The 144,179-nt window shown below is 46.0% G+C and overlaps 8 protein-coding genes and 1 long non-coding RNA gene across 17 annotated transcripts in view; 5 read left to right on the top strand and 4 right to left on the bottom strand.

The window, feature by feature from the left end:
* Nucleotides 1–6,325, bottom strand: part of sema4f (sema domain, immunoglobulin domain (Ig), transmembrane domain (TM) and short cytoplasmic domain, (semaphorin) 4F) — a 38,731-nt gene extending 32,406 nt beyond the window's left edge. For both annotated transcript variants that reach the window (XR_004766103.1, XM_035425539.1), the window contains exon 1: nt 5,572–6,325. Coding sequence is in view for 1 of the 2 variants with exons in the window: in XM_035425539.1 (XP_035281430.1) it covers nt 5,572–5,668 (97 nt within the window). In the remaining variant the exon portion in view is untranslated. The remainder of the gene's footprint in view (nt 1–5,571) is intronic.
* Nucleotides 6,326–24,546: 18,221 nt separating this feature from the next.
* Nucleotides 24,547–42,103, top strand: m1ap (meiosis 1 associated protein). Of its 2 annotated transcripts, XM_035425192.1 has the most exons (10): nt 24,547–24,742; nt 28,771–29,062; nt 29,426–29,611; nt 30,761–30,935; nt 35,318–35,545; nt 37,202–37,361; nt 38,675–38,816; nt 39,955–40,182; nt 40,514–40,678; nt 41,079–42,103. In XM_035425192.1, exons 2-10 carry the CDS (start codon nt 28,820–28,822, stop codon nt 41,232–41,234), a joined length of 1,683 nt encoding a protein of 560 aa, XP_035281083.1. In that variant the 5' UTR covers nt 24,547–24,742; nt 28,771–28,819; the 3' UTR covers nt 41,235–42,103. The 2 variants fall into 2 exon arrangements, with proteins under 2 accessions (XP_035281083.1, XP_035281081.1); XM_035425190.1 differs by lacking the exon at nt 24,547–24,742 and having other exon boundaries at nt 28,737–29,062.
* Nucleotides 42,104–45,350: 3,247 nt separating this feature from the next.
* On the bottom strand, nt 45,351–60,739 carry LOC118231024 (docking protein 1-like). The gene is given in 6 exon segments (XM_035424431.1): nt 45,351–46,737; nt 46,739–47,097; nt 50,021–50,193; nt 51,222–51,300; nt 52,919–53,212; nt 60,267–60,739. Coding segments are annotated over 6 exon segments (1,605 nt in total). The 5' UTR covers nt 60,324–60,739; the 3' UTR covers nt 45,351–46,094.
* On the top strand, nt 47,083–49,328 carry LOC118231026. Its single transcript, XR_004765991.1, has 3 exons — nt 47,083–47,155; nt 47,243–47,278; nt 49,256–49,328. It is a non-coding gene; the product is annotated as an uncharacterized LOC118231026 (long non-coding RNA).
* A 1,032-nt stretch (nt 60,740–61,771) lies between the features above and the next one.
* Nucleotides 61,772–74,570, bottom strand: LOC118231025. 4 transcript variants are annotated; one of them, XM_035424433.1, is made up of 3 exons: nt 74,292–74,570; nt 73,113–73,231; nt 61,772–63,742 (listed from the first exon to the last, which is right to left on the bottom strand). In XM_035424433.1, the coding sequence occupies exon 3, from the start codon at nt 63,584–63,586 to the stop codon at nt 62,960–62,962; it is 627 nt and encodes a 208-aa protein (XP_035280324.1). In that variant the 5' UTR covers nt 63,587–63,742; nt 73,113–73,231; nt 74,292–74,570; the 3' UTR covers nt 61,772–62,959. The 4 variants fall into 4 exon arrangements, with proteins under 4 accessions (XP_035280324.1, XP_035280325.1, XP_035280326.1 ...); XM_035424434.1 differs by having other exon boundaries at nt 74,397–74,570; XM_035424435.1 differs by lacking the exon at nt 73,113–73,231.
* On the top strand, nt 74,117–85,288 carry LOC118231022 (interferon-induced very large GTPase 1-like). The gene is made up of 3 exons (XM_035424429.1): nt 74,117–74,320; nt 76,966–77,017; nt 77,361–85,288. Exons 2-3 carry the CDS (start codon nt 77,012–77,014, stop codon nt 84,561–84,563), a joined length of 7,209 nt encoding a protein of 2,402 aa, XP_035280320.1. The 5' UTR covers nt 74,117–74,320; nt 76,966–77,011; the 3' UTR covers nt 84,564–85,288.
* Nucleotides 85,289–98,297: 13,009 nt separating this feature from the next.
* On the top strand, nt 98,298–104,285 carry LOC118231023 (interferon-induced very large GTPase 1-like). The gene has a single exon (XM_035424430.1). It carries the CDS (start codon nt 98,299–98,301, stop codon nt 103,075–103,077), a length of 4,779 nt encoding a protein of 1,592 aa, XP_035280321.1. The 5' UTR covers nt 98,298; the 3' UTR covers nt 103,078–104,285.
* A 9,444-nt stretch (nt 104,286–113,729) lies between these two features.
* Nucleotides 113,730–133,807, top strand: LOC118231345 (interferon-induced very large GTPase 1-like). Of its 2 annotated transcripts, none has more exons than XM_035425056.1 (3): nt 113,730–113,850; nt 125,331–125,382; nt 125,696–133,807. In XM_035425056.1, the coding sequence occupies exons 2-3, from the start codon at nt 125,377–125,379 to the stop codon at nt 132,614–132,616; spliced, it is 6,927 nt and encodes a 2,308-aa protein (XP_035280947.1). In that variant the 5' UTR covers nt 113,730–113,850; nt 125,331–125,376; the 3' UTR covers nt 132,617–133,807. The 2 variants fall into 2 exon arrangements, with proteins under 2 accessions (XP_035280947.1, XP_035280946.1); XM_035425055.1 differs by having other exon boundaries at nt 125,693–133,807.
* Nucleotides 133,808–136,399: 2,592 nt separating this feature from the next.
* Nucleotides 136,400–144,179, bottom strand: part of LOC118231346 (schlafen family member 13-like) — an 8,591-nt gene continuing 811 nt past the window's right edge. Inside the window, exons 1-5 of one of the 3 annotated variants that reach the window (XM_035425058.1) lie at nt 143,862–143,920; nt 141,412–142,490; nt 140,871–140,990; nt 139,238–139,958; nt 136,400–138,968 (exon numbers count right to left, since the gene is read on the bottom strand). In XM_035425058.1, the coding sequence (XP_035280949.1) occupies nt 137,960–138,968; nt 139,238–139,958; nt 140,871–140,990; nt 141,412–142,411 (2,850 nt within the window). In that variant the 5' untranslated portion in view covers nt 142,412–142,490; nt 143,862–143,920 and the 3' untranslated portion in view covers nt 136,400–137,959. Of the gene's footprint in view, nt 138,969–139,237; nt 140,016–140,870; nt 140,991–141,411; nt 142,491–143,861; nt 143,921–144,179 lie in introns of those variants that run through there. The other 2 variants (XM_035425057.1, XM_035425059.1) reach the window with 2 other exon arrangements.

The following is a 144,179-nucleotide window of genomic DNA, read 5'->3' as shown; positions in this document are numbered from 1 at the left end:
ACAGTGAATAATGCAGGGCAGGAACTGCTGGGCCTAATGGGCAATGCAAGATACATGAATTAGCCTGTCAATCAGGCACACGTGCCCCGCCCCCACCTGGCTGAATAAAGCCACAGACCGCAGCCACACAGATCAATTACACCGAACGAGAACATGGCCAACGCAGAAAACCAGTTCCCTCTCTCTCTCTCTCTCTCTTTCTCTCTCCCATTCTCTCTGCAGTGGAGGACAGTGCACAGTGAAACAGCCACAGACAGACATCTGGTGCATCTGGGTCCTGAGACAGGGGAGGAGTGTCCTTTCAGTTCTGCGACAGAGTCTCCGTCACATGCATGTACTGCGTGCCAAAGCCTAAGGTCTTTCCTCAGTCTTTCAGACAGACGGGTTCAGGGGCAGGGGGAAACGTTTTATTGATATATAGGCCAATTAAAATGATTCCGCAAAAAATGCTGTTTTTAGGCTTTTCTGTGTTTATTCTGTGTTCTTTTGGAAAGGCAGGAGCGGCGTGTATTCACACGTCTGATTCCTGAGCCAGTCAGACCCACTGCATCTGTGCAGCAGGCAGAGAACACACAATTCAGCCAAAAATCTTTTTTTCCCCTTCTTTTTCCTTCTTGTGGCTGCCTGTGTGCCCGCCCCCCCCACCCCCACCACACCCATACCTCCAGTGAAAACCAATCAAATACTGTTATTCACTATTTAAATCCCCCCCCCCCCCCCCCCCCCCCCCACCACACCCCAACCATTTCACATTTTATTTAATCACCACCTTCAGTTTCCAATTAGACCCCCCCCATAACCACAGGATGGCAGAGAGAGGAGCCCCTCATTCCCTTTGTCCACACGCTGTTAGAAAACATGCCTTAGATTATACAGGACTTCTGCTTTTCACAGTGAGGGAGAGAGAGAGGGGGAGAGAGAGAGAGGGGGCACAGATTCAGTCTCTTTGTTCTCTGCTTGCCCACTTCCTGTCTGTAAGGGCTGAGAGCTTAGTGCACTTCCAGCACTTCCTCTCCCAGACAGGGTCACCAGGAGTCAGGTGGACCGGGGACCCACTGCCATGTACCCCAAAATCAGCTCTGCGGCTTGAGTGTACCCCAGAATCAGCACTGAGGCTCGAGTGTACCCCAAAATCAGCTCCTCCGGCTTGAGTGTACCCCAGAATCAGCGCTGAGGCTCGAGTGTACCCCAGAATCAGCTCTGCTATGTCTCACGGTTATCCATCCCCAGAGGTGCACAGCTCTGAGGGCGGAGGATGCTGACTGCATCACGAGCAGCAGCTGCACTGCATGCAGTCGTTCAGCTGGGCTGGGCTGGGCTGGGCTGGGCTGGGCTGGGCTGTGTGTACCCGCTGGGCTGTGTGTACCCGCTGGACTGGGCTGGGCTGGGCTGGGCTGGGCTGTGTGTACCCGCTGGGCTGGGCTGGGCTGGGCTGTGTGTACCCGCTGGGCTGGGCTGGGCTGGGCTGTGTGTACCCGCTGGGCTGGGCTGTGTGTACCCGCTGGGCTGGGCTGGGCTGGGCTGGGCTGGGCTGTGTGTACCCGCTGGGCTGGGCTGGGCTGTGTGTACCCGCTGGGCTGGGCTGGGCTGGGCTGTGTGTACCCGCTGGGCTGGGCTGGGCTGAGCTGTGTGTACCCGCTGGGCTGGGCTGTGTGTACCCGCTGGGCTGGGCTGGGCTGGGCTGTGTGTACCCGCTGGGCTGGGCTGTGTGTACCCGCTGGGCTGGGCTGGGCTGGGTGTACCCGCTGGGCTGGGCTGTGTGTACCCGCTGGGCTGGGCTGTGTGTACCCGCTGGGCTGGGCTGGGCTGGGCTGGGCTGTGTGTACCCGCTGGGCTGGGCTGGGCTGTGTGTACCCGCTGGGCTGTGTGTAGGCTCTGGGCTGAATGTGGGTGTGTGAGAGAGTGAATGAATGTGAGTCTCTGAGTAAATGAGTGAGTCTCTGAGTGACTGAATGTGAGTGTGACAGAGAAAAAGTGTAAATGTACAGTAAAACCACAAAAAAAACCAAAGCTTGAACAGAGTAGAACTACTGCAGATATTATAAAATGACTATTAAATGGTCAGTGACAAAGTTTTTCTTGTTTTGGCTCAGCAGCACATTGGATTTGAAATGAAACAATAAAAATGAGGTTAAACTGTCTACTGTAATTTTCAGGTATTTACATCCATATCGGGTGAACCCTGTATGGGTTGCAGCCCATTTTAATACACAGTCCCCCCCATTTTAAGGAGCAAAAGTAACTGGGCAATTGGCTCCTCAGCCAGCTGTGTGTCCTTGCATCACTGTTGGGGGGTGGGGGGGGGGGGGGTGCAGACTCCATTGGCAACTTCATATCTTTTCTTCTTATAAAATGCAAAGAACATAGATACTTCATACAGTGTGGCTTTACAAATTTAAAGGGCACAAGTGCAAGATGTTATTTTCCATAAAATAAGGGGATCTGGAACACAGCTGTTCAGGCCTAAAGACTAATCAGGCCAGTGTTCATTAGAGGAAATATCCACTACAAAGGCAAGATGAAAGAGCAATGGACATCACTGGTAATTACAACATTAAAGGTGGCGCACAAGCACACACACGCGCACACACACAGGCACACGTGCACACACACGTGCACACACAGGCATGCAATCATACACACACACAGGCATGCACACACGCACACTCAAACACACACACACACACACACACACACACATACACACGCACACGCACACAAACTTTTTCCTTTGCTTTTCCAGGACATTCCATCCTTACACAGATGGGAGAGGACCTTCCAGGAATGCAGGGTCTTGACCCCGCCCAAGAAGGAGAAAGATGAGGAGGGGGAGGTGGAGGAGGAGGAGAAGGAGGAGAAGGAGGTGGAGGTGCCACCTCCGCCACAGGACCCGCCACCTCCCCTGCTCGCTGGACCATGTGTCAGACGGGCATGATGCTCACACACACACACACACAGGCCTCACCACACACACACACACTCCTTTATAACCAGCACTGTGACAGTCATACTGTGTGTTTACTCTCTTGAAAAGGGTGTTTATGGTGACTCTCTGATCTAGGTGAGCCCGATTTAAATGAATCTATGCCACATTTATGCCTCTAAGAACACTTCTATGCCTCTAAGGACACACCTATGCCTCTAAGGACAAATCTATGACAATAGGCAGCTAGCATTTACACAGCCCTTTTCCAAACGTCCCAAAGGACCTCCAGACTTCTGTTTAAAAAATAACGCTACAGCACTCTGGCGTGTCTGCAGTTGATTATTCCCCCGCACCCCCACCCAAACACCCACCCCCACCCTAACCCTAACCCCCACCGCACAAGGTTCCACAGCCCGGCTCTCCCCAACCGCCACTGAGTTTCAGCCCATAACCAGTTACACGCAACGAGCATTACAGCAATCTATACACCCCAGCCTCCAGAGCCCAGCCTCTACACCCCAGCCTCCAGAGCCCAGCCTCCAGAGCCCAGCCTCCAGAACCCAGCCTCTACACCCCAGCCTCCAGAGCCCAGCCTCTACACCCCAGCCTCCAGAACCCAGCCTCTACACCCCAGCCTCCAGAGCCCAGCCTCTACACCCCAGCCTCCAGAGCCCAGCCTCTACACCCCAGCCTCCAGAGCCCAGCCTCCAGAGCCCAGCCTCTACACCCCAGCCTCCAGAACTCAGCCTCCAGAGAGCAGCCTCTACACCGCAGCCTCCAGAACTCAGCCTCCAGAGAGCAGCCTCCAGAGCCCAGCAGAACCCAGAGCCCAGCAGCTGGACAGCACTGGCATCATCCACACTCCAAAGACACGTCCCAGAAGCAGAGGCCCAGCTTTCTGAGGTCAGCAGGGGAAAGAGCTTCAGCGAATGGCCTTGAGCGGCTGCCTAGCGGCACTGGCTAACGCTCGGCGCTGCACAAATCCGCTCATCATTACATTATACGGATGAGTTCCTCTAATCATCTTTCCACCAACTGCCTCGTCCTTCTAATAATCTAGGGATTGCCACTGATACTCACTACCCATGAACACGTTCTCAAGCGGCCTACATTACTTTGTTTATCACCGATTTAAGCTCCAGTGTAATTATACTACCATGGCTTGATTGCCATGGTGATTGATTTGATCGAATGAGCCTTCAGTTCAGCAGGCAGCAGAGGTTCGCGCTTCAGCTCAGGCTGTAGACTAAGCCCGAGAGAGCCGGAGGCGGAGCAGGTGTAATTTGGTCTGCTTTAGATGTTTTTTGTCGTAAATACTTCTGAAATGAGCAATACTTTCTCCTGGTTAAATTGCACATGGGTGCATCCAGGGCATAAGTCGTTGCCGTCCTACAAGACGGTTGAGGGGGAAAGGGTGTGGAGTCCACCCACGGCCGCGTGGGACATCAGAATCCGAAGCCCTTCGGTGGAGCTTTGATATGCCGCGTGGGTCCAGCGCGGCTTTCCACGGAATGATCCGGTCACAAACCTATCCCGCCTTCCCGTACATTCGAAATCACACGCAGATAATACGGCCGCTGGACAAGGCAACAGTAACCGGACTTTGAATAGGTCGGACTCGGAAACCAAGGCAATAGCGGAATATACTGCAGGTCTCACCCAGTGTCGTTAGGGCTTATTTCCAACATGCACAGTCGGATACAGTATCACTGCGCAGTTACAGGAGGATATTAGCAGTGAAAAATACTTTGGGCAATTAATTCATACGTGTATTTTGCCAATATTTCAAAAAAACGGAAAGGCGTTTGGACACAAGCGAACGCGCGCAGCTGATCTGGAGTCGCTGGTACAAAGAAGTGATTGTATGAAACACGGGAAGTTGGAACAATCGCCACATCATTATTTACAGTAAGACTGAGTCCGCCAAATGCTGGCAGCTGAACATTTCCGTAATTTTTTATGGAATAGTTATTCAATACAGTACGCGTACCATAATTATGATTCTGTCAATGTCATATAGTGCAGAGAAAAATATGATTATAATCAACCCGTAAGTCTCTGTGATCATTTTCACCAGTGACAATTGCCTTATAACCCGAAGTAGCCACAGGGTAAAAAGGAAACTGCAGGACGGCAAGACCCAACAGTGACACTGCTCCCTCTCTCACTTACGCGGAACAATACGTAGACTATAAACAGGTAATATAGCACGATCTTTCATCTACTACAGACAATTAGTACGTTTGCGCTATGAAAAACAAACGTTTCGAAAGGTTCTGACCAGAAATCTCGAGTAGTTATATGTCACACTTGCGGGCAAACAGGTTTGATACTGTTGGCAAAATAATGAAAGGCTATCCGTTTGCTTAGTTCAGCACCTGCAGGTATCATATGGCCTTCACCCTTGTGTCTACGAGGACGCATTACATTTATTTAGCAGACGCTTTTATCCAAAGTGACGTACAAAAGTGCATATCTTGGTCATTGGACAACTACAAAACACAGGTTCAATAAGGTACAAAGTACGCGTAAACATTTAATAATTATCACAGAAATGAACGATGTCATATCACTTCCATACATTTTCAGCTGCTCTTTTTCTTTGGCAATAGTTTACTCTACATGACTTCCAGTGCCGGTCTTACCTCCATATCCGTTCACGTCTGCTGTCCAGAAGCCAGGAATAAGGACGAATATCCCCGCAAAATAAACTCCGACGATCTGACTCGCGGCCGTCTTCATGTTCCGAAGATCAGCTCCACACAAGTATCCGGTCAGAGCGTGCGTCCCGGTTCCGCCTCAGTGGCGGATCATGGTCATTTTCTCCAGTCTGAGCGGTTGTGTTTTACGCTCGCGGAGAGGTGCACGGTCAGCCACAGGTCTGACAAGTCACATGAACGATTCAAATTATTCCGAACTGTCCAAAATTTTTCTTACGGGATAAAGGGCATTTCGAATTTATGTGTCTGCTCAGAGTAATATGAGCGCTGTTTTGTCTTTCCCAGGTCAACAATATGTTAGCGACACGAAAAGTTCCTTTGCTGATATTGTTATTGGAAAAATTGCTGCATTTCAGAATCAAATTTGAAACGCAGTCCTGCACAAGTGTTCCAAAGTCCTTGATTATGAGCGTGAAACACACCACACCAGGGTTTTCGAAAAATAGTGTTAGCCTACCGCATAACCTTTACTGAGCGTGAGGGTTTTCCTGCAAATCCTTAGTGTATGTCATCCACACGGACACGAATATTCAACTCCAACTTCTCTGTGAATTAATCCGTCTGAGGTTTCGCTTTATCAAACAGTTTTAAAAAACAAAGGAAGAACGTTTAGAACTAGGACCGTGCAGCCGCTTTGGTGGCAAGACTGCGCGTACTGCGCGAGCTCTGCGCGACACTGGCTAACAGATCTGCCCCGCCCGCTAAAACGTCATCACAACAGGTAAATCATGGATGTGGTTTATCCTAGCATAACCACCGTGGAACTCTGTCGATTCCATACTGACGTACCTGTAGCCCAATTTAAAAAAAGAATAAATATAAATTATGAGCAATAATAATATATAAATAAACAGTTAAAAACGAAAACAATTTATTAATACCTTCATTATTGTTATTGGTATAGTTACAATTATGATTACAACGTTGTAGCCTTGTCATAAACTATCCAGTAATCGTTATGCACGTATATATTTTGTCTCTATTATTATTATTATTTTATTTTTAATATATTTTAAACTCTCTAATTATTCATATTTTATTGCGTTCACATATTAGTAGTAGTGGCAATAAAAATTAAAAATTAAATAATAATAATAATAATTTGTGCCATAAGTTACTTTCGTAATTCAACATGATTTGTATATCACTTTTTACAAAGACATTCCCATGAACATACCTTACAGTGGAATTAAAGAAAATCATGTAAAAACCAGGCCTGAACCTCCAAAAAGCGAGCAATCCAGGTAAAAAAAAAATATATATATAAGACAGAATGACTGGTAGCAGGCATATATAAGACAGAATGACTGGTAGCAGGCATATATAAGACACAATGACTGGTAGCAGGCATATATTAGGGATCGAATGGGTTGGGCAGGTTACGGCCTGAGGTGTTAAACCAGCTGGTGAAACAGGAAGTCCGAGCAGAGGGATGATTATTGGCAGTGTGGTCATACGGATGCTGGTTAATATTGCTGTCCCAGCATGCACTGCAGGTCTGCACACTCAGAGGAAAATGCTGGTTAATATTGCTGTCCCAGCATGCAGTGCAGGTCTGCACACTCAGAGGAAAATCCTGGTTAATATTGCTGTCCCAGCATGCACTGCAGGTCTGCACTCAGGGGAAAATGCTGGTTAATATTGCTGTCCCAGCATGCACTGCAGGTCTGCACTCAGGGGAAAAGCGTAACTGAATTAGCACGGCTTGTGCTCGAGCCGGCTCCCGTCCCGTCCGCACTCTCGCCCGTCTGCACGCCCGTCCCGTCCCGTCTGCACGCTCGCCCGTCCCGTCTGCACGCTCGCCCGTCCCGTCTGCCCACGGCGGAGACGAGCACCAGAGACTCGCCGCGTGACCAGCGACAGGAACAACAAAGGAGGAGGAGCCAGAGCGGTCCGTCAGCTGCCCTTTAATAAAGCCACACTTTCCCAAGAGCGGATTACCACAGGGCAGGAGCCTCCCATCTGTCTGTCTCTCTCATCTCCATCCCCCTCTCTCTCTGTCTCTCTCTCTGATCTCTATCCCTCTCTCTCTGTCTCTCTATCCACATCTCAATCCCTCTCTGTCTCTCTCTCATCTCTAACCCCCTCTCTCTCTCATCTCCATCCCCCTCTCTCTCTGTCTCTCTCATCTCTATCCCCCTCTCTCTCTGTCTCTCTCTCATCTCTATCCCCCTCTCTCTCTCTCATCTCTATCCCCCTCTGTCTCATCTCTATCCCTCTCTCTGTCTCTCTATCCACATCTCAATCCCTCTCTGTCTCTCTCTCTCATCTCCATCCCCCTCTCTCTCTGTCTCTCTCTCTGATCTCTATCCCTCTCTCAAAATTCAAATTCAAATTGCTTTATTGGCAGGAAATACATAGGTACATATTGCCAAAGCATCATAAATCAATTCAAAATACATATTTACAGTGGAATACTAATAATGAACATTCTATTAAAATAAATAAATAAATAAATAAATAAATAAATAAATAAATTTTAAAAAAATATATTATTTTCTCTCTCATCTCTATCCCTCTCTCTATCTCCCTACCCACATAGGCTCACTGGTTGTCCCTCTGTTTATGGCAAGCTGTGATGTAATTTGCTGCTAGTCTTATGCATTTTTTGTGTTCTCCTAATAAACAGGGGAGCTTTTGGTGGCCATTTAGAGTTTCAAATTCAGGGCATATTTTTGTGAATTTCTGGTAGAAATTTTCCCTTATGTCCAGGTGTTTTCCACATGTTGTGAGAAACTGTAGCTGTCTCCACCACTCCTTGACTGCAGTGGGAGCACAGTCTGTCCTCTCTGGACAGCCAGGTCTGCCTGTGTCGGCCTTTTTCGATGGCCAGGCTGTGCTCACTGAGTCTGTACATTGTCAAGTTTTTCTGTTTGCTATCTGTCACCATGGTCAGGTAGTCAGCCATGGTGTACAGTCTATTTAGGGCCAAATAGCAATTAAGTTTATTTTGAGTTTTTGTCATTTCTTTCCAATAGGTCAAATATTTTTCTTTTTGTTTCATTATAATTGTGTTTGGTCGAATTCTCTGAGCTAGGAGGATGTCACTGTCCTGGGACTGACTATGGTCAGGTGTTAGGATTTTCTTCAGTGAGTCCCAGGACCAGTTGACTGAGGGGACTCTTCTTTATATTCACCTCTTGGCATTTCAGGGCTTTGTAATGATAGCAGTGGGGGTCACTCATTTTGAAATGTTTCCAAAATTTGACTTTTCTGAATATTAATTAGCAGTGGATATTGGCCTAATTCTGCCCCGCATGCATTATTTGTGGTTTTCCTCTGAACCCGTAGGATACTTTTACAGAACTCTGCATGCAGGGTCTCAATTGGATGTTTGTGCCATTTTGCAAATTCGTGTTGTGTGAGTGGACCCCACACCTCAGTGCCATAAAGTGCAATTGGTTCAATTACTGATTTGAAAATTTTTAGCCAAATGCCAATTGGAATTTCTGTTTGAATTGACTTTTTAATGACATAGAAAGCCCTTTTTGCTTTCTCTTTAAGTTCATTCACAGCCAAATGAAAGCTTCCTGTAGAACTGATTTTTAATCGTAAATATGAGTAATTTGTAGTTTGTTCAATTTTAGTTGTTCGTAATGTGATAATTATTTTGGGTCCCTAATGTCTGGATCTTTGTTGGAACACAAGAACTTTAGTTTTTGTGCGGTGTATTGTCAGGGCCCAGGTCTGACAAAATGACTCCAGGTTTTGCTGTGGACCCTGTTCTGTTGGTGAGAGCAGAACAAGGTCATCTGCATAGAGTAGGAACTTAACTTTGGAGTCATATAGGGCGAGGCCAGGTGCTGTAGATTTTTCAAGTAGTGTTGCCAATCCATTTATATAAATATTAAAAAGAGTTGGTGAGATAGAAGAGCCCTGTGCCACACCTATGCCTGATTCTGCACAGACAATCATTTTAAATGTGGTTCTGTGACAGAGATAACAGTTGCAGTAATAAAAAAAACATATTCTAATTAAATACCCGATGACACACCTTACAGAGAAACACACACACATCTCCATTAAAGTGAGATCAGTGGCTGGAGCTGAAGGGTGGAGATGAAAGGGTAACTGAGCGAGTGCTTTATGGTGCAGGACAGAAGCTCAGAGAGAAGCTCAGAGAGAAGCTGAGATGTGCAGGGACACCTGAGCACAGTTCGCATGGAAGTGATGAGAAACCCAGCAAATCTGCATGTAAAAGGAAACAGAGGAGGGAGCCGAGTGCAGAGCCGTGGGGGACACCTGTAGGAAAGCCACAGGCATGAGGCAATAGGGCTGGCCTATATATAGCAACGATAATTATCAAATGCAATAATGATCATTGCCACCATTTGGTGCACTGCCATTCTTTTCTTTAAAAAAAAAAAAAACATTCCTGATGCTTCCTGAAAAGAACATCAGCACTGTTATCTATAGGATGTTGATAACAGCCAGTCAGCAGCAAGGCCTTGAAGCTTCCAAGGGATTGATGACAACACATCACATGATCACAAGGAAGCTGCGAGGCCATGGCGCTGATAGGCTTTTCTTATCAACGCCCAATAGATATCACTGGTGACATTTTTCTCAGAAACACTTCTGAAGTTTGGATGTTTATTACCGCATCAGTCATAACTAAAGAAAGCCAAAACACCACATGGAGGAGGGGGTGACCGTTGTTGCATTCGATAAGTACCTGTGTGGTATATCGCCCACCCCTGCAACCTGAGGCCCCAGCCCTGCAGCACGAGGCCCCAGCCCAGGAGAGCGTGGGGGAGCATCCAGACCCAGAGCTGCAGAGCTGTGTCTGAGATTCCCGGGAGCAGAACTCCAGCACAGGCCCACAATTCCGGGAATTCCCTCTCAACTCTGCGCCCTCCGCCACTGCTGCACGAGGAGCTTCTAATCCGCTGGGGGGGGTTAATGGGATTGCAACCAAAATCCTCACCCCTTTCTGCCCTGAGGTCCCCCTCGCTGTGGGGGGGGAGTGGGAGTCGCCTTGGCTCTGACATGGAGCTGCCACACCTCGTCATGGTAACAGTGTCCATTACGCTGATGAGCAGTGAATCAAGGTGTGATTTTACCCCTTATTCCTGTGGCACACACATACACACACACACACACACTCTGCTCCGTGGGCCTATACATTCCCTGCCCCCTTGGCCATCATTAATGCATGCAATCTGAAATCTGACCCAAATACAGGCTCCCCCATCTCCTGCCTTCCACCCATGCAAATTTCCCACTAATCCTGTTAACCACTTTAATTACGGAGCCGGAGAGCCGCCATTCTGGCTCCCTGCTCCTCGGGGAAACGGGTTCCCGATCCTCGCCACTTGAAATTTGAAAGTGTTTTCAGATTTTACCAGCATCCACAGATATGGACTCAGGTGGAGGGGTTGTGAATCCTGGGTACCACAGGGCTGTTTTTGTGGGCATGTGCAGTAAAGACAGTCTGTAAATGCATTTCTCATTGCGCTTGTCTTCTCATTGTAAGTCGCTCAGGATAAGAGTCAACCCAATGCCAGCAATGTAATGTCATGACATTACATTAAAACCACCAGCCTGTGCCTGCACAACTGAACCTGCTTGTACACAGATAAACCTTCTCCTGCACAGATAAACCTCCTCCTGCACAGTAAACCTTCTCCTGCACAGATAAACCTCCTCCTGCACAGTAAACCTGCTCCTGCACAGGTAGACCTCCTCCTGCACAGTAAACCTGCTCCTGCACAGGTAAACCTGCTCCTGCACAGTAAACCTGCTCCTGCACAGGTAAACCTCCTCCTGCACAGTAAACCTCCTCCTGCAGAGGTAAACCTCCTCCTGCAGAGTAAACCTTTTCCTGCACAGGTAAACCTTCTCCTGCACAGTAAACCTGCTCCTGCACAGGTAAACCAGTCACTCCGCCAGTCATACCCCCTGTGGTGTGGGGCGGGGCGGGGTGGGGTGGGGCTGGGAGGCGCAGCTGGATTTAGAAGGTTCCGGAAGAAGGCGGCTTTAGATGCCGAACTCTGGCCCTGTTTGGGAGCATGGGGCTTGGCAGAGCCCCCGGCAGGGAAGGAGATAAACCACACGGGCATTAAATATATAATTATGTCACATTAAAAAAATCTGCTCCTCAGAAGCTTTCAGCTCGCACACAGAGGATTAGAGCAAGATGGCTGCATCCAGGCGCATATTTCCCCACATAAACTCAATCCACCACAGCACAGACAGGCAGCCAGATAAGAGGTCAGAGGTCAAATTAGTGCATTTTAGTCAGGAAGTTCCAATATTACCAGAGTCATGACATACTCTGGATTATAAAAGTTACATCATGAAGTCCATTTGTATATTTGGGCAAAAAAGCTGTGTGTGCAATCAAGTCCTCTTTGTTCATGTGAAGTACCGTCCAGACCAAATTACAGCCAGACCGAAGTTATTCACTTGTTGCCGGGTTTAATTCTTTTTTTATGATACAAGAAAACAAAAAGCCTTTACTCTTAATTGAGTTTCTGGCGTAGTACAAGGGGAGCTGTAGTTTTTAATTTCACGGTTTATCTACCCCGATTAATCCTTGCAGGCAAATATGAGCGATGTGACAGGCCTTTCCGTCACTTGGGAAATCTAATGTTTTTATCAGAAAGCGCTAGAAGAGCTACTCTCCACTCTACAGACTTTAAACACCTTCAGGGGTAGCATTTGAACTCTTACAGAGTTACATTATGGATGTCAGATGACACAGTAGTTCTGACACTATGTTCCAACACCAACATCTAACTCTCACACAACACTTGTAGCCTTAATGTCATGCCAAAATGTTGTGTGAAGGCTGTATGGAAAATCTTCATTAAAATGTTGTGTGAAGGCTGTATGGAAAACATTAATTAATCCTTCCCCACGGACCCAGTGACTAAATGGAAATAATTATGTTTCACTAGTAAAACCAACGCAGATCCGCCCCCCCCCCCCCAAAAAAAACCCCCAAATAAACCAGAACAGCTGACAGCTAGGAGCATAAATGGGGCTGACTGTAATTAGCTTGCATAAACTGCATTATTTATTTACAGTGGAGGACTGCCTCTCTGCCAGTGTGGGGTCTCCACTGCACAGTGTAACACAGCCAAACACACTGCTGGCCACACCACTGGCCTTTCTCCCTGCTGTACCTGCTGCAGCACCATGAGGCTGTAGGTCTGATCTCCCTGCTGCAGCACCATGAGGCTGTAGGTCTGATCTCCCTGCTGCAGCACCATGAGGCTGTAGGTCTGATCTCCCTGCTGCAGCACCATGAGGCTGTAGGTCTGATCTCCCTGTTGCAGCACCATGAGGCTGTAGGTCTGATCTCCCTGCTGCAGCACCATGAGGCTGTAGGTCTGATCTCCCTGCTGCAGCACCATGAGGCTGTTGGTCTGATCTCCCTGCTGCAGCACCATGAGGCTGTAGGTCTGATCTCCCTGCTGCAGCACCATGAGGCTGTAGGTCTCTGCAGTGGCTGCTGCTATCGCCTGTAGCGCTGAGGACTCCAGCTCCTCTCTGCTCTTTGCCTAAATCTACATGTGAGCTCTTATCTGCACCTGTGCAAGCCGCTCTGATAGGCTGAATGTGAAAGTGAATGTAGCGCTGTAATGGCCCCACAGCACACCAAGGCCCAGCGCAGTCAAGCACAGGCCCCACAGCAGACCAAGGCCCAGCGCAGTCAAGCACAGCCCCCACAGCACACCGAAGGCCAGCGCAGTCAAGCACAGGCCCCACAGCACACCAAGGCCCAGCGCAATCAAGCACAGGCCCCACAGCACACCGAAGCCCAGCGCAGTCAAGCACAGGCCCAACAGCACACCAAGGCCCAGCGCAGTCAAACATAGGCCCCACAGCACACCAAGGCCCAGCGCAGTCAAGCACAGGCCCCACAGCACACCAAGGCCCAGCACAGTCAAGCACAGGCCCCACAGCACACCAAGGCCCAGCGCAGTCAAGCACAGGCCCCACAGGACACCAAGGCCCAGCGCAGTCAAGCACAGGCCCCACAGCACACCAAGGCCCAGCGCAGTCAAGCACAGGCCCCACAGCACACCAAGGCCCAGCACAGTCAAGCACAGGCCCCACAGCACACCGAAGCCCAGCACAGTCAAGCACAGGCCCCACAGAACACCAAGGCCCAGCGCAGTCAAGCACACCAAAGCTCCATGCGAGATAACAACCTGCGGCACGCTCTCCTCACAACGCAGTCCTCAGCCAAAACCCGTCGCCTGGCTCTGCTGCCATAGCAACGCTGTGTACACACTCAGGGCCCGGAGAGCCACTCCACTGGGACTCCTCCTTCGGCTCCTGGGCGGAAAAGCCATCTGCCATCTTGGCTCTGAGCCAGCAAGAAGGCGCCGAAGAGCCAAGATGGCTGCCGCGCAGTGGCAGGTGGCAGAGCATTCGGAAACAGGTTAAGGGTGTGTGTGTCACAGCAGGCAGGGAGAGATGGGATTTGGGGGCAGAGGAAGACAGCAGGACAGGAAGGACAGGGCGGGGCGGGGTGGGGCACTGCGGCTAATCACAGGCTACAGGGCCAGCCGAGCGTCACAAACTACAGTGCCTCAAACGCGCAGAGATTTCCACTGACATACAGGCGACCCAGCACAGAACTGACCCAGCACAGAACAGCCCTGGGGAGAACTGACCCAGCACAGAACAGCCCGGGGAGAACTGACCCAGCACAGAAGTGCCCCGGAGAGAACTGACCCAGCACAGAACTGACCCAGCACAGAACAGCCCTGGGGAGAACTGACCCAGCACAGAACAGCCCTGGAGAGAACTGACCCAGCACAGAACAGCCCTGGAGAGAACTGACCCAGCACAGAACAGCCCTGGAGAGAACTGACCCAGCACAGAAGCACAGAACTGCCCCGGACAGAACTGACAGAGCACAGAACAGCCCTGGAGAGAACTGACCCAGCACAGAACAGCCCTGGGGAAAACTGACCCAGCACAGAAGTGCCCCGGAGAGAACTGACCCAGCACAGAAGCGCCCCAGAGATAACTGACCCAGCACAGAAATGACACTGCACAGAACTGACGCAGCAAAGCCTTTCTGATTTCCAGGCAGAGCGCTTCTATAATCATCTGCTCGAGAAATATAAAAAATGTGTCCTGAGAGATTAATGGTGCATTCTCTCCGGACAGACAGCGCAGCTAAACCCTCCCGCCCCAGCGTCTGTCAGCTTCCCCACATGCTGCACGGGCATGCACTTAACACAGCTTGTGTTTCAGGTGCTGGGGGGACAAACACCTGCCTTATATTAAGCTGTGGGGGGGGGGGGGTTAGTGCCTGCAGGTTTAACTCCAGTCCTGGAGGGCCGCAGCATCTGCAGGTTTAACTCCAGTCCTGGAGGGCCGCAGTGTCTGCAGGTTTAACTCCGGTCCAGGAGGGCCGCAGTGCCTGCAGGTTTAACTCCGGTCCTGGAGGGCCCACAGTGCCTGCAGGTTTAACTCTAGTCCTGGAGGGCTGCAGCGTCTGCAGGTTTAACTCCAGTCCAGGAGGGCTGCAGTGCCTGCAGATTGTTTCCAAAGCCTGCATTGGTCGCCAAATGAAAGGAAACTACAAACTGCATGTACGTTATGTTAACATGTATGTGTTATAACAGGAAGACAAATTAAAATCTACTGGGTTAGATTACTAGCGCCCACCAGCATGCTCCAGACCGCGGCCGCCGATGTAGGCGGGAGACAAACAGCCTCATGGTGCCCTCACAGACGTCAGACTCTGAAATGTCAAGGTGACCTTTACTTAAGACACACAGAAAAACAGGCGGGAACTCCTCCACCCCTCCCTCTGTACAAACAAAGAGTCACGTTCACGGCAGAGAAGAGGAACGGTGGGCTCTTCTCTATCGGTGATTGATGACACAGGAAGAGGACAGGAAGTGGGAAGGGGATACTTCCTGAGGGCAGTCAGTGCTGGAACCTTGAGAGGGTCTGAGACAGTCACAGTTCTGAAGAAAACACCAGGCCCTGCAGAGCGGCTCAGTCATTAAAGACTGTAGACCGGCTCAGTCAGTAATGACTATAGACCGGCTCAGTCAGTAATGACTATAGAGCGGCTCAGTCAGTAATGACTATAGAGAGGCTCAGTCAGTAATGACTATAGAGCGGCTCAGTCAGTAATGACTATAGAGCGGCTCAGACACGCACAGGCACTCCTCTCCCTCAGACACACAGTCCCAGCTCTGCTTCTCACTTACTGGATTTACAGCCTGCCTGTGTGTGTGTGTGTGTGTGTGTGTGTGTGAGTGAGTGTGCGCGCGAGTGAGTGTGAGTGTGTGCGTCAGTGTGTGAGTGTGCGTGCATGAGTGTGTGTGAGTGAGTGTGTTTGCGTGTGTGTGTGTGCAACCAATCCAATTACTTTGCCCCTGGGGACGGGTGGCTGTGGAATCTCCTGAAGGGGTTCTGTGGTGACTGGAGAGAGAGACCTGTTCCCTGCCCCCCCCACCCCCCCCACACGGCCCCGCCCGCGAGACTGTTATCGCCATGGCAGAAAGGCCCGTCCTCAGGGGGGAGAGGCCGAGCTAATCGTTGGCAAAGACGCTGGTGCCACTCTCTGCGTTTCCACAGCTACAAAAGAGAACCCCACTGTGATGCGAACAATGATGTCATGTTTCATGTCAGGCCCAGTTCAGTGATCAGCCAGGGAGAGAAAGCCGGCACACCAGGAGAGCCCATCTCTCGCATTTACTGTCTGTTCTGTCATGCGCCCCCCCACCCACCCCCCCGACCCTGTGCTAGTCTTGTGCTAGGTGTGCAGTAGGCGTGTACTAGGTGTGTGCTAGTCTTGCGCTAGGTGTGCAGTAGGCGTGTTCTAGGTGTGTGCTAGTCTTGCGCTAGGTGTGCAGTAGGCGTGTTCTAGGTGTGTGCTAGTCTTGCGCTAGGTGTGCAGTAGGCGTGTTCTAGGTGTGTGCTAGTCTTGTGCTAGGTGTGCAGTAGGCCTGTGCTAGGCGTGTTCTAGGTGTGTGCTAGTCTTGTGCTAGGTGTGCAGTAGGCGTGTTCTAGGTGTGTGCTAGTCTTGTGCTAGGTGTGCAGTAGGCGTGTTCTAGGTGTGTGCTAGTCTTGTGCTAGGTGTGCAGTAGGCCTGTGCTAGGCGTGTTCTAGGTGTGTGCTAGTCTTGTGCTAGGTGTGCAGTAGGCGTGTTCTAGGTGTGTGCTAGTCTTGTGCTAGGTGTGCAGTAGGCGTGTTCTAGGTGTGTGCTAGTCTTGTGCTAGGTGTGCAGTAGGCGTGTTCTAGGTGTGTGCTAGTCTTGTGCTAGGTGTGCAGTAGGCGTGTTCTAGGTGTGTGCTAGGCGTGGTGTGAGCCTGTGCAGGATTTGGATCAGGTTGTGTGTCATTCCCCAGTCAGGGGTGGGGTTAGGTACACCTGTAGAGGGGATCCCCAGCACCCGTAGTAGAGGGTGTGATTGGCTTTATGAGTGTAACCCCCCCCCCCCCCCCCCCCCCCCCCCCCCCCCCCCTTACAGCCCGCTCTCTCCTGGTACAGCAGTGAGGTGCATCTTGGGAAACCAGCCAGGAATTAAGAGGCCCGGAATTAAAGAGCACGGGGGCGGGGTGTTGTTAAGGAATCAGTCTTACGCCTCGTCTGGTGACAGATGGAATCATGGGACTGTTGTTGTGAGGCCCGGGGAGGGCGGGGGCCGGGGCCGACACTGAGGAGAGAGTTAAAACTGAAAGGCACCATTGCATAACGGGAGCTTGCGGGTTCAAATCTAGGGCACGGTACCGCCCCTGCATCTCCCCCTGCCAGCTCCACAGCTAAGCTGGCTAGTTCCAACAAACAGAATGACATGGAATGACAGGAATACACAGAATGACATGAATACACAAAATGACATGAATACACAGAATAACAGGAATACAGAGAATGACAGGAATACAGAGAATGACACGGTTGGTGGAAAAGCCGAACCTCAGCGTTGACTTTGGCCCCTGCAGACTGCACGCGCCTGCTGGCAGAAGGAGCGGGGGCGGAGGTGGTCACACACGGGCGTACACACGGAGGGCACCTGCACACGGGGTAAATATCACACGGGCATCTGCCCGATATCCTCGTCTGACCGAGCAGACAAACGTCATCTTCTTTTTCCTCTCGTCTTTTCTTCAGAGCTAAAAAACTAAAGCCACATGGAAAATGCTCATGTAATACAGTCTATGCACCTTTCCGTCCTTCACTGTGTTAGATCAGGCTCCTGCTCATTGGCCCGAGGAGGGAGCCTGGTGCACAGATCATCCTGCTCACCGTCACCTGGAGACGGTCAGCCACCCAGCGCAGCCCCGGCCCCCCCACCCCAGCAAAATCAGACAGTGTTCCACCTCTCCTCTTCCTCTCCATCCGATCCTTTCCTCACATTCCCTTTCCCCTCACACCCCACCCCCCACACAGACAGTCCATCTGTTCTGGCAACTTCCATGAGGGATTTTAAAAAAAAAATGGATTTCACTTGTAACTGACAACACTAAGGATTAAATATTTTTTCAGATGAGGCGATGCCCATTCTTCAGTGAAATTAAGCCAAACAGTTTGATTGTAGATGATTATTCAATCTTCAGCCATGTTTCACAGGGCTGAATTACTAGCTTCCCCATCACAGGGAAACCTGCCTTTGAATTACACAGGATCTCTCAGAAGTCTCCAACCTCCAGCCTTCCTCTTACTCTCACTGTATGTTCGGTGCAGAAATGTACCCCTGTGCGGACTATGTCCGCACTGGTGAAGGTTTACAGGTGAGTCAACCTGACAGCAGAACAAAACTGCTTCACCAAGGTGCTGCTGATGTGAATAAGCAGTGTAGAGTGGTATAGAGAGCAGGGTAGAGAGGTGTAGAGTGGTATAGAGAGCAGGGTAGAGAGGTGTAGAGTGGTACAGAGAGCAGGGTAGAGACATGTAGAGCAGTGTAGAGTGGTATAGGGAGCATGTATAGAGGTGTACAGTGGTATAGAGAGCAGGGTAGAGACGTGTAGAGTGGTATAGGGGGCAGGGTAGAGAGGTGCAGAGTGGTATAGAGAGCAGGGTAGAGAGGTGTAGAGAGGTGTAGAGTGGTATAGAGAGCAGGGTAGAGAGGTGTAGAGTGGTACAGAGAGCAGGGTAGAGACATGTAGAGAGGTGTAGAGTGGTACAGAGAGCAGGGTAGAGACATGTAGAGCAGTGTAGAGTGGTATAGGGAGCATGTATAGAGGTGTACAGTGGTATAGAGAGCAGAGTAGAGACGTGTAGAGTGGTATAGGGGGCAGGGTAGAGAGGTGCAGAGTGGTATAGAGAGCAGGGTAGAGAGGTGTAGAGTGGTATAGAGAGCAGGGTAGAGAGGTGTAGAGTGGTACAGAGAGCAGGGTAGAGACATGTAGAGCAGTGTAGAGTGGTATAGGGAGCATGTATAGAGGTGTACAGTGGTATAGAGAGCAGGGTAGAGACGTGTAGAGTGGTATAGGGGGCAGGGTAGAGAGGTGCAGAGTGGTATAGAGAGCAGGGTAGAGAGGTGTAGAGAGGTGTAGAGTGGTATAGAGAGCAGGGTAGAGAGGTGTAGAGTGGTACAGAGAGCAGGGTAGAGACATGTAGAGAGGTGTAGAGTGGTACAGAGAGCAGGGTAGAGACATGTAGAGCAGTGTAGAGTGGTATAGGGAGCATGTATAGAGGTGTACAGTGGTATAGAGAGCAGAGTAGAGACGTGTAGAGTGGTATAGGGGGCAGGGTAGAGAGGTGCAGAGTGGTATAGAGAGCAGGGTAGAGACGTGTAGAGTGGTATAGAGAGCAGGGTAGAGACGTGTAGAGTGGTATAGAGAGCATGGTAAAGAGGTGCAGAGTGGTATAGGGAGCAGTGTAGAGAGGTGTAGAGAGCATGGTAAAGAGGTGTAGAGTGGTATAGAGAGCATGGTAAAGAGGTGCAGAGTGGTATAGAGAGCAGGGTAGAGACGTGTAGAGTGGTATAGGGAGCAGGGTAGAGACGTGTAGAGTGGTATAGGGAGCAGGGTAGAGAGGTGTAGAGTGGTATAGGGAGCATGTATAGAGGTGTACAGTGGTATAGAGAGCAGGGTAGAGACGTGTAGAGTGGTATAGAGAGCAGGGTAGAGACGTGTAGAGTGGTATAGAGAGCAGGGTAGAGACGTGTAGAGTGGTATAGGGGGCAGGGTAGAGCAGCTCTTCAGTGTCCTGCTTTGCTCTTGTTTATGTGTGAAGGCCAGTTCCCCAGATCCCTCTCATTTCCTGTCTGAGCGGCTCAGTCGCTACCTGCTTCCCTTCCCACATGGCAACAGGGAAAGTGTAACTAGGGGCTGCGAAAGGTCGCCTGGAAACCGCTTCCCGCCGCGCGACCCTGCCGCTGGAAACGGACACGCAGAAGAATGGTGTTATCATCAAGGGCTGCGTGGTCACATGACACTCATCAGCGCTGCGCCACGAGGCCTCAGGACTCCGCAGGAGTGTGTTTGTCTGGGCGACCGACTTCCTGTGAGATTCCCGCACCAGCAATATCCCCTGCCAGCATGCGGCTGGGGGGGGGGGGGGGGGGGAGCAGCTGAAGTCCTGCTATCAACACCTGATCACCTGATCCTGTTGGCGCTACGCAGGACAGACAGAGAGACCCAAGCGACTTCTGGGGTGACTTCTGGGTTCCTGACTCATATTTTGACAGGACGGTCTGGGCAGCTCAGGAAAGATCACTGGCAGAGATCAGCAAAGACTGTATTTCTCCAACTCTGCCGGAGGAACAGTCAAAGAACAACAAGTCAGTTCTGTTTGGGTGCGCTTTAATCTCCGGAGGTTTGGAGGTCGTTATGTTCGCGGCTGTTATCTGCAGCTGAAGGACCTCTGCATTCCGGGACCGGGAACATTCAGGACGGGGTGGGAGGTGAAGGGGGGGGGAGATAAGAGAAGTGCCAGCTTGCTGAAAGCAGGGGCGGGTTCTCTGATACTCTTACCCAGCACAGGCCCCCCCCACTTACCCCAGCAATAGCCCGCAGCATGCGCTACTGAAGAGCCTGCAGCATGCGCTACTGAAGAGGTCGCAGCATGCGCTACTGAAGAGGCCGCAGCATGCGCTACTGAAGAGCCTGCAGCATGCGCCACTGAAGAGGCCGCAGCATGCGCTACTGAAGAGCCCGCAGCATGCGCTACTGAAGATCCCGCAGCACGCGCTACTGAAGAGGCTGCAGCATGCGCTACTGAAGAGGCCGCAGCATGCGCTACTGAAGAGGCCGCAGCACGCGCTACTGAAGAGGCTGCAGCATGCGCTACTGAAGAGCCCGCAGCATGCGCTACTGAAGAGGCCGCAGGCTGAAGATCCCACAGCATGCGCTACTGAAGAGCCTGCAGCATGCGCTACTGAAGAGCCCGCAGCATGCGCTACTGAAGAGGCCGCAGGCTGAAGATCCCACAGCATGCGCTACTGAAGAGCCCGCAGCATGCGCTACTGAAGAGCCCGCAGCATGCGCTACTGAAGAGCCCGCAGAAAAGGCAGGGAATTCCAGGGGAAAACCACAAAACCAGCGCTCAATATCAGTCTGCATGCACAGGCAGTATGTAGGCACAGACAATGTGGAGGTACAGTGTCGAAGTACAGACAGTGTGCATGTACAGACAGTGTGGAGGTATAGTGTAGGCTCAGGCGTGTGTAGGTCTAAGTCAGGGTGAAAGACTGCATCACAGAGTGTATGATGGTAACAGCCCAGCCAGACGACCGTGCTGTTCCAGGAAGTGTAAATGACCGCAGAGTGAGCCTGGAAATGCTTTTAAGTGTGGATGGTTTTTATAAGTGCAAACAGCCGGCACGTTTTAAAGATGAGGCAGAGTTCATGTCTGGCATGGCCGCCCTGTTTGTGTCGAGTTTGAGTGAACAGAGTGTGTATCTCTGTGGCATGCCTGGGGAACAGCCTCCACAGCCCACTTCCTGTTTGAGTGCCCATGTCATTTCCTGCCCCTGCAGACTGTGTCTGTGCTGTTTTTTGCCTGGCTGGTCTGTTACCTGAGTGGGACATAAACTGCACCTGCTCCCACAGGAAACAGCCCAATGCTCTCTCATTCACATTCAGATCCAACAAGAGCTGACATGTAAGCAGATGTACAATACTATTAAAGTTTAGTCCTTAAAACTGTTATTTTAAAACATGGGTGATTAATCAGTGGGAGGGATAATTATAATCAGAGGTTATTAATCAGAGATCAGAGAGAATTAGGCCTATAATCAGAGGTGATTAATCAGAGATCAGGGAGACTAGAATCACAGCACTTTAGCCTCCAATTGCTTAACCACACCAGACCATAGATATTACAGCGTAACCACACCAGAGATGTACATTACAGCGTAACCACACCACACCATAGATATTACAGCGTAACCACACCAGAGATGTACATAACAGCGTAACCACACCAGACCAGAGATGTACATTACAGCGTAACCACCCCACACCACTGAGCCCCTGGCAAATGCTGCCATGTTAAAATCCACAACCAATCCGGCATCACAAGCAAACCGCAGCCATGTTCGCCTTTTCCAGAGAACTAAATAAAAAAAACATTTTTATATTAATTTTTATGCTTATCAGACAAGAGAGGGCTGAAGAGGGTGTGTGCGGTTTTGTGGGGGTGTGTGCGGTTCTGTTGGGTTGCGGTTGTGTTGAATGGGTGTGTCCAGTTCTGTTGGGTTGCGGTCGTGTTGAATGGGTGTGTCCGGATCTGTTGGGTTGTGGTTGTGTTGAATGGGTGTGTCCAGTTCTGTTGGGTTACGGTCGTGTTGAATGGGTGTGTCCGGTTCTGTTGGGTTGCGGTTGTGTTGAATGGTTGTGTCCGGTTCTGTTGGGTTGCGGTTGTGTTGAATGGGTGTGTCCGGTTCTGTTGGGTTGCGGTTGTGTTGAATGGGTGTGTCCGGTTCTGTTGGGTTGCGGTTGTGTTGAATGGGTGTGTCCGGTTCTGTTGGGTTGCGGTTGTGTTGAATGGGTGTGTCCGGTTCTGTTGGGTTACGGTTGTGTTGAATGGGTGTGTGCCGTTGCAGTGTGCTGGTTGTGTTCCCTGTGGCTGTTTGTGCAGAGTCCTCCCCCCCACCCCCACGGCCTTTAAAGCAGTCTTAAAAACAGATAAACGTCTTCCTTCTCTGTCAGCTCGAGGCTGGAAATGTTAAATTTAACATTTACCGTGAAGCTCTGATTTTATGTCCTCCCTCTCGTTTCTTTGTGTGGGGAGATTACTCTAAAAACCCAACCCATCACTCTCCCCATTCAGGCCTGCCACTACAACTGCTCCACTCAAAAAGGCACATTTCCATGACAACAGAGTAGGTTCAAGAAAAAAAAAAAACATTAATTCCTTCGCAAGGGGGGGAAAAAAACATTAATTCCTCGGCAATTTTCAGAGCCCGCTGATTCCCAAACCACTTAAGATTACTTTTAAGCAGCTGCACGGTGGGTGAAGGCCTAGACAGGAGCACACGGCCCGGGTCTGAAGAAAAGGGTGTCATATGGAGGCATGAAATATTCATGCGATATTCCAGCATTCCGAGCAGGCTGTGCAGGGCCAGCTTTTCCCCCGTCCTCCTGTTCTGCTGTTCCACAGGAGCCGGGCGGGGAGGTGCGAATGCCCCGGCCACTGCTGCTCCGCCAGGGATTCACACCTCCGCCAACACCGCGCCAACGCCGCGCCAACACCGGCTCTGACGAGCGGGCGACCAGACGGCCTACTACAGGGACGACTGTGTGTGTGTGTGTGTGTGCGTGTGTGTGAGATCATTACTGCAGTTACAGGTCCTGCTTTGCATGCAGGAGACAGGCTCCATGTACAGAAGGTCATGAGGCACTCAGAGATATCCCCATGCCCCCCCGCCCCTATACAGCATGCCTGGCACCACCATGTACCACACACACTAACACACACTCGCTCGCACTCACTCACACATTCACTCACTCACTCACACGCATGCACGCCCGTGCACACACACACACACACACACTCACTCGCAGACACACACACTGCACATACACATACACTCAGACAGAAGAGAAGTGTCAGGAGCTCAAATGCATATTATTCCTCGCACTGGAGATTACTTGCACATCCCTGGGCCTACAGATTTAGGGGCTTGGACTCAGCCAATGAGGACGCTGGCGGGGATGGCGGTAAAATCCGAGTGTGCCCACTCACCGTCTGCTCTTATCTCTCAGGAACAGACCTCCATGTTCCACATCAACCCTGCAGCTCTGCTGACACGCCGCCTCAAAGTGTGTCAGGTCTAATTTCACAACAGAGCCGCTTCATAAGCCTCTTAGAAGCCGCAACGCCGACCGGCTTAATCGCTGACATTTATGTGAAATATGAACTGCTGGGATTTTCCCCCAAGATTTCTCTGTCTCTGAAGATTCCTTTACCTGAAGACTTCACCAGCGCAAAGCACTCCGGTGACAACATCCCTCAAACCACCAGGACCAGAAAATCCAGACATTCCACTTTTATTTCCATAAATATCCTTCAACAAAACATAAACTTGTCCCAATATTAATTTACCTACACCCTGAAAAGACTTACATAAACAGAAAAAAGAAGATAAAAACACAGGACTGCTAGTACTACCCATTTAAGGACAGATACAGCGACGGTACATCCTGAGCAGCCCAGGGGCCTTGTCAAGATTTGGAGATATGGCACTGCAGAATCATGATTTCAGCAAAACGTTCGGTTACGGATTAAAGCGAGTCATGTGAAGACCTAGCAGCCACCTGATCTATTTGGTGTAGCGAAAACTCTAACTTACATTTAGGTTGCTGTCTAAAAACATGAAATGTGCTGGCGTGGACATTAAGTGCAACACTGCAGGGACGGCCTCATCGCTCGTGCCATTTCACGCGCACCTGCCTTGGGCAGTAACTGGGAGCGGGAAATAATCGCGTTACCTTCCAACGTTAGCCAACAACAGCCGTTTGTGCTGGAAACACACCGCTTTTGCTGACAAATACGAATGGTAAAATCCATATTGGAGCTAATTTATAAACAGGACAAGATTCAGAACCGTGTACGTTTAGTCTAAAGCAAACTAGAAACAACGTCGGTGGAGCACAATCGTCAGAGAACAGACGAAGGACACCAGGCTGAGCTAGGCTACTGTTAACTTATCACTTAACGTCAGGTAGATATCAATTAGCTCACTATATTGAGTGCCACATAATTTCAGACCGCAACAGGGGTAGGTTTTCTAAAACTATGGCACATGGGTGTTGCTTTCGTATATCTCTTTACCTTGTTTTCTCAGACGAACCTGTATTCTTCCTCCATAGTTTTATGAACCAAGGTGACACTGGCAGTAATTTGTTTGGCCGTCGTTTGCGACTGATTCATGAGAGGAGCGAATCAAGAACATAACCGTCCGATTACAAACGACCAAATGTTAACTACCGTTCGCTAGCTGGTTAGCAAACTCACGCTGATGTGTAATTTTGCCACACGAACACATCGGGTTTTCCGTCCTGACTAACAAAATATAGCACAACCGTTCTCACGGCTTGAACCCCAGAATTATCAGGCCTGAGTGACGTATTATGTCAACTATGCAAATGACGTAGCAACCATAGACCGAATGAAGCTAATGCCCTCCGTTTTGCAAAGATCACTAGGCCTACTGCTGAATTGCCAACTCTTTTCTTTCAACAGCCTAGTAACAAAGAAAGCACAATTATCTATTTTTCCTTTTCAGCATTATTCAGAACTAACTTATTGTTTTCTATGATTATACTTTATGGTTATACAGTGTAATTTACTAGGTTAGTTGTAGTATCATTGACATTTCCCACAAGAGTTTCCACATTTACCGACACCTAAGTTGAAAGTACTGTATGAAAAGGCTGAAAGGCTCATGGTTGTCCTGTTGCTGTTCTTATCTTGGATCACAATGGGACAGTGCAGACCAGCATGTACCCGCATTCACTGTAGTCCCAGAGCTTATGATCATGACATAACAGCAACTGCATGCACACTGAATCTTGTGCAGTACTAATTTTAATTTGACTGGTGTGAATGTCTATATGAAGTTTCTTATGTACAGTTAGTTATTTTGCTGATACAGCATAACTGGGCTGTATTTTAATTAAGGGGTGGATCACAGTAAGTATGAAATGGGTTGAGATATTTTGGCAGCTACTGCCGTGGAATATCTAGGAAGAAATCTACTAGAAACAGAATCAGGTCCAATCTAGTGCCAGACAGAGGGACTGTCCATTTGTAATTTGTATTTTAAGTTGCTGGGTGGCCTGGGTGGATTGCTGTCCATTAGGACCATGCTATCTAAAGGATGGCCATTTCAGGACAAAGTGAGAAAACAGTGCTCTGCTTGTCTCTTATAGGGCTACTGCTGTTGTGTGAATCACTGTTCTGATAAAGGAAGCATCATGGGCTTGAAGAATGGAGCATATTTGATCATGCTGCGGGTTGTAAATTGCTCTGGAATGTTCTTTAGCGTTCACATAACCCGTTAAGTGTTTCTGTCAAAAGAGATTTAATTGCAGGATGAAGAAAGCGGGAGCTGAAAGCCTGGACTTTAATATTCATGGAAATATAGATAAACTAAAAGCCGCTGTTTCCCCCGAGACTCCCCCTGTCAAAGCGAGCAAAGCGAAAGCAGGCTTCGTCCAATGGCTGAGAACGTGGGGCAGAACGTCCATTTTCACACACCAGCCTTTCCTCAGTATTCCCAGGCAGAATCCCTTTTCCCAGAGGGTGAGCAGAAAAAGGCCCTGAGGATTCTGTCCATGTCTTCAAGGTTTTAAGTTTTGAGACTTTATATGAGAAAGGTTTCGAGTCTTAATCAAGCGGTCTGAGGCGCAAAAACATGTAAATATAGATGCCTCAGAGTCTCCAGCGATCATAACTATTGTCCATTGTGTGGATGATGTGGAGTAAGAAAATTGTTAAGAGAAAAATCTGTGGGGTTTGGAGGAGGGTAGCAGCGGTGTAAAATTAGAATGAGGTTTCCGTCCGTTTCATCTCGCAGCTTTGATGGCACAGCTCATTTGAGGAAGATCAGAAATGGCTGACGGACGGAGAAAGGGCACTGAAACGCGAGGCTGTTCTCCGGGGCCGCTGACACAATGCGGCTTTGTCCCCGACGCCGAACGCAAAGGAACGGCCTCCGGCAGGGCCTGGCGCGGCACAGGCGTACGGACAGAGTGCCGTTGTCAGGGGCAGCCATTGATAACCGCGCAGATACAGAACATGGCAGAAGGCAAAGGCTTATCTGAGCGTCGTCTGCCCTCCTTTTCCCCCCCTAACGAGAACAAGCGTCACAAAGTCTGCCTTTGTTTTAACTGTGCAAAACAGCCCGGGGTTCAGTGGAAAGTTCCCTTTTCGCGTGTGAGCATTTCATGCATTGTGTGGTTCAGGACTGAGTGGGGTGTAGTTTTAATATGTTATTCGGGTCTCAGTATTGTGTAGTTTTAGTATGTTATTCAGGTCTCAGTGGTGTGTAGTGTAGTATGTTATTCAGGTCTCAGTGGTGTGTAGTGTAGTATGTTATTCAGGTCTCAGTGGTGTGTAGTGTGGTGTGTTATTCAGGTCTCAGTGGTGTGTAGTGTAGTGTGTTATTCATGTCTCAGTGGTGTGCAGTGTGTTATTCAGGTTTCAGTGGTGCGTAGTGTAATGTGTAGTGTAGTATGTTATTCAGGTCTCAGTGGTGTGTAGTGTAGTGTGTTATTCAGGTTTCAGTGGTGCGTAGTGTAATGTGTAGTGTAGTATGTTATTCAGGTCTCAGTGGTGTGTAGTGTAGTGTGTTATTCATGTCTCAGTGGTGTGTAGTGTAGTGTGTTATTCAGGTTTCAGTGGTGCGTAGTGTAATGTGTAGTGTAGTATGTTATTCAGGTCTCAGTGGTGTGTAGTGTAGTATGTTATTCAGGTCTCAGTGGTGTGTAGTGTAGTATGTTATTCATGTCTCAGTGGTGTGTAGTGTAGTGTGTTATTCAGGTTTCAGTGGTGCGTAGTGTAATGTGTAGTGTAGTATGTTATTCAGGTCTCAGTGGTGTGTAGTGTAGTATGTTATTCAGGTCTCAGTGGTGTGTAGTGTAGTATGTTATTCAGGTCTCAGTGGTGTGTAGTGTAGTGTGTTATTCATGTCTCAGTGGTGTGTAGTGTAGTGTGTTATTCAGGTTTCAGTGGTGCGTAGTGTAATGTGTAGTGTAGTATGTTATTCAGGTCTCAGTGGTGTGTAGTGTAGTATGTTATTCAGGTCTCAGTGGTGTGTAGTGTAGTATGTTATTCAGGTCTCAGTGGTGTGTAGTGTGGTGTGTTATTCAGGTTTCAGTGTAAAGAGTGCTCTCTGTGGTTCAGGTTCTGTTGTGTGGGAGAGCTTGTTGATTCAGAATGGACATTGTGAGTGATGGTATCCTAGTAGGCTTGTCGCCCATTCTCACTGGTGTTGAAGCCTTTTATGGCAGTGAAATGAGAGGGTAGGGGACTTCCCCTCACCCTGTCAGTCAGATGACTGATCGTCTCCATCTCACTTGTCCTATCATCATCCTTTGATCCTCTCTATTGTGGATACCGTCCACATGGCCGGTGCTTCTAACGCAGGTGTGTAATGAGTGAGTGCGGCAGATTCAGGTTTCCGCGGAGTTTCCCGTTTGCAGCGCTAGCCTGTGATTACAGCCCTGCACTGTGCTGAAGGGGTTTTCCCATGCTGTACCTGAGTAAGACTCAGGGGTGGTTTTCCCATGCTGTACCTGAGTAAGACTCAGGGGTGGTTTTCCCTTGCCATACCTGAGTAAGACTCAGAGGTGATGTGGCATTCTGTGTCCAGCCTGCTCTTACATAGGTACAGCTGACCGGCAGTCAAGGCCTTCTCTTCTCTTTTCTTACCTCTCTTTCTTTTTGTGTGATTACTCACACTTCCACAGCCAATCTCTGTTTTAATATCCTGGGATATCTTTTGTACAGCATCTGATGAATGATGAGTCTGTGGTCATTGTGGTTGTTGCGGTAGGGAACCCTGAAAAGTACCAAACTCTCGATGCTGTATAAGTACGGGGCATGCTGTCCCGCCAGGGCGGAACTTGGCGGTATGGCATACCTGCCATTCTAATTTAAGACTGTTAATTTGGCTTCTATTTGCAATTGCATAGAGTGTCTTTGGTATCTGCGAAGTCGCTATATCGATTGTTGGGATCTGTGCAGCTGTGCAGGTTTATTCCCGAGGTGCTGAGGCCCCTCCCACTCCTGAACAATGAGCTTCCGGAACAAACCGCGGGGAGTGGCGGCCGCTTGCTCCTCCTCCTTCTCCCGGCAGCCGCCACGCGTCTTGGTGGTGGACACAGCGCCGCCCTGGTGGAGGGAGGTCTGCCACAGCGTGTGCGAGGCACTGGACGGCTTCCTGACGCTGGCCAGCAGCCTGGATGGGCCCTGCCGCCTGCCCCTGCTCAGCCTGTACGCCGTGAGCAGCCACACTGAGTGCCTGCTGCCGCTGGCGGTGAGCCTGCACGCACACATGTGTGTGTGTGTGTGTGTGTGAGTGTGGGTGTGTCTGCGCACGTGTGTGTGTGTGAGTGTGTGAGTGTGTGTGTATGAGTGTGTGTGAGTGTGTGTGTCTGTGCGCGTGTGTGTTTTTGTGTGTGTGTGAGTGTGCGTGAGTGTGTGTTTTTGTGTGAGTGTGTGAGTGATTCACTGACTGTGTCTCACTATAAACACCTTTCATGGGTCTTTATTACTGAAGTACTGAAAAACAATAGAGACTGTAGGAGTGAGGAGTCAGTCTATTACCCCTCTCTCCTCTCCCCCCCTCCTCTCCCCCCTCCTCTCTCCTCTCCCTCTCTCTCCCCTCTCCCCCCCGCAGCAGGTGAAGGGTAATGTCCAGCGGCTGCGATCCTGTGTGGAGGAGTTGCGCTCCGCACCCAGAGAGGGGTGCGTTGGGGCACGGGACAGCCTGCTCCAAGAGGCTGTGCAGGACAGCCTGCTTCAGTTCAAGCAGTACCTGCGTCACGTGACCGTGAGAGGACCAATCAGCAGCAGCTCTGCTGAGGTCAGCTCACACATCATGTGACACATTCAGGGTGGTTTCAGTGGCCCTGACACTCCCAGGTCTCTCAGATATCTCTCACACACACCCACACACGCACACACTCTCACACACTCTCACACACACACACACGCTCAAACACACACACACACACACACAGAGCGTATGCGTGTGTGGGTGTGTGTGTGAGAGAGTGTGTGCGTGTGTGTGTGTGTGTGTGTGAGAGCGTGTGTGAGAGTGTGAGAGAGCGTGTGTGTGTGTGTGAGAGTGTGTGTGAGAGTGTGAGAGAGCGTGTGTGTGTGTGTGTGTTTGAGTGAGTGTGTGTGTGTGTGTGTCTGTTTGAGTGAGTGTGTGTGTGTCTGTTTGAGTGTGTGTGTGTGTGTTTGAGTGAGTGTGTGTGTGTGTGTGTGTGTTTGAGTGAGTGTGTGTGTGTGTGTGTGCGTTTGAGTGAGTGTGTGTGTGTGTGCGTTTGAGTGAGTGTGTGTGTGTGTGTGTGTGTGTATGTTTGAGTGAGTGTGTGTATGCGTGCCCTTGGCTATATGGACGCTGCTGCCTGCAGCCTTTTTCCAGGGAGAGGACAGGCCTGTTTCCGGCAGGGCCAGCTCCCTGACGCTGAACAGACGCCCTTTCAGCTCGTCCTGCTCTGCGGACACTGCTCTGCCAGGAAGAGCACAGACGGCAATTACAGCACAATCAGATCACTCACATCCTCATCATCCTCATCATCATCTCACTCTCTGGGCCTTAATGCGATTCTGCTGCCCCTCTGCATCTCATCTGACATCACAACATCAGACTCTGTGTGTCATCAGGAGGGATCAGAAAGCTGAGTGTAACAGTCTGACTGACTGATAGGACTGCCCGTGAGATTAACATCTTGGCTGTGATGCGAGTACACACACCTGACTCTGAGATGTTACACTCGTTTAGTTAGTTAGCTCGCTCAGTGGTTAAACTTTATTCAGGTAAATGATATAATGCCACAGTACAGAACAGCAAAATACATCGAGAGAGATGGGGTTGGGTGGGGGCATGGGGAAACAGGTACACATCCCTGACAGGAGGGGGGGCGGCAGCGGGGGCTGAGGTACTATGGTAGACTCAAAGGGGGTGTGATTTCCTGTACCTGTGATGTCATATCCTGTACTTCAGGTGACGGTCCTGACGAGCCGGCCGGCGGGGGGCGTGGTGAGGCAGCTGGAGGCGGGGCTTAAAGACACAGACCTGGTGAGCCTGCGGCGTCTGGTGGTGATATGCATCGCCAGGGACAACGACGCCCCCAGCAACAGCCCCGAAACCCCCCTCCCGGCAGGCCTGGACCCTGAAGGTAGGGGGCGACGCTGAGGCGGCTGTAGGCCCTGAGATCAGGCCTCATCCACAGCGTGATTGGGTGCTTCTCTCTGGGCTCTGGCTGCTCCTGCAGCTACCTGCTTATGTTCAGCCGAGTGGGCCTTACAGCAGGTGCGGATGAGCTGCCGATGTGGAGTGAGCGTGATTTAGAGTCTAATGCAGCTGCTCATGCCGCTCTGAGTGAATTACTGTAAATTTAGAGAAGAGAGGAGTAAAGATGGAGAGAGCACAGCCCTAATTTAGAGAAGAGAGGAGTAAAGATGGAGAGAGCACAGCCCTAATTTAGAGAAGAGAGGAGTAAAGATGGAGAGAGCACAGCCCTAATTTAGAGAAGAGAGGAGTAAAGATGGAGAGAGCACAGCCCTAATTTAGAGAAGAGAGGAATACAGTAAAGATGGAGAGAGCACAGCCCTAATTTAGAGAAGAGAGGAACACAGTAAAGATGGAGAGAGCACAGCCCTAATTTAGAGAAGAGAGGAGGAAAGATGGAGAGAGCACAGCCCTAATTTAGAGAAGAGATGAATACAGTAAAGATGGAGAGAGCACAGCCCTAATTTAGAGAAGAGAGGAGGAAAGATGGAGAGAGCACAGCCCTAATTTAGAGAAGAGAGGAGTAAAGATGGAGAGATCAGTGTTGAACGCGAATTGCCATATTTAGTAAGCCCTGAGCTGATTGGGCTACATGGTGTAAACTGAGCTGGTTGTTGACTGGACCATATTTAGTAAACTCAGAAAACACCTGACAGCCTGTTGCTCTGCAGTTTCTATGTAATTATGTTGTATCTGTGTTTTTACTGGCTGGAGGGAGAGCGGAGAGTTAGTGGTGACAGCAGGTCAGATGTTTCATCTCAGAATGTGAATTAATCCAGATGTGTTCTTGGCTCAGCCAAGCTGAATGTGTTCATAACATTTTTTATTTCTTTTTTTTGCAAAGCACAGGGTTAGGAGCTGGGCGATCTTCCCATTTAAGAATTTTGAATCAGGAGTGTACATGTATTCCTGTTCTTCTTATAAACTTTTCTGATAAAAAAAAATGGCGCTGCGGTGTTTTCCAGGCAGGCCAGGCCGCACACATTGGTCCCTGCGCACCCAGACTTGGACCCCCAGAACCCTAACTACGCCAGAGAGCCCGTATTCACAGCTTGCGTGTGTAAATGATGAAGCAGAAATCTCAGTGCTGGGCTGAGCTGTTACTCCACAAGACTAAAGATGACCATCACTGGAGAGCAGTCAGTCTCTGTCCCACACACCCCTTCCCCAGGACTGCGTGCCTGGGTACCACCCAATCTCACATCCTGTTTCCCCCTACTGGGAAACACACTCAGTGCGTGTGTATGTGTGTGCATGTGTGTGTCTGTGCGTGTGTGTGAGAGAGAGGGTGGGTGTGTGTGTGCGTGTGTGTCTGTGTGTGTGAGAGAGAGAGGGTGTGTGTGTCTGTGTGTGAGAGAGAGTGTGTGTGTGTGAGAGAGAGAGAGAGAGAGAGATGGAGTGTGTGTGTGTGAGAGAGAGGGTGTGTGTGTGTGTGTGTGAGAGAGAGAGTGTTTGTTTCTGTGTGTGAGAGAGAGTGTGTTTGTGTCTGTGTGTGAGAGAGAGTGTGTGTGTGAGAGAGAGATGGAGTGTGTGTGTGTGTGCATGATAATGTGCTCTCCATATTCTTAAGCAGAGTCAGTCCATTGGGGTTACATGAGAAGGTATAATATGGCCGTCCTAAATGAAAAAATTTCATTATCAGACTGATTGCTAATCGATGCGTTCGATGGTTTGATGATGTAAAGCAGGACGTATTTCCTCAGACCCACAGGGGGAAAGATAAGGGCCTTTATGGCTCCATTCTGAAGCCATGTCCAGGAGTAGAACATGATCACACGGGTCCACATGGGAGGGGAGAGAGGAAAGAAGGGCAGAAAGTGGATTAGAATAATCAGAAGGAACATAAATGGGGTAATGGATGATGATAAAGGGGTAATGGATTAATAGATGATGATAAAGGGGTAATGGATTAATGGATGATGATAAAGGGGTAATGGATTAATAGATGATGATAAAGGGGTAATGGATTAATAGATGATGATAAAGGGGTAATGGATTAATGGATGATGAAAGCCCTCTCCTCTGCGCTCTCAGTGTGTGCACAGTGCACAGAATCGGGGGGGGGGGGGGGGGGTCAGGCTTGTGATCTGCAGCAGCTGTCCAAATTAGGCTGATCGTCTCCCCCGGCGACTCACGTGGACCTGGTTTGTGTGGGATGCTGAGGTCAGCTCAACCACAGGCAGGTCTCTCAGTCACAGGGTGCCGTGCAGCACTCCCAGAACCTACGATACAGACCTATCCCCCTGCCATGACACACTGCGATATAGACCTATCCCCCTGCCATGACACACTGCGATACAGACCTATCCCCCTGCCATGGCACACTGCGATACAGACCTATCCCCCTGTGATACAGACCTATCCCCCTGCCATGACACACTGCGATATAGACCTATCCCCCTGCCATGGCACACTGCGATACAGACCTATCCCTCTGTGATACAGACCTGTCCCCCTGCCATGACACACTGTGATACAGACCTATCCCCCTGCCATGACACACTGCGATACAGACCTATCCCCCTGTGATACAGACCTGTCCCCCTGCCATGATGCACTGCGATACAGACCTATCCCCCTGCGATAGACCTATCCCCCTGTGATACAGACCTGTCCCCCTGCCATGACACACTGCGATACAGACCTATCCCCCTGCCATGACACACTGCGATACAGATCTGTCCCCCTGCCATGACATCGCGATACAGACCTATCTCCCTGCCATGACGCAATGCGATACAGACCTATCCCCCTGCGATACAGACCTATCCCCCTGCCATGACACACTGCGATACAGACCTATCCCCCTGCGATGCAGGCCTATACCCCTGCCATGACGCACTGCGATGCAGACCTATCCCCCTGCCATGACGCACTGCGATACAGACCTATCCCCCTGCCATGACACACTGCGATACAGACCTATCCATTACATTACATTACATTACAGGCATTTAGCAGACGCTCTTATCCAGAGCGACGTACAACAAGTGCATTGGTTCATGATGTAGAGGTGCAAAAGAAACACTAGAGTGAAGTAAGGATCGTAGTGCCAGAAGTGACCACATCGATCAGGACTCCAACCCTGTAGAGTAAGCTGTTCAGTAAGCGAGAATCCTACCAAGTACAAACTAGCACTGGAATCACATCTAATCACACCTATCCCTCTGTGATACAGACCTACCCCCCTGCCATGACACACTGCGATACATACCTATCTCCCTGTGATGCAGACCTATCCCCCTGTGATACATACCTATCCCCCTGCCATGACGCACTGCGATGCAGACCTATCCCCCCGCCATGATTATTGGAAATCTGCTCTTATGGAGTCCTGCTGTCCCAGCATTCCTTTCCCTTCCATTTCCCCACACACTGATTGGCTCGGCGTTACTCTCTTTGTGATTGATTTCTCCTGTTTTTTCCCCCTCTCCTTGGTATCGTGAGGGTGAAAAATTGAACTAGTCCCTTTCCCCGCCATTAAGATCCCCCCCGGTTCTACTGAAACACATTAATGATTCATGCAGCGAGCTCAACAGACAGCGATTCTGCTGACGCTGTTTGAGCCATAATGGCTGGGAGTGGTGGCAATCTCCCTTCTAAGGGAGAAAAGGGCTTTTGACTGATTAGCATTTGGATGGGGTTGTGACTGGTTAGCATTTGGATGGGGTTGTGACTGCTTAGCATTTGGATGGGGACTGTTTAGTGTTTGCTTGGAAGACCTCACTGGAAAACCATTTTCTACTGAAAGTGCTGTCAGCAAATACAGTGGTGGTTTTGATTTTGTGTTTTTGTAAAACATGCCATAAAATGTGACTTTGATGAGAGACAGACTGGTGCAGACACTTATGAACACTCACCCAGCTGTTCCAGGAGCCTGTTCTAAATGAAAACCTGTCAGTCGGAGATTACCTGCCCAAACAGGTGCCTGAGTTTCCCCCAAAAGGCCCCATTTTCCGCTGCACTGAGGAGCTGAAAGCCTGTGTTCTTGCACCCCCTGGTGGCAACAGGTGGACATGTGGAGCATAATGGTCTGCCTGCTGAACATGACGAAACCCTGTTTATTTGTGAGATCCTGAGTTACCTGTGGAATAATACAGTGATTTGAATTGAATGCAGTGGGGCAGGGGGGCAGGGTGTGAGGAGTGGGGGGTGGGGAGGTTTGAGGGATGACAGAGGAGGGGATGATGAAATATAAGTTGACATTTTGGGCTCGGACCCTTTGTCTTCACCCCGCCCCGCCCCGCCCCGCCCCACCCTGCTCTGCAGACAGCCTGGTGCTGGGCACGGAGGTGGAGCTTCTGCAGGTGGAGAATGATACCGTTGCCCTGGAGACCGTCTTTAAGGGCTGGCTGCATGACTTGGGCGGAGACAGGGAGCACCTTCATCTCCTGCTGCCTCCCTCGCTGCAGGGACCTGGCTCCGCCCCCAGACACACCCCCAGCCCCGCCCCCGGACACACCCCCTCGGCCAGTCCTGCTCACGATGCGAGCTCAGGTGCCTCACACACACACACCCTGTGCAGCTGCTGCTGTTCCACACACACACACCCTGTACAGCTGCTGCTGTTCCACACACACACACACACACCCTGTACATCTGCTGCTGTTCCACACACACACACACACCCTGTACAGCTGCTGCTGTTTCACACACACACACACACCCTGTACAGCTGCTGCTGTTCCACACGCACACACACCCTGTACAGCTGCTGCTGTTTCACACACACACACACACACACCCTGTACATCTGCTGCTGTTCCACACACACACACACCCTGTGCAGCTGCTGCTGTTTCACACACACACACCCTGTGCAGCTGCTGCTGTTTCACACACACACACCCTGTACAGCTGCTGCTGTTTCACACACACACACACCCTGTACAGCTGCTGTTGTTTCACACACACACACACCCTGTACATCTGCTGCTGTTTCACACGCACACACACACACCCTGTACATCTGCTGCTGTTCCACACACACACACACACCCTGTACATCTGCTGCTGTTTCACACACACACACACACACACCCTGTACAGCTGCTGCTGTTCCACACACACACACACACCCTGTACAGCTGCTGCTGTTCCACACACACACACACCCTGTACAGCTGCTGCTGTTCCACACACACACACACACCTACACACACACACACACACACACACACACACACACACACACACACACACCCTGTACAGCTGCTGCTGTTCCACACACACACACACACCCTGTACATCTGCTGCTGTTCCACACACACACACACCCTGTACAGCTGCTGCTGTTCCACACACACACACACACACACCCTGTACATCTGCTGATGTGCCTCACATACACACACACATACACACACACGCACACACACACACACACACCCTGTACAGCTGCTGCTGTTCCACACACACACACACACCCTGTGCAGCTGCTGATATGCACACACACGCCTCAGGGGGGCTGGTGAGATCAGACTCAGATGAGCATGATTAGCCCTCAGGCTTATTTCCTCAGGCTCACTCAGAGACATTCAGACCTGTATCAGGAGGGCTGTTCCTCTGCTTTTAAACCGTGTGCCAGCTGGGGGCACTGCTGGGTGTCTCACCACGCTGTGCTGAATGGATGAGTCCCAGGGCCTCGGGTGCCGACTGGCCCGTAGCTCCAGGGCGAGTGCTGCCCAAGGTGTGGGAGGGTTGAGTCATTTAGGGATCTGCCTTCATCGTTATCTAGCGACCTCTGCGGGCGAAAGGTGGTCCTCTGACTGTGCTCCGTGAGAGCTGAGCTGCGGTCTGCGGTGTGAAAAGAAGCAGCAGGTGACACCACGTGTTCTGGAGGAGGACGTCTGCACTCTCCCTGATCGGCAGTGGGGGTCGCAGCATGGGCATAGCTGCGGTTGCAGACGATTGGCCGTTCCAAATTGGGGTGGGAAGTGGAGATGCACAGCCACACATTGGATGCCAAATTTATTCCATCAAAAAATAAATAAATAAATAAATGTACCAGTTAGTTGCTGGTCTTAACAGAGTATGGTATGTATGACTCTTGGTAAGATCAGGATTGTTTAGTAGGTCAGGTTGGTGGGGACAGAAGTGTGCTGGGTCTGGGCTGTGCTCTGTTTAATCATGTGTATGTGCTGCCCCCTGCAGTCTGCCTGAAGTGTGACGTACAAGAGAGGCTGCTCAGCCCTGCCCTTTTTGCCTCCACGCCAGACCTTGGGCCCAACACTGAGACTGTCTGCGATTTTCACCCCCCCACCAAGGGCCCAACCAATCAGAGCACTCCGCCGCATCGACTCACCATCATTAAGTAAGGGCGCTACCAGCTGCCTGTGTGTTACACTGCTGCAGCTGTTTGGAGCACTACCCTGCAGGAACTGAGCACAAATCAGTGATGTCACAAAGGCCTGCTGGTCCAAACGCACATCAGTGATGTCACAAAGGCCTGCTGGTCCAAACGCACATCAGTGATGTCACAAAGGCCTGCTGGTCCAAACGCACATCAGTGATGTCACAAAGGCCTGCTGTTCCAAATGCACATCAGTGATGTCACAAAGGCCTGCTGTTCCAAATGCACATCAGTGATGTCACAAAGGCCTGCTGTTCCAAATGCACATCAGTGATGTCACAAAGGCCTGCTGTTCAAAACACAAATCAATATGTCAAAAAAATTGAAATTCCACACTCAAATCAGCGATATCACAAAAACCTGCAATGAAGAATTTTGGAGAAATTGAATGGAAGTTTCACATAACTGGCCCTGTCACAAAATGTGATTTAAACTGGCATTTAAAACTTGGATGTTTTTATCTGGACACATTTTTCTCTGAAATGGCACTTTCCAACCGAAATAATTATTTTGCTAACAGCAAGCTAACACTACTGGGAACGTTATGTGCAAAACAGCTAGTCTGTCAGCTTTTCAAGATGGTCACTATTACCCTGCAAACAAATTTAAAGTACTCAAATAAATTAAGTTATTAACAAGAACAGCAACAATGATAACAATGAGATATATACAGTGATATAACTACAAAATTTTAAAAACATAATTTATTACACCAGCATGCACACACACGCACACACAGCCCTGCATTGTGTCCTGCTGAACATCCCTCTGTGTGATTTGTGTTTGTTTTGCATGTAATTGAGCCTGGGCCTACTCTGTGACTTAGAGAGAAACAGAACGATGTGGGAACTTGTGCTCTTCCATGTCATGTGACTACAAGCACTGTTTCCCTCCCCTCCCCCTCTCCTCAGACACACATAATTACAGTGTGATTAGTACAGAGTGGGTCTCTAAATGCAAGCCGTACAGAAGTTCAGGCTACGCCACTGGTGTGTGTGTGTATGAGGATGCATATGATTGTGTGTGTGTGTGTATATGAGGATGTATATGATTGGGTGTGTGTGTGTATATGAGGATGTATATGATTGGGTGTGTGTGTGTGTGTGAGGATGTATATGATTGGGTGTGTGTGTGTATATGAGGATGTATATGATTGGGTGTGTGTGTGTGTATGAGGATGTATATGATTGGGTGTATGTGTGTGTATATGAGGATGTATATGATTGGGTGTGTGTGAGGATGCATATGATTGTGTTAGTATGTGTGTGTTTCAGAGCTCTGAGGGCAGATGGTGTGTGTGAGTCAGTGCTCTATGGCCTGCCCCTCATCATTAAACCCACAAACTGCTGGCAGCTTGACTGGGATGAGATGGAGGCAAACCACCAGCTTTTCCATGCCTTGTGCCACACCCTCAGGGTGAGTCCCCTCAGCCTCAGAGTGAGTCCCCCCAGCCTCAGGGTGAGTCCCCTCAGCCTCAGGGTGAGTCCCCTCCAGCCTCAGGGTGAGTCACCCTCAGCCTCAGGGTGAGTCCCCCCCAGCCTCAGGGTGAGTCCCTGAGTCCCTCAGCCTCAGGATGAGTCCCCTCCACCCTCAGGGTGAGTCCCCTCAGCCTCAGGGTGAGTCCCCTCCAGCCTCAGGGTGAGTCCCCCCCACCCTCAGGGTGAGTCCCCTCCAGCCTCAGGGTGAGTCCCCTCAGCCTCAGGGTGAGTCCCCTCAGCCTCAGTGTGAGTCCCCTCAGCCTCAGAGTGAGTCCCCTCAGCCTCAGGGTGAGTCCCCTCCAGCCTCAGGGTGAGTCCCCTCCACCCTCAGGGTGAGTCCCCCCAGCCTCAGGGTGAGTCCCCTCAGCCTCAGGGTGAGTCCCCCCAGCCTCAGGGTGAGTCCCTTCAGCCTCAGGGTGAGTCCCCTCCACCCTCAGGGTGAGTCCCCTCCAGCCTCAGGGTGAGTCCCTCCAGCCTCAGGGTGAGTCCCCTCAGCCTCAGAGTGAGTCCCCTCAGCCTCAGAGTGAGTCCCCCCAGCCTCAGAGTGAGTCCCCTCCAGCCTCAGGGTGAGTCCCCTCAGCCTCAGGGTGAGTCCCCTCCACCCTCAGGGTGAGTCCCCTCCAGCCTCAGGGTGAGTCCCCTCCACCCTCAGGGTGAGTCCCTTCAGCCTCAGAGTGAGCCTCGGGGTGAGACCTAGGGCCACTTATGTGCCCTTGCGTATTGTTACAGTCCTGGTGTTTGCAATTTTGTGGGTATAATTGTCTCTCCTAGAAGAAAAAGGCTGTTACAATTTTGCATATTTGGACTGATAAATAGTAATTGATTATTGTACTGATAGTCTTTATAATGTGTGTGTGTGTGTGTGTGTGTGTTTGACTGTGTGCGTGTGTGTGTGTGTGCACGTGCGTGCGTGTGTGTGCCTGTGTGTGTGCACGTGCGTGCGTGTGTGTGCCTGTGTGTGTGTGGGTGCGTGTGTGCGCGTACGTGTGTGTGTGTGTGCTTCTGTGTGTGTGTGTGCGTGTGTGTGCGTGTGTGTGTGTGCGTGTGTGCGTGCGTGTGTGTGTGTGCCTTCACAGAGCCAGGGCTGGTTCCTCCTGGCACGCTGTGCTTCGGTGAGCAGCAGAGGTGCAGGTGTGGGCGGGGCTGGCGCAGTGGGCGGGGCTCTGTGTTCGTACGCAGTGCTGCAGCCCTCGGCCTCCCTCTCGCTGCTGCTGAAGCCTGTGGCTGCTCGCGAGCTCCTGCTGCCCTGCGCCTTGTCCGTCCCCAGTGCAGACCCGCCCCACAGAGCCCTCACCAGGATCCAGGTGCACACTGCACCCACCCACACTCACTTCCCCAAAGCCCCAGCACACAATTTTATACACGGCAACTGTACAGTTTACTGTGTTTACTGTGCTGTAGCAGTGCTGTGTTTACGGTGCTGTAACTGTGCTGGATGTTTACTGTGCTGTAATTGTGCTGTAGCAGTGCAATGTGTTAACTGTGCTGTAACTGTTCTGTAACACTGCTGGGTGTTTACTGTGCTGTAACTGTGCTGGATGTTTACTGTGCTGTAATTGTGCTGTAGCAGTGCTGTGTTTACTGTGCTGTAACTGTGCTGGGTGTTTACTGTGCTGTAACTGTGCTGGGACACAGAGCTCCCTTGCTCAGTTGGAGGAGGACCCTGTGTTCAACCCGCTGTGTCTGAGGACTAATCTGTACCCACACCTGAGGAGTCTGCAGGCCCGAAGTCCATACCCTTACAGAACACAGCAGCGCAGAGACACACACTGTCCAGCAGAGGGCACTGCCACACCGCAGGTCAGACTCCACACACACCAGATCTAGCACAGCTTCAATGTACTGGGAGCCAAAATGGAGTCCTGTATGGTCATTTACCATATTACATTTAACATGTAATTATTCATGACTGTGTGTAAGTCTGTGTCTGTGTGTGTGTCTGTGCATGTGTGTAAGTCTGTGTCTGTGTGTGTGTCTGTGCCTGTGTGTGTGTAAGTCTGTGTCTCTGTGTTTCTGCGCCTGTGTAAGTCTATGCCTGTGTGTGTGTGAGTCTGTGTCTCTCTGTTTCTGTGCCTGTGTGTGTGTAAGTCTGTGTCTCTGTGTTTCTGTGCCTGTGTGTAAGTCTGTGCCTGTGTGTGTGTAAGTCTGTGTCTCTGTGTTTCTGTGCCTGTGTGTAAGTCTGTGTCTCTCTGCACTGCAGCATGGTCGGCAGTCCCAGGCCAGGGCAAGGGCAACGGTGGCTCCCCTCCCACTAAAGCGCCCTGCTCGCCCACCCATCCCACCTCTGCCCATGACCTGCTGCACCCCGTCCCTCTGCTCTGCCCAGGACCTGCTGCACCCTGCCCCTCTGCTCTGACCATGACCTGCTGCACCCCACCCCTCTGCTCTGCCCAGGACCTGCTGCACCCCGTCCCTCTGCTCTGCCCAGGACCTGCTGCACCCCGCCCCTCTGCTCTGACCAGGATCTGTAGTAAGGGAATCCAGTCAGCAACCCAAAACATAGTACCTCACAGCCTGTACCCCAAAACCCCACGTCCCACAACCTGTACCCCATAACCCCACATCCCACAGTCTGACCCCAAAACACCACATCCCACAGCCTGTACCCCAAAACACCACATCCTACAGCCTGTACCCCAAAACACTCCATCCCACAGCCTGTACCCCAAAACACCACATCCCACAGGCTGTACCCCAAAACACCACATCCCACAGCCTGTACACCTGAACACCACATCCCACAGGCTGTAGGGGGGTGTGTGAGCAGAGGAAGTGACAGCCAACATCAGGAAAAGTGTGAACAGAAGGAACAGCCAGCATTAGGAAGTGTGAACAGAAGGAACAGCCAGCATTAAGGGGGAGTGTGAGCAGAGGAAGGAACAGCCAGCATTAGGGAGGAGTGTGATCAGAGGAAGGAACAGCCAGCATTAGGGGGGAGTGTGAATAGAGGAAGGAACAGCCAGCATTATTCCCTTGTTAAAGCAGAAAGGAAGGAAACTCTGACTGCTGTAAAAATGTGAAAAAAGCACTAGTTTCAGTATTTATCAGCCCATTCACTTAACAGTGTTTAACATCTGATAATAGACCAGGAAAGAATGACTTAACAATGTGTTAATTTATGCTTCTAGTTCTCTGATCAAAACCTAGAACACAATGCTCACATGCACACACTAGAACACAACGCTAATGCACACACTAGCACACGATGCTAATGCACGCAATGGCACAAGGTGCTAAAGCACACACTAGCACACGATGCTAATGCACGCAATGGCACAAGGTGCTAAAGCACACACTAGCACACGATGCTAATGCACGCAATGGCACACGATGCTAATGCACACACTAGCACACGATGCTAATGCACACAATAGTACAAGGTGCTAAAGCACACACTAGCACACGATGCTAATGCACACACTAGCACACGATGCTACTGCACACACTAGCACACGATGCTAATGCACACAATAGTACAAGGTGCTAAAGCACACACTAGCACACGATGCTAATGCACACAATAGTACAAGGTGCTAAAGCACACACTAGCACACGATGCTAATGCACACAATAGTACAAGGTGCTAATGCACACACTAGCACACGATGCTAATGCACACACTAGAACACAACGCTAATGCACACACTAGCACACGATGCTAATGCACACACTAGCACACGATGCTAATGCACACACTAGCACACGATGCTAATGCACACACTATCACACAATGCTAATGCACACACTAGCACACGATGCTAATGCACACACTAGCACACGATGCTAATGCACATTAATTTGCATGCTGCCCTGGCGCGGACCAACAGTCCCGCCATTAGCATTAGTCCTAGTGAGGCAGTGTGCACCTTCCCTCGGTGATGACACTAATAAGGGTTACACGTAAACCTCCTCATCCATCCTGTTCATCAGAGCAAACCTCCTCATCTATCCTGTTCATCAGAGCAAACCTCCTCATCTATCCTGTTCATCAGAGCAAACCTCCTCATCCAGCCTGTTCATTAGAGCAAACCTCCTCATCTATTCTGTTCATCAGAGCAATCCTCCTCATCTATCCTGTTCATTATAGCAAACCAGCTCATCTATCCTGTTTATTAGTGCAAACCTCATCTGCAAACATTTTTCTTTTTTCTCTTTGTGTGTTTAATGTTTTTCCTTTTGATTGTAATCTGCTGTAATAGTTTAATTACGACTATTTAAATGAAATAAAATGTGTATATATTTTATGCTGTGTGCAAAAGCTCATTTCGGTTTGGAATCCAGGCATCAGTTTTCAGACCTGTAGCTGAAATATCATATTGTCTGTGGCATTCATACACATAAATGATCAATCTGGGAAAACTGGGTTTTTTTCAGTACATTGACAAATAAGTCACAAAGACAAAAAAATTCTAGGCCACATAATATTTTTAGACAAATGAATTACTTCCCTGTGAATATCCATTTTCATGCAACACTTGCCTGCACATCTGAAAAGCACATATAACTCATGTATGTCCATTGAGGAAAAGACTTGTGTGTGTGTGTGTGTGTGTGTGTGTGTGAGCTGTGTGTGTGTGTGTGTGGGTGAGCAGAGTGTGTGTGTGTGTGGGTGAGCGGAGTGTGTGTGTGTGTGTCTGTGTGTGAGCTGTGTGCGTGTGTGTGTCTGTGTGTGAGCTGAGTGTGTGTGTGTGTGTGAGCAGAGTGTGTGTGTGTGTGTGTGAGCGGAGTGTGTGTGTGTGTGTGTGTGTCTGTGTGTGTGTGTGAGCTGTGTGTGTGCGCGTGTGTGTGTGTCTGTGTGCATGTGTGTGTGGGTGAGCAGAGTGTGTGCGTGTGTGTGTGGGTGAGCGGAGTGTGTGTGTGTGTCTGTGTGTGAAATGGCACTGGGCATAGTGTCATGTGTTCAGCAGTGTGAGCAGTTAGGGAGAAGTTTCCAGAAGGAGAGGGGAAGAGCTGAAACTTCACCTGGGTACAGCCCGAAGATTCAAAGTGAAACTGTCAGTGTTGAGACAAATGCAAACTGCTTCCATTTGACGCATGGAGAGAGCTGGAAGGGCTTAATTTAGACACACACACACACGTACACACGTACACACGCGCATGCACGCGCACCCGCACACACACTCACACACAACACACGCACACAAACGCTGTAGCAGAAATTCTGGTGTATATATATAAAATAAAAATATTAAAAAACTATGATTATGTGCTTATATTTAAACAAAGAAAACTATGTGTGTGTCTAGAATCATCTAAAACTTGTTTTTCATCTTGTGAAATGGGCATGACCCTGAGGTCAGGGTGGTGATGAGAAGGAAAAATACAGAAAGGCAGTATCTGATGATGTCAGAAAGGGATAAAGGGCCATCTCACTGCATGATATGTTGAAACTCACTCCACATACTGTGTGAAGTAGACTCTCCCGCTTGATCTTGCATAAAATAAAGAAAACAGCAGCATCTTGTGTCCATAGGCTTCAGCAAAGGTAGTGTTTAGGCACTGAAATTTCCACGTCAACGCACTCACAGGCATGCACACACACACAGACACACACACACACACACACACACACGCTCACACACACACACACACACGCATGCACGCACACACACACACACACTTGCACGTACGCACTCACAGGCATGCACACACACACACATGCGCGCACGCACACACACACACTAGCGCAGTCCCCAGGGTAACAGACTGGGGCATGAAAGTGTGGCACACTAAAGCTCAGCACAGCGTTATCAGTCTGACGTGCAGCAGACTGCAATCTGCAGTAACACTTCAAAGGTCACACCCGGAGCGTGGGGGGGGGGGGGGGGGGAGGGGGGAACGCAAAACAACCGCCACTTCCTCATTTCAGCCATCTTTGGTAAATGTCAAGTTATGTGCAAATGTGCCTACTGCTGCAGATTTGAGCCGCGATTCGCACAGTCTGGCCAGCGTGTGGCGCTAGTGAGAGCAGGGTCTGCAGGCTGAGCTGGCGGTACTGCTGGAGGGAGGGGGGGGTGAAGTGCTACAGTGTATAATCTGGGGGGGGGGGGGGGGGGGGGGAATCAGGAGGCTGAAGACTGGGAAAACGGCCACAAACGGAGGGAGGCCAGATCCAGCACTCATGAAGAGAGGCCTGTCCTCCTGGCTTCTGTCTGGCGCAGGCTTTTTACCATTCTGGCTGTACTGAGGCTGGACGTGTGAAAGCTGGGGGGGGGGGGGGGGTTGTTAGACTTGCGGAGGCTGGGGAGGGGGGGCAGGGGGGCGGGGGAGAAGCAGACAGGGAGCTGGCAGGGCCACAATGCTCGGCTGCCTGCTCCAGGAACAGTCCGTTCTCACGATGCCCGGCCAGAGGGAAGCACCAGTGCCCTCACAACCCCCCCCCCATTAAAAACAGAGCGGTGCCCTCAGCCCCCCCCCCCGTTAAACACAGAGTGATGCCCTCAACCCCCCACCTCGTTAAAACACCAGCACCATCTTTTTTTTATTTATTTTTTATTTTGTTGTTGTTATTTACAGGGCTGTAGCAGTGTGTGGCACGCAGGCCAGTTTGGTGACGCATCAGTTTGTCTGAAACAGGAAGTGTGGTGCCAAGCCCAGGCCCGGACCGCTCAGCACCCAACAGAACTGCTTCCCACAGTCCAACACAGACCTGCTCAGCCACTTCAGATTGTGGGGAAATGGGTTCTTAAAAAAGGACCATTTAAAAAATAAAACAAGCCGACATTCATTACGGACTGTCCACAGCTGCAGCCCTTTCCGAGTGGGCGTGGCTCAGTGAGGGTGAGCCTCAGCGTGGGCGTGGCCGAGTGAGGGAGGGCTGTGATAGGTAGGGTCAGAGAAGGGGTGTAGCCAACAAGCCAACCACCCACTGGTCCTACTTCCAGGTTCCAGGAGAACAGTCACTCATTTAAAACTTCCATGATGCAACACCACGGAGAGCAACCTGTCAGTCACAGGACACACCTGTCAGTCACAGGACACACAGGCATGGCCTCGGCGCATCTCAGTGTCCCGCCTGTGGAGGCAGAGTTTCTCTAGCGGGCTGCCCCAGGGCAACCCTGCCCCACCCCACAGGGCACAGAGCAGGTCCACAGCGTCCACACCTTCTCAAATCCACCCACTCCCACAGCATCGTCTCTGCAGGGCAGAGTCCTTACGCCAGCCTGCAGTTCCCAGGGAGCGCGGGCAGGGGGCGCTCAGCCACGGCTGGAGAGGGTTAAATGTCCCCCAGGTTATCGTAGATGATGTCGGGGGGGTGCCCTGGGGAGAGGGGGTGGCAGGTGCTTGGGTGGGGCCTGTGTCGGGACACCTGGCTGTACAGGTCTGTGTGCTGGTTGTTGTTGTTGTTGTTGTGGTTTCGGGGCGGGACGCCCTTGGCGGGTTTGGGAGCTGGGAGGGGCTTGGGGCCTTTGGAGCGCGGGGGCGGGGCCTGCTGCTTGCTGTAGGTGGGGACGGAGTAGTCGTCGGTGTTGGGGTTGTAGGGCACCTCGTGGCCCTGCGGGGCGTCTTCCAGCCCGCGGCTGCGCCAGGCCTGCGGCTCCAGACGCGCCTCGTCGTACAAGGCCACGCCCCCGCCCTCCGGCTCGTCGTAGATGTGCTCCAGCCCCGGCCCTCTGCCTGCCCCGTTCCTGGGCCCCGCCTCCAGCCCCAGGCCGCCGGCCCGCGGTGTCGGGCCCGCGCTCACCCGGTCGTAGATGTCGGAGTAGAGCGGCTCGGGCTTGTTACCCGGGTTACGGGGAGCAGGGGTGGGCGTGGTCTTGATGCTGTCCACAGGGTCGGAGTAGAGACAGTCGGCGGGGGAGGGGGGCAGGCGCAGCGAGTCGGCGGGCTCCGAGTACAGGCCGCCCTGGTCTGCCCGCGGGGGGGGTGCCGAGCCCCTGGGCAGGGGGGGGGGGCTCCGGCAGGCTCCGTGCCTTCAGGTTCTTCCCCTCCCCCTCCCTCCTGCCGAAGACGCCGTCGGCTGAGCCCGGTTTGCTGCCCCCGGAGTCCCCGTCCGCCTCCCGCTCGCGGTTGCCCTCGGCGGCAGTGCGGGTCAGCAGCAGGCCGGGGCAGTCCGGGTCCTGGGCGGGGCTGCTCTGCTGCCTCTCCTCCGCCTGAGCCTTCTGCTCCCGGATCGCCCCCTCCACAATCCCAAAGATCTCGTTCCCCTGCTTGGTCTCGAAGGTGAAGTTCCCCGGGCCCGAATCACAGCGCCGGCCCGCCTCGAACGAGAACATCACCTGCAGAGGCCAGAGGCCCAGCCGGGCTCGTCATTCACCCCAGCCTCAACACCCTCAGGTCCTTCACCCCAGCCTCAACACCCTCAGGTCATTCACCCCAGCCTCAACACCCTCAGGTCATTCACTCCAGCCTCAACACCCTCAGGTCATTCACCCCAGCCTCAGGCCTCAACACCCTCAGGTCATTCACCCCAGCCTCAAGCCTCAACACCCTCAGGTCCTTCACCCCAGCCTCAACACCCTCAGGTCATTCACCCCAGCCTCAGCCTCAACACCCTCAGGTCATTCACCCCAGCCTCAACACCCTCAGGTCATTCACCCCAGCCTCAGGCCTCAACACCCTCAGGTCCTTCACCCCAGCCTCAGGCCTCAACACCCTCAGGTCATTCACCCCAGCCTCAACACCCTCAGGTCATTCACTCCAGCCTCAAGCCTCAACACCCTCAGGTCATTCACCCCAGCCTCAGGCCTCAACACCCTCAGGTCCTTCACCCCAGCCTCAAGCCTCAACACCCTCAGGTCATTCACCCCAGCCTCAACACCCTCAGGTCATTCACCCCAGCCTCAGGCCTCAACACCCTCAGGTCCTTCACCCCAGCCTCAAGCCTCAACACCCTCAGGTCATTCACCCCAGCCTCAGGCCTCAACACACTCAGGTAATTCACCCCAGCCTCAAGCCTCAACACCCTCAGGTCATTCACCCCAGCCTCAGCCTCAACACCCTCAGGTCATTCACCCCAGCCTCAGGCCTCAACACCCTCAGGTCATTCACCCCAGCCTCAACACCCTCAGGTCCTTCACCCCAGCCTCAGGCCTCAACACCCTCAGGTCATTCACCCCAGCCTCAACACCCTCAGGTCATTCACCCCAGCCTCAGCCTCAACACCCTCAGGTCCTTCACCCCAGCCTCAGGCCTCAACACCCTCAGGTCCTTCACCCCAGCCTCAGGCCTCAACACCCTCAGGTCCTTCACCCCAGCCTCAGCCTCAACACCCTCAGGTCATTCACCCCAGCCTCAACACCCTCAGGTCATTCACCCCAGCCTCAGGCCTCAACACCCTCAGGTCATTCACCCCAGCCTCAACACCCTCAGGTCATTCACCCCAGCCTCAGGCCTCAACACCCTCAGGTCATTCACCCCAGCCTCAACACCCTCAGGTCCTTCACCCCAGCCTCAGGCCTCAACACCCTCAGGTCATTCACCCCAGCCTCAACACCCTCAGGTCATTCACCCCAGCCTCAGCCTCAACACCCTCAGGTCCTTCACCCCAGCCTCAACACCCTCAGGTCCTTCACCCCAGCCTCAAGCCTCAACACCCTCAGGTCATTCACCCCAGCCTCAACACCCTCAGGTCATTCACCCCAGCCTCAGGCCTCAACACCCTCAGGTCATTCACCCCAGCCTCAAGCCTCAACACCCTCAGGTCATTCACCCCAGCCTCAACACCCTCAGGTCATTCACCCCAGCCTCAAGCCTCAACACCCTCAGGTCATTCACCCCAGCCTCAGGCCTCAACACCCTCAGGTCATTCACCCTAGCCTCAGGCCTCAACACCCTCAGGTCATTCACCCCAGCCTCAGGCCTCAACACCCTCAGGTCATTCACCCCAGCCTGAAGCCTCAACACCCTCAGGTCATTCACCCCAGCCTCAGGCCTCAACACCCTCAGGTCATTCACCCCAGCCTCAAGCCTCAACACCCTCAGGTCATTCACCCCAGCCTCAGGCCTCAACACCCTCAGGTCATTCACCCCAGCCTCAACACCCTCAGGTCCTTCACCCCAGCCTCAGGCCTCAACACCCTCAGGTCATTCACCCCAGCCTCAACACCCTCAGGTCCTTCACCCCAGCCTCAGGCCTCAATACCCTCAGGTCATTCACCCCAGCCTCAATACCCTCAGGTCATTCACCCCAGCCTCAGCCTCAACACCCTCAGGTCCTTCACCCCAGCCTCAAGCCTCAACACCCTCAGGTCATTCACCCCAGCCTCAACACCCTCAGGTCATTCACCCCAGCCTCAACACCCTCAGGTCATTCACCCCAGCCTCAGCCTCAACACCCTCAGGTCATTCACCCCAGCCTCAAGCCTCAACACCCTCAGGTCATTCACCCCAGCCTCAACACCCTCAGGTCATTCACCCCAGCCTCAACACCCTCAGGTCATTCACCCCAGCCTCAGGCCTCAACACCCTCAGGTCATTCACCCTAGCCTCAGGCCTCAACACCCTCAGGTCATTCACCCCAGCCTCAGGCCTCAACACCCTCAGGTCATTCACCCCAGCCTGAAGCCTCAACACCCTCAGGTCATTCACCCCAGCCTCAGGCCTCAACACCCTCAGGTCATTCACCCCAGCCTCAGGCCTCAACACCCTCAGGTCATTCACCCCAGCCTCAGGCCTCAACACCCTCAGGTCATTCACCCCAGCTTCAGGCCTCAACACCCTCAGGTCATTCACCCCAGCCTCAAGCCTCAACACCCTCAGGGCCACCACCTCTAACACATCACCTGGCAAGTCACTCCACACACTCACATCTCTCTGTGCAAAGAGCAGGGTAACAGACTGGGGCAGCAGGGTAACAGACTGGGGCATTAATGCGCAGGGTAACAGACTGGGGCAGCAGGGTAACAGACTGGGGCATTAATGCGCAGGGTAACACACTGGGGCAGCAGGGTAACAGACTGGGGCATTAATGCGCAGGGTAACACACTGGGGCAGCAGGGTAACAGACTGGGGCATTAATGCGCAGGGTAACACACTGGGGCAGCAGGGTAACAGACTGGGACATTAATGCGCAGGGTAACACACTGGGGCAGCAGGGTAACAGACTGGGGCATTAATGCGCTTACTGAACGAAGTGTGTGGCAGATGACAGCAGGTAGAGTAAGTGAGCTGGGGGCAGGTTCTCAGGCAGGTGCAGCTCACCTTGTCCCTTCCGTAACGCCGCAGCAGTTTGTAGGGCCACAACTGCAGGCTCCTCTTGCTCTTGGGATCCTTCAGGATGAGACTGTCACTGTCTGCCTTCAGCCAGTACGCCCCCTGCAGGCCACACCGCTCAGACGCCTCCGTCCGCTGCACGCTCACCCAGAACTCATTCACTGGGACCGGAACCACAAACAGAACCAGAAACAGGGCCACAATCAGAAACAGAACCAGACACAGGACCACATTCAGAAACAGAACCAGACACAGGACCACAATCAGAAACAGAACCAGAAACAGGACCACATTCAGAAACAGAACCAGACACAGGACCACAATCAGAAACAGAACCAGACACAGGACCACATTCAGAAACAGAACCAGACACAGGACCACAATCAGAAACAGAACCAGAAACAGGACCACAATCAGAAACAGAACCACATTCAGAAACAGAATCAGAAACAGGACCACATTCAATCTGTATAGAACTGCAAGCTGGAATTCTTTTTTTAAATCAGTTGGCAGGGCTTGTTTGGACGTGGGAGAGAGTAAATGTTTGCACTGCACTGTTTTTCTTTCCTGTGATTGGTCCGTGGGGAGAAAGAGCGGAGCGTGCCCGCGACAGGAAGTGGAGCCGCCGCTCTCTCCTCTCATCAGCTGTTCCTATTTTTACAGGGCAGTGTGCCCAACATGGGCCCCCAGCCACACAGGAAGTGACCTCACAATGGAGCAGCCCACTGTTCCGCACTGCTGCGGAAACAAGGCCCAGCTGCGCTTTCTGCACCGGGTCCCAAGTGGCAGAAGAGTCAGAAAAGAACAGGAGGGTTTGGGGAGCGTAACGCCTACGCCTCTAAAGAGAAACCAGATATCACTGATTTACAACAAATTAAGAAGTAAGAGGACATTACTGGGATACTTGTGCTGCAAACTTTAAAATATTACATTAAAATATGAATGCACAAGCTCTCCCCTTCCCCACTCAAGCAAGAATGTTCAGCCTTACAGCAGAACAGAGTGATTAGTGCTACAGCAGAACAGACTGATTGGAGGTGAGCTGCCCAATGTGGTGACACCTGAGTGGCTGCTGGGTAGCAGAATCAGCAGGCTCTCTGTGTGTGAAGAGCCCAAACTGAGTGAACACAGGAAACAGCAGACAGAGCCTGTAAGTTTGCCCCTCCCCCGGATGCGTTGCCATGGTTACCTTCCTCTCTGGAGTAGTAGATGAGGTTCTCTGCCATCTTGAGCTCCTGCTGCCCGTTAGAGTCAGACACGCCTCCTCCCTGTGACACACAGAGTTACAAGCTCCAGTACACACACGGTACAGCACACACACACACACACAGTACAGCACACACACACACACACACACACAGTACAGCACACACACACACATACACACACGGTACAGCACACACACACACACACAGTACAGCACACACACACACACACACGCACACACACAGTACAGCACACACACACACACACATACACACACGGTACAGCGCACACACACACACACAGTACAGCGCACGCACACACACACACACACACACACACACACACACAGTACAGCACACACACACACACACAATACAGCACACACACACACACACACACACAGTACAGCACACACACACACACACACACAGTACAGCACACACGCACATACACACACAGTACAACACACACACACAGTACAGCGTGCGCGCACACACACACACACAGTACAGCACACACACACACATACACACATAGTACAGCACACACATACACACACAGTACAGCACACAAACACACAGTGCAGCACACACACACACACACACACACACACACACAGTACAGCGCACACACACAAATATACACACACACACACACACACACACAGTACAGCACACACACACACACACACACACACACACAGTACAGCACACGTACACACACAGTACAGCACACACACACACCACAAATAGAGGCTGTGATGAATTACTTATTATTCACTACAGGGATTTTCCTGAATGGAGAAATCTTTGGCATGCACCGAAGTGTAAAATAAGGAAAAGGGGAAAAACTTCAATGCTGACAGCGCAGGGTGACCCAACGAGCGACCCAACGAGCAACCAAATGTGCGACCCAACGAGCAACCCAAAGTGCGACCCAACAAGCGACCCAACGAGCCAGCCTAGCGATGGGGAGCACCAAAGACCCCTTTAATGCCGGAAAAACTAGAGCTGGCCGATATATCACAAGCATAATTATTGAGAGCAGTACCGGTCGTAGCCAGCACATGCTGCTTTACCTTTCCCTTTTGTCTTTTTCTTTTTAATTACATCAGAAGCTGTTAGTAAACAACCAAACTAACGAGGCTGTGTGAAATTCTTCTGGAGAAAAAAAAATGTAACCACTGTTATCTATTGGATGTTGATAAGACAGCCAATCAGCACTAAGGCTGTACAGCTTTCATGTGATCATGTGATGTGTTTTTGTCAAATGCATGGAGCTGCCAGGCCTTGCTGATTGGCTGTCTTATGATCACCCAATAGATAACAGCGGTGTTCTTTTTCCGGAAGCATTTCACGTGGCCTCTGAAGTGTGCCCGTTTACCTCATCAGGTATAATTAAACAGAATAAGATGAAAAGAAAGGCAAATACACCACATAGTGGCCATGAACGTCATGGCATTCAGTAATTATTGTCACAATATATCGCCCATCCCCAGGAAAAACCCTGCAACATCCTGCGACTGATGTTCAGGGTCCATCACAGGCCTGCAGGGGCGGAGCCTCGGTGGCGGGATGGGCGGAGCCTCCATGGTGGGATGGGCGGAGCCATCATTGGGGATGGGCGGAGCCTCCATGGGGGATGGGCGGAGCCTCCATGGCGGGATGGGCGGGGCCTCACCTGAAAGGCGATCTCGCACATCTTCTCCACCCACTCGGCGCAGGTCTGCTTCTCGGCAGCGAAGACGTGGGTCTTGTCGTTGGTCTCCACGCAGAAGGCGGCCATGTTGTCCTTGGGGCAGGTCTCGGTGAGGGCCGGCAGGATGCTGATGCACTCGGACAGACGGATGATCTTCTTGTCCAGCTTCTTAGTGCTGCTGGGCTTCTCAGTCCCACCACTGCAGTCAAAGAACTCCAGCCGGGCAATGCCATTCTGACTGGCTGGGTACAGAACAAACCAGCTCTTCTTCCATTTCTGAGGGGGGGGGGGGGGGAGTGGGGGAGAGAGAGGGGGTGGAGAGAGAAAGAAAGGGAGGGGGAGAGAGGGAGGTGGAGGGGGGGAGGGGGAGAGATGGAGGTGGAGCGAGTGGGGGAGGGGGAGAGAGAGAGGGAGGAAAGGGGAGAAAGGGGGGGGAGGGGGAAGAGAAAGGCGAGAGAGAGAGAGAAGGATGGAGGGAAGGGGAGCAGAAAAGAAAGACAGGGGATAAAGTGATTATTACCACTACTTTTTCAATTATTAGTAACTTCTTCTGAAGTCATTAAGCATTAAGTTTTAGTACAACAACTCATGACTTATAGCACTGTCGGTACTACTGGTTTAGATGTTATTTGAGCAGGTTCAGGAACATACTGTTTATACGCTTTGGCAATATGTACCCATTTTACGTCATACCAAAGAGATGGAGAGACTGAGAGGGGGGAATAAAGAGGGGGGGATTGAGAGGATAAAAACAGAGAGGCTTTGAAAGCTTTGAAAGAGAGGGAGGGGAGTTTAAGTTGAAGTTGAAATTTCAGCAAACCAGCATCACTCATTCTGCACATTGTGAAATGAGCCAGTTATGACTGATTTACTTCAGTAAGATTACAAAGCTCTGGCCATGCTCTCAGACTGCAGTCATCCGCTGTGAACAGTTTTCTGCTCTTCCTTCTGCTTCCCGTTACAGGCAGTCGATACAAACACACATTCATTTCAACTGCAATCAAGTGAAAGATCTTTGACACCTTTGGGGAACTTGTGCACTTATTGCCTCTCTGCAGAGACGTGCATTTGTGTCTCTGGTGCCTTTATGTTCTGTCACTCTGATTATAATAGACAACTGAACTGGAACTAAAACTGTGACAGCTGAGCCTTGCATGCACGCACACACACGGGCACACACACATACACAAGCACACATACACACACGCACACACACACACACAGGGAGTGTGCTGCATCATGTTCGGCTCATACTGAAACAAAAGCCAAATCCCATGCAAATATCTCACCACCACCGGCATGCAAATACCAGCCCAACAGAGACAAGGAGGGAAAGTCCCATTCCACACTGCAGCTCCGCCCCCTGCAACACACTGCAGCTCTGCCCCCTGCAACACACTGCAGCTCTGCCCCCTGCAACACACTGCAGCTCTGCCCCCTGCAACACACTGCAGCTCCGCCCCTGCAACACACTGCAGCTCCGCCCCCTGCAACACACTGCAGCTCCGCCCCCTGCAACACACTGCAGCTCCGCCCCCTGCAACACACTGCAGCTCCGCCCCTGCAACACACTGCAGCTCCGCCCCCTGCAACACACTGCAGCTCCGCCCCCTGCAACACACTGCAGCTCCGCCCCCTGCAACACACTGCAGCTCCGCCCCCTGCAACACACTGCAGCTCTGCCCCCTGCAACACACTGCAGCTCTGCCCCCTGCAACACACTGCAGCTCCGCCCCTGCAACACACTGCAGCTCTGCCCCCTGCAACACACTGCAGCTCTGCCCCCTGCAACACACTGCAGCTCCGCCCCCTGCAACACACTGCAGCTCCGCCCCCTGCAACACACTGCAGCTCTGCCCCCTGCAACACACTGCAGCTCCGCCCCCTGCAACACACTGCAGCTCCACCCCCTGCAACACACTGCAGCTCCACCCCCTGCAACACACTGCAGCTCCGCCCCTGCAACACACTGCAGCTCCGCCCCCTGCAACACACTGCAGCTCCGCCCCCTGCAACACACTGCAGCTCTGCCCCCTGCAACACACTGCAGCTCCGCCCCCTGCAACACACTGCAGCTCCGCCCCCTGCAACACACTGCAGCTCCGCCCCCTGCAACACACTGCAGCTCCGCCCCCTGCAACACACTGCAGCTCCGCCCCCTGCAACACACTGCAGCTCCGCCCCCTGCAACACACTGCAGCTCCGCCCCCTGCAACACACTGCAGCTCCGCCCCTGCAACACACTGCAGGTCTGCCCCCTGCAACACACTGCAGCTCCGCCCCCTGCAACACACTGCAGCTCCGCCCCCTGCAACACACTGCAGCTCCGCCCCCTGCAACACACTGCAGCTCCGCCCCCTGCAACACACTGCAGCTCCGCCCCCTGCAACACACTGCAGCTCCGCCCCCTGCAACACACTGCAGCTCCGCCCCCTGCAACACACTGCAGCTCTGCCCCCTGCAACACACTGCAGCTCCGCCCCCTGCAACACACTGCAGCTCCGCCCCTGCAACACACTGCAGGTCTGCCCCCTGCAACACACTGCAGCTCCGCCCCTGCAACACACTGCAGCTCCGCCCCCTGCAACACACTTCTTCATACTGCCCAAAGCCCCGCCCACCATTACTTCATACTGCACAAAACCCCGCCCACCATTACTTCATACTGCCCAAAGCCCCGCCCACCATTACTTCATACTGCCCAAAGCCCCACCCACAATTACTTCATACTGCCCAAAGCCCCGCCCACCATTACTTCATACTGTCCAAAGCCCTGCCCACTGCCTAAGAAGTGTTACCTCTGAAATTCTCCAAGCATGCAAAAGACTTCACTAATGGTGCATAACGCATGATTCCCTTCACTTAGTATTGGGACCCCTGCACCAATTAACACCTACTATAAGAACCCCTGTACCAATCAGCACTTAGTATAGGGATCCCTGCACCAACCAGCACCTAAAATAGGAACCCCTGTACCAATCAGCACTTAGTGTAGGGACCCCTGTACCTAGCACTATTCTAAACACTAAAACCTGGTTTATCACAGTGATGGTTGCATCAGTTAAGAGCAAGTTAGAGGAAGAAAGAGAGAAAGAGAGAGAAACTCCGCCCCCCGCCCCCCCTCCATGCTGGAACATATGAACATGTGCCAAATAGCTGGGGGGAGACAAGCACTGACATCAACTTCCTCAAAACCCTCATCCTCTTCCTGCCAGGTCCTGTGTGTGTGTGTGTATGTATTTGTATGTATGTGTTTGTGTGTCTGTGTGTCTGTGTGCGTATGTATTTGTGTGTCTGTGTGTTTGTGTGGATCTGAAATCTCACTCTCTACCCTGTCTCTCTGCAGAGCTGCACAGTCACTGCATCAGAGCGCATCCACACACTGCATCAGAGCCCATCCACACACTGCATCAGAGCCCATCAACACACTGCATTAGAGCCCATCCACACACTGCATCAGAGCCCATCCACACACTGCATCAGAGCCCATCAACACACTGCATCAGAGCCCATCAACACACTGCATTAGAGCCCATCCACACACTGCATCACAGCCCATCCTGCCCATCCACACACTCCATCAGAGCCCATCCAGCCCATCCACACACTCCATCAGAGCCCATCCACACATTGCATCAGAGCCCATCCACACACTGCATCAGAGCCCATCAACACACTGCATTAGAGCCCATCCACACACTGCATCAGAGCCCATCCAGCCCATCCACACACTCCATCAGAGCCCATCCACACATTGCATCAGAGCCCACCCACACATTGCATCAGAGGCTTAACAGATACCAGACCATGGGGCCTATCCACACACTGGAACAGAGCCTTAACAGATACCAGACCCTGGGGCCCATCCACACACTGGAACAGAGCCTTAACAGATACCAGACCATGGGGCCTATCCACACACTGGAACAGAGCCTTAACAGATACCAGACCATGGCGCCCATCCACACACTGGAACAGAGCCTTAACAGATACCAGACCATGGGGCCTATCCACACACTGGAACAGAGCCTTAACAGATACCAGACTATGGGGCCCATCCACACACTGGAACAGAGCCTTAACAGATACCAGACCATGGCGCCCATCCACACACTGGAACAGAGCCTTAACAGATACCTAAACCTTGCTGATCTAAGAGCGTGTTCCTCTGTCCATATCCTTACTGTATCCGTCATGTACACAAATACAAATGATCTAGATCAGGGTCCAAACCTGTCCCCTAGTATCAGCATGACTGAGAGAGTCTCTCATAAACTCCCCATAAAGCACACTATCTGTATGAAATTATACGGGTCCAAAGTCAAAGATTTACTGGACACCATGGCCAAAATGCGTCCTCTATGGGACATTTAAGAGAGAAAGTGAGGAATAAAAGAATGCAAGTGTTTAGTGGGCTGAACGTTTTCAGTCCCCGCCCTCTCTCTCTCTTCCTCCTTTACAGCATGATGGGGTTTATTTAACTGAAGTCACATGTTTGGAGAGTTTGGGACTGAGCTCGCCATTCACCAAACTGGAGAATAATAATAAAAACAGTTGACAGAAAGGAAAAAGGTTAGGAAAATATTAACTGCTGCGTTGCAGGATGACAGAAGGACTGTAAATTAGGAAGAGAGTTAAAAAGCGTGCTCTCCTTCTCTCAAACTCAGCTTGCTCGCCAGTGAAAGACTTCCTTTCAGCCTTACCAAGCCCTACACCAAACAGAAACAGTGCTACTAGCGTGGATGTAGCGTTGACATACTAGCATTGCATTAAACCCCACAAGCAGTATTACTTAGTATTTAACCACATCACTCTACTGTTTGAGTGACATCATATCAGTCTAGAATCAGCGTGACATCAGGATTCTGCATTTCTCATCTTTTCACCAAACCGTTTGAGCTACATGCTACCAAACTACCATTTGTGAGACACTGCAGGACTCTGATCCCTCATAGTGCAACACCCCAGTCTGTCATTGTCACTCGGCTATTAGTTCTACTGTAAAAAAGTCACTCTATTAAATGCTGTGTGCTAAATCGCCCTGCTGTCTGTGCTAAACGCTCTGCTCTAAATCTCTTTAGTGTCTGTGCTGACTGCTCTGCTCTAAATCTCTTTAGTGTCTGTGCTGACTGCTCTGCTCTAAATCTCTTTAGTGTCTGTGCTGACTGCTCTGCTCTAAATCTCTTTAGTGTCTGTGCTGACTGCTCTGCTCTAAATCTCTTTAGTGTCTGTGCTGACTGCTCTGCTCTAAGTCTCTTTAGCGTCTGTGCTAAACGCTCTGCTCTAAGTCTCATTAGCGTCTGTGCTAAACGCTCTGCTCTAAGTCTCATTAGCATCTGTGCTAAACGCTCTGCTCTAAGTCTCATTAGCGTCTGTGCTAAACGCTCTGCTCTAAGTCTCATTAGCGTCTGTGCTAAATGCTCTGCTCTAAGTCTCATTAGCGTCTGTGCTAAATGCTCTGCTCTAAGTCTCATTAGCGTCTGTGCTAAATGCTCTGCTCTAAGTCTCATTAGCGTCTGTGCTAAATGCTCTGCTCTAAGTCTCATTAGCGTCTGTGCTAAATGCTCTGCTCTAAGTCTCATTAGCGTCTGTGCTAAACGCTCTGCTCTAAGTCTCATTAGCATCTGTGCTAAATGCTCTGCTCTAAGTCTCATTAGCATCTGTGCTAAATGCTCTGCTCTAAATCTCTTTAGTGTCTGTGCTAAATGCTCTGCTCTAAGTCTCATTAGCGTCTGTGCTAAATGCTCTGCTCTAAGTCTCATTAGCATCTGTGCTAAATGCTCTGCTCTAAGTCTCATTAGCATCTGTGCTAAATGCTCTGCTCTAAATCTCATTAGCATCTGTGCTAGACGCTCTGGGATGCTCTGCAGCATCACAGTTAGCAGCATCACAGCTCTTTTCGGCCCCAGAAGAGGAAGGCTGTGGTGTTGGCACTGCAGGGTTTTGAGAGCAGGGAGACGGAGAGAGCGAGGCTGTGTAGGGGGCAAGGCCGAGCCAGACTGCAGGGTTGGTAATCACACACCCAGATGGCAGTATGTTAACACACAGACCGGGGAGAGAGGACAACACAGTGCCAGAGACACACACGGGTTTGCATCCCTAAAGTGTGTGTGTGTCCTGCTGAGGGCTCTGTGTGTGTGTGACTGGATGCCTGTTCGGATGACAAACACTCTGCCTAGACAGAAAGGTAATCGAAAGTACAAGCCAAGGAGGTTAAAAGACAGACACAGTCAGGACGCTTCACTGTACCAGAACCCATTGCGTTGTACAGCAAAATTCTGTTCAGACATGCATGAGATCCAACTCTGCCAGGAAAACTACTCTTCTCAAATGCAAACGCGATTTAAGTGTTCTTAAACTCAGAACACTAAAAGGACTTCGGTAGAATGACATTTTAAAAGTCGAACGCTGCTTCAGAGCTTGAAGAAATGAAGAAACAAATCGCGACTGCACGAGCACAGCGGAGCACTGCCCTTCTACGAATGAGTAACCTATGGTTACCTATGGGTAGCCTACTTAAAGTAAACGCATACTTTTTGACATCTCATTTTCAGCTTGTAATGGAAACAGTGGTCTCTGTGGATCAAAATAATACTACACGTCAAAAATAAAACATTCTGAAGCTTGTGGTCATTCCAGCTTGCACACTCTTATGTCACATTTTCCGTCACACGCGCGAGCGCGAGCATTTGTGGTCGATGTAGCCTCTACTGTGTCGGCTACATAAAGCGACCCAAATTAGGTAGTCATTTAATGTCTCAATGCATGTCGCCAATACGCAGCCTATTTAAATTCCAAAAAAAAGAAAGAATCCTGGTTTACTAGTAGCCTAACGTTGCAATAAACTGCGGTTAATACCCAGCGATTTTCTTCTTTTAAAGCAACACCAGTAACTTATCTCTTGAAACAGTATTTAAAAAAAGTTGGCTAGCGTTTGACATTAGATGCAATTCCATGCGCTCACGTGACTGAATGTGGATATAGTTCTGAAATCAGTAGATCAATCTAAATGATTTAGACATACAATGTAACTATATCTAACCCACAGTGTTTTTTTTTTCTTTGCACTTTGTAAGTTCATGACTTTTGGTGGCAGGGGCCTGAACAGCACGCGTGAAATTCGAAATATAGATCATCGCGAAAACAGCAACAGTTCGCGGTCCGTTGAAAAAGTCTTTAAAAGCATAATCCTTGATATGGATGACTCAAAACAACGCCCCATACTTCAAACAGAAGACAGTTAAGTGTCATATTTCAAATTCCACGGGCACGCGGCTGTTTTCTCCGTTATATGACGATCGATATATGGATATTTGTTTGCAGCTCTTACCTTGCCAAACTTTTGGTGCTGTACGTAAAGTTGTCCTTCTTTGACGTGGGTATCCATCTCCTTCTTCGCTCTCCTTTCGAGGCCAGATTTATAATAACTTGGCACACGGTTTGTTTTTTGTGTTTCTTAACTTCTTTTTTCAGACTTCCTATTGCTATAACTTCCGCTTGACAAATATTCGTAAAGCATCTAAGTGTGGCCTACTGCTAGTCATTTAAGCCACTGCATTTTAATTGGGGTATCATCCAATGCAACCCTACGTTTCATGGGTTATTTTTTCTTATTATTATTTTTGTTTTTATTTTTTCGCCCTCGGCCAAAGTTTACTGCGGACGCAGTTCCTGCGCGAGATTACTAGCGTGGAGAATAAGCGAGCCTCGCTCGCTTGCTCGCTCGCTCACACACCTTCTTCCTCTTTCGTTTGAGAAGAACTAGATGACTATTTCATGCCGATTTTGCGGAAGGACATTGTAACTTGTAGCATTAGTGTTTGTGGATCTCGCCGAATGGCTGACCGAGAAACACAGGCTTTAGCACAGACACTAAACACTAAACAGCCTTAGGCTGCGTTTATCAGGGCCAGGTGTCTTTGCCAAATAAATGTAAAGTTGAATAGGCTTAAAAATCACGAGTTAAAGCTTTCACTTACAGCTCGTATGGCCCTGAGACTAGCAGGACATTCGCTTTATTATGTAGATTTATTTATAAAATTGTGCCTATTTATTAGGCTATATAAGTATAAAGATACTGTTTGTATGTATATCATATTTATGTTTAAATGTAAAGCTAAAATTATAAGGACTAAAAAACATGACCATGTACCAAATAGCTCCAGGTTCACTCACACAATTAATTGCAGTCCTGTGTCAAAGTAACAGAGCTGGCTGCATCCTGCAGCTGAGATGACTGTGCCGTGTATGACCTGTCATTACCGCTGAGATGACTGTGCTGTGTATGACCTGTCATTACCGCTGAGATGACTGTGCTGTGTATGACCTGTCATCACCGCTGAGATGACTGTGCTGTGTATGACCTGTCATCACCGCTGAGATGACTGTGCTGTGTATGACCTGTCATTACCGCTGAGATGACTGTGTATGACCTGTCATTACCGCTGAGATGACTGTGCTGTGTATGACCTGTCATCACCGCTGAGATGACTGTGCTGTGTATGACCTGTCATCACCGCTGAGATGACTGTGCTGTGTATGACCTGTCATCACCGCTGAGATGACTGTGCTGTGTATGACCTGTCATTACTGCTGAGATGACTATAATATACTGTTTTATTCTATTGAACTTTTTTATTTTATTTTATGCCAATAAAGGAGTGTTTTTTTGTACAGCAATGAACTTTCTCAGAAAATGGTGTTCTAGTGTGAGATCCCTCAGATTCACTCATTCACAGAAAATGGTGGTGCTCCTCCTGGACTAAGTGCTCAATTTTACTTTGTGGAGATACGATAACCATGCAAAGAACATTTAAATAATTATTCACACATTGGTGGTGCTGGAAGGTTTATTGCAGAAGGCTCTGTTTGATATAGGAAGATTTATTTATGCTTCTCATTCATCAAAAAATGTTTGTTTGCTACCAAGCAACAGCCAATGACATCATTATACTATGTAATAAATTACAAGGAACCACCCCACTGTCAATAAATCATTATGGTTACCTAATGGGCAACTATAAATGATTATGGATATTAATTTGTGGATATCAGCTATGGTGCAGAGCAGAAGCCATTAAAATAAGGAGCAGGACGGGCGCGATCAGCAGTCCTCTGACTGCTTGTTGCTCTCCAGCAGGGCTGTGAGCTTGAGCATGCTGGACGCCAGGTCGGGGTTTGCTCTCCAGCAGGGCTGTGAGCTTGAGCATGCTGGACGCCAGGTCGGGCACTGGCTGCGAGAGGATGCCGCTGATCTTCTCCTGGCGCTGCTTCCAGTCCAGCTCGTCCAGCACGTTGAGCTCACACTTCTCACCGTAGAAGTTCTTGTGGCACTTGCAGAACTCTCCGGAAGTTTCCTTTATCACCACACATTCACCATTCAAGCAGGGATTTGAGGAGCAGGGGGGTGGGGACTGCCCTTCCCTCTCCAGAAATACGGTGTAGTCTGTTGCGTACGTCACAATATAGCCTGCGAGGCACGTAACTTTTTCTGATCCCAAATCATCTGTTTGGTAGATCTTTCCATATGATGGTCCTGCATGGAGCCCAGCTACGTAAGGCTGAGACACAACCTCCTTTTTCAGGACATCTACAGGATCCTCAAATCCACAAAGACGTGTAATCTCCTTATAGGTGATAACACCAGGATAACTTACTGTGCGTATATTCTCTGTTGTTGACAAATACTTTCTCACCTCATCTTTCTCGTTTTCCTCTACTTTCCTCTACTTCTTTCGGTTGAACAGGATGACGACTCGGTCTTGGGTTGGAATTTCCATGTGACGTCCAGTGGAAGAGAGTCCGGTTTCGTCGTTACTGTACACTACCATCACCCAGTCCAGCCAGAAGTACTTCTCATCCAGAAATTTCTTGATGTTCAAAGCCAAGTCTTTGCTGTCTTGCCATGTAGACCTTTCGCCTATTACCTGCACATCATTCTTGATCCACTTCTGGTAGTTTTGGATGCAGTAAAGCAGAGCGTTCTGCTCGGCCTTCAACACCTGGTTGTACTTCTGAGCAAACTCAGTGGCCTTGGCCTCTCCCTTGTTGTAGCCCCTCATCATGTGGTAATACAGTTGAAGCTGGAGACCCCTCAGCATCACTGTGGAGAAGTGGTGGCTGTACTCCATCACGGCAGTGATGTTGCCTCTGAACTTCTCCACCAGGATGGTGAAGAGGTTGACCCGAAGCGAGGGCCCCTCCTGGGTCAGGTAGCGGTAGAAGCTGGCCACACTTCACCTTGTCCTCCTCCTGGGAAAACTTGGAATTTATGAATTCGGTGAACTTTTCCCAGGCGTTCTCGATCTCAGCCTCAGCCTCCGAGTACTCGCTGGCGTAGCAGGACCACTGCACCGCAGTCAGCAGCAGCAACACTTTCAGACTGATGGAGTCCAACTTCCGGTTGACCTCCACAAACTGCTTCTTCGTCAGGGTGACGTCAGGCAGGTCCTGAGGGACGAAGGCCAGGATGAAGTTGTGGTAGGGAGCCGTGGTGGCGAAGACGGAGTCGGCTTTGGCCAGCATCCCCACGCTCTTCAGGAGCAGGGACAGTGCCTGTTCCGCCTTTCTCCTCGCCTCAGGGGACCCCTTGCCAAAGCGGGTCAACAGCTTCCCGATGTTCTCCTCGTACTGCTGCTTGCTGTCCTGCATGGCCTTCAGTTTGGGCTAAATGGTGGAGGAAACAAAGGCAGCTGTAGCTTGCACCTTCTCTCTGTCCCGAAAGGCCAGTTCATAGCTGTGAAGGGTGGGACAGAGCACTGCGGAGAGCAGGAGCAGGAGGAGGACTGTGGAGGACACGACTACACCCTGCACACAACAGAGAGGGGGGGGGGAGGGTGAGAGGGAGAGAGAAGGTGAGAGGGAGAGAGGGGGGAGAGGAGGAGAGGGAGTGAGAGGAAGAGAGAGAAGGAGGGAGAGGGAGAGAGAGGGAGAGGGGGAGAGAGGGAGGGGGTGAGAGAGAGATGGGGAGTGAGGGAGAGGAGGGGTGAGAGAGGGAGAGGGGGGTGAGAGAGAGACGGAGTAAGAGAGGGAGAGGAGGGGAGAGAGGGAGAGGGGGAAGAGTGAGAGAGGGAGAGGGGGTGAGAGAGAAAGAGGGGGAGGGAGAGAGGGGGTGAGGGAGACGGGTGTGAGAGAGAGAGTGTGGAATTACAATGTGATATCTACCACACATGGTAGAATAGGGATAATACAGTTGTGGTATCATCATCAAGCTCCACCAATCACTCAGTGGATTAGTGAAGACCAAGAGGACAGAGATGAATGTGATTTGTGGACACTGTCTGGCAAGTATAACTTAAGTAAGTATCCACCACTCATCTTCTGCATTATTCTATTGTTTTTACATTGTATTCCGTGATTTGTGGAGATATTCAATTTCAGGTCTGATACAGTGCTGGAGAACTATTTTGTATGTTAATTATAATCCAAGATGGGCTGAATAGCTTGTTCTCATTATTACATATTCCTTTGTCTCCCCCTATCACTCTGGCTGGGTACTGCAGTGAACACTTGTGAAAAAATATTTTGGGTTTTATAATAATAATAATAATAATAGATATCATTATTATTTCTGTGATTCACATTTTCCATGACCCAAGAATCATCTGAAACTCCAAAAGTGCAGTTTCACAGACCATACATGCAGCCAGCCATCCTAGTCTAACAAAACACGTTTTTTGCTGTGTATTGATGCAATTTTACACACTACAGGCCACACACAGTACGACAGGAGAGCCAGTGATTATTCCACAACCTACAGGCCACACAAACAGTACAGGCCACACAGTACAATAGGAGAGCCAGTGATTAATTTACCCCCTAACGGCAACACACAGTACTACAGGAGAGCCAGTGACGATTTTACACCCTACAGGCAACACACAGTACTACAGGAGAGCCAGTGACGATTTTACACACTACAGGCAACACGCAGTACTACAGGAGAGCCAGTGACGATTTTACACACTACAGGCCACACAGTACTACAGGAGATCCAGTGACTATTTTAGACAGTACAGGCCACACACAGTACTATAGGAGAGCCAGTAACTATTTTACACCCTACAGGCCACACACAGTACTACAGGAGGGCCAGTGACTATTTTACACCCTACAGGCCACACACAGTACTACAGGAGGGCCAGTGACTATTTTACACCCTACAGGCCACACACAGTACTATAGGAGAGCCAGTGACTATTTTACACCCTACGGTGCAGACGCAATATTACGAGAGCCAGTGACTATTTTACATCCTATAGCCCATACACAGTACTACAGAGAAGGAATATCTGATCGGAGGACATCTCTCAATGAGGACATCAGGTTACTGGAGGATACCTGGCTGACTTAACCAGAATAACACTGTCCCAGCCTCATAAGTGTATGAATCATCATCAACTAAATACATACTAAAGATTCTTTTATTGCTTTTAGTCAAATCATTTGGAGAAAAGCATGAAAACATTTCATCCATATTTCAACTAATATTGAAGAGAAGAAAACAAAAATTTCAGCTAGTAAGTGATTCACAACCCAGTCCAGATCCAGTGAGGCCTCGTCTTCTTCAGATCTTACCTGTGCTGCTTCAGCTCTTACTTGTGCTTGTCTCTCCTGTAATTCGCTTGTTTTATACTCTCCCAGTTGGCTGATCAAGTCTGATCAATAGTGGATCAAAGCTGTTCGAGGGACTTTCTCTCTGGGTAGAACTCATGGTTAGAGGTTATCTACAGTGTGTATAAAGCAGGGTCATTGCACTGCTATGTGATCTACCTGGCAGAGGGCAGCAATGGATTTCGGGAGGTGCGGTGGTCATTACTGTCATGAGAATCAGAATCAGAATCAGAATCAGAATCAGAATCAGAATCGAATTTATTGCCAAGTACATTTACACATACGAGGAATTTGCTTTGGTCAACACACCGAGGCAGCCATCTGCGGCGCCAAATGAGGAACTGGATGCTGCCAGGGTTCTACCAGGTTCTGCCTTCATTATGAGGTCATACACCCCACTCTTCATTATGAAGTCATACACCTCACCTCTCATTATGAAGTCATACACCTCACCTCTCATTATGAAGTCATACACATCACCTCTCATTATGAAGTCATACACCTCACCTCTCATTATGAGGTCATACACGCCATCCCCCACCATGAGGTCATATATATCACCCCTCATTATGAGGTCATACAACCCACCTCTCATTATGAGGTCATACACCTCACCTCTCATTATGAGGTCATACACCCCACGCCTCATTATGAGGTCATACACCCCACCCCTCATTATGAGGTCATACACGCCATCCCCCACCATGAGGTCATATATATCACCCCTCATTATGAAGTCACACAAACCCTCCCTCATTATGAGGTCACACACCCCACCTGTATTATCAAGACATACACGCCATCTCTTATTATGAAGTAATACATACCGCCCTTATTGTAAAGACATACATTATATGAGCACAGCATACAATCACATTCTAGATGATTTTGTGTTTCCCCAACAGTAGAAATGGTTTTGTCAAGAATGGTGTGGAGCTTGACTGGCCTGCACAGAGCCCTGACCTCAACCCCATCCAACAACCTTTGGTATCAACTTGGAAAGCCAACTGCAAGCCAGGCCTAATCACCCAATCAGTGCCTGACCTCAGCAATGCTCTTCTGGCTGAATGAAAGCAAATCAGGGCAGCAGTGCTCCAACATCTAGTATAAAGCCTTCCCAGAAGAGCATGGCCAGATTGGTTCGAGCTGATAGAAAGGCAACAGTAACTCAAATAAACACTCATTACAACCAAGGTATGCAGAAGAGCATCTCTGAACACACAACACGTCAAACCCTGAAGCAGATGGGCTAAGGCAGCAGAAGACCACACCCGGTACTAGCAAGTACCTAATGAAGCGGCCAGTGAGTGTATATATATGTATATATATATATATAGATATATATGTGTGTGTGTGTGTGTGTGTGAAAAATTAAAATTCCAAAAAGTGCATGTTTTATTCAAAATGCATGTGTGTTAAAAAACGTTTTTTCTGGCAGATAGAGAGAGAGAGTTCGGAGAGAACTGAACTCTGAAATCTGGACGGGTGGCAGCCGAGGATGATCTGCCAGCGTGCAATGCAAACATTCCACTGGGCAGGTGAAAGCTGCTTATTCCACCCGCGGTTCGCCAGGAAGAGCTCACTCAGCTTCCCACCACCCTACAGGCTCAGAGAGGTTTTGAGGATCAGCGTGTACGGGCGGAGTACATTAGTTTCCCCCACTTTTGAGTTTTTTACAAATTAATCGTTGCTTTCAATTTGACCTGTTCCTTCAGATACATTGTGGGTAATGACAGACCTGAGAGATGTGCTACATGTTCATCTGTGGAAACAGAGCGGTGCAGACTGTGGTTTGTGGAGAAGCTCCACTTCTCTGGGTGTGCATAAATACTCGATAACGACCACACAGCCATGCATTACACTTATAAACGACCATGGGTGTGTGTGTGTGTGAGTGTATATATGTGTGTGTGTGTGTGTGTATGTGTGAGTGTGAGTGTGTCTGTGTGTGTGTATATGTGTGTGAGTGTGAGTGTGTGTAACTCACTCCTGCAACATCGACAATGACACCCAGGTTCGCATTGGGCTGGCCTCTGCTGCCTTCGGCAGGCTCAAGTCCAGGGTCTTCCAGAACAGGATGCTAACCATCTCCACCAAAGCAGCTGTGTACAAGGCAGTTTGCCTCTCCACACTGCTTTATGGTTCAGAAACCTGGACCCCCTACCAGAGGCACATGCGAGCTCTAGAGGCCTTCCACATCCGCTGCCTCCAAACGATCCTGGGTGTGTCCTGGGAAGACAGGGTGCCCTATGTGGCAATCCACGACCGGACCCACACACCCAGCATTGCCGTGTTTCTTGCGCAAAGACACATGCGTTGTGTCGGGCATGTGATCCGCATGCCTGCCCACCGCCTTCCTAGACAGATCCTCTATGGCCAGCTCTTGGATGGTTATAGGTCTGCTGGGGGCCAGAAAAAGCGCTTCAAGGATCACCTAAAAATCCTCCCGAAGAAGTGCAACATCAAACCACCAGCACTAGAGTCCCTGGCTGCTGATCGCCACACCTGGAGCTCCACCTGCCACCAGGGAATCACTCGCCTTCAGGAGCAGGCTACAGAGAGGAGAATGCAGCGGCGTGCACAGAGGCACCAAAGTGCTGCAGGGCCCCCTTTCCTGTGCCGTATACCCCCGCCCCTCATGTGGCACGACTTGCGGATCACGCATTGGCCTGCACAGCCACAATAAACCCCCAACAAATTAATCTGGAGCAACGTCATCATCAACATCGATGGACTGCCATAAGCAAGCAAGCATAAGTAAGTGTGAGTGAGTGTTTGTATATGTGTGTGAGTGTGTGTGGATGTGTGTGTGTATATATATATATGTGTGTGAGTGTGTGTGTGTGTGTGTCTGTGTGTGAGAGTGAGTATGTATATATGTGTGAGTGTGCGTGTGTGTGTGTGAGTAATTCCTACAGTGGGGATGATGGCATGGGTGACTATTGGAGGCCAGGAATCCGAGCCCTTCAGGGTGTGCACCGGTGTATGTCAGGGGCGCATCCTTGCTCCAGTTCTTTTTAACATCTTCCTCCTGTGTGTGACATTGCTGCTCCATGAGAGGATCAAGAAGGACAGTGGGGTTACTGTCGACTTCAGACAGCAACTGTTTAACATCCGAAGGCTTCAAGCGGTCACAAAAATAACATCTGAGCATGTCATCGAGCTACAGTACGCAGATGACTGTGCAGTTGCGGCCCACACACCAGAGGCACTGCAAGCTACCCTTGCAGCTGCTGCAAGGGCGTATGGTAGGCTGGGTCTCTCTGTAAATGTGGCAAAGACCAAAGTAATATCCCAGTGGGCATCTACTCCCCCATCTCATTTACCAACCTTCACCATCTCCAACAAATCACTTGTAATCTTTCAAATACCTGGGCAGTTTCCTCGGCAGCATCGAAGGGGAGATACAAAACCAGATCAAACAGGCATCATCTTCATTTGGCAGACTCAGGAGAAGGGTCTTTCAAAATAAAGACCTCAACCTCCACACCAAAATATCGGTTGACTTGGCAGTTGTCATCACAACTCTCCTCTACAGCTGTGAGGCATGGACCCTGTACAGTCGCCACCTCAGGATGCTCGAGGCCTTCCATATCAGATGTCTGCAATGTATCCTGAGGATGACCTGGCGTGACCGAGTGCCCCATAATGAAGTACTCTGCAAGACCAACTGCATCAGTATGGAGGCTACCGTCAGCCAGCACCAACTTCGCTGGCTCGGCCACATCATCAGGATGCCAAAAGAACGCTTACCACGTAAAGTGCTGTTGCACCTTGGCCGTCGCTCGGCAGAGGGCCAGAAAAAGCGATATAAAGACCAACTGAAAGCTGTCATGAAGAAGTGCGGCCTGAACTCGACCCAGCTGGAGGACACTGCCACTCAACGCTCCACCTGGCGGCAGCTCTGCCAACAAGGGGTGCATAAGCTCGAGGAGGACCGAGGTGATCGACGGACCAGGAAACTACTAAAGAGACATGAAGCCAGCACCACATCCACACCCCCAGTCAGTGCTTTCACCTGTTCTGTTTGTGGCAGACAGTGTTAATCGTGGATTGGGCTCCACAGCCACAAGAAGACTCACAAGTAGCAGAAGCAGGATTGTCATCGTTGGACACAACGGACAAACTTAAGCAAAAAAAAAAGTTGTGTGTGAGTGTGTGTGTGTGTGATTGTTTTACATTATCAGTTAGTACTGAGTAATGCTGCAGGAGACAAACACACCGTTACCCATGATATTCTGGCTCTTTCTGTAACTGGCCACAGTTTATGAGGTCATGGCTGAAGGGAGGTGTTCAGCTCTGATGACACCTGATAGGCCACATTGCACCCAGGGCCTTCAGTGAGTGAGGTAGACTCCAGAACACAGCATCAGTGAGTGAGGAAGACTCCAGGACACAGCATCAGTGAGTGAGGAAGACTCCAGAACACAGCATCAGTGAGTGAGGAAGAGTCCAGGACACAGCATCAGTGAGTGAGGAAGAGTCCAGAACACAGCATCAGTGAGTGAGGAAGATTCCAGAACACAGCATCAGTGAGTGAGGAAGAGTCCAGGAAACAGCATCAGTGAGTGAGGAAGAGTCCAGGACACCGCATCAGTGAGTGAGGAAGAGTGCAGAACACAACACCAGTGAGTGAGGAAGACTCCAGAACACAGCATCAGTGAGTGAGGAAGAGTCCTGAACCCAGCATCAGTGAGTGAGGAAGACTCCAGGACACAGCATCAGTGAGTGAGGAAGAGTCCTGAACCCAGCATCAGTGAGTGAGGAAGACTACAGGACACAGCATTAGTGAGTGAGGAAGACTCCAGAACACAGCATCAGTGAGTGAGGAAGACTCCAGAACACAGCATCAGTGTGTGAGGAAGAGTCCAGAACACAGCATCAGTGAGTGAGGAAGACTCCAGAACACAGCATCAGTGTGTGAGGAAGAGTCCTGAACCCATTCATGGGCTTCAGAAATAACCTGCAGCTCAGTAAGAAGTGCACGGAGGAGCAGAAACAGCACCCCCCTCTGGAGGTTTAATGCAGGGCAGTGTCACAACCAGCCCCCTAACTACCACATCCTCAAAATGCACTGCTGAGCATGCTGCATACTGTTTACTGCTTACTTTTTAGTATGCAATGGGCAGTTTGAGAAAAATATCCTCTGCGCTATTTTACAACCTGTGATGCAGGGCTGGGGGTGGCCACTGGTCACATGGTGAACAGACAGGATGAAATCAAAAGAAATGTCTGGCTACCACCTTTTATTACATGAAAACTCAAAACATAACAGAAATCCTAAGGAAAAGGCCAATCTGGAGACCAAGCCTCCAAGGAAAAGGAATAAGAAAAACCACAGAAAAAAAACAGAATCCACTGTCGGCACCACAACTGCGAAAACCCTCCTCCTAGGCCTGCAAGTCGGGCCTCTTAAGCCGCGTTTCCACCAAAATTACCCAAAACTTTCAGTCCCAGGAACTACTTTACCAGGAACTAAAAGGTTCCTTCAGCCAATGGTTGTCTGCGTTTCCACCGGGGTCTAAAGTACCGCGAAGATTAGGCAAATTAGCCCACTGACGTTGTCGTCGGTCCATCTGTCATATGATTTCTTCTGTAACCCCATACTACCACCGAAGTAGCCTACATTATTTTCTAATAACCGGGACAGCCCGGAGGGGTTTATTCCAAATATACAACGGGTTACCAACAATGACTATATATGGTTACTTTTGTATTTATTGATTTTCATATATCCTCTCAAACACATTCATTAACAGCAGAAAACATGCACACGTTGTAAACAATTTGCTGTTTTATTACTTTCTCGTCGTCAATTCCATAGGCTAATCGCAAAATGACAAGAATAGAACGAAAACTCGGACTTGCGTGAAAATGTAAATTAGTAGTGGTACAGCCACCGTTTGCTTTCCTTCGAAGTTACTGCTAGCCGAGCAGCGAAGTGTGCCCTCCAGATGCGAACCATGCACCATAAATGAGTCCATAGTCTTCCTGGTCTTTTCGTGGAATTGAAAAATGGCAGTAAAATTGAGTAAAATTACGGCAGTCTGAAAAAGCTAAAGCGAAGATTACTAGAATTAACCTGTTATTTTACCCGATTAAAAAGTGCGGATTTCCAGTTTGCTTGTAGGCTACTGTATCACCAATGTTAATTATGCAGAACTACCGCATACCTCACATAACTGTATCAAACGTTTTGAGTCAATTACAACGGGCTAACAAAGAAAATCCGGAAGAAAATATTCAGCAACCGAATTAATCCGTTTGAATGTTTTGGTAGCCTACGTAATATGCTGTCCCAGCACGAATGCTTAGCATTTTATAAAACGAATACTAAAGCAAGAAAAGAACAGAAGAGCACACGTTAAAATTCCGCATAACATACAAGTTTGATTTGAAGTTATTATGAAAATAAATTGGTTTGCCGCTGCATATTTTCAAACATGGCGGGTAATGGCGGAAAATAAATACAACACAAATGCTACGAGTACTCGACCAATCAGAAATGTTCAGCGCTGCAAGCTCCACCCAAAAGGTTCCTGTACTTTCGGAAAGTACTACCCCCCGAGCAGGAACGTTTTGGGGGGTAAAACAAAGCCCCCAGAACTAAATTTAGACCCTAGTTCCTGCGGTGGAAACGCACTGAGTTCCTCAAAAGGTTCCTAGTTCCGGGGTATAGTTCCTGCGGTGGAAACGCGGCTTTATAGAGCCCATGAATAGAAAGTGGGCCACAGCTGATGTGATTAAAACTGCCTGTCTGTAGGGCTAGTGCTGCCCCCTAGTGGACAGCACTGCAATTCCCTTCCTGGTATCACAAACATTGTTGTGGAGGCGTCGTGAGATTTTCCACCTGTGTATGGTGCGAATATGGGCAGAAATCATGGCGATTATGGGCAGAAATCAGGACAATTATGGGCAGAAATCAGGGTGATTACGGGCAAAAATCAGGGCAATTATGGGCAGAAATCAGGGTGATTACGGGCAGAAATCAGGGCGATTACGGGCAAAAATCAGGGTGATTATTGGCAGAAATCAGGGCAATTATGGGCAGAAATCAGGGCGATTATAGGCAAAAATCAGGGTGATTATGGGCAGAAATCAGGGTGATTATGGGCAGAAATTAGCATGATTATGGGCAGAAATCAGGGCAATTACAGGCAGAAATCAGGGCGATTATGGGCAGAAATGGGGTGATTATAGGAAGAAATCAGGACAATTACAGGCAGAAATCACGGCTATTATGGGCAGAAATCAGGGAGATTATGGGCAGAAATCAGGGCTATTATAGGCAGATATCAGGCCATTATGGGCAGAAATCATGGTGATTATAGGCAGAAATTGGGGCGATTATAGGCAAAAATCAGGGCGATTATGGGCAGAAATCAGGGTGATTATGGTCAGAAATCATGGATTTAAGAGCCGCTTGAAGGAGAAAGCCCTGGAGAGCTTGATTTTCCTCTGCGTGATACATCGTCAGGCACCAGCTGTTAAAAAACTGTCTTAACACCTGTGACACCCTAGCAACCGCAGTCAAGATTGTAAACTTCATCAAGGGTCTCCCTACCAGCAAGAGGCTCTTCACCCAGCTGTGTGAAGATCAAAGCCTGCTGCTACACACACAGGCTGTCGTGTGGCCAGGTGCTCGTGCGTTTCTTGTAATTGCGGGAGGAAGCACAGGCACTCCTGCAAAACCACAATCACACACTCAGAACAGCGGACTGATGGGCTTTGGATTAAAACATCATACCCAGCCAAAACACTCACTCTCTACAGTGAGACAAACATCATACCCAGCCAACACATTCACTCTCTACAGTGAGACAAACATCATACCCAGCAAACACACTCACTCTCTACAGTGAGACAAACATCATACCAAACCAACACACTCACTCTCTACAGTGAGAGAACCAGCACACCCATCAAACACACTCACTTTCTACAGTGAGACAAACATCATACCCAGCCAACATACTCACTCTCTACAGTGAGACAAACATCATACCCAGCAAACACACTCACTCTCTACAGTGAGACAAACATCATACCCAACCAACACTCACTCTCTACAGTGAGACAAACATCATACCCAGCCAACACACTCACTCTCTACAGAGAGACAAACATTATACCCAGCCAGCATACTCAATCTCTACAGTGAGACAAACATCATACCCAGTCAACACACTCACACTCTACAGTGAGACAAACATTACACCCAGCCAGCATACTCAATCTCTACAGTGAGACAAACATTATACCCAGCCAAAACACTCACTCTCTACAGTGAGACAAACATCATACCCAGCCATCACACTCACTCACAAACATAATGCAGTGATATAATAAATACATAAAATATATTGTTGTGATTGCAGAATTGCACTGAGGCAACTGAATTACAATCGCCACATAAAGGGATCTACTCAAAATTATTCTTTGTTTTTTTTTTTTGTTCTCTATTTGGAATAATTTGGACTTAACTTTCACCCCAGCTTGTGCCATGGGGAAGAATCCTGCTGAACTGCTCTTTGTAGAGAGAGAACTTTGCACAGCCACTGAAACTAGCAACAAGACCTTCTGTGAAATCACGTGATCTATTTGAAGCCCCCCACCCTGGTTGTGCCTCCTCCCTTCCTCGTGCACAGACAGCTGCTCCCACAAGCACAGACCCCCAGCATAAAAAGCCCACACACAGGATCCACGGTGTCTTCAGACGTGCGACTCAAGTTAGAAGACTTACGAAGGCTCCTGTATTACGGATCAGCACTGGTGAGTCCTTTTCATTATCGAAGGTTAAGGATAAAGAAACACGTCTTCGGTGAAAAGTGACATGGTCAAGTCTCACCTTGTTTGACAGCTGAAGCCGTTAATATGTCGCTACTCTCTGGAATGTTAGTTGTTATGCTGAAACCACACGGTTTCGCCGCGCCGCGTCCCCACAGTCGGCTGTTTGTGGGCGTGTCACCTATTTTTGACAGACAGTTGTGTTCGTTAAATGTTGACCGGGTTTAATATCGTGTTTCATATTCATTGTCCTGTCGGAATAAAAATCATTTTGCAGTAACCTAGATCTGAAAGATGTTAGTCAGCTGCCTAGCTAGGCTGTTTAATGTCTACAACCAACAACAAAAACATTGTCTGACGAATTAGCCAGATAATTCCTTCAAAGTTGTATCTGATTAGCTAGCTAGGTGGCTGGTAGAAACGAACAACTAGCAACTAATACATTAGGAAGATTTTTTTTTGTTTGTTATTGTTTGTTGTTACTACACATTAGTTAGCCTAGCTAGGCAGCTTATTAACATTTTCAGAGCTAGATTACTGCAAAAATGATTTTTATTCAGACTGGACAGTGATAGTAGCTAACGGCGATAACTACATTGCAGAGCCACCGACAATTTCAGAGACTTTTCTCCACGCTATTTCCTCTTATCAGTGTCTCTGTAGGAGATTTTATTAAGTCGGGAAACCCGATGTGGAAATTACGTGTTAGGTCCTCCATTGTGGAACGATAGAATGTGGAACTAAAATTAGAAAAAAATAGGGACAATTTACTTGACGGATCATTATATCACATCAGATTGGTTACCGCGACGCGGCGAGGGGGTCAAAGTTGAATTTTTGCCATCTCCACTGCGGCCTCGCTGCTCACGCCGCGCCGCTGGCAATCCCAAAATGCCTTGCGGGGGCTGGCCGCCACCCCTCATTCCAAACGCCGCGCCGCGTCCCCAAAATCGGCTGTTTGTGAGCGTGTGATAGTAACACATGCAATTTGCCAATGCAATTGGCGCAGGGCAATCGTGGTGACACGATCTGGTCGTCTGCGAGGACCAGTCAGTCAGAGGACCTTGTATGCGGTCCTGGCGTAACAGAGTAATCGGGTTACCTCCTGGACATATTGATAGGTTCACTAGCCATGATAAAAAATTAAAGTGGAATTTTCTCAGAATCTACGGTTCATATCAAATCGAATTAACAAACAAACGGACACACATCTTATGAAAATGAGAAAATATGGAGCCTTAACATTCAAACGATATGTGAGATACGTTTAGATTTTAAACACCATTGTCCATCGGATATTGAAAGCAAAACCTAAAATGGACCAGATCGTGTCACCACCACATGGCAAATTGCATTTGTTACTATCACATAAAAATATAAGCCAAATTGTATAGAAACCTGTATTGCCAAAATCCCAGCTTTCAGATTCACACCATTATCCGTCGGATATTTAAAGCAAATTCCCTAGCAGCTCTGCCCCATATAAAATGAAAAAGAACGCGTAGCTATCGCGTAATATTGGACATTTAAGTGACCATACCACGAATGAATGGACACACACTTAGCCTACTGTAACCAAGTTCTCAACAGCAGCATATAGGCCACATTTCACGTCAATCAAGCGTACCTGTCCGTTACAGAAGTCGTAGGGAAATGTGATGAAAACGGGAAGAATTAGGCACATTTTTTAAATGACACGGTGAGCATGGCCTCTGCTATTGACGTACTGGGCACCCCTGCTTTATAATCTGTTTATGCTATCCGTGCTGCAGTAAATGGGTACATTGTAAAAGGACCACCAGACATGATGTACAAGCCTGAGTCACCATCTGCAGGAGCGCATCGGTTCAACGTATAGGCAAATCACGTACGTGAGATGCACTGGAAATGGAAAACTGTTTATATTGGCAGAATGATGCCAAAAGGTAAAACACTGTATTTACAAAGCAAGACAAATAAAGACCGTTATTCTGTAAGTAGAGAAAATACGTACAATCTAACAAACTAAGACAAAGAGAATGAACAAAAAGAGATTATTGATGTATGTCCAAAATGCTCATACAACAGGACTGTAATACCAGGAGAACTGTTAAGCAGATTCTCTCCCGGATGTTTCTTTGGACTTCCCTTAAATGCAATCATGAGCAAGCCCTCCGCCCAAATAAGGTCTGGACAGCTTGAAAATGAACAGCTTGTTAAATGAACAGCTTGTTAAAATTCTGTGACTGCAACTCTGGTTGGAACGACAGAGTTTGGAAATCGCTGACTCAGACAACATTGGGTGCAGGGCTCCCTCTTGTGGGAAAAACGAGTAACACACCTGCCCTTCTGGCAGAAGCTTTCACGATACCCAATTCCCGAACATATAAACGTGTGTGTTTACAGGAAAGAGAATAAGCTAAAGCTATTCGTAAAACTAGTATTCATGCCCAGTACTACCATGCAGTATCCATATATATTGAGTAAACTAAAACGTTTTGTTACCATAAATGTGGCTATTAAATGTGTCAGAATTGTACTGCATGAATAAAGGTTTAAATAACTTCACCGGCTTGAAGTAGCTTTATTACTGTTAAATGATTAAATTTTTATTCTAGTTGCTGATCTTTTTATTTATTCATTCATTGCAGTGGTGAGTGAATGACCTAAGAGAGCGGGATCCAGAAGGGAGCAGAGATGGAGGTATATTTTAATATGATTGTTATTTTACATTATATAAAATACAAAAAATGCTACCAAAAAAAGTAAGAGCATTCAAGCTTTTATGGGGCAAACAAAACAAATAACAAAGTGCAACTTCTGTTGGTGAGCCGTTCCAGTTACTGTACTGATATTAGCGACTTTGCCCTTTTGTAGAGAATAAACAATATTAGCAACTTTCTCTTTCTACTCCATTACATTACATTACACTCCATATATATAATACAGTAATTATCTAGTACCTCTCCTGTCAGTGACTTACTACACCCTCTACTGAAAATGTTTTATTGTGCAGGTGTGATGGATTAATTTGTTTATTCTGCAGGAAACAGAGTCAACAGAAGGTCAGGCTGTAGAAGAGAAGCAACTGACAAATCTCAGCAAAGTTCTTCAGAAAGCAGGACTTGACTGGAGGTATTGGACAGAGGTTTTCAAGGATAAACTGGGTGTTGAGCATTCAGAGCAGCTGCAGTACTTAAATGTTTCAGATTATGACCTGCTAAACCAGCATGTGAACTATGGCTGGGAAAGCAGAGCTCTTCAGAAAATGCTGGGGATTCAGGAGGAACAGCTACAACCTGAAGAAAATCCAGCTTCACAGAATGAAAAAACCCAGGTCGAACATAATGAAAGGCAGAATGAGAAAAAGAGCCTAGAAAAACAGAGGATTAAACGGGCTAAGAAGAATCTTGAAGAGCTAAAAAAACTTCACCAGGAAGGCATAGATCAAAATAACGCCAAAGTTAAGAAGAAGCTTGATGAAATCAGATCAGCTCTAGATGTGCCCGAAAGCGCCTGGCTGCCTTCAGGCACACCTTTACAAGATATCTTACAACCTTTGTACCAAAGATTGTGCTCTGTTGAAGAGGGTTTTAACTCCCCATTGGAAACTATCTCTGATGAAGAGGTTCTGAGATCTGCCTCTGGTGGCCTGGCCCTAGAGGGTATGTACAGTTCTGGGAATCTGGACGACCTGCTGCAGAAAAGACATCAACTCCTGGAAGTGCCAGAATCCTTCAGGCTACGTGGTCCTGAGCACAAATATGTTTATGAGAAAAAGGAATTTAATTCCCAGGAATCTCGAACAAAGTTTCAGAAAGTCATGGAAAGGCTTGGTGTAAGTTTCAGCACTTCATTGAAAAGTACATTTTTAGGTTTTGAATCTGAGGTCAAAAATGAATATGAACATTCTGAAGAAAAATCAAAAAAATCGTCTTCTGAACACACGTACATTCTAAACACGCAATATAACTACGTACCACTGGCCTCCTGTTTCATTGAGAAAGATAAACTGAAACTGTGCCGCTCTGCCTTGAATGAGCTGAAAAACATTGAATCACTTTTGATGAATGTGAATGAGAAAAAAAAACCTGAGATGCTGAATGAGGTCAAATGTTTTTTCCAGACATTTGGGTCACATGTAAATCAAGGGCCCCTTCACTTTGGGGGGATTTTCTGGTGGACAGCTTCAGCAGAAGGTTTCAGCAGCAGTGAACTGTCTGAAGTGAAGAGTCTGACATCTGCTGCTCTGAATGCGTACGTTGGCGTTGGGTCCTTTCTTGGGTGTTCAGGCGGGATGAGCGCTTCTCTGTCTCAGAGCAAAGGCTCATTTGAGGGAAACTCTAGTGCCAGTCTCCTCAGTAAAGTTCAGCTTTCTGTCAGTAAATCTGGAGGTCCAATCGAAACAGATGATCACTTAAAATGGAAATCAGGTCTGGTGACTTCCAACAAAACTTGGCACGTAATTGACAGGGGAGATACCCTGGTTCCAGTTTGGGACATCATCCTATCTTCCCACAGTCAGGATTTTGATAACGCTTCCAGTCTGTGCAATTTCATCATAGAAGCATATACAGAGATCACAAAACAGGATACAGAATCCATGTGGGGAAAGAATGTGCTGTCAGCAGTGACGGAAGCTCAGAAAATGATCCAGTCAGTGAAGCTGTGGTCTGTATCCAAAAGTCAAAAACATTTGAGTAAATTGCTAGAAATCAAGAGAAAACTAGGAGAAGACACTAAAGCATGGGTCCAAGAGTGTCTATCCAGTCGAGACCTTCAAGACTTTTTGACAGAGATCACTAATCAAAACTCTGATACCAGCTTGAGGATGATGATGAAATCTGTGATGGATCAGTCACATGATGTTGAAGACTTCCCAAACCGTGTTAAAATCCTAAAGTGGACACAACACACTGAAGAGGTCTTACCCACAGTTACATCTGCCTCTGAGTTTTCTGACCTGGAGAGAATATTAAATGATGTCAAAGAAAATTTCTGTAATTTAAATTCTGATTCTGACATGTCTGCTGAGGAAAAGGCTACTTGCACAATAACCAGTGCCATCAATTCACTGTGTCAGAGACTAAGAGCGAACAGTGAAACAGACGTAGAGCTGTTGATTCTTTCCATAGTTAATGTTTTAGGATACAGAAGGGATACATTTTGTCCTCTACTAGGGGTAGAAGAGATAGCATTTTTACAGAGCTCTCTCCATACATGTTATGAAAATTACTTATCTTTTAAAGAGAGGAGTGAAGACAAGGCTCAGGCATACTTACTCCTGACAGCACTGACTGTGTCCACAGGCAAACAGAGAATATCCCCAGAAGATAAAAAAGGACGGCTAAAATTCTTTATATCAAAAGCTGGGAACATCTCGATTATTTCTGACCTGATTGATTCCACACATAAACAAAAGGACTGGAAAAAACTAGAGCAGGAACTTAACAGGATTATCAATGAAACAAGCCAATCAAAAGAGCAAGTATTGCTACTGAAGATTCAGACCCTGGGAAGTTTCATGAAACCACTGGAAAGGAAAGATCGTCCAACCCAACAGAATGCCTCAGGCAAAACGGGAACAGAAGAACACCCTCCTGTAAATGACTGGAAGGTAGATAAACTCAGGGGTCTACTTCAGAGACTGGGACTATGGGAGTCATATCCCAGGAAGATAAAAATGGAAGATGTCCTACTTGTAAGTAATATTTCAAGTACAGATCTGAATACTATGGAAAAAGGTCTGTACCAGCAGTATATTTACAAGCTCATGATGCTAGACTGCAGTGCCAGGTATTTGTGTTTGAAAGCTACCAAATCATCTAAGCCTCAACCAACCACTGCTGAAGATGCAGATAGCAGTGATGAAGAGGATTACATAGTCACAGAAGATACATTGTGTGCTGAAGATGTCTGTGACATGGATTCATCTGTCCACCCCATGGATATTCATATGGCGGTTTTTCATTGTTCAGATGATTTTGTGAGGCAGTACATTTTTTCCAAACTCTCCACATGTCAGTTTGCTTTACCTCTTCTGGTACCAAACCCCTTTTCGGGTGAAATAGAGTTCCCGGTGTGGGCACTTCGACAAATCAAAAAGACGTGGCAGAACACACAGCAGCCTATCTTCAGTGCACAGGTGCCTATTGTGTCCTTTGTGAGACTGGGGAAGTCCTCAAACTCAAAGTCTCACATCCTGAGCAACATCATCAACCAACGGAAACACCCGGTGTTTTTCAACCGACACTGTGCCGGAAGCATGAGGCACTGCCTCCTTATGGATGGGGTTGTGGAGATCACTTGGTACTGTGCAGGATCCAGCGAGAGAGATATTTTTGACAACTGTGTTGCTTTTGTGAATCTCCATGGCGATGCCAGCCATCACCCCAGACAGCTCCAGTTTCTGCAGGAAGTGAGTGCTGTCACTGTACTGCTTCTCTCAGAGAGCCCCCTGGAGGAGAAAGCAAGTAAGACTTTCAAAGAACTGCGAAAATCTCCAACTCCACTGATTACGCTCATCTCTCATGCAGAAAAAGTTCAAGGCAAAAGTCAGACAAATATAAAAATTGCAGCAAAGAACAGAAATGAGGCTGAACTAACAGGAGAAATCATCTCCAGCATCAAACAGTGCCTTCCAACTAAATCAGAGAGGCATAGCTTAGCTGATTGCTTGAGGATTGCCAGACAGAAGCAGTTCAGTATTGATGAGGACAATGAAAAATGTAAAAAGGGAAAAGAGCAGGCTGAGCATATGGTTAGTTTGTTGAAGGGAGAAAACCGAAAGGACAGACAGGAGGAAGAGGAATTAATGAACCTAAAAGGGAGGCATTTGCCATTGCAAGGTGAACTGTGGGAGAACTGGTGCAGGAAGGACAAGGAGCAACATCGCCTGCACAGCACAGGTGAGAGAAGCAATGAGATGGTATTGAGTGACATAAAATCTGAGAAACAAGACATACGCTTACAACAACTGAATAAGGCGTTCCACCTCAGTGATTTCATGAAGTCATTTCTGCAGTGCTTGCACCAGACAGAAGAAAATAATACCCTGTATATGTTACAGTGGCTTCAGATATTTCTGGAGGAATATACCACTGGCTCATATGCCAATCTCCAGGAGAAGGACCAGGAACCAAAAGGTGAGGACATGGAACCCGAAAAAGTGTCATTTGGGCTGCAGCATCTTATGAGAGAAGTGAGTCAGCTGTACGAGGCAGTTAATTCAGTAACCAAGAGTGAAGGCTTCACAGATATACAGTGTGTTGACATTCTTCCCAGAATTGGAGCACAGATGCTGATTGCAGGGTACCCTCTGGAGCTCATGGATGGAGATGTGGCTCACGTGCCCCTTGACTGGATCAAGGCCGTTTTTGACAAACTGATAAAAAAACTTGGAGACAAAAAGGTTTTTGTCCTCTCAGTCCTCGGCCTTCAGAGTTCCGGCAAGTCCACTCTGCTAAACACCATGTTTGGGTTGCAGCTCCCTGTGAGTGCAGGAAGGTGCACCAAAGGTGCATTCATGCAGCTGCTGACAGTTGATGAAGCGATGAAGGAACAGCTTCAGTTTGACTTTGTGCTGGTGGTGGACACTGAAGGTCTGCGATCACTGGAACTCAGCTCTGAAGCCACGCTGGCCCATGACAATGAACTGGCCACCTTCATCATTGGTGTGGGAAACATGACGCTCATCAACATCATGGGAGAGAATCCAAGTGAAATGCAGGATATTCTGCAGATCTGTGTTCAGGCTTTCATGAGAATGACTTCTGTCAAAATAAAAACAAGCTGCATATTTGTGCATCAGAATGTTGCAGAGACAACCGCCAATGACAAAAACAAGGAAGGGAGAAGACGCCTTAAAAAGAGACTTGATGATATGGCTTGCATTGCAGCAAAAGAGGAGAATCTGGACATTAAATGTTTTTCTGATATAATTCATTTTGATGTGGACTCTCAGGTGTTCTACTTTAAAAATCTCTTGGTGGGAGACCCCCCCATGGCTCCTCCTAACCCCTCCTACACCCAGAACGTTCAGAAGCTGAAGGACAAGCTGCTGTCCATTACCAAATGGAAACCAGACTGTCGGCTGCCCTCACTGCCTGAGGTAAAAGAGCGAATCCAAAACTTATGGGATGCTCTTCTGAAAGAGAACTTTGTTTTCAGTTTCAGGAACACTTTGGAGATTTCTACATACAGCAAGCTAGAAAAGTCTTATGGACAATGGGCATGGAGCATCAGAAAGCATGCTCTGGAGATACAGCAAACCTGGCACAACAAAATAAACAGCAACTTGGTGGATGAGGTGTACATGTCAGATCTTATAAAAGAATTTGATAAGATCTATGCACAACTCACAGATGAGATAGAAACATATTTTACACGTGAGGAACACCCAGAAATCCTGGTTAACTGGAGATGTAATGTTGATACAAGGTTTCAAACTTTGAAGGATAAGCTCATTGAAGACACACAGAGGAAGTGCAGAGATTTACTCAACATCAGAAAGTGCAGATCAGAACTGGATGGGAAGAGGTCTGGCTACGAGGCAGAATTGCTCAGAATGAGTAGATCTTTAGCCTCAATACTACAGGACCAAAAACTGACCAGTGATCAAATGAGGCCACACTTTGATGAACTGTGGACCAAATGGTTGACAAAAATATCATCGGAGAAACGTCCAGAAAAACAAGTTGATATCCAGGCTGTTGTGGAAGGCATCCTGTACAATAAATTCAAAAAGGAAAAAGACATTTCTCAAAAGATTAAAAAGCACAAGGAAATGATCAGTTTTCAGTTCCAGGTTGACAAACATGTTTCACGTCACTGGATAAAGAGGTTTTTTTCAGTCTTTCAATCGTCAGAAACTGCAAACATTAAGAAAGAAGGTCAACGTATTACAGAACAAATAGCTGCAGATGTACAAAAGTACATTAAAAGGAAATCAAGGGAAAATGTGGACTTCAATGAAATATTTATTCATGAAATATTAGAGAGCATATCACAGACTTTGGAGACATATGAAAAAAGAGAGAAGCTCATAGAACTCGTAAAGGAGTATGAAGTTGACATCTCTATTTACAGTTGCACAAAGGCAGTTGAAAGGTTCACCAAAATGCATGCAGATTTCAAGAGGAAAAATGATCTGCTGACATGCCTCAGTGAGAAGAAGGAGGAATATTTCCAGTATTTTAAAGACTCTTGTGACGGAGCAACCGCTGTTACAATTTTTGCCAATTTTCTGTGCAATTATCTCAAATCAGCAATAAAACAGCAAATGTACCACAAAGTCAGCCTTCAAATTGTGGACCAAATGAAACATAACTACCCAGCTTTCAATGGAAACAGAGCTAACCTGGAGGATCACATACTGAAAGAGCTTGCTGAGAAAGAGAAGTTTGACCTGTATGTGGAGTACCTCGAGCGTCCAAAAGAACACTTTGAAAAGTTCATCAGGGGAAGGGTCAAGGAGTGCTGCAGAGACCAGAGTTTAACATCAGACCTCCTCAACAGAAACTTGAAAAGGTTGGTTGAAAAGACTTTGACCGAAAGTTCCATTGTGACTTCAGAACTTAAGGAGAAGGAGGGAACTATCGCAATGTGGCTTGAGAAATTCTGCTCTAAACTTGGGAGTTTTATTTCCATCTCAAGAGCGAATTTCAAAAACATTGAATGCGAGGGCACTGGAAACCTGTCGTTTCTCCAGGACATGATGGCTAAGTCACTTTCAGACATGCAGGAACAGACAGAGCAAGAAATAAAAGCTTCAAGCCTTGACTTTGAAATGTTCCAGAACAGACCAGATGACATTCTAATCGACCAGCTCAGCGGATGCTGGGAGCAGTGTCCCTTCTGCACAGCCATCTGTACAAACACTATGACTGGTCATGACACTGACCACAGTGTGAGATTTCATCGCCCAGAAACGCTCGGAGGATGGAGATATAGGGGAACCCAAGAGTTTTCGGTTGACTTTTGCACCACATCAGTCAGTGGTAATTCACACTTCTATAATCGTGAAGGTATAAAGACGCCTTTTAAAGAGTACAGAAAAGCAGGTCCCCCTTTTGACAAATGGTCAATCAAGCCAGATTGTTCTGAAAAACTCTACTGGAAGTGGTTTGTGTGTGTCTTCAGGAATAAACTGCAGGAGAAATTTGGATGTAAGTTTGAGGGCAAAGGTGAAATTCCAGGTGACTGGGAAAACATTACTAAGACTGCTGTGCTGAAAGAACTGGAAGTGTGAATATGAATCCAAACTCAGGCCAGCAAGGATTCAGCAGACTGAAGGATACAGATGATCACTCCAACAAGTTAACTTCACATGTTTAGTGGCATCATGTACCACTTATTTTAATGTTGATCATTGATCATTTTAACTAAACATGTAACTAAAGGTACATTCTGTGTGTAGAATTGGTTATGGCTCTCACCATTTTGCTGAGTTTCTTTATAATGTAGAGCTCTGTGACAGTTCTGCTAGTTTGCAAGAGTCTTTGTGTTTAGTTTTGATAATAAGCAACAGATCTTTTGACACTTTTATTACATTTACAGGCTTCATGTGATGTACAAGCTGTCCAAGACAGTGTGAAACAATATTTAACATTAGCTGTGACTGTCTATTAGTAGGCCTATAGTGGATTACAGGTTGTGGGAATATGCTTATGGGAAATAAGAATCTGTGTAGTATTTCAAGTCACTTGTTGGTTTATTTTGGTTGCTGGTTTTCTATGCAGGCAATTTCGTTTGATTGACTCTGTCTGCTTCATCATTGATGGCTTTCTGAATGCTGTAAAAATGAAATGAGCAATGCCATATCCTGCTGAAATGTCTTGCATTTAACATGAAAGATATTCTTTTTTATCTAGGCTGTCACTTGTGTGAATTATTGTATGGTGATAAAAGAATGATTGCAACCATGAAATATATCTGACATACAACAAATAAAGTAATTCCTGCATAAATGGTAAATGCACTGCATTTATATAGCGCTCTACAATTGATGCCTCTCATTCACCCATTCACACACACACACACACACACCAACGGTGAATGGCTGAATGGCTGACTGTCCTCTGATCAGGCAAGACTGAGCAGGAAAACTCTTCAGATAACACGTACCCATAATGCAACAGCACTCAACCCTGTGTGTGAAATGACTGAGAATTAGCCCAATAAATATATTTTTATTAAAATATCAGTATTCCAGTATTGTGGATCCAGTTGTGTGTGTGTTGGATAAGATGCAAATTAGGAAGTGCTTCCAAGTGGCTCAGCTCCTGATGGAATTTTGCACCAGCAGACCCATCATGAAGTGCCCAATGAACATCTTGAAATAATTTCTGACTGAAATGCAAAACAAGCTTTCCTGTGTATTCTGCTAAACAGCAAAACCTTAGTACACAGGAAAAGGTGAATCAGAACACTCTGTTTAGCATCATGGCTCTTAAGTCATTAAAATGATTATTAATAGAACATAATAATAAATTCTAATCACAAATATGATCCTTACCATTAATATCATAGCCCTTTACAGTATTAATACTTTCCCTTCGGACGGTTATTAATTTTAGGACTGTTTGTGTTGTATACCCAGGCTTACAGTGGACACACTGCAGCTCAGTGGAGGAGGCACCACACACACAGCACACCATACTTACACATAAGTGGGCGTAGCTCTTACAGACCAGCTTGGATCCTATTTATACAGTTGAAGCAAGTTCACGTACACCAAGGTTAAATATATTCAAACTCAGTTTTTCACAACTCAGCACATTTCATGTTACCATACATTTCTTTTGACAAGTCAATTAGGGAATCTACTTTGTTGACATCAGACGCAACCCAGCTCCTGGTTCAAGCGATGGTCCTGTCCCGCCTGGACTACTGCAACTCGCTGCTGGCTGGTCTGCCAGCATCTGCCATCAGACCCCTGCAGCTCATCCAGAATACTGCAGCTCGTCTGGTCTACAACCTCCCCAGACATTTCCATGTCACCCTCCTGCTCACTGACCTCCACTGGCCGCCTGTTATGGCTCGCATCAAATTTAAGACTTTGGTGCTTGCATACCAGGCAGCTAAGGGGTCAGCACCAGGATACATCCAGAGGATCATCAGACCCTACACACCAGCCAGACCTCTTCGTTCTGCCACCTCTGCACGCTTGGCACCTCCCCCTCTTCGTGTCTGTACTTCCCGTTCACATCTGCTGTCTGTCCTGGCCCCTCGCTGGTGGAATGACCTCCCCGTGGCGGTCAGAACAGCAGAGAATCTGACTACCTTCAAGCGCAGACTAAAGACTCATCTCTTCAGGCTGCACCTCTCCCCACCCCTCCCTGTGTGCTTAAAAACAGAGTGCCTTCCTGACCCCTTGTGACCTTGCAGATCTGATCAGGCCTAAAGTCTCTGTCTGTGTCTGAATTAAAGCTATTCACTGATGTCCCAGCTTTCAGGGTAACACACCTGTGATCCCACACACCCAGCAGGTAAGGGCACTGCGTTCATTCCAGGGAAGGTGCAGGCAGTCACCTGTAAGCATACACCTGAAAGAGCACCTTTGCAAATCAGCCAGTCCTCTTCCACAGCCTTTTCATGCAGCAGATTATGTCAGGGCTCCAAAATGCTTGATGATTATACAACATTAAAAAAACCTGCATTTACAAAATGGCCCACAGGTGGTACTATAACATAACCACTGATCTCTTTGAACTAGAATCATTTTTTTGTGTTGCCTGCTCCCCTTCTGAAAGAAAATGTCTCCTGGACAAATAAAGTCTGTTAAACAAAGCTTTAAATGAATCTCCGGTCATAAGGTTTATAATACTTAGTTGAATTATTAAATTTAAATTAATTAATTGGATCATTTCAAATTTAATTGCAGTTCAAGGTTTAAGAATCACTGTTTAGGGGTCACCCTCAGTTACCCTGTTAGGGGCACAGCACTCTGAATACTGAGCCCAGAATAACTTCAGGCTGCACCTCTCCCCACCCCTCCCTAGCCTCTAGTTTAGCTCAATGTACCTAGTAAGGCTAATGCGATCTAGTTAGTTTTGTATTTGGCAGGATTTTTTTGTTGATTCTGATTAGGAAAATGTGATTTCAGTGCTAGTTTTGTACTTGGCAGGATTGTTGTTTATTTGCTGAACAGTTTACCCTACAGGGTTGGAGTCCTGATCTGTGGTCACTTCTGGCACTACAATCTTTACTTCACTCTAGTGTTTTTCTGCACCTCTGCACTTTGAACTGATGCACTTGTTGTACGTCGCTCTGGATAAGAGCGTCTGCAAAATGCCTGTAATGTAATGTAATGTAATGTAATTTTAAAACAATTAGAGACAGATTTATTTCAGAATTAGTTCACTATATCAGAATTTCAGTGGGTCAAAAGTTCACATACACCAAGTTGACTGTCTCCTTGAACAGTCTGGAAGATTCCAGAAATTGATGTAATGACATTTTAAAAGCTTCTGATTGGCCAATTGTCATAATTAGGAGTTAATTGGAACCTGTAGCTGCATTTAAGGGCCTTTGCCCATGATACCATAGGAAAGTCCAAGCAACTCGGCCAAGACCTCAGAAAAAAAATCTCCACAAGTCTGGTTCCTCCATAGGAGCAATTTCCAAACTGAAGGTACCACAAGCATCTGTACAAAAAATTGCATGCAAATATAAACACAGTCCTCTTCCACAGCCTTCTTACGCAGCAGATTACGTCATGGCTCCAAAATGCTTGATGATTATGCAGCAAACATGAAAACAAACCTGCATTTGCAAAATGGCCCACAGGCGGCACTGTAACATAACCACTGACCTCTTTGAACTAGAATCAATTTTTTTTGTGTTGCCTGCTCCCCTTCTGAAAGAAAATGTCTCCTGGACAAATAAAGTCTGTTAAACAAAGCTTTAAATGAAACTCCGGTCATAAGGTTTATAATACTTTGTTGAATTATTACATTTTAATTAATTTATTGGATCATTTCAAATTTAATTGCAGTTCAAGGTTTAAGAATCACTGTTTAGGGGTCACCCTCAGTTAGTGGCACAGCACTCTGAATATTGAACCCAGAATAACTGTAGATCACCCTTTATTCTCTCTCTGCACTTATGAATTCAGATGTCTGTGTTTGACTTTGTTAGTGGATCATTCCATCAGCATGAGGAAACACAATCACGCAAGCACAAAAATTTTAAGTTATAAAATTTTAAGAAATAAAGCAAAAATGAGGCAGTTTGGTTGGTAATAATAAGGATGATAAGGATACTGGCCACAGCTGTGCTAAGCTAAACCTAATGCGATGGTGGTGTAGGTCTACCACTTACATATTAACATAATCGTAAGCACCAGTAAATCACGTTTATATATTCATGATACAGTCTGCTCCCCACAGTAGCCCAGCATTACAGTGTTCTCTCAGTGGTGACAGGGCTGTGATCAGAGACTGCAGAATAAATATGGACAAAGTGACTGTGATGTCCCCCAGTAACTTTCCATGGGCTTATGAAAAGTGTTTTGAAGCCGTGGAAATGCAGTTTTCGTGCTGCCATGTTGTACAGATTGAAACCAGAGACTGCACAGTAGAGAAGAGGGGGACCATTATGTGGGCATGAAATCCTGCGCAGGTCTGGGCACAGTGTGATTGACAGTCCGGAGCGTTAGAAAGCGCGTAAGATACCACCCTCCTGAGTGACACGCAGTGACTAGGCAGTCTCGCAAACTGTCCCTGAATGGTCCAAAATTTATTGAAACATTGTCCAAATGATACAGTAACTTAACAAATCGGCAGATGGGGAGGCATCATATGAAGAAGAGAGCTGTGTATTGTGACTACATGCCCTTGACGGAAAAATCATTGACTTCGTATTTTCACCACCGTGACTCAATAGAACGGGTGGCGCTATGAGCAACGTCTCCTATCAAGACCAGGAAGTGAGCTTCAGAAACAAAGGCCATTCTTGGCCTCATGGGTGTGGCTGAGTTTCTATTTCTGTCAGACATGCAATCTCTGATTGGCAGGTCTATCAGGGGTGGCATCTGACCTGAGTTGTTAAAAACAACTAGCACCACGCGTTTTCTTATCGCTTCTTGATAATTTCCTTCTTTCTCTAAGCATTGTATCTGCTATCTAAATTCCTCTCCATCTTCAACTTCCTCATTCAACCTCTGCTGTATCCCTTCTGCATCTCACTGCCACACCTTTATCCTTGTATCAGGGCTCTTTGCTTCCTCAAAGAATTCTTTAGCTCGACCCACTAGTCATTCGACGTTCCATTCATGATGATCAAACCACAACCTTTGGGTACCTGCAAATCTCGCTTTTCATTCGCTCTTTTTGTTAAAACTCTGGCGCCACTCTGCCTGTTCACTTGGCCCTCCTTCCGTTGATAAAGGTCTGGCCATTTACATGCTTGTCGTTTACGTGCTTACGATATTTGCTTACAAACTCCTTTACTTCTTTTAACATTACTGCATCCACAGGCTCATCTATCTTCCTTCACGACACTTTTCATTTGTAACACTGGACAGCTCCTGAGGGCCAGCAGTCGCCATTATAGCAGTTTTTATAATTTTGTTATAAAAGGCCCAGAAGACAAACACCAACACTGAAATATCAACAAGACTTTCTTCTTCTTCTAAAGGTGGGTTACTGCCCTAATGGTGCATACCACCACCTACTGGAGTAGATATGGGCTAACTACAGCAAACTCTACTGTAGCAAAGTCAGTACTTTCAGTGTGGGAGGAACCCGGAACACGGAGTAGCCAGCAAAAACGCACGCAAACACGCAGAGAGCATACAAATTCCATCAGATAATCAGATAATCATTAGATCATCAGACAATTCACATTACGTGTTGACATTAAAACTACACACAAACACACCTGCCCCAGTTCCAATAAGTTTAGGAAAATCACATGATCTTTAGGAAGACAGGTGAGCCCCCATCTTCACAGAGAGCACAGAGCTACACCCAGAGGTACACTCCACAACATATAAAGTCCTCCGCTCAAGGTTCACTGTAGAAGGTGTTTCCAGGGTGACTCAAGGCTGAAGAGTTATGAAGAAATATGCTTCTATATTATAGATCAGCACAGGTGAGCTCTTTCTCAATATCAAAGGCTAAGGATGAAGAAACACGTCTTCAGTCAAAGGAGACCTGGTCAAGTCTCACTTTGTTTGACAGCTGAAGCCGTTAATGTGTCGCTACTTTCTGGAATGTTAGTTCTCCAGTTAGTCGGCTGGGGAGTTTATCAACTATAATGGTGAGATATTACCTAGCGATGTTTATATGCGAATTGTATTGTATTTTAGAAATCAGGATGCATACTTGCAGACCTTGGCTTGCCAATCACGTTCTGTGAGAGAAAAATCTCCTGCTTACTATTGTCTTTTTTCATCTTTAAAAAAAAAAAAAATTCTTATTCTGAGATTACTGAACTGTTTCAACTGAACCGGTCCTTCGGAGAAATGAAGAGCAAGGGCTAAGACCAGCAGCTGCAGCTCACAAACTGTGCTAAAACAGAAGGAGGTACTGCTGGTTATCATTACAATCACAACTGCAAACTCTGAATCTAAACAAGCAGTTAATTTCTCTTAATTAGGTGATGTTCATTTTAGAGGGATTATTTACCCTTTCGAACCACATTATATCAGAAATAGCAATGCATTCCATGAAGAATAAATTTCCCATGTTCATTTTGCGCTTATTGTGATTTAATGTAAACAATTACATTATAAAGGTTTAAATGATCTTGAATTTAAATGATTAGAGAGAAAAGACATAAGTGAATCAACATTGATGACTCCTAATTGAAAGTGTGGACACCTGGCCACAAATACTAGCCCTCTGGAGGATAATGAAGAATTCTAAGACAAATGAAATGATAACAAGCAAAACCTGCATTGTGTTCATAAGTTTAAAGAAATTAAACACGTGTTCAGCAACCGAATTAGGAGTCTGTAGATTAACCTCAGTCATTCATTTGATCCAAAAACAATACTACCCCTTTTATTTAATTGTTTGCAATATACAATTGAGGCCAAAAGTTTACATACACCAAGACTAAAGACATTCAGACTAAATTTTTAAAAACTCCACACATTTCATGTTACCATATATTTCCTGTGTTAAGTCAATTGGGTATCTACTTTATTTCTAAAAGAGGTAATTTAAAATAATAATTAAGAGACACATTTATTTCAGCTTTTATGTACTATATCAGAATTTCAGTTGGTATAAAGTTTACATACACTTTGTTAGTATTTGATGCCATTGCCTTTTAATTGGTTAACTTGAATCAAATGCATGGGGTAGCCTTCCACAAGCTTCTCACCACACTTTGCTGGAATTTTTGCCCATTCCTCCTTACAGAACTGGTGTAACTCAGTCAGGTTTGTGGGTCTCCTTGCTGGGACATGCTTTTTCAATTCGGTCCACAAATTTTCTATGGGATTCAGGTCAGGGCTTTGTAATGGCCACTCCAATACTTTCACTTTGTTGTCGGATTAAAAACCTTGCCCTTTTTCCATACATAGCACTGATCATTATGGCCAAACAGTTACATTTTAGTTTCATCTGACCAGAGAACACTACTCCAAAAGGCTAGGTCCTCATCCTGGTGATCACCTGCAAACTGGCTTTTTAAAAATGATTTTGATTCATGTTGTCATGTTGTCTTATGGAAATAAAATAGATACCCTAATTGACTTAACACATGAAATGTATGGTAACATGAAATGTGTGGAGTTGTGAAAAATTGAGTTTGAATGTCTTTAGTTTAGGTATATGTAAACTTTTGGCCTCAACTGTAGCACAATTCATTTTATTCTTCATGACATAAAATGTGTCTTAAGAGGGTAATGATCCCTCTAAACATGAAAAGCACCTAAAAAAAGAAAAATGAACAGCTTTTTAAAATTCTGGGAATGCAATTTTGGTGGGAACAAAACAGCATACATGAGGGGCCCCAGGACCGAGTTTAAGAACCCCTGTTCTAGGCTATATTGAAACTGGTTTAGCCACAGAAAAACTACAACTGATTCACATACGATTTAGAACATGTAGCCATTTGTTATTACAGGTAAAAGACTGGACATGAACTGAATTAACTCAATCTTAATACCGTGTTCCCTCGACAACAAAGAAAAGAAACCGTTCGCTGTTAGAGGGCAGAGGGTGATTTTATTTCAACCATTTTAAGTCCCTGATGCACCGGTCATTTGCAAAGCAGACACTTTCACATACATCTAAAATAACCTTCAACACACACAAAACTGTCTGGAGCAATCTAAAGCACACACTGAAACTGAAAAAGGAACAATTGCAGAAAGTAATTTACTTCACAGTTTGTTCATGCATATCCTCAGATAACAGTGCGTGTGTATGGCTCCCTCTTGTGGGAGAAATGAGTAACACACTAACAGTGGTCCTAGTGCACTATTTGCAGAAAACCTACACAAAATGCAGTTCCTGAATATGAGTGTTTCCAGAAAAGAGAATAAAGCTAAAGCTATTCATAAACTGATTTTCACAACCAATACTGCCATATAAACATTTCCATAAATTCCAGAAATGTGGCTAGTAAATGCATGGCAGCATTATACTGCATGAATAAAGGCTTTAAGTGACTTCAGCTTGAAGTAACTTGATTACTGTTTACTGCTGACAGAAAGTTAAATGGTTAAATTTTTAGTTGCTGATCTGTTTATTTATTAATTCACTGCAGTGGTGAGTGAATGACCTGAGAAAGCGGGATCCAGAAGGGAGCAGAGATGGAGGTAAATTTTAATATGATTGTTATTTTACATTATATCAAATACAAAGAATGCTACCAAACAGTAAATGCACTCAAGCCTTTATGGGGAAAACAAAACAAATAACAAAGTGCAACTTCTGTTGGTGACCAGGTCCAGTGGTGGTAAGTAATAAAATACTTTACTTTGTTACTGTACTTATGTAGGATCTTGGCAACTTTGTACATTTGCTGAGTATAAACAATATTAGCAACTTTCACTTTGTACTCCACCACATCTATAAAAATAATTATGTACTTTCCACTCAAATACATTTTAATAGTCTATTAACTGTTGTTAGTTGTTACATTTTGTACAGTTGGTCGCCAAGCAAATTTTCTCTGGATTGGCTGGTATAATGCGGTGAAATTATGCACGGTCATTTCCTCCTCATTTAAGAAATATTTGGCGGTTGACAAAGGATGATACCGCCATCTACAGGGCATTGTATTATTAGACGAGAAGTAGTGCCAGTAGGACTTAATTCAGATAGTGTACCATGGTGTACAACAGCTGTATATGGTGTATACTGACTTCACATGCAGTGGATATATGCTGCTCAGTGCCAATGTCAGAGCGTTGGCTAGCAAATGTCATTCTGTGTCAGTTTAGCAGCTAAAAGTCACAGATTGTAGCTATATGCTAAAATCAGTAACCAGAGACTTCGAAATGGCAGAAGCGGAGATGGCTGCTGAGAGCGATGATGAACTATAGACTGTAGAACAACATGGACGTCACCCATTGACCCTCCGTGGGTTTGGTGAAAAGCGTTTGGAGCTCGGGAAGTGTAGCTCATGGGCACCGCCATGTTGTACAAAGCCAGAGACTGCTTTGTACAACATTCTATGGGCAATGTTAGGATTATTTTGCCCTTCTCCGTGGAGTCAAATGCAGGATGATGAAGAACACGCTGATGACGTATCCTCTGAGAATTTGATGTTTATTACAATGTGCAAGGGAGAGACAAACTCGGAACATTCGGGCAGTGCGCCAAGCAAGTCTCTGCTGATCACACTGTGTGGTGTCTGGATATACAGTCCGTGGACATACACATCAAAAGATTGAGTTAAGAGGCAGTCCGGGGACAAATGGGAACCCTCACAGCCATTTAGCATAGGTATGTGACATCCTTGCCGCAGACACTATGTGTTCTACTGAGACACACTACAAAGGTGCTAGACACAGAGGCATGCAAACTACAGACAGAGTAATGGCATGAAAAGTACACTACCTATAATATTACACACACACACACACATATATATATATATATATGTGTGTGTGTGTGTGTGCTAAATAAAACTGGGAACGTATCAGCATGAAATCCGGTCGTCCACTAAGCGCATGTGATACAGTGACTCGATAGTGATGCAAACTGTCCCTGATTTGTTCCTGTTCAAATAGTACAACAGCTTAACAAACCGCCATATGGGGAGACATTAGACAAAGAAAAAACACCTATTGCGACTACATTGTTTTGTGGAAAAAATTGAGCTTCAAAAACGCAACTCGGTTTTGGCCGCTTGCGACAAACCCGCCATTTCCAGTGCCAGTGTCCTAACAACCATCCATGGCCTTATTTAAATGAAATGTTTACCTTGTTGGTGCACAAAACGACTCAAACAAGACGAAGTGTCCACGTTCTTTGTCACAGCTCAGGGAAATAAGTGCCATCAAATTTGAGGAAGCACAACGTGGGAATCTAAATAATGTTGGCATCTGCTTATGTAACCCAAGATGAACTAAGCTAGCTAGCTGACTAGTTAATGTTAGCTTGATGTTATTAGCCAAGAAGGAAAGTGCTTGCTGCTGCTATCTGTAACCATGAAAATATTTTTGAATGGAGATTCCAATGGGATTTGCTACAAAATATTAAGCTAATTAGAATTAAAGTTAGTCTAGTGATTGCCTATAACGCACAGCACATTCATTGATTACCATACGTTTTTTAAACTTACAGTATCGCAAACATTAACTAGATAAAGGTTGTGAGGACACCAGGCCCTTTCAATTAACATTAGTTAGCTAACATTAGGTTAACATTACGTTTGCGTGGACTCAATAAAGGAATGAAACATAATGTTGCTACAACCCGCCTGTCCTTTGCTGAAATCGCTACAATACTTATTCACCAGTATTTAAATCGGCTGCGATTTTGAGTTTGAGCAAAATATTTATATTGATAAAATCGTGCACTCCTGGCTGCCTGCAGTGTAATTTGATTCTGATTAGGCAAATGTGATTTCAGTGCTAGTTTTGTACTTGGCAGGATTGTTTTGTTTATTTGCTGAACAGGTTACCCTACAGGGTTGGAGTCCTGATCTATGTGGTCACTTCTGGCACTACGATCTTTACTTCACTCTAGTGTGTATTTCTGCACCTCTGCACTTTGAACTGATGCACTTGTTGTACGTTGCTCTGGATAAGAGTGTCTGCTAAATGCCTGTAAAGTAATGCAATGTAATGTAATAATTGATCTCAGCTTTCATTCATGTTTTATTTTCCACTTGTATCATCTGTATTAAAATAGTTATGACATATTGAAACTGGCAGCACAAACACATTAGCTGGGCATTGACTGAATTGCTAATTAGTTCTGCTGCAAGTGGAACAAAGTAATTATCTGGTATTTCTCCTGTCAGTGACTTACTATACCCTCTACTAAAAATGTTTTATTGCACAGGTGTGATGGATTAATTTGTTTATTCTGCAGGAAACAGAGTCAACAGAAAGTCAGGCTGTAGAAGAGAAGCAGCTGACAAATCTCAGCGAAGTGCTTCAGAAAGCAGGGCTTGACTGGAGGTATTGGACAGAGGTTTTCAAGGATAAACTGGGTGTTGAGCGTTCAGAGCAGCTGCAGTATTTAAATGTTTCAGATTATGAGCTGCTAAACCAGCATGTGCACTATGGCTGGGAAAGCAGAGCTCTTCAGAAAATCCTGGGGATTCAGGAGAAACAGCTGCAACCTGAAGAAAATCCAGCTTCACAGAATGAAGGAAACCAGGTTGAACATGATGAAAGGCAGAATGAGAAAAAGAGGCTAGAAAAACAGAGAATTAAATGGACTAAGAAGAATCTTAAAGAGCAAAAAAAACTTCACCAGGAAGGCATAGATCAAAATGACACCAAAGTTAAGAAGAAGCTTGATGAAATCAGATCAGCTCTAGATGTGCCCGAAAGCTCCTGGCTGCCTTCAGGCACACCTTTACAAGATATCATACAACCTTTGTACCAAAGATTGTGCTCTGTTGAAGAGGGTTTTAACTCCCCATTGGAAACTATCTCTGATGAAGAGGTTCTGAGATCTGCCTCTGGTGGCCTGGCCCTAGAGGGTATGTACAGTTCTGGGAATCTGAACGACCTGCTGCGGAAAAGACATCAGCTCCTGGAAGTGCCAGAATCCTTCAGGCTACATGGTCCTGTGCACAATTATTTTAATGAGAAAAAGGAATTTAATTCCCAGGAATCTCGAACAAAGTTTCAGAAAGTCATGGAAAGGCTTGGTGTAAGTTTCAGCATTTCATTGAAAAGTAAATTTTTAGGTTTTGAATCTGAGGTCAAAAATGAATATGAACATTCTGAAGAAAAATCAAAAAAATCGTCTTCTGAACACACGTACATTTTAAACACGCAATATAACTACGTACCACTGGCCTCCTGTTTCATTGAGAAACATAAACTGAAACTGTGCCACTCTGCCTTGAATGAGCTGAAAAACATTGAATCACTTTTGATGAATGTGAATGAGAAAAAAAAACCTGAGATGCTGAATGAGGTCAAACGATTTTTCCAGACATTTGGGTCACATGTAAATCAAGGGCCCCTTCACTTTGGGGGGATTTTCTGGTGGACAGCTTCAGCAGAAGGTTTCAGCACTCGTGAACTGTCTGAAGTGAAAAGTCTGACATCTGCTGCTTTGAATGCGTACGTTGGCATTGGGTCCTTTCTTGGGGGTTCAGGCGGGATGAGCGCTTCTCTGTCTCAGAGCAAAGGCTCATTTGAGGGAAACTATAGTGCCAGTCTCCTCAGTAAAGTTCAGCTTTCTGTCAGTAAATCTGGAGGTCCAATCGAAACAGATGATCACTTAAAATGGAAATCAGGTCTGGTGACTTCCAACAAAACGTGGCACGTAATTGACAGGGGAGATACCCTGGTTCCAGTTTGGGACATCATCCTATCTTCCCACAGTAAGGATTTTGATAACGCTTCCAGTCTGTGCAATTTCATCAGGGAAGCATATACAGAGATCACAAAACAGGATACAGAATCCATGTGGGGACAGAATGTGTTATCAGCAGTGATGGAAGCTCAGAAAATGATCCAGTCAGTGAAGCTGTGGTCTGTATCCAAAAGTCAAAAGCCTTTGAGTAAATTGATAAAAATCAAGAGAAAACTAGAAGACACGGGAGACACTAAAGCATGGGTCCGAGAGTGTCTCTCTAGTCGAGACCTTCAAGACTTTTTGACAGAGATCACTAATCAAAACTCTGATCTCAGCGTGAGGATGATGATGAAATCTGTGATGGATCAGTCACATGATGTTGAAGACTTCCCAAACCGTGATAAAATCCTAAAGTGGACACAACACACTGAAGAGGTCTTACCCACAGTTATATCTGCCTCTGAATTTTCTGACCTGCAGAGAATACTAAATGATGTCAAAGATGATTTCTGGAATCCACCATCTGTGTCTGGCATGTCTCCTAAGGAAAAGGCTACTTGCAGTATAACCTGTGCCATCAATTCACTGTGTCAGAGACTAAGAGAGAACAGTGAAACAGACATAGAGCTGTTGATTCTTTCCATAGTTAATGTTTTTGGATACAGAGAGAATACATTTTGTCCTCCACTAGGGGAAGAAGAGATAGCATTTTTACAGAGCACTCTCCATACATGCTATGAACATTACTCATCTTTTAAAGAGAGGAGTGAAGACAAGGCTCAGGCATACTTACTCCTGACAGCACTGACTGTGTCCACAGGCAAACAGAGAATCTCCCCAGAAGATAAAGAAAGACGGCTAAAATTCTTTATATCAAAAGCTGGGAACATCTCGCATATTTCTGACCTGATTGATTCCACACGTAAACAAAAGGACTGGAAAGAACTAGAGATGGAACTTAACAGGATTATCAATGAAACAAGCCAATCAAAAGAGCAAGTATTGCTACTGAAGACCCTGGGAAGTTTCATGAAACCACTGGAAAGGAAAGATCGTCCAACCCAACAGAATGTCTCAGGCAAAACGAGAACAGAAGAACACCCTCCTGTAAATAACTGGAAGGTAGATAAACTTAGGGGTCTACTTCAGAGACTGGGACTATGGGAGTCATATCCCAGGAAGATAAAAATGGAAGATGTCCTACTTATAAGTAGTATTTCAAGTACAGATCTGAATACTATGGAAAAAGGTCTGTATCAGCAGTATATTCACAAGCTCATGATGCTAGACTGCAGTGCCCGGTATTTGTGTTTGAAAGCGACCAAATCATCTGAGCCTCAACCAACCACTACTGAAGATGCAGGTAGCAGTGATGAAGAGGATTACATAGTCAAAGAAGATACGTCGGGTGCTGAAGATGTCTGTGACATGGATTCATCTGTCCACCCCATGGATATTCATATGGCGGTTTTTCATTGTTCAGATGATTTTGTGAGGCAGTACATTTTTTCCAAACTCTGCACATGTCAGTTTGCTTTACCTCTTCTGGTACCAAACCCCTTTTCGGGTGAAATAGAGTTCCCGGTGTGGGCACTTCGACAAATCAAAAAGACGTGGCAGAACACACAGCAGCCTATCTTCAGTGCACAGGTGCCTATTGTTTCCTTTGTGAGGCTGGGGAAGTCCTCAAACTCAAAGTCTCACATCCTGAGCAACATCATCAACCAACGGAAACACCCGGTGTTTTTCAACCGACACTGTGCCGGAAGCATGAGACACTGCCTCCTTATGGACGGGGTTGTGGAAATCACTTGGTACTGTGCAGGATACAGTGAGAGAGATATTTTTGACAACTGTGTCGCTTTTGTGAATCTCCATGGCGATGCCAGCCATCACCCCAGACAGCTCCAGTTTCTGCAGAAAGTGAGTGCTGTCACTGTACTGCTTCTCTCAGAGAGCCCCCTGGAGGAGGAAGCAAGGAAGACTTTCAAAGAACTGCGAAAATCTCCTACTCCACTAATTACGCTCCTCTCTCATGCAGAAAAAGTTCAAAGCAAAAAAACGAAAAATGTAAAAATTGCAGCAAAGAACAGAAATGAGGCTGAACTAACAGGAGAAATCATCTCCAGCATCAAACAGTGCCTTCCAACTAAATCAGAGAGGCCTAGCTTAGCAGATTGCTTGAGGATTGCCAGACAGAAGCAGTTCAGAATTGATGAGGACAATGAAAAATGTAGAGAGGGAAAAGAGCAGGCTGAGCAGATGATGAGTTTGTTGAAGGGAGAAAACAGAAAAGACAGACAGGAGGAAGAGGAATTACTGAACCTAAAACGGAGGCATTTGCCATTGCAAGGTGAACTGTGGGAGAACTGGTGCAGGAAGGAGAAGCAGCAATACCGTCTGCACAGCACAGGCGAGAGAAGCAACGATATGGTATTGAGTGACATAAAATCTGAGCAACAAGCCATACGCTTAGAACAACTGAACAAGGCGTTCCGCTGCAGTGATTTCATGAAGTCATTTCTGCAGTGTTTGCACCAGTCAGAAGAAAATAATATCCCGTATATGTTACAGTGGCTTCAGATATTTCTGGAAGAATATACCACTGGCCCACTTACCAAACTCCAGGAGAAGTACCACTCAATATGGGCAGAAATGAGACAGAAACCAAAAGGTGAGGATGAGGAACTCAAAAAGAATCTTGAAAAAGTGTCCAAAGAGATCAAAGCAATGTCAGTTGGACTGCAGCATCTTATGAGAGAACTGGGTCAGCTGTACGAGGCAGTTCATTCAGTAGCCAAGAGTGAAGAGTTCACAGATGTACAGTGTCTTGACACTCATCCCAGAATTGGAGCACAGATGCTGATTGCAGGGTACCCTCTGGAGCTCATGGATGGAGATGTGGCTCACGTGCCCATTGACTGGATCAAGGCTGTTTTTGACAAACTGATACAAAAACTTGGAGACAAAAAGGTTTTTGTCCTCTCAGTCCTCGGTCATCAGAGTTCTGGCAAGTCCACTCTGCTAAACACCATATTTGGGTTGCCGCTCCCTGTGAGTGCAGGAAGGTGCACCAAAGGTGCATTCATGCAGCTGCTGACAGTTGATGAAGTGATGAAGGAACAGCTTCAGTTTGACTTTGTGCTGGTGGTGGACACTGAAGGTCTGCGATCACTGGAACTCAGCTCTGAAACCACGTGGGCCCATAACAACGAACTGGCCACCTTCATCATTGGTTTGGGAAACATGACGCTCATCAACATCATGGGAGAGAATCCAAGTGAAATGCAGGATACTCTGCTGATCTGTGTTCAGGCTTTCATGAGAATGACTTCTGTCAAAATAAAAACAAGTTGCATATTTGTGCACCAGAATGTTGCAGAGACAACCGCCAATGACAAAAACAAGGAAGGGAGGATACAACTTCAAAAGAGACTTGATGAAATGACTTGCATTGCAGCAAAAGAGGAGAATCTGGACATTAAGTGTTTTTCTGATATAATTCATTTTGACGTGGACTCTCAGGTGTTCTACTTTAAAAATCTCTTGGAGGGTGACCCCCCCATGGCACCTCCTAACCCCTCCTATAGCCAGAACGTTCAGAAGCTGAAGGACAAGCTGCTGTGCATTACCAAATGGCAGCCAGACTGCCAGCTGCCCTCACTGTCTGAGGTAAAAGAGCGAATCCAAGACTTATGGGATGCTCTTCTGAGAGAGAACTTTGTTTTCAGTTCCAGGAACACCTTGGAGATTTCTACATACAGCAAGCTAGAAAAGTCTTATGGAAAATGGTCATGGAGCATCAGAAAGCATGCTCTGGAGATACAGCAAACCTGGCACAACAAAATAAACAGCAACTTGGTGGATGAGGTGTACATGTCAGATCTTATAAAAGAATTTGATGAGATCTATGCACAACTCACAGATGAGATAGAAACATATTTTACACATGAGGAACAGCCAGAAATCCTGGTTAACTGGAGATGTAATGTTGATACAAGGTTTCAAACTTTGAAGGATAAGCTCATTGAAGACACACAGAGGAAGTGCAAAGATTTACTCAACAGAAAGTGCAGATCAGAACTGGAAGGGAAGAGGTCTGGCTATGAGGCAGAATTGCTCAGAATGAGTAGATCTTTAGCCTCAACACTACAGGACCAAAAACTGACCAGTGATCAAATGAGGCCACACTTTGATGAACTGTGGACCAAATGGTTGACAAAAATATCCCTGGAGAAACGTCCAGAAAAACAAGTTGACATCCAGGCTGTTGTGGAAGGCATCCTGTACAATCAATTCAAAATGGAAAAAGAAATTGCTCAAAGGATTCAGAAGCACAAGGAAATGATCAGTTTTCAGTTCCAGGTTAACAAACATGTTTCACTTACCTGGCAAAAGTGGATTGCGACAAAGATGAAATTGTTAGAAACTGCTAACATTGAGAAAGAAGGTCAACGTATTACAGAAGAAATAGCTGCAGATGTACAAAAGTACATTATAGGGAAATCAAGGGAAAATGTGGATTTCAATGAAATATTTATTCATGAAATATTAGAGAGAATATCACAGACTTTGGAGACATATGAAAAAAGTGAGAACCACATAAAACTCGAACCAATGTATAAAGTTAACATCTCCATTTACAGTTGCACAAAGGCAGTTGAAAGGTTCAGCAAAATGCATGCAGATTTCAAGAGGAAAAATGATCTGCTGACATGCCTCAGTGAGAAGAAGGAGGAATATTTCCAGTATTTTAAAGACTCTTGTGACGGAGCAACCGCTGTTACAATTTTTGCCAATTTTCTGTGCAATTATCTCAAATCAGAAATAAAACAGCAAATGTACCAGAAAGTCAGCCTTCAAATTGTGGACCACATGAAACATAACTACCCAGCTTTCAATGGAAACAGAGCTAACCTGGAGGATCACATACTGAAAGAGCTTGCTGAGAAACAGAAGTTTGACTCGTATGTGGAGTACCTCGAGCGTCCAAAACAATACTTTGAAAAATTCATCAGGGGAAGGGTGGAGGACTGCTGCAGAGACCAGAGTTTAACATCAGACCTCCTCAATAGAAACTTGAAAATGTTGGTTGAAAGGACTTTGACCGAAAGTTCCATTGTGACTTCAGAACTGAAGGAGAAGGAGGGAACTATCACAATGTGGCTTGAGAAATTCTGCTCTAAACTTGGGAGTGATATTTCCATTTCAAGAGCGAGTTTCAAAAACATTGAATGCGAGGGCACTGGAAACCTGTCGTTTCTCCAGGACATGATGGCCAAGTCACTTTCAGACATGCAGGAAAAGACAGAGCAAGAAATTAAAACGTCATGCCTTGACTTTGAAATGTTCCAGAACAGACCAGATGACATTCTAATCGACCAGCTCAGCGGATGCTGGGAGCAGTGTCCCTTCTGCAGAGCCATCTGTACAAACACTATGGCTGGTCATGACACTGACCACAGTGTGAGATTTCATCGCCCTAATGGTTTAGTAGGCACAAGTTTTCAGTCGAACAATGAGTTTTCTGTTGACTCCTGCACCACATTAGTCAGTACTGATATACGTTTCTTCAATCGTGAAAGCAAATGGACCCCTTTTAAAGAGTACAGAAAAGCAGGCCCCCCTTTTGACAAATGGTCAATCAAGCCAGATTCTTCTGAAAAACTCTACTGGAAGTGGTTTGTGTGTGTCTTCAGGAATAAACTGCAGGAGAAATTTGGATATAAGTTTGAGGGCAGAGGTGAAATTCCAGGTGACTGGGAAAACATTAGTAAGCCTGCTGTGCTGAAAGAACTGGACGTGTGAATATGAATCCAATCTCAGGCCAGCCAGGATTCAGCAGACTGAGGGATACAGATGATCACTCCAACAAGTTAACTTCACATGTTTAGTGGCATCATGTACCACTTATTTTAATGTTGATCATTTTAACCAATCAAGTTGTAATGTCTGCAATATTAATTTGTATTATGAAACTGATCTTACTAAGTGTAATTGTTCATTTCAGTTAACCATAAAGAAAAGCTGATATAATTACATATAATCTAGATGTTTTTCTGATCAGATTTCTCTGTGGATGTTTTACACAAAACAAGTTTGCTTTGCTTGAACATGGTGTGGAGCACATAGTGAGAAGGATAACACTGCTGTAACAGAGAATTTAAAAGTAATTTTATCAGCATTACTCATCTATGGAGGCCATTCAGGCCCTAAATTCATAAGCATGCATGTAGACTAGAGTGGAATCTTTCTCAACAGATCTCATTAAGATAAAATTGTAGATTGCACATTGCTAATCATGATTATTCAGAAATGTGTGTGTAATTTATTTTGTATTCTATTGATGTTATGATGGAAAAAAGTTGCAGAGTCATTTAACTGTGATTATTAAACAGCATATCTCATTTCTGACATTAGCATTACCCTGTACTGCATTTTGTAACACAATCTGATTTTCCATCTCAGACACAACTGTCAAGGCATTTATAAATGAAATCCTGCTTAACGGAAACTTTAAAATCCAACCTTCGTTTGAAAGCTGAAGACATTGTGTGTAGAACTGGTTATGGCTCTCACCATTTTGCTATGAGCTTCTTTATAATGTACAGCTGCGAGACAGTTCTGAATCTGCAAAAGAGTCTTTGTGTTTTGTTTTTATAATAAGCGACAGATCTTTTGACACTTTTATTACATTTACAGCCTTCATGTGATGTACAAGCTGTCCAAGACATTGTGTGAAACAATATTTTAACATTAGTTGTGACTGTCTGTTAGTATAGTGGATTACAGCTTGTGGGAATATGCTAATGGGAAATAAGAATCTGTGTAGTATTTCTAGTCACTTGTTGGTTTATTTTGGTCGCTGGTTTATTTTCTTTGCAGGCAATTTTGGTTGTTTGACTCTGTCTGCTTCATCATTGATGGCTTTCTGAATGCTGTAAGAATGAAATGAGCAAAGCTCATGTCCTGCTGAAATGTCTTGCATTTAACATGAAAGAAATTCTTAAGTTTTATCTAGGCTGTTACTTGTGTGAATTATTATATCTTGTAAAAGCTGCATGCTGGCGATCAAAGAATGATTGCAACCATGAAATATATCAGCTTGATTGGTGCTTACTTAAGATCACATTTAAGATCAGCTTGACCATGGCATATCTGATTATGATACCCTTCATGTTACCTGACATACAACAAATAAAGTAATTCCTGCATAAATGGTAAACGGACTGCATTTATATAGTGCTTTTATCCAAAGCGCTTTACAATTGATGCCTCTCATTCAACCATACACACACTCACACACCAACGATGAAAGGCTGACATGCAAGGTACCAATCAGCTCGTTGGGAGCAATTAGGGGTTAGGTGTCTTGCTCAGGGACACTTCGACACGCCCAGGGCGGGGGATCGAACCGGCAACCCTCCAACTGCCAGACAACTGCTCTTACCTCCTGAGCTATGTCGCCCCCATATTCCCCTGTAGATTAGTGATGAGGTCACACCTGTGGTATGCTTTTGCACACGGTCAGATAGGATCAGGGTGTGAGGTGTCATCACACTGTCCTCTGATCACGCAAGACTGAGCAGGAAAACTCGTCAGGTAACACGTACCCATAATGCAACAGCACTCAACCCTGTGTGAGAAATGACTGAGAATTAGCCCAATAAAGATATTTTTATTAAAATATCAGTATTCCAGTATCGTGGAAATTCAGTTGTGTGTGTGTTTGGATAAGATGAAAATTAGGAAGTGCTTCCAAGTGGCTCAGCTCCTGATGGAATGTTGCACCAGCTGACCCATCATGAAGTGCCCAATGAACATCATGAAATAATAATTCTGACTGAAATGCAGAACAAGCTTTCCTATGCATTCTGCTAAACACCAAAACCTTAGTATACAGGAAAAGGTGAATCAGAACACTCTGTTTATCATGGCTAACGTGTCTGTCTGTGCCTGAATTAAAGCTATTCACTGATGTTCCAGCTTTCAGGGTAACACACCTGTGATCCCACACACCCAGCAGGTAAGGGCACTGCGTTTATTCCAGGGAAGGTGCAGGCCATCACCTGTAAACATACACCTGAAAGAGCACCTTTGCAAATCAGCCAGTCCTCTTCCACAGCCTTTTCATGCAGCAGATTATATCAGGGCTCCAAAATGCTTGATGATTATGCAGCAAACATGAAAACAAACCTGCATTTGCAAAATGGCCCACAGGTGGCACTGTAGCATAACCACTGATCTCTTTGAACTAGAATCTTTTTTTTTTGTGTTGCCTGCTCCCCTTCTGAAAGAAAATGTCTCCTGGACAAATAAAGGGTTACCCTCAGTAACCCTGTTAGGGGCACAGCACTCTGAATACTGAGCCCAGAATAACTGGAGATCACCCTTTATCAACCTCAACACTAAATTATCTAGAGGGAATTCTCCCTCTGCAATTACGAATGCAGATGCTTCTATTTCACTTTGTGAGTGAATCATTCCATCAGCATGAGAGAGGAAACACAAACACGCAAGTACAAAAATTAAAAGTTTCATGAGAAATAATGCCAAAAAATTAAGCAGTTTGGTTGGTAATATTGGATAAGGATACCGGCCACAGTACAGCACAATACAATGTGGTACATATAAGGTAACATGTAGTCACAAACCAGACATGATCAATAATACTAATTAGTTCACGTGATAGGCTCTCAACAATGTTGGTGGGTACAGCTAAACAGAAGCTCACTATGAACAAATGCAATTCCAAGCACGTACGGTTAAAAGGTGACAGGCAACACCGGAATGGAATTCCAGTTTACGGACCACATCGGTTACACTCGACTCCTAACGCAAAAGCCTTCAACCGTACAGGTAGATTACAGCGCGCCAGCTGACTAGCTGCTGGCCTGGTACGGAGACACGCATTGATATGCTAGCCATCGGCAGGTCGAACGGGGTGGTGATGCTACAGAGGATTCAGGGTGTCGAGAGGAAAAGAGGAAAGAGGGAGGAGAAGGGGAATCTCTGAGACCCAGCTGAACACAATAAATAAATAAAAAAAGCCTGGGCCTGGCCAGCCTGCACTCCCACACAGACGTCAGAGCCAACACGAGCCCGTCAGCACTTCAAGGCGTAGACGCGCGGTTCCGAAGTGGTGTGAACACTCGGAGGTCCAACGGCACAGCGATCCAGGCTTATTCGCCCGGGACACTGAGGCTACGGTAGCTTTCTAAAAAATCTACAAGAGCCACGGCTCAGGTACAGGGGGAGAAAGAAAAAACTATAAAAAAGCAAAAAGAAGGCTGTTCGGAGGGCACACCTTCATATCACGCCCGCCTTTCCCATTAGGGGGCGGGTTTCAATAACTCCTATAAAATATTTTGCCAAATTTGATCTAGTTGGATAATTACTTAGCAGTACAAGAAAAGTGGATATACATTTTCCCCCGACCTTCATTGTGAGTATTAAAAGATAACCATACCAAACATGATTACTTTTGGTTCAAGTTACGGGGAGATGATGAATTATTTCTTAGTCGTGCAGGCTAAGGAGCTCAGAAACACGACGCTGTAAGATTCTAATAGCCTGCACTCACTTTGAGTTTTCAGACCAGCAGGGTACCGGAATGGTATTTGCTAATTATGCTTAATATGATTCGACTTTCCTCCATTCGACACCAGAGGCACTGCAAGCTACCCTTGCAGCTGCTGCAAGGGCGTATGGTAGGCTGGGTCTCTCTGTAAATGTGGCAAAGACTGAAGTAATATGCCAGTGGGCATCTACTCCCCCATCTCATTTACCAACCTTCACCATCTCCGACAAACCACTTGCAATAGTGGAATCTTTCAAATACCTGAGCAGTTTCCTTTCTGACGACTGCAGCATCGAAAGGGAGATACAAAACCGGATCAAACAGGCATCATCTTCATTTGGCAGACTCAGGAGAAGGGTCTTTCAAAATAAAGACCTCAACCTCCACACCAAAATATCGGTTGACTTGGCAGTTGTCATCACAACTCTCCTCTACAGCTGTGAGGCGTGGACCCTGTACAGTCGCCACCTCAGGATGCCTGAGGCCTTCCGTATCAGATGTGTACAATGCATCCTGAGGATAACCTGGCGTGACCGAGTGCCCCATAATGAAATACTCTGCAAGACCAACTGCATCAGTAGGGAGGCTGCCGTCAGCCAGCACCAACTTCGCTGGCTCGGCCACATCATCAGGATGCCGAAAGAACGCTTACCGCGTAAAGTGCTGTATGGCCAGTTGCATCTTGGCCGTCGCTCGGCAGGGGGCCAGAAAAAGCGATATACAGACCAACTGAAAGCTGTCATGAAGAAGTGCGGCCTGAATCCAACCCAGCTGGAGGACACTGCTGCTCAACACTCCACCTGGCGGCAGCTCTGCCAACAAGGGGTGCATAAGCTCGAGGAGGACCGAGGTGATCGACGGACCAGGAAACTTCTAAAGAGACATGAAGCCAGCACCACATCCACACCCCCAGCCAGTGCTTTCACCTGTTCTGTTTGTGGCAGACAGTGTGGATCGTGGATTGGGCTCCACAGCCACAAGAAGACTCACAAGTAGCAGAAGCAGGATTGTCATTGTCGGACACAACGGTCAAACTTAAGCAAAAAAAAAAAGTTGTGTGTGAGTGTGTGTGTGATTATTTTACATTATCAGTTAGTACTGAGTAATGCTGCAGGAGACAAACACACCGTTACCCATGATATTCTGGCTCTTTCTGTAACTGGCCACAGTTTATGAGGTCATGGCTGAAGGGAGGTGTTCAGCTCTGATGACACCTGATAGGCCACATTGCACCAAGGGCCTTCAGTGAGTGAGGAAGACTCCAGAACACAGCATCAGTGAGTGAGGAAGACTCCAGGACACAGCATCAGTGAGTGAGGAAGACTCCAGAACACAGCGTCAGTGAGTGAGGAAGAGTCCAGGACACAGCATCAGTGAGTGAGGAAGAGTCCAGAACACAGCATCAGTGAGTGAGGAAGACTCCAGAACACAGCATCAGTGAGTGAGGAAGAGTCCAGGAAACAGCATCAGTGAGTGAGGAAGAGTCCAGGACACAGCATCAGTGAGTGAGGAAGAGTGCAGGACACCGCATCAGTGAGTGAGGAAGACAACACAACACCAGTGAGTGAGGAAGACTCCAGAACACAGCATCAGTGAGTGAGGAAGAGTCCTGAACCCAGCATCAGTGAGTGAGGAAGACTCCAGGACACAGCATCAGTGAGTGAGGAAGACTCCAGAACACAGCATCAGTGAGTGAGGAAGACTCCAGAACACAGCATCAGTGTGTGAGGAAGAGTGCAGAACACAACATCAGTGTGTGAGGAAGAGTCCTGAACCCATTCATGGGCTTCAGAAATAACCTGCAGCTCAGTAAGAAGTGCACGGAGGAGCAGAAACAGCACCCCCCTCTGGAGGTTTAATGCAGGGCAGTGTCACAACCAGCCCCCTAACTACCGCGTCCTCAAAATGCACTGCTGAGCATGCTGCATACTGTTTACTGCTTACTTTTTAGTATGCAATGGGCAGTATGAGAAAAATATCCTCTGCACTATTTTACAACCTGTGATGCAGGGCTGGGGGTGGCCACTGGCACAGGCGCCAGCTCTGTGGGTGCTCTAGAGCTCGAGCACCCCCAATATTTCAGAGTTCAACATTTAGAAGTGAGCTACCATTAAATATATATATATATTAAAATAAAATGTAGAGCGCTGTTGCCAAAATACGTGCTCCCTGGAATGCCCACGCGAGTGGGTGCTCTTGCTCTGTCATCTTCTGTCCTGACTCTCGGTTGGTCAGCTCAGCTGTCACATGAATTACGTGACGGCGGCAAAGGTAAACAAAAAATGACTTTGCGCCTAATTAGCTAATAACACCAGGTAGCCTCGCTGCGCTGGCAATAAAAGTATATGTAATTTTAAAAAGGAACAACAAAAATGGATAAATTTGTCATCAAGGATCTGTAAACGAATACGAGGAGTACTGTGCAGAGAAACACGTTTGCGATGTCAAAGTAACTCGGTAAGCAATCCCCTTATATTGTGCCTAATGGTCGGTCGCAATGTATTTTAGCTTATGTTTTTTGTGTCTGATTACTACAGGGACACTGTGCAGAGTCAATTGTAGCGTGTGTTTTTAATAAGACATCGGAATACAGAAAATACAATTTTTCTTTAAATGTGGACATGTTGTGCAAGAATTGCAAAAAAATAAAAAACGCTGTCATTGTGATTTGTTGTGATTGATCAAATAAAGGCAGTACATTTTCTTTAAAACGAGCACCCCCAGTCATTTTTAAAAGTTGGCACCTATGGCCACTGGTCACATGGTGAACAGACAGGATGAAATCAAAAGAAACATCTGACTACCACCTTTTATTACATGAAAACTCAAAACATAACAGAAATCCTCCTGAAACAAGGAAAGTGCCAATCCGGCAACCAAGCCTCCAGGGAAAGGGAATAAGAAAAACCACAGAAAAAAAAAAAAAAAGAATCCACTGTTGGCACCACAGCTGCCAAAACCCTCCTCCTAGGCCTGCAAATCGGGCCTCTTATAGAGCCCATGAATAGAAAGTGGGCTGCAGCTGATGTGATTTAAATAACCTGTCTGTAGGGCTGGTGCTGCCCCCTGGTGGACAGCGCTGCAATTCCATTCCTGGCATCACAAACAATGTTGTGGAGGTGTTGTGAGATTTTACACCCGTGTGTGTGTATGAGTGTGTGTGTGTGTGGGTGTGTGTGTATGTGTGTGTGGGTGTGTGGGTGTGTATGTGTGTCTGTGTGAGTGATTGTGAGTGTGTGTGTGTGTGTGTGTGATTGTTTTCCATTATCAGTTAGTATTGAGTAATGCTCCAGAAGACAAACACACCATTACCCATGGTACTCTGGCTCTTTCTGTAACTGGCCACAGTTCACGTGAGGTCATGGCTGAAGGGAGCCATTCAGCTCTGATGACACCTGATAGGCCACATTGCACCAAGGGCCTTCAGTGAGTGAGGAAGACTCCAGGACACAGCATCAGTGAGAGAGGAAGACTCCAGGACACAGCATCAGTGCATGAGGAAGATTCCAGAATACAGCACCAGTGAGTGAGGAAGACTCCAGAATACAGCATCAGTGAATGAGGAAGACTCCAGAACACAGAAGAAATCAGGGCGATTATGGGCAGAAATCAGGGCGATTATGGACAGAAATCAGGGCAATTATGGGCAGAATTCAGGGCAATTATGGGCATAAATCAGGGCGATTATGGGCAGAAATCAGGGCAATTATGGGCATAAATCAGGGTGATTATGGACAGAAATCAGGGCAATTATGGGCAGAATTCAGTGCGTTTATGAGCAGAAATCAGCGGAATTATAGGCAAAAATCAGGGTGATGATGGGCAGATATCAGAGTGATTATTGGCAGAAATCAGGGATTTAAGAGCCGCTTGAAGGAGAAAGAGCATGATTTTCCTCTGCATGATACATCGTCAGGCACTGGCCAGTAAAAAATAGTCTGAAGACCTCAGTGACACGCTAGCAACCGCAGTCAAGACGGTAAACTTCATCAAGGGTCTCCCTACCAGCAAGTGGCTCTTTGCCCAGCTGTGTGAAGATCAAAGCCTGCGGCTACACACCCAGGTGCGCTGGCTGTCGTGTGGCCAGGTGCTCGTGCGTTTCTTATAACTGTGGGAGGAAGCACAGGAACTCCTGCAAAACCAAAACCACACACTCAGAACAGCAGGCTGATGTGCTTTGGATTAAAACATCATACCCAGCCAAAACGCTCACTCTCTACAGTGAGACAAACATCATACCAAGCCAACACACTCACTCTCTATAGTGAGACAAACATCATACCCAGCCAACACACTCACTCTCTACAGTGAGGCAAACATCATACCCAGCAAACACACTCACTCTCTACAGTGACACAAACATGGTGCAGTGATATAAAACATATGTAAGTGTCTGTGAGTGCGTTTAACACTAGAGTTAGCCTTTATATAAATACATAAGATATATTATTGTGATTGCAGAATTGCACGGAGGCCACTGAATTACACTCCCCACAAAAAGGGATCTGCTCAAAGTTATTCTTTGTTTTTTTTTGTTCTCTATTTGGAATAATTTGGACTTAACTTTCACCCCTCTTTAGAGGGGCCAGCTTGTGCCATGGGGAAGAAAATAATCCTGCTTAACCGCTCTTTGTAGAGAGAGAATCGCTGATGCACCATATTTATACACATCCCACACTTTGCACAGGTAAAGAAGAAGCACTTCTGCTTCACACAGCCACTGAAACTGGCAACAAGACCTTCTGTGAAATCACGTGATCTATTTGAAGCCATCACCCTGGTTGTGCCTCCTCCCTTTCTCATGCACAGACAGCTACTCCCACAAGTACAGACCCCCAGCATATAAAGCCCACACACAGGGTTTGTGTGTATGTGTGTGAGTGTGTGTGTGTGTGTGTGTGAGTGTGTGTGTGTGAGTGTGTGTGTGTGTGTGTGTGAGTGTGTGTGTGAGTGTGTGTGTGTGTGTGTGTGTTTGTGTGATTGTTTTCCATTATCAGTTAGTATTGAGTAATGCTCCAGAAGACAAACACACCGTTACCCATGATATTCTGGCTCTTTCTGTAACTGGCCACAGTTCATGAGGTCATGGCTGAAGGGAGCCGTTCAGCTCTGATGACACCTGATAGGCCACATTGCACCAAGGGCCTTCAGTGAGTGAGGAAGACTCCAGAACACAGCATCAGTGACTGAGGAAGACTCCAGAACACAAAATCAGTGAGTGAGGAAGAGTCCAGGACACAGCATCAGCGAGTGAGCAAGAGTGCAGGACATAGCATCAGTGAATGAGGACGACTCCAGGACACAGCATCAGTGCATGAGGAAGGGTCCAGGACACAGCATCAGTGTGTGAGGAAGACTCCAGGACACAGCATCAGTGCATGAGGAAGGGTCCAGGACACAGCATCAGTGCATGAGGAAGGGTCCAGGACACAGCATCAGTGCATGAGGAAGGGTCCAGGACACAGCATCAGTGAGTGAGGAAGAGTCCAGAACACAGCATCAGTGAGTGAGGAAGAGTGCAGGACACAGCATCAGTGAGTGAGGAAGAGTCTAGGACACAGCATCAGTGAGTGAGGAAGAGTGCAGGACACAGCATCAGTGAATGAGGAAGACTCCAGAAACACAACATGAGCGAATGAGGAAGACTCCAGAACACAGCTGAAATCATGGCGATTATGGGCAGACATCAGGGTGATTATGGGCAGAAATCAGGGTGATTATGGACAGAAATCAGGGCGATCATGGCAGAAATCAGGGCGATTACGGGCAGACATCAGGGCGATTATGGGCAGAAATCAGGGCGATTATGGGCAGAAATCAGGGCAATGATTATGGACAGAAATCAGGGTGATTATGAGCAGAAATCAGGGCAATTATGGGCATAAATCAGGGAAACTATGGGCTGAATTCAGTGCGATTATGATCAGAAATCAGGGCAATTATAGGCAAAAATCAGGGTGATGATGGGCAGAAATCAGAGTGATTATTGGCAGAAATCATGGATTTAAAAGCCGCTTGAAGGAGAAAGCCCCGGAGAGCATGATTTTCCACTGCGTGATACATCGTCGGGCACGAGCTGGTAAAACACTGTCTGAAGATCTGTGACACCCTAGCAACCGCAGTCAAGACTGTAAACTTCATCAAGGGTCTCCCTACCAGCAAGTGGCTCTTTGCCCAGCTGTGTGAAGATCAAAGCCTGCTGCTACACACACAGGTGCGCTGGCTGTCGTGTGACCAGGTGCTCGTGCGTTTCTTGGAACTGTGGGAGGAAGCACAGGAATTCCTGCAAAACCACAATCACGCACTCAGAACAGCAGACTGATGTGCTTTGGATTAAAACATCATAACCAGACAACACACTCACTCTCTACAGAGACAAACATCATACCCAGCCAATACACTCACTCTCTACAGTGACACAGACATGATGCAGTGATATAATAAAACATATGTAAGTGTCTGTGAGTGTGTTTAACACTAGAGTTAGCCTTTATATAGATACATAAAATATATTATTGTGATTGCAGAATTGCACTGAGGCCACTGAATTACACTGCACACAAAAAGGGATCTACTCAAAGTTGTTCTTTGTTTTTTTTTTGTTCTCTATTTGGAATCATTTGGACTTAACTTTCACCCCTCTTTAGAGGGGCCAGCTTGTGCCATGGGGAAGAAAACAATCCTGCTTAACTGCTCTTTGTAGAGAGAGAATCGCTGATGCACCATATTTATACACATCCCACACTTTGCACAGATAAAGATGAAGCACTTCTGCTTCACACAGCCACCGAAACTGGCAACAAGACCTTCTGTGAAATCACGTGATCTATTTGATGCCCCCCACCCTGGTTGTGCCTCCTCCCTTTCTCATGCACAGACAGCTACACCCACAAGTACAGACCCCCAGCATATAAAGCCCACACACAGGATCCACAGTGTCTTCAGACGTGTGACTCCGGAGAGAAGACTTACGAAGGCTCCTGTATTACAGATCAGCACTGGTGAGTCATTTTCATTGTCAAAGGCTAAGGATGAAGAAACACATCTTCAGCCAAAGGAGACCTGGTCAAGTCTCCTTGTTTGACAGCTGAAGCCGTTAATGTGTCGCTACTCTCTGGAATGTTAGTTGTCCGGTTAGTTGGCTGGTGAGTTTATCAACCATGATGGTGACATGTTAGCTAGCGGTATTTATTAGAGCCCGACCGATGCCAGATTTTTGGGTCCGATGCCGATCCCGATTTTGGAGAGTCCTAGCCCACCGATTACCGATGTTTTGACCGATATTTTGTCAAAAAGTGCAACATGTTCAAATCAATTTGAAAAACTTATATTTTATTAAAGTTTCTATATTTAAGAACATTTAAATTATGAGCAAACAAATAAAAATAAACACACAAAGAACTCTTTAGATAAAAAAATGTAAAAGATTATATTAAATTAAATATATATATTTACACCATCCTTAAGTGTGTGAAATCAAAATAACTCCACACCTTGCTTTTACTCCTTTCTTTTCCAGACATCTATAAAAAATTAATTTAAAAAAAATCAGTTTTCCAGATTCAAACATGTATTTTTATGAATATTATTATTATTGTTGTTGTTGTTGTTATTAATTTGTTATTATTATTTCTTAGTATCTATTCTCAGTAAATTAATTATATTTTATTATTTTATTCCTACTACATGATCTCAAAGAGCAATACTTTATCTAGCGAGCTTCCCTGTCCATTAGAATTCGGTGGTGAAAATAACTACAATGCGCTCTGACGCGTGACTAGATGACACACTTGCGTGACTAGATGACGCACTCGCTCGCAATAACGCATTAGCTATTGACAGCCTCATTATTTCTTATTATATATTCTCAGTAAGTTAAATGAATTATATTTTCTTATTTTATTTCTACTACATGATCTTAAAGAGTAAGACATTATCTAGCGGAGCTAATGAGTGAATCAAGTGTAACGTTAGATGAAATTAAATTGACTGGATGAAATACGTGAAAAAAACTACAATACGCTTTCGTGCAGGTTACCCGCGCTAACTGTTGGTTGATTCACTTCTCCAACAGCAATCCTTCTCTCATGTTATCACCACAAAGCTAGATAACATGGATTAAAATGATCCACGTTAGAAGTGTTTTATCTGTGTTTTTACTGTCTGGTTAGCTTGCTACGATGACGCGTGACTAGATGACACACTCGCTTGCAATAACGCGTTGGCTATTGACACAGCATCATATAGGCTAGTAGCTAATATCATTATCTCAGATAAAAAAAACAAATGTGTGATGCATTCAATCACCATTTTATTTTGGTTGGTTATTTATTTGAGAATACAGCGATGTCCTCTGGAAATGTAGATCCTACGCTGCTTATGTGCTCACTGCCACTTCATAAAGGCTTGCTAGCCAGCTAGCTTGCTAAAGTGAACCAAATATGTTAGCTAGCACGCTCGCTTGATAATGAGGATTGATAAACATAGTGGTCGAATAAACGGATTTAATTAAAAACTTTCACTAAATATACATACCTTTATTGCGGCAATCGAATCTGTGCAGACAAGTCTTGCAGTAGGCTAGAGAATACTGGATGAGGCAGGAGTGACAAACGTCTTATTACAGAAGTAGCGCGTCAGCTGCTGCAGTTCACACTTGTATTAGAGCTCCCTCTACTGGATAATTCTAGTAAATAGCAATTACAACGTTCGAACAGACAAGAACAGATAAATAATCAATGTTTTTTTTTTGTTTATTATACCTTATTTAAAAATCGGGACACATCGGCAGTATGCAGCCGATCCGGATGTCGTCAAAAAAAAGTCAAATAATAGCCGATATATCGGCCAAACCGATATATAGGTCGGGCTCTAGTATTTATATGCAAATTGAAAAATAGTTTACTGTGCTGGTGAATGGATAGTTCAAAACACTGTGGAGAGTCGGTCAGAACTCTGGCTTTGCTTCTTGGTGGGGTTCCAATGACCAGGCCGTAGTTGCAATGAAGGGTTTTATTGGCATTGATCAAGGTGAAATAGCTTTGTATCTGGGTGTGTGTGGGTGTTTGTGTGTGTGTGGTCTCTACAAATATAAACAAAATATAAAATACAGAATTAGTTGTACATAATAGACCCTTTACAATATACATGTTGCCAATAATATCTACCTAAACATAACATGTATATTCACTATTAATCTAATTAACCTACAGTCTGTAAGATAACCTATAAAATACACTCCCCAGAACCCTCTCTGCCTAGGAAGCGATATTCGCATACGGTACACGAGACTAAAGTATGCACCTCCGCGTGCAAGGCACATGGGCGCTAAATGCGCATGCGCAAGTGACCGAAAGTAGGTCAACTCCCCAGATTAACGTACCTTACTTAATTGCACTAGCGATAAACTAACTAATAATACTAATTTTGCTTCCATTATGCATCCATAAACAAATACCTCCCAAAAAAGTGATCCATTTACTATATAAACCCTAAGCATTATTAATAATCTTTACGCCATCTAGCATTAGTCAATGCACACGGTAAACAGGCTCAAACCGATTACAACGACACAATGCTTAGTTACAGTTCTAAACAGTAAATGTAACGGTCGGGAAACCCGGAAGGCAACTTACGGTTTCTGTGGGAGGGAGAAAGCGGGCCCCGGCCTGGGCCAGAAACGCCGAGGTCGCTCTCCTCCACACTGTTGAATGCTTCTTCAAAAGATGCACACTTCTCAGAGTCTGATGCAACTGGGTTTATTGTTAGTAAATCAAAGATTACATAAAATAACCCGGGCTGATCTGCGCAGTACAGTACAATTATCAATCACTCATAAGTAAAGACAATACATCAGATCATTCTCCAAGCATTCCCAAAACACACACCATGTGCGCGCACACACCCACTCTCACTCCCCTCGGGCCAACTGCCTCTTATATCCATTTTCTAACTCCTCCTGTTGTGTAGCTTAAATCCAGTACTTCCCATTTAATTTTGTTAATTACGTAATGTTATTGACATCATTATTTTTATCTGACACCCAATTCTCAGACACCATTGTTTATCAGCCCCTCCCTAGTGCTCGTCTCCCGCCTGTCTCACCCTCCCCCTTCTATCATAAGTCACATATTCTGATAACACATTTTCCAAAAAAGGCAGAAGCTTCCGTTAGTTTCACAAAGGCGCCTTTATACAGCTTAGTCAGCAGGGCAGAAATTATGTGTGTATTACGTGTTTGTTCTTATTGTATCTATTTAGTATGAAGCGTTCCCCTGCTGCCGGTTCCCCTTACAATGGGCTTGTGTTTTCTGAGTACATTTGTATTTATTTCCCACATTTTGGTTGCCTAGGTCGACCTTGGTCCACCTGTATCTTTCTTCCTTTGCTAGCTGGATGATACGTTAGGGGGGAGACAGCTGGTGCTCATTGATGCACTCCTTTCCCATATACACTGGGCCTGTGCTCTCTAACTACATATCTTTCCTCATACAATGGGCTTGTGTTTTTTAGTACATCTAAATTTATTTCCCACATTTCATGAACGCACAAAACACCTTAACTAGCCTTATTACAGAAAACAGAACAGAGAACGTTAAGCTAAAAGTTCTTGTGAACTTGCGTTCGGCTATGCTGTACCGGAGCTCCCGTTTTTTCCTCTAATTTTCTTCTCGCGAGATTCAGGAGGCACTCCCGCTTTCGGCCAGTGATTGGTTAATCAGTCTTCACCTCTTAAAGGAACAGGACAGCCTTTTTAACACAAATCTTGCGGTATTTTGTAAATCACGATGCGCTCCGGAAGATGGTGACTCAGGCCCTGTCCACACGTATACGGATTTTCCTGAAAACGTAGGTTTTTCCCTCCGTTTTGGCCTCCCGTCCACACGAAAATTGTGTTTTAGGTCACTGAAAACGAAGCTTTTTGAAAACGCCTTCCAAGGTGGAGATTTTTCAAAACTCCAGTTTCTCTGTCTTTGTGTGGACAAGAAAAACTGAGCTTTATGAAAAGGCTGGCGTCATGACGTCAACCAGTTTTTATCTATATGTAAGGTCCTCACTCGGGGTGAAGTGGACATTATCTCATAAAAAAACAAGTTTTCAATGTACAAAAATGCCAAGTTACTCACACATACAAGACATACACCGTCAATAACTCAATCATTCAGACTGCCAAAATCCAGGCCTGCCATTAAAAGTATTGATATCAAAATGACGCCAAGTTACGGTACTACAAACAATATAGGCTATCTTGCCTCACCGAAATTTACTCACAGTCAAGATTGATTGAATAGGCATCTGTATGTCCAATTTGTATTGGTATGTATGTATTTTGGTGCCCAGCCTTTCTGTTGCGTGAATGATTGTATGTTTCTTGGTATAAATGTCTGTTCGTAAATGTGAATGTAACATGCTGCGAGGGAAATGTCCCCATGGGGATAAAGAAGTTCTCTATGCATGTATGTACAGTATGTATTTTACATGTATTTATTGTTGCAAATATACAATCACTTGTACATTTACTCAAATTCAGTTCAGAAGCAAGTATAAACATATGTTTTCTGGAGAAATATGCTTCCTGTAGTGACTGACCAGCAGTTTTCTACATGAATTTCAATGTGTTCCATGAGGCAATACGAAATATTTGACACTTTGATCTGACACAATGTTTGCATGACATTGTAATATGGTAAGATTACAAAACACAGGGCCAAGTGACTTGAAAGAATTGAGGAAATATTGGGTAGCATTGCTTTGGAATACATGTAATTAAATTTCGGTGAGGCAAGATAGCCTATATTGTTTGTAGTACCATAACTTGGCGTTATTTTGATATCAATACTTTTAATGGCAGGCCTGGATTTTGGCAGTCTGAATGAATGAGTTATTGACGGTGTATGTCTTGTATGTGTGAGTAACTTGGCATTTTTGTACGTTGAAAACGTGTTTTTTATGAGATATCATTTCTTTTTGCAAAGCGTTTTATTACGAGAGCGAGAAATGCGAAGTGACCCTGTAAGAAACGATTGTGGATTATGGCTATCCTTGTGTGAATTTGTACAGTCTGATGAGCGTGTACGTTTAGCAGTTTCGGTTTGCTATATATGTAAAACAGTGGCTGTGACAAATGGTGCGGTGGCGTAAGTGTAAACGCATCAGAAAAGGTGAAATATGGCCAGTGTATGTAGGCTACTCACGGATTTGACTGGCATCCAACAAGCCTTGATTGACAAAAGAATCAGCAAGCCTGTAGAATTAGAGCTGCCTAGGTCGCAACTTGTGTACCCTTCTGTCCTGCTCCGTTGTCTGTTATTTCGTGAAGATGCACGTTTAGTGTTTGTAAGGTTTATAAGGCATTTTGATAGACTTATCTGCAGGTAGGAATCCTCTTTGCTGTTTTGTTAAGCTAGAACCGGAAAAGTTGATAGAGGAGAATAGGAGCAGACGCATATGTCCCAGCAGGCTTTGCATATGAGAAAATAACAACAGTGTGAGATAAATTAGGCGAAATTATGAAATTGCGTAGTTGAAACAATATGTTTTTAGCAGAATGGGCATGTAGGTGAAGGTTGACATGATCACAGACTATAGTGCGAAGTAAATTATCAAACGGTATATATAACAGTCTGTATTAAATGTTAGTTGTTGAAGTGGAGGGTTAAATAATGTATTGCACTAATGTGTTTTTCTCATGTTCAGTGCTAGTAGTTATAATTATGAGGACGGAGTGTGGCACAGTGGGTAAGGAACTGCGCTTGTAACCGAAAGGTCGCAGGTTCGATTCCTGGGTAAGGAATCCTTGAGCAAGGTACTTAACCTGCATTGCTTCAGTATATATCCAGCTGTATAAATGGATACAATGTAAAGTGCTATGTAAAAGTTGTGTAAGTCACTCTGGATAAGAGCGTTTGCTAAATGCCTGTAATGTAATGTAATGAGTGAATCATGATTTTAAATGTAATGTTTTAATGCGGAGTTGCAGAACGTACATACGTAGTAATTGTTTGTATGTGGCTAGATAGAGAACAGGGCGAGGTAACATGAATGTAGAATCGTGGCGTTTGCTGATAAGAAGGTTTTGTACGGTAGCCAAGTGAAGAAATATAGTTAGTAGAAATGGCACAGTGGTGAACTGGTGTAACTTTTTAATAAAAGGAATACATTTTCCATCATGAAATGCATATGGGTGGCCGTGAGTGAGTTTTGGTAAAGCAAATATAAGCGTAAGAAAACGTTAGTGTAAAAGAGGAAATGATCTGCCTGAGGGCGAGGCGGGATTCAAGCCTTAAACCGGAGGTTTACCAGTCTGTGACTTTGTTAGTGCAGCACCATGCCATAGCTATGCAACGCGTGAAATATCATTAGCAAACCTGCCGGTGGTTTTAAAGAAGAACACAGGCCAGTAAGCACAGAAGAGCTCCCGTTGAATCCATATGGCTTAGCAATATTGTAGCCGGTTAATAACTGAACGTACAGACGGTACGTCATAATGCATATGGCTTAGCAATATTGTAGCCGGTTAATAACTGAACGGTGAACGGCAGGTAGATATGGTGCAAAAGCAATAATTGATAAGTAGTAGACAGTTATTAGTGAGGGTCGAAGCAGGTTGAAGAAACGTGTTCCTAGCTGGGCTTGAACCTACGACCCCGTGTTCCCAGGACTGTAACCTTGCCCACTAGGCCACAGGCAGACGAGCTATTTAAACTGGAAATGTTTCAGAGTAAAAAGGTATGGGTATTTTGCGTGTGTATGCACGTTTTTGATTGGGTCGTGTAGGTGAAGATTTGGCTGGTGTCAGTGAAATGTCCAATGGGAGACATGCTGTTAGTGGGATAGGCAGCAGGAAAAATAAGAATGAGAAGAAGAAGGAGAAGAAGAAGGAGAAAACGCAAAATCCCCTTAGTTTGGGGCTTTATTGTGTGGACATGTTAAAATTCTGTGACTGCAACCTGGGGCCCCCAAATCACTAAAACCGCCCCTGGTTGCAGTCACAGAATTTTAACAAGCTGTTAATTTTCAAGCTGTCCAGACCTTATTTGGGCATACGAAGACCAATGTGAGGCCCTTCTCCATTTTGCTTAACGCAATCATAGCTAGTGAACAAAAACTATTTTGAGGCAGCTCTTTTCAGTTAACAAAGCCACAGAACTAAAGGACAGAGCCAAATGAGAATTCTAACTGAAGAACTTAAAATGGCCTTCAGTCAGTTAGAAGAAGACAATATGGCAAGAAAAAGATTATAAGTATAACATCTTTAATTCTTTGAAGACAAAAGTATAGTTCATGCTTTTTGATAAAGCATTCAAACATCCACTATTCTCTAGGGGTAAAAGTCCCGGTCCAAGCGGGTGTCTGGTTTGTGGTGGGCTGCTGCTGTCTGTCGGTGTCGCCTCTGACACTGTCCTCCCCACACTGTAGCTGGTTGACCGCAACCAACAGAGACAGTAACGCTAAGAGTTGTAGCAGGTGCGGTGGGTGCACAACAGGCTGAGGCAGCAGTAAGGCTGCTAACGTTAGCTAACTCAGCTTCTTCAACTAACGTTACACCTGTTGTAACGTCAGCTAAAGTAAGAGCACCTATCATCAACCAACTTCGTTCGACAAACAGGAAAACGTAAACTGATTTGCAACTACATATGAAAAAATAGGCGAAATTATGTAGGATAGGAAAAATTTATTCATTATCCTCCAGTGGTTATTTTTTTAAAGTACCTTCGCGATTTTTTATGTGCCCGCAAATAAATCAGAGGTGGCCCAGCTCTAGCTTTTGGTTGCTAAGGGGACGTGTATCGACCACCCCATATAAATTAATGGAACTTATATTTGCTAGCGTACTGTATAAGTGTCCTGTCTTGCGTATTTGAGGATAATATGAGAAAGGGTGGTCGCTATAAGCATTTATAGGAATCCGTACATATTCACTGTTGTAACTCAAGTCGCAGGACGCAAAATAGCCATTAGGGAAGCAGTTTGAAATTATGAAGCAACCTCTGCGCCATTGGATTTAATGGTTCACAATATGATAATTCCGAGCGTGTTACTTGTCTTAAAGTTGATATAGTAAATAAGGCTGTATTAATATAACTAAATGTATATGTATGAAGTTGGTTTTTTACATTTAGAAAATTATGTGTATTTTTACAGGACTTACATTTAAATAGGTAACAATGTCAAGTTCTCTTTAGTATACTGACTGTAATTCCATTGATATGTCACTAGTTAAAAATATTATCGAATGCTTTGCAAAACCATTGACACATATATGTAATCAATCCTTCCTCACAGGCATATTTCCAAACAAAATGAAAACAGCGAAGGTTGTTCCTATCTTCAAGAATGGAGATAAACATTTATTATCCAACTACAGACCTGTATCTTTGCTTCCCCAGTTCTCAAAAATATTAGAACAAATATTTGCACAAAGACTTGATAACTTTATTGATAAATATAACTTGTTAAGTGACCACCAGTATGGATTTCAGGCTAAACAGTCTACCTCACTAGCGGTAATGGAACTAGTAGAGAACATATCAACGGAAACAGACAATGAGGAATATACAGTGGAAGCATTTATAGATTTCAAAAAGCGTTTGATACCATTGATCATGGTTTTGTCAGGCAGGGGCGCGGGAATGGACCCAAGCGCAGAGTGCAAAAATACAAAACTCAAAAATGGGGAAACCAAAAGACTTTAATGCAAAGAACGGGGAACAAAGGGAACAGAACGCCTCGCTGGGCGGATGTAACAAAGACAAAGAAAATCCTCAAAAAACACGGGAAAACAAAAATACAAAATCCCAAAAATGTAGGGAAACAGAGCAGGCAAAGAACAGGGGACAGGCGACAGGCAGGCGTAAGGCAAGGAACAAATAAGTACGCAGGTAACAGGCAGGCAACAAACACGTAGGAAGGCAAGAAACACGCAGGCAGGTAACAAAACTGCAAGAATCCAGTGCCTGAGTCAGGGGAGAGGGGGACTTAAGTAGAACGACGCAAACGAGACACAGGAGGGCACGATGAACAATCAAGCCACAGAGAGGGAAGGGAACACGAGACAAAACGCAACTAATAATGGGATAATTAGAAACAATAAAACAATTAACCGAACACAAAACAGAGGTGCCGCCATCTGGCGGCCCAACAGAGAACAACAAGGGGGGAAGACACAGAACCCTGACAGGTTTACTAATGAAGAAGCTAGAAAGGTATGGTGTTAGAGGGGTAATATACTCCTGGTTGAGAAGTTACCTTGAGAACAGATATCAATATGTTCAAGTAAAGAATTTTGATTCAGATATTATGAAGGTCATCTGTGGGGTTCCGCAAGGCTCAGTGCTGGGTCCAAAGCTCTTTGTACTTTATATAAATGATATTTGTAAGGTGTCAAAACTGCTACATTTTGTCATATTTGCTGATGACACAAATTTATTTTGCTCAGGAAAAAACTTGAAGCAAATTTTGGATACAGTTGAAGGGGAATTGCAAACCCTAAAGAAGTGGTTTGATACTAATAAATTGTAATTAAATCTAAGTAAAACTAAATTCATCGTGTTTGGAAATTGTAAAATCAATTCAGAAGTAAAAATTATGATTAATTATGTAGAACTTGAAAGAGTGTATGAAAATAAATTCTTGGGAGTGATAATAGACTATAAACTCTGTTGGAAACCTCACATAAATCATATCAAATCAAAACTGTCTAAATCCATTGCAATACTGCACAAAACTAAGGACATCTCAAATCAAAACTCACTACTTATTCTATCATGTTCACTCATAGTTCCATAAATTGCATACTGTGTGGAAATATGAGGAAACAGTCCATCTTTATACTGCAAAAAGGATCCATAAGAATTGTCAATAAGGCTGATTATAATGACTCAACCAATCCATTATTTATTAAATCATATGCCTTAAAATTTATGGACTTATTAGACTTTAAAACTCTACAAATAATGTTTAGAGCAAAAGACAAAACACTTCCTGGCTGTATCCGAGGGTTGTTTTTAATTAGGGAGAGCAGGTATTCATTAAGGGGAAATAATATCTTTGAAAAAAAGAGGGTAAGGACAAATGTGAAAAAACGATATGTGACAGTTAAAGGGGTTAAATTATGCAATAGTTGTAATAATTGAACTAAAAGAATGTAGTAATATGTGTAAATTTAAGAAAATGTTTAAAAGCATTACCTTAGAGAAATACAGAAATATGGTGTGACCATCAATGAAAAATGAATGGCACTTATGATCTGTAAATGTTTGTCTATTTGTTTCTATTTTGTGCTGATGTGTTGCTTTATTTAAGTTTTTTTTTTTTGGTTTGTTCTGTTAAATTGTTATTTTGGGCAGAGTATGAGTAATGTTTGTATTAAGGGTAGGCACAATAAGCTTAGGCTTCAGCCTATACCTTTTTTTTTTCGGTGCAGAGAATATTATGTTTTGATTTTGGTTTATTTTGATACAATGACTTGGTATTATTTAACCTTTTTTTCATAAATGTATGGTAAAATTGTTGTTAGGCCCGAAAATAAATAAATAAACTAACTAACTAAACTAACTAATAAATACAAAGTAAATACACTAGCGGTTAGGGTGGTCGATAATAGGTGCTTTCACTCTACTTGTTGCTCCTCCGTCGTGGAGTCTCTGGCTGTTTTATTAAAGAATTTAAATTAAACTGGGCATCTTCCTTCTTGCGCTTTCTCTTCTCAAATCCACTTTGAAAACGCTTCATGGTAACATAGTGACTCTGACTGAAATAGTGACTCAAATTTCTGCATCATTGATTAGGCGCAAATGCAGGAAGGTGAAGGACGAATAGTCCATTAAATGTGAAATGTGGGTGATAATAAATATTGGCAAATATAGATATTTAATTGGATAGGCCCACATTTACATGTAGATAGATTTATTTTTATCTATTACAGATTATCATTCGTTTGGAGTGACAAGAAATGAAAAATGTCTTAGAAATTTAAAAAAAAAAAAAAAAAAAAGGAAACACAAATTCACGAGGCCCCTTTGGCAGACGAGTCCCCAATTGCCTACCTATGACCTATGGTAAAACCGCCTATGACTACAACTCTAGTTGGAAAGACAGAATTTGGAAATCGCTGACTCAGACAACATTGGGTGCAGGGCTCCCTCTTGTGGGAAAAACGAGTAACACACCTGCCCTGCTGGCAGAAGCCTTCACGATACCCAGTTCCTGAATATATAAACGTGTGTGTTTACAGGAAAGAGAATAAAGCTAAAGCTATTCGTAAACTTAGTATTCATGTCCAATACTACCATGCAGTATCCGTGTATATTGATTAAACTAAAACGTTTTGTTACCATAAATGAGGCTATTAAATGTGTCGGCATTGTACTGCACGAATAAAGGTTTTAAGTGACTTGATTACTGTTGACTGTTGACAGAAAGTTAAATGGTTAAATTTTTATTCTAGTTGCTGATCTGTTTATTTATTAATTCATTGCAGTGGTGAGTGAATGACCTAAGAGAGCGGGATCCAGAAGGGAGCAGAGATGGAGGTATATTTTAATATGATTGTTATTTTACATTATATCAAATACAAAAAATGCTACCAAAAAAGTAAGAGCATTCAAGCCATCATGGGGCAAACAAAACAAATAACAAAGTGCTACTTCTGTTGGTGACCAGTTCCAGTTACTGTACTGATATTGGCGAATAAACAATATTAGCAACTTTCACTTTCTACTCCATTATACTCCATATATATAATACAGTAATTATCTAGTATCTCTCCTGTCAGTGACTTACTATATCCTCCACTGAAAATGTTTTATTGTGCAGGTGTGATGGATTAATTTGTTTATTCTGCAGGAAACAGAGTCAACAGAAGGTCAGGTTGCAGAAGAGAAGCAGCTGACAAATCTCAGCAAAGTGCTTCAGAAAGCAGGGCTAGAAAAACAGAGAATTAAACGGGCTAAGAAGAATCTTGAAGAGCTAAAAGAACTTCACCAGGAAGGCATAGATCAAAATGACACCAAAGTTAAGAAGAAGCTTGATGAAATCAGATCAGCTCTAGATATGCCCGAAAGCTCCTGGCTGCCTTCAGGCACACCTTTACAAGATATCATACAACCTTTGTACCAAAGATTGTGCTCTGTTGAAGAGGGTGTTAACTCCCCATTGGAAACTATCTCTGATGAAGAGGTTCTCAGATCTGCCTCTGGTGGCCTGGCCCTAGAGGGTATGTACAAATCTGGGAATCTGGACGACCTGCTGCAGAAAAGACATCAACTCCTGGAAGTGCCAGAATCCTTCAGGCTACGTGGTCCTGAGCACAAATATGTTTATGAGAAAAAGGAATTTAATTCCCAGGAATCTCGAACAAAGTTTCAGAAAGTCATGGAAAGGCTTGGCGTAAGTTTCAGCATTTCATTGAAAAGTACATTTTTAGGTTTTGAATCTGAGGTCAAAATTGAATATGAACATTCTGAAGAAAAATCCAAAAAATCGTCTTCTGCACACACATACATTTTAAACACGCAATATAACTACGTACCACTGGCCTCCTGTTTCATTGAGAAAGATCAACTGAAACTGTGCCGCTCTGCCTTGAATGAGCTGAAAAACATTGAATCACTTTTGCTGAATGTGAATGAGAAAAAAAAACCTGAGATGCTGAATGAGGTCAAACGTTTTTACCAGACATTTGGGTCACATGTAAATCAAGGGCCCCTTCACTTTGGGGGGATTTTCTGGTGGACAGCTTCAGCAGAAGGTTTCAGCACTAGTGAACTGTCTGAAGTGAAGAGTCTGACATCTGCTGCTTTGAATGCGTACGTTGGCGTTGGGTCCTTTCTTGGGTGTTCAGGCGGGGTGAGCGCTTCTCTGTCTCAGAGCAAAGGCTCATTTGAGGGAAACTATAGTGCCAGTCTCCTCAGTAAAGTTCAGCTTTCTGTCAGTAAATCCGGAGGTCCAACTGAAACAGATGATTACTTGAAATGGAAATCAGGTCTACGGACTTCCAACAAAACTTGGTATGTAATTGACAGGGGAGATACCCTGGTTCCAGTTTGGGACATCATCCTATCTTCCCACAGTCATGAGTTTGATAACGCTTCCAAACTGTGCAATTTCATCAGGGAAGCATATACAGAGATCACAAAACAGGATGCAGAACCCATATGGGGACAGAATGTGCTGTTAGCAGTGATGGAAGCTCAGAAAATGATCCAGTCAGTGAAGTTGTGGTCTGTATCCAAAAGTCAAATGAATTTGACTAAATTGCTAGAAATCAAGAGAAAACTACAAGAATACACAGGAGACAGTAAAGCATGGATCCAAGAGTGTCTCTCTAGTCGAGACCTTCAAGACTTTTTGACAGAGATCACTAAAGAAAACACTGATCTCACCATGAGGAAGATGATGAAATCTGTAATGGATCAGTCATATGATGTTGAAGACTTCCCAAACCGTGTTAAAATCCTAAAGTGGACACAACACACTGAAGAGGACTTACCCACAGTTACATCTGCCTCTGAGTTTTCTGACCTGGAGAGAATACTAAATGATGTCAAAGATTATTTCTGTAATCCACAATCTGTGTCTGACATGTCTGCTGAGGAAAAGGCTACTTGCACAATAACCACTGCCATCAAGTCACTGTGTCAGAGACTAAGAGAGAACAATGAAACAGACATAGAGCTGTTGATTCTTTCCATAGTTAATGTTTTAGGATACAGAACGGATACATTTTCTCCTCCACTAGGGGTAAAAGAGATAGCATTTTTACAGAGCACTCTCCATACATGTTATGAAGATTACTTATCTTTTAAAGAGAGGAGTGAAGACAAGGCTCAGGCATACTTACTCCTGACAGCACTGACTGTGTCCAGAGACGAACAAAGAATCTCCCCAGAAGATAAAGAAGAACGGCTAAAATTCTTTATATCAAAAGCTGGGGACATTTCGCATGTTTCTGACCTGATTGATAAACATAAAGACTGGAAAAAACTAGAGCAGGGACTTAACAGGATTATCAATGAGACAAACCAATCAAAAGAGCAAGAAATGCTACTGAAGAAGATTCAGGCCCTGGGAAGTTTAATGAAACCACTGGAAAGGAAAGATCGTCCAACCCAACAGAATGCCTCAGGCAAAACAAAAACAGAAGAACACCCTCCTGTAAATAACTGGAAGGCAGAGAAACTCAAGGGTTTACTTCAGAGACTGGGACTATGGGAGTCATATCCCAAGAAGATAAAAATGGAAGATGTCCTACTAATAAGTAATATTTCAAGTACATATCTGAATACTATGGAAAAAGATCTGTACCAGCAGTATATTTACAAACTCATGATGCTAGACTGTAGTGCCCGGGATTTGTATTGGAAAGCTAAATCGTCTGAACCTGAACCAACCATTGCTGAAGATGCAGGTAGCAGTGATGAAGAGGATGACATTTTCAAAAAAGATACGTTGTGTGCTGAAGATGTCTGTGACATGGATTCATCTGTCCACCCCATGGATATTCATATGGCGGTTTTTCATTGTTCAGATGATTTTGTGAGGCAGTACATTTACTCCAAACTCTCCACATGTCAGTTTGCTTTACCTCTTCTGGTACCAAACCCCTTTTCGGGTGAAATAGAGTTCCCGGTGTGGGCACTTCGACAAATCAAAAAGACGTGGCAGAACACACAGCAGCCTATCTTCAGTGCACAGGTGCCTATTGTGTCCTTTGTGAGGCTGGGGAGGTCCTCAAACTCAAAGTCTCACATCCTGAGCAGCATCATCAACCAACGGAAACACCCAGTGTTTTTCAACCGACACTGTGCCAGAAGCATGAGGCACTGCCTCCTTATGGACGGGGTTGTGGAAATCACTTGGTACTGTGCAGGATCCAACGAGAGAGACATTTTTGACCACTGTGTTGCTTTTGTGAATCTCCATGGCGATGCCAGCCATCACCGCAGACAGCTCCAGTTTCTGCAGGAAGTGAGTGCTGTCACTGTACTGCTTCTCTCAGAGGAGAAAGCAAGTAAAACTTTCAAAGAACTGCGAAAATCTCCTACTCCACTAATTATGCTCCTCTCTCATACAGAAAAAGTTCAAGGCAAAAGTCAGAAAAATATAAAAATTGCAGCAAAGAACAGAAATGAGGCTGAACTAACAGGAGAAATCATCTCCAGCATCAAACAGTGCCTTCCAACTAAATCAGAGAGGCCTAGCTTAGCAGATTGCTTGACGATCGCCAGACAGAAGCAGTTCAGAATTGATGAGGACAATGAAAAATGTAAAGAGGGAAAAGAGCAGGCTGAGCATATAATTAGTTTTCTGAGGGGAAAGAATGAAAAAAACAGAAAGGACGAATTAATGAACATAAAAGGGAGGAATTTGCCATTGCAAGGTGAACTGTGGGAGAACTGGTGCAGGAAGGACAAGGAGCAATATCGCCTGCGCAGCACAGGCGACAGAAGCAATGAGATGGTATTGAGTGACATAAAATCTAAGAAACAAGCCATACGCTTAGAACAACTGAATAAGGCATTCCACCTCAGTGATTTCATGAGGTCATTTCTGCGGTGCTTCCACCAGTCAGAAGAAAATAAGGACCTGTATATGTTACAGTGGCTTCAGATATTTCTGGAGGAATATACCACTGGCTCATATCTCCAGGAGAAGGACCAGGAACCAAAAGGTGAGGACAAGAAACCCAAAGAAGTGTCATTTGGGCTGCAGCATATTATGAGAGAAGTGAGTCAGCTGTACGAGGCAGTTAATTCAGTAGCCAAGAGTGAGGACTTCACAGATATACAGTGTCTTGACACTCTTCCCAGAATTGGAGCACAGATGCTGGTTGCAGGGTACCCTCTGGAGCTCATGGATGGAGATGTGGCTCACGTGCCCATTGACTGGATCAAGGCTGTTTTTGACAAACTGATACAAAAACTTGGAGACAAAAAGGTTTTTGTCCTCTCAGTCCTCGGCCTTCAGAGTTCCGGCAAGTCCACTCTGCTAAACACCATGTTTGGGTTGCAGCTCCCTGTGAGTGCAGGAAGGTGCACCAAAGGTGCATTCATGCAGCTGCTGAGAGTTGATGAAGCGATGAAGGAACAGCTTCAGTTTGACTTTGTGCTGGTGGTGGACACTGAAGGTCTGCGATCACTGGAGCGCAGCCCTGAAACCTCTCTGGTTCATGACAACGAACTGGCCACCTTCATCATTGGTGTGGGAAACATGACGCTCATCAACATCATGGGAGAGAATCCATGTGAAATGCAGGATATTCTGCAGATCTGTGTTCAGGCTTTCATGAGAATGACGTATGTCAAAATAAAAACAAGCTGCATATTTGTGCACCAGAATGTTGCTGAGACAACTGCCAATGACAAAAACAGGGAAGGGAGAAGACGCCTTCAAAAGAGACTTGATGAAATGACTTGCGTTGCAGCAAAAGAGGAGAATCTGGACATTAAATGTTTTTCTGATATAATTCATTTTGATGTGGACCGTCAGGTGTTCTACTTTAAAAATCTCTTGGTGGGAGACCCCCCCATGGCTCCTCCTAACCCATCCTACACCCAGAACGTTCAGAAGCTGAAGGACAAGCTGCTGTCCATTACCAAATGCCAGCTGCCCACACTGTCTGGGGTAAAAGAGCGAATCCAAGACTTATGGGATGCTCTTCTGAGAGAGAACTTTGTTTTCAGTTTCAGGAACACCTTGGAGATTTCTACATACAGCAAGCTAGAAAAGTCTTATGGACAATGGTCATGGAGCATCAGAAAGCATGCTCTGGAGATACAGCAAACCTGGCACAACAAAATAAACAGCAACTTGGTGAATGAGGTGTACATGTCAGATCTTACAAGAGAATTTGATGAGATCTATGCACAACTCACAGATGAGATAGAAACATATTTTACACGTGAGGAACACCCAGAAATCCTGGTTAACTGGAGATGTAATGTTGATACAAGGTTTCAAACTTTGAAGGATAAGCTCATTGAAGACACACAGAGGAAGTGCAGAGATTTACTCAACATCAGAAAGTGCAGATCAGAACTGGATGGGAAGAGGTCTGGCTACGAGGCACAATTGCTCAGAATGAGTAGATCTTTGGCCTCAAAACTACAGGACCAAAAACTGACCAGTGATCAAATGAGGCTGCACTTTGATGAACTGTGGACCCAATGGTTGACAAAAATATCCTCAGAGAAACGTCCAGAAAAACAAGTTGATATCCAGGCTGTTGTGGAAAGCATCCTGCACAATCAATTCAAAAAGGAAAAAGACATTTCTCAAAAGATTAAAAAGCACAAGGAAATGATCAGTTTTCAGTTCCAGGTTGACAAATATGTTTCACGTTACTGGATGAAGAGGGTTTTTTCAGTCTTTCAATCGTCAGAAACTGCAAACATTAAGAAAGAAGGTCAAAATATTACAGAACAAATAGCTGCAGATGTACATAACTACATTGAAAGGAAATCAAGGGAAAATGTGGACTTCAATGAAATATTTATTCATGAAATATTAGAGAGCATATCACAGACTTTGGAGACATATGAAAAAAGAGAGAACCACATAGAACTCGAACCAATGTATAAAGTTGACATCTCCATTTACAGTTGCACAAAGGCAGTTGAAAGATTCAGCGAAATGCATGCATATTTCAAGAGGAGAAATGATCTGCTGACATGCCTCGGTGAGAAGAAGGAGGAATATTTCCAGTATTTTAAAGACTCTTGTGACGGAGCAACCTCTGTCACGATTTTTGCCAATTTTCTGTGCAATTATCTCAAATCAGCAATAGAACAGCAAATGTACCACAAAGTCAGCCTTCAAATTGTGGACCAAATGAAACATAACTACCCAGCTTTCAATGGAAACAGAGCTAACCTGGAGGATCACATACTGAAAGAGCTTGCTAAGAAAGAGAAGTTTGACCCGTATGTGGAGTACCTCGAGCGTCCAAAAGAACACTTTGAAAAGTTCATCAGGGGAAGGGTGGAGGAGTACTGCAGAGACCACCAGAGTTTAACATCACATCTCCTCAACAGAAACTTGAAAATGTTGGTTGAAAAGACTTTGACCGAAAGTTCCATTGTGACTTCAGAACTTAAGGAGAAGGAGGGAACTATCGCAATGTGGCTTGAGAAATTCTGCTCTAAACTTGGGAGTTTTATTTCCATCTCAAGAGCGAATTTCAAAAACATTGAATGCGAGGGCACTGGAAACCTGTCGTTTCTCCAGGACATGATGGCTAAGTCACTTTCAGACATGCAGGAACAGACAGAACAAGAAATAAAAGCTTCAAGCCTTGACTTTAAAATGTTCCAGAACAGACCAGATGACATTCTAATCGACCAGCTCAGCGGATGCTGGGAGCAGTGTCCCTTCTGCAAAGCCATCTGTACAAACACTATGGCTGGTCATGACACTGACCACAGTGTGAAATTTCATCGCCCAAAAACGCTCGGAGGATGGAGATATAGGGGAACCCAAGAGTTTTCGGTTGACTTTTGCACCACAGCAGTCAGTGGTAATTCACACTTCTATAATCGTGAAGGCAAATTGACGCCTTTTAAAGAGTACAGAAAAGCAGGCCCCCCTTTTGACAAATGGTCAATCAAGCCAGATTCTTCTGAAAAACTCTACTGGAAGTGGTTTGTGTGTGTCTTCAGGAATAAACTGCAGGAGAAATTTGGATATAAGTTTGAGGGCAGAGGTGAAATTCCACGTGACTGGGAAAAAATTAGTAAGCCTGCTGTGCTGAAAGAACTGGACGTGTGAATATGAATCCAAACTCAGGCCAGCAAGGATTCAGCAGACTGAGGGATACAGATGATCACTCCAACAAGATAACTTCACATGTTTAGTGGCATCATGTACCAGTTATTTTAATGTTGATCATTTTAACCAATCAAGTTGTAATGTCTGCAATATTAATTTTGTATTATGAAACTGATCTTACTAAGTGTAATTGTTCATTTCAGTTAACCATAAAGAAAAGCTGATATAATTACATATAATCTAGATGTTTTTCTGATCAGATTTCTCTGTGGAAGTTTTACACAAAGCAAGTTTGGACATGGTGTGGAGCACATGGTGAGAAGGATGACACTGTGCCATAACAGAGAATTTAAAAGTAATTTTATCAGCATTATTCATCTATGGAGGCCATTCAGGCCCTAAAAGCATGCATGTAGACTAGAGTGGAATCTTTCTCAACAGATCTCATTAAGATAAAATTGTAGATTGCACATTGCTAATCATGATTATTCAGAAATATGTGTAATTTGTTTTGTATTCTATTGATGTTATGATGGAAAAAAGTTGCAGAGTCATTTAACTGTGAATATTAAACAGCATATCTCATTTCTGACATTAGCATTACCCTGTACTGCGTTTTATAACACATTCTGATTATCCATCTCAGACACAACTGTCAAGGCATTTATAAATGAAATCCTGCTTAACGAAAACTTTAAAATCCAACCTTCGTTTGAAAGCTGAAGACATTGTGTGTAGAACTGGTTATGGCTCTCACCATTTTGCTATGAGTTTCTTTATAATGTACAGCTGCGAGACAGTTCTGAATCTGAAAAAGAGTCTTTGTGTTTTGTTTTTATAATAAGCGACAGATCTTTTGACACTTTTATTACATTTACAGCCTTCATGTGATGTACAAGCTGTCCAAGACATTGTGTGAAACAATATTTTAACATTAGTTGGGACTGTCTGTTAGTATAGTGGATTACAGCTTGTGGGAATATGCTTATGGGAAATAAGAATCTGTGTAGTATTTCTAGTCACTTGTTGGTTTATTTTGGTCGCTGGTTTATTTTCTTTGCAGGCAATTTCGGTTGTTTGACTGTCTGCTTCATCATTGATGGCTTTCTGAATGCTGTAAGAATGAGACGAGCAACGCCATATCCTGCTGAAATGTCTTGCATTTAACATTAAAGAAATTCTTAAGTTTTATCTAGGCTTTTACTTGTGTGAATTATTATATCTTGTAAAAGCTGTATGTTGGCGATCAAAGAATGATTGCAACCACGAAATATATCAGCTTGATCGGGGCTTGCTTAAGATCACATTTAAGATCAGCTTGACCAGGGCATATCTGATTATGATACCCTTTCATGTTACCTGACATACAACAAATAAAGTCATTCCTGCATATTCCCCTGTAGATTAATGAGGTCACACCTGTGGTATGCTTTTGCACATGGTCAGATAGGGTCAGGGTGTGAGGTGTCATCACACTGTCCTCTGATCACGCAAGACTGAGCAGGTAACACCCATAATGCAACAGTACTCAACCCTGTGTATGAAATGACTGAGAATTAGCCCAATAAAGATATTTTTATTAAAATATCAGTATTCCAGTATTGTGGAAATTCAGTTGTGTGTGTTAGATAAGATGAAAATTAGGAAGTAATTCCAAGTGGCTCAGCCCCTGATGGAATTTTGCACCAGCAGACCCATCATGAAGTGCCCAATGAACATCTTGAAATAATTTCTGACTGAAATGCAAAACAAGCTTTCCTGTGTATTCTGCTAAACAGCAAAACCTTGGTACACAGGAAAAGGTGAATCAGAACACTCTGTTTAGCATCATGGCTCTTAAGTCATTAAAATGATTATTAATAGAACATAATAATAAATGCTAATCACAAATATGATCCCTACCATTAATGTCATAGCCCTTTACAGTATTAATACTTTCCCTTCGGACGGTTATTAATTTTAGGACTGTTTGTGTTGTATACCCAGGTTTACAGTGGACACACTGCAGCTCAGTGGAGGATAACTTTGTTCTGTGTGCACAGGCACCAGCACACCCTCACACACAGCACACCATACTTACACATAAGTGGGCATAGCTCTTACAGACCAGCTTGGATTCTATTTCTATCAGGTGTGGCATCTCCAATTGGCTGGTCTATCAGGTGTGGCATCTCCAATTGGCTGGTCTATCAGGTGTGGCATCTCCAATTGGCTGGTCTATCAGGTGTGGCATCTCCGATTGGCTGGGCTATCAAGTGTGGAATCTCTGATTGGTTGGGTGGCATGCAGGAATGACAGTGGATGAACTCAATCAAGAATTGAAAACCACCAGCAAACCTTCACAAAAACAAGATCAACAACACACACATGTGCCTGTGACCAGAACCGGACAGAGACAACCTACTGTAGTTCTACCACAGTGCTCCCAGGAAATCATTAAACTGCCAACAATGTGTGTCAAGCTTCAAGAGACACACATATAAAATAGAGCAGACCATCTTTATATTTCCTGTTTACTCCTCCAGTTAATCATTTATATGCTGCTCTAATTTGTCAGAAATATTATTGCAAGACAGCAGCATCAATCATAAACAGTGTGTGGAGGCAAATTTGTGCACATATCTGATATATAATGATTTTGTTGACTTGTTAGTCACAGGAGCTATTCTTGCTGCATTCACACACTTCCTTGTTTTTTTACCGCCAGGTCGAAGATCTCAGAGCCGTCAAGACATTCCCAAGGTTCCTACTTGAAATTTCAACTCCTCCTTCACAGTGATTAAGTCTGTTTCTCCCCCATGACATGAACACAGCATAAGCACCCCAATAACGAACTCCTCCTTCACAGTGATTAAGTCTGTTTTTTTCATTCAGTCGACCCGGGGGCCCACAGATTTGGGCCTAAGGGGATGGCTGCAGCAGCTCTAAAATCAGTCAGCGTTGTACTGAGCTCAGAAAAGCCTCTTGTTCTGGCTGTAAGGAATAAACACATCTGCAGTTGTGCAGTTAAGGTGCTTAAAAAAGGAGTGCCTTCCTGACCCCTTGTGACCTTGCCGATCTGATCAGGCCTAACGTGTCTGTCTGTGTCTGAATTAAAGCTATTCACTGATGTTCCAGCTTTCAGGGTAACACACCTATGATCCCACACACCCAGCAGGTAAGGGCACTGCGTTCATTCCAGGGAAGGTGCAGGCCGTCACCTGTAAGCATACACCTGAAAGAGCACCTTTGCAAATCATCCAGTCCTCTTCCACAGCCTTTTCATACAGCAGATTATGTCAGGGCTCCAAAATGCTTGATGATTATGCAGCAAACATGAAAACAAACCTGCCTTTGCAAAATGGCCCACAGGTGGTACTATGACATAACCACTGATCTCTTTGAACTAGAAAGAATTTTTTTTTTGTGTTGTCTGCTCCCCTTCTGAAAGAAAATGTCTCCTGGACAAATAAAGCCTGTTAAACAAAGCTTTAGATGAAACTCCTGTCATAAGGTTGATAATACTTGGTTGAGTTATTAAATTTAAATTAATTTATTGGATTATTTCAAATTTAACTGCAGTTCAGTGTTCAAGAATCACTGTTTAGGGGTCACCCTCAGTTACCCTCTTAGGGGCACAGCACTCTGAATACTGAGCCCAGAATAACTGGAGATCACCCTTTTTCAATGCTTAAAATTACTTAGAGGGAATTCTCCCTCTGCACTTACAAATTCAGATGTCTCTATTTCACTTTGTGAGTGACTCATTCCATCAGCATGAGAGAGGAAACACAAACACGCAAGTACAGAAATGTAAAGTTTAATGAGAAATAATGCCGAAAATTAAGCAGTTTGGTTGGTAATATTGGATATGGATACCGGCCACAGAATAGCACAATGCAATGTGGTACATATAAGGTAACGTAGTCACGAACCAGACGGGAACAAATTAGTATTATTGATCTTATGTGATAGGCTCTCAACAATGTTGGTGGGTACCGCTAAACAGAAGCTCACTATGAACAAATGCAATTCCAAGCACATACGGTTAAAAGGTGACAGGCAACACCGGAATGAATTCCAGTTTACAGACCACATCAAAGAGGAAAGAGGGAGGAGAAGGGGAATCTCTGAGACCCAGCTGAGGCAGAACACAATGAATTCAGAGCTGGAAAATAAAGCCTGGGCCTGGCCAACCTGCACTCCCACACAGACATCAAAGCCCGTCAGCACTTCAAGGCGTAGACGCACGGTTCCGAAGTGGTGCGAACACTCAGAGGTCGCCCGGGACACTGAGGCTACGGTAGCTTTCTAAAAAATCTACAAGAGCCACGGCTCGGGTACGGGGGGAGAAAGAAAAAATTATAAAAAAGGAAAAGAAGTGCCGACCTTGATAGCCATCGAACTGAAGTACCTGCGTGGAGACAGAGGTCTGAGCTGCTATTGGCCGTCCGGAGGGCACACCTTCATATCACGTCCACCTTTCCCATTAGGGGGCGGGTTTCAATAACTCCTATAAAATATTTTGCCAAATTTGATCTAGTTGGATAATTACTTAGCAGTACAAGAAAAGTGGATATACATTTTCCCCCGACCTTCATTGTGAGTATTAAAAGATAACCATACCAAACATGATTACTTTCGGTTCAGGTTACGGGGAGATGATGAATTATTTCTTAGTCGTGCAGGCTAGGGAACTCAGAAACGCGACACTGTAAGATTCTAATAGCCTGCACTCACTTTGAGTTTTCAGACCAGCAGGGTACCGGAATGGTATTTGCTAATTATGCTTAATATGATTCGGCTGTTCTCCGTTCGTTGGCATGAATGGAGCGGCCTTGAAATACTGACGGTGCCCGCTAGTCGCCGGTGGTGCTCTATAGGGATATGGAGCGATTATCTAGGCCCAGAGCTGGCGCAGTCCGAAACTATCACACCGTGGGGGGTTCACACCGCGAGCGTGGTTAACAGCGAATGAGCCTTTGTCCCTATGCCTCCTCTACGTGCAAAGAGGTTGTTAATCCCCCTCAGTGTCATCTACAGCTCTGATCTTAGAATTATGAGTATCTGGCATGAGGGGTCTGGCGATCCTGAAGGGAAGTGGGAGATAGTGTTGGAATGTGGAAAGTAACAGACGCAGGCTCAATTGGGATCTTATAGAGAAATAAAGCATTTGAGCTCTCAGAGAGAGAACTGTAGAGAAACAACTTACAACTGCCCTACAGCACCCAACTGCCCTACAGCACCCAACACAACTTGCCGTACACTTGTTTAAAACTTCAACATGCAATGTTCTTGGTTTTCGGGATTCTCAGCTTTAAACGTTTCCTTAAAAAGGTGACATTAAGACGAGGACTCCATCCATCAATCAATCTCCATTCTCCCGTCTTCTGGATTCGCTACTGCGAACCCTGTCCCATTCCCAGGGGAATCCCTTCCATTCCCAGCGGAATCCCTTCCATCCCCAGCAGAATCGCTTCCATTCCCAGCGGAATCCCTTCCATCCCCAGCGGAATCCCTTTCATTCCCAGCGGAATCGCTTCCATCCCCATCGGAATCCCTTCCATCCCCAGCGGAATCCCTTACATTTCGGGAGGAAATCAAATCAATGACAATTAATTGGATTCTCGCTCTCGAAATGGCACCAACCAAAAGATTCTTTTCCACCTCGCATTGGGATGGGTGAGCTTGTGGGTCGATCAGAATCACAATGTTCCTCTCCAGGCCTGAGAACCTGCGTATGCTGTCTAACACGACCACATCACTATCCATATCCTCTGCAGAGGTGAAGCAAATTCTGGGCCCTGACCTCTTTGATTCCAGGGCCAACTGAATTTTATCTCTATCTTTCTGAGTGGAACAAAGAATAGCAATATCTTTCGATGACCGTCCATCATCCAAAAGGTGATATAGCTTGTTCCGCAGATATGGCACAACTTTCCTTTCTGCCATTTTCTCTACTACATAGCTTCCTGAGAACGAATGGATAAAGCGGAGTTTGCTAAACATGCTTTTCAGATGATTTGCTAATTGGTTGGTTTTCGTAAAGCTTTTGCAGATACCATCAATTTCCTTTTTCAGGCGCTCGGATACCTGTTTGCTGTTGCGGACAATCGTACACAAGTAGGCCTTACTCTGACTGGGCAGAGGCGGCAGGCCGCTGCGTGTGATGTGGCTTTGCTGAAAGTAGTCGAGAAAAACCCAGAACACCCCATTTTCCTTCACGATGTTCCTCGCTTTCTGGATCCAATCTCCGTCTTCAGCACGGAAATTCTGTCCTTCATCCACAATTATGTGTTGCACTTCTGAGAAACATTCTTCTCGTTTCATCATGAAGCACTTCCTCGTTTCACAAAAGCAAATCTTCTGTTTCCTGAAAAAAAAACAGGTAAATAAATGGCAGTTAACACAGACGAGACAAAATAACAAGTATGAACATAAAAACATTTTCAGACGTTGAAGTGGGCTGACCGCTTTGGAGAAAAAGAGATGGTTACCTGCTCTCTTGCTTGTGCTCATGTAAGATGCATGTGTGTTGATTTGTAAATCAGCCACATAATGTCAATGTATTTTTCAAACAGTGGTTTATTATAAAATAAAACTCAATGCCTTTGATAAACTTTAACCTTTGCATCAACTCACCTCATAAAATACTTCAGTGGCTGATTTTCACAGATGTAAAGGACGTTGTCGTCCTTGCAGTCATAAGCGTTCTTTATTCTCTTTATTTTCTCAGCAGCAAGCACCGTCTTACCAGTCCCTGGCAAACCGTGAATGAAGAGCTCTCTGATGTCCTCATATGTTTGAAGGAACTCAAACTGCTCTTCGGTGAGCAAATTTAGGAACTCGCACCCGAGTTTATCACTCAGAGCCGAAGTGAAGCTCAGCAGAACGATAACCAAGGAGCGCAGCACTGATCTGATCTGATCCTCTGAGCCAAGCGTGTAGCAGTCAGGATACGACATCCCATCAGGGCTGCTCTTCTCTCTGGGGATCAGCTTCAAAGTGTGGCAGTGCACCAGCTTTGGGACCACACAGACTCTCTCCGAGCAGCCTCCAACGTTCACCAGCTTCTGCTTGAGGTGAAACGCTGTTGATGTCGCATATTCCCATGCATCCGGGCTGCCTTCTTCCACGACCGTGTATAGACAGGGCAGGGAGTTCTGGCAGATTAACACGGCATCACAGATGACACTGCTTTTTCTCACCCTGCCAATGTCAACAGCCCAGCTTCTGGAGAAGATGAGCACACCAGGAGCATTTTCCTGCCTCTCAAGGGTCTGAAGGTTTCCAAGTTTTTCATACTTCTCAAAGAGATCTTTCATGAGTGGATCAGGTCCAATTGAGATATCATTTTTATCAACTGCAGAGATATAATATGGTTACAACTGTTTTGCATCACTTCACATTGGCCACATTTCTACAAAGGAATGAACAGAATTTACAAAGTAAATTTTTACATTACATTACAGGCATTTAGCAGACGCTCTTATCCAGAGCGACTTACACAACTTTTTACATAGCATTTTTGACATTGTATCCATTTATACAGCTGGATATATACTGAAGCAATGCAGGTTAAGTACCTTGCTCAAGGGTACAACGGCAGTGTCCTACCCGGGAATCGAACCTGCGACCTTTCGGTTACAAGCCCAGTTCCTTACCCACTGTGCTGCACTCCGTGCTACTCGGAATATTAAATTTGGACATTAAAATTCAGCCTCTGATTTCTGGCCGATTTAATCACTGCGTGAGAAGAGCGTGCTAAAGGCTCAGCAGGCAGAGATGTGCCCAATCATCAGCCCAATCATCAGCCCAATCATCAGCCCAATCATCAGCCCAATCATCAGCCCAATCATCAGCCCAATCATCAGCCCAATCACCAGCCCAATCATCAGCCCAATCATCAGCACTGGACCAACGGACACCTCACACACCGGAACCCAGGAGTACTTGGCTTTGTGAAATGAATCTAGCTAGATAGCGGACTAGTAGAGTTTCTGCATTATACAAAATGTATTACTGTACCACACATCATCCTGGCGCTCACCCAAATTTCACAGCGAATGACACAAACTGAAATGATGCAGGCGTATAATCACACAAGAAAATATAATCATAGGATTATAAATACTCATACTTATAAAAATATTATAATCATAATTACAATTTAGATGATGCATCAGGATGTTTGATTATTGGTTGACCATTTAAATGAATAACAGCTACAAAAAAAACCTGGTTAAAAAGAATAGTATCTTGTTAATTTCCATACCTGGAAAAAGTTTATCCTGTAGCGGTTTCAGATGTTCTTCTTGAAATCCGTAAACTGTTCTACACTGTGGAGGTGTATCTTTTATACTGAGCTGTTTGAATGATCCAATCAGCTTGTTGACTGAAACAAAACAGGCATGAAGAATAAAATGTTCTTATCTGACCTGATATTATATTACTATATTTTACTTAAAACTCATCTGGGTATTTTCAGGTACCAATTTCAACAGGGCTATGAATGACCTTTTACATTTTCCCTTTGACCTGGCAATGAACAATCCAAAGTGCGTAAAGAACACTGAAAATCTTTCAGAGGAAAGTTCTGTGCTACAATCACAGGTAATGTGATTGTAGACAAGCAGACAGTATGTAAGCCTTTCCATGCACTGTGATTCTACATGTCAATATCAAAACATCCACTTCCAGTTTTTCCCCTATTGGTCCTGGTTCTCTCAATTTTTTTATATTCCCTTTGAAAAATACTTTGATCAGCATGAAACAATGTGCCATGAAAATGTGTTTAGAAACACAAGATGAAGTACCTGGATCAGTGCTTTCCATCATTTCCAACCACTGGTCAGCAGTGAGACGGCTCAACTGAGAGTCTTTAATCTGCCAAGAATCTGGATCTTTTTCAAAGACAGCACAGCAGAAAGTTGGGATTTTTATGGCCAGGACATAGGACCTGGACTCAGTGACATTCTTGTCCAGAACTGGGATAATACGGTGTTCCGCAGACCAGCTGTGGCTTTTTGAGCAGCTGTGCTGATGAACTGCGATGGCCTTGCTGCATATTTCTGCAACACGCGTTTCCAGTTTCTCCTCACTTTCACCTCTGCCGCATCCGGTGACTCTCCGTGCATCATTAACACCGATAAACAAAAATCCACCCGCTGTGTTTGCAAAGGCAGATATGTACCTGGGAAGACACTCTCTAAGTCGAACTAATACATTTTTACTCCCAAAGTCCTTGAAGTCCACGGTCAGACTCTCTCCAAAGTCCAAAAGCTCATTTGCGTTCACTGTGTTTCTTTCATAAAACTGATAGATTTTACTATTCTCAGAGAGCTTCCTCTCTTTCTTCTGCAGGAATTCATTCGCTGCACTGGAAGAGACCTGCTCGGCTGAGGTTTCAGATCTTTGCCAGAGGCCAGTGCTGATGCTGCAGATGCGTGCTCGCTTGATTGATGAGCACCAGGACTTCACAAACATGAGGAACTTTGTGCCCTGTTGAGAAAACTCAAAAAAATCATCCATTCGTGCAGGATTCACCAGTTCTTTCAAAGCTCTCTCCAGATCCTGACCCAAAGCATCGGTGCTGTAACTGTAGTCCTGATTCTCAGCCTCCATCTGGATTATGCCCCCCCCAGTGTTCAGCAGGGCACAGGCTGCCCTAAGGACGGCTTCCTTCTGCTTCTCCTTCAGGTTCTCCTCCTCCGCCTCCTTCTCCTCATCTTCCTTCTCCTTCTTGTTCTCTTCGTTCTCCTTCCCCTTCTTCTGCTCCGTCTTCTTCTTGCTCTCCTTCCTCTGCTTCTGTTTCATGGCCTTTCTAGCCTGCTCACCCAGAGTCACTCTCCCAACGGAGAGGACCTGGTCTGGATATCCCCTCACCACTACAGGTCTGTGAAAGATGGACATGGAATCTTCAACACACAAAGAGCACAACAACCAATGCAAAGGTGCTTTCACGCTCATGCTGCTCTTTTTCAGCAGGCCTAAAGGCACTAATTAAATTAAATATGTGCAAATTAGTGGAACACAAAAGTGCTGTTAGGGGAAAGGATGTCTCGTCCCCAACAGTCGGACATTTCCAGAAACGTTTCAGCCAGGGTGCAGGTTAAGGCTGGGTGACACTATGCACCCAATGCGTGCATTACAGTATGAGAGCATGCGTTTACATGTACTGCACAGTTAACTGATAACAATTCTTTATTGGCATCATGAACACAGTTGTGTGGGGGAGAAAGTAAAGGATTAACAGAAAATTGTACTTTGGTACATTGTATTAATGCAGTAAAGGGCACAACGCAAGAGACTGGTCTTTTTTTCCTCACAACCTAAAAAAGCAGGTGTATGTCAGTGTGAATTTTGAAGGGTGATGTCTGTACAAAACACAAAGAAATATGATCAATCGGGCTATGATCACTATCACCTACAGTTCCTCAGTCAATAGGCCTATTTCGGGTATGTAAACCGGATGTACGGGTCTCTCATTTCCGGTTATCTTAACAGCCACCAAAACAATGGCAGCGAGGAAGAGCTTTTTTGTTTTGTAGCGTTCCCTGTGTACCAATTCGAAAAATGATTTATTTGCCTTTTCACAGCTTTCCCACAGATGTACTCCAAAATAAGAAAAAAAAAACCTGCTGGGTAGCATGACTGTCATAATGTTGCAAACTAGTTAGCTACTGCTTTGTGAATAAGATTACGCTCGATATTAAACTTTTCTCCTAACATACATTTGGGTCTAAATGTCTGAGTCCCTTACCAACTCCTTTATTTTTATTTTTTTATCATTCATTGAGAACTAACGCAGTTTCAGTCACGTGGTACTTGTTACTCAAGAATGTCATAAAATCAGTTAGCAAGCTATATTTTATGTTAAGGTTAGCAAATTACGTTTGAGCCAGCTAGCTTGTTGGCAAGCACATATTTGGATATTCAATGTTGAAACTGCAGATGCACGTTTATTTTAGATGTTAATTGTAATTACAAAATGTATTGACGGACATTGCAACAAGCCTACTTAAGATATATCAGCTGATTTAAAAATGTGCGGGTAGTTTTTGTCAGCGATGAAAACAAACAGCTCGGTAGTGAACTGAACACCGGCATTACACAGGCGATTTGACAAGCATTATAAATCTTTATTAGAACAAGCACAGCACAAACAACATGTCACAAAATAGTAACGGTCGTATAAAACTTAGTTCAGAGATATTTCACTTCGGTATAACAAGTAATTTTGTGGAGCCTAACACATTGTACTTACATAGCTTTGACTCCCCTGCTGACCGTCAACGTTAACAGAATCGCTTTTCCTCACAGCTGTCAGGCTCCCTATTCATTCATTTTCTGGACAACCGAGAGGAACAGAGACGCTGTTAACGGACAGTAGATGTCGCTTCACGCTACGAAAACACGATGGAGTCACCTCCAGAAAATAATTTATGTTATGTAGAAGTGAAATATCTCTTCAATCGGCTAACTTTCTGTGGTTAGCAAGCTAGCTATTTAGCTTTCTGGCGAACCAGAGCTAACGTTATACTTACCTTCATAACAGAATATAAACTACTCAAAAAATAATTTA

This window comes from Anguilla anguilla, chromosome 7, assembly GCF_013347855.1.
Source record: "Anguilla anguilla isolate fAngAng1 chromosome 7, fAngAng1.pri, whole genome shotgun sequence".
NCBI classification, from domain to species: domain Eukaryota; kingdom Metazoa; phylum Chordata; class Actinopteri; order Anguilliformes; family Anguillidae; genus Anguilla; species Anguilla anguilla.
Note: the sequence above shows the minus strand (reverse complement) of the source record. Positions and strands in the feature narration are given on the sequence as shown.

What these genes read in the sequence shown, in the direction of transcription:
- LOC118231025 (XM_035424433.1), bottom strand. Translation starts at nt 63,586, where the DNA reads ATGCAGGACAGCAAGCAGCAGTACGAGGAGAACATCGGGAAGCTGTTG.
- m1ap (XM_035425192.1), top strand. Translation starts at nt 28,820, where the DNA reads ATGAGCTTCCGGAACAAACCGCGGGGAGTGGCGGCCGCTTGCTCCTCC. An exon ending in AGTGCCTGCTGCCGCTGGCG is followed by an intron (nt 29,063 to 29,425) that starts GTGAGCCTGCAC and finishes TCCCCCCCGCAG; the next exon opens with CAGGTGAAGGGTAATGTCCA. An exon ending in GAGCCCTCACCAGGATCCAG is followed by an intron (nt 40,183 to 40,513) that starts GTGCACACTGCA and finishes GCTGGGACACAG; the next exon opens with AGCTCCCTTGCTCAGTTGGA.
- LOC118231023 (XM_035424430.1), top strand. Translation starts at nt 98,299, where the DNA reads ATGAAACCACTGGAAAGGAAAGATCGTCCAACCCAACAGAATGTCTCA.